Consider the following 143,147-nt stretch of genomic DNA (forward strand, 5'->3'; position numbering starts at 1 on the left):
TTAATAAAAAAATAAAATCTGATAACATTTAATTTTAAAAAATTAAACACTAACTAATTCAACATCTTCTTTTAATATAATAAGACACTGATCTAATTAGTATTTTATGTACAGTAACTAAAATAATTAAGACAGACTTAGCTAAATATATTAATATTTTATTTAAAAATTTTAAAATGTTGATACTTTTAGCATTTATATATATATATACCGTTTATAAGATTAGTATTTTATTTTATTAACTTATATATATATATATATATATATATATATATAAGTATTTAACTTATGAGCATTTGTATTCGCAACTTGAATGAAGCACTCTTTTTAATATTAAAAGTTTGAGTGGGTTTATTTAAAAAAAATTAAAACAGAGCTAGGTCCGTATAAAAAGCTTGTTTACAAGTCTTTTTTATTAAGTATTTACTGAGACACAGAAAGTATTTTTACATAAAAAAAGTTAGAGAGATCGGAATGTTCAGCATCAAATACATCGAAGAAAGAGTGGACATTTTTATATTATTTAATTATATATAGATAGAGAGAAAGAGAGGTTAATAAGTTTAGTGATTTTATACAAACTAAGTTGATTTATATATATATATATATATATAACGCCGATTAATTTAGCATTTTTATTAGAGCTACAGTAAATTAAACTTTATTTAATAATAAGTTTATAGGAGTAATCTATTTCAGTAAAAAAAATTATAACAAAACTAATTTACTCAAAAACTCTCTCTCTCTCTCTCTATATATATAATACCCTGCATTTTGCTCTTACAATTTCTTACAGCCTATTATATAAATAATATTATTTAACCCCTACATTTTATATTTACTATCTTTCAAAAATCCTTAAGTAAATTTTAACGCAGCAACATCTAAGAAAATAAAAAATTAAAATACCTAGATATTCCTTATTTTATTTTTAATTGTGGTTCTCCCGTTATTGTTATCTTACCTTAAAAATTCATTCAAGGGTATTAAAGTTAGTTTTATTATCTACACTTAAATTAACTCATCTGTGGTAATTAACTATTAAGAAATCTTGAAACATTGAAAGCAAATGGGTTAAAAAATAATAAAGCCAAAAATGCGGAGTATTTTTGATAATTTTTTTCTGTATTGAATAAATGTTTATAGGCTATTTTGGGGGGAAAAAAATAGACTAATGTGTAAAATTGCATATTTTCTTTGGGTTTTGCCATAACTTAATAGCAAATCCTTGTTATACAACATCATATAGCAAACAAAAACAAAAAAAGTCTGTCACAATTCAGCCAATATGCCAAAATCTGGTCAAATATGTGGAAAAAATTAATAGATAAGTACTATTATTTCACAGAGTAACAAAAATATTTAGGAATGGAATGAATTAAATGTACCTCATTTTTGCTTAGGCCTTGGACTAAACTATGGCCAAAGTAAAATGGAACAATATGTATATGAGGTACTAAAAGGGGGTTATATAATTAATTTATAGCTTCTGTATTATTCTTAAAGAAAAAAAAAATTAAAGCTTTTGTAGAGAAATTAAGGTTCAATGTTTTCCTATTATATTTTTTCTGCTTCCTTTTGTTCTTTTTATACCTGACGCAAATTAAATTATCTTTTTTTTATTTCTTTTGAGAAAAGATCGAGGATGAGAACTTAATTAATTTATTAAGTTAAAAAAGTACATATTTGTCACGTTATATTTTTACTCACATAATTGACAAAGTATAATTTAAATAAAATTTTATTTATATAATAGTATTAAATGAACAAGACATGGTGAATACTGCTAGATGAGCGCTATTTGCTCAAATAGATTTAATAGATATTTTTTACTCAAGGATTTTCAAACACACTATAGGCTGTTTGAACACATTTACAAAGTGATTTTTTTTTTGTCTTCCGATGCCAACTTGCACAATTTTGATGATAATTTTGGTATTTTATAAGAGAAGTATATAAGGACTTTAGACCTATCATATGTTATATCTTGTGTTATTTGAGTCTCCACTTTAAATATTTGAGAGATCAGCATTATGATTTTAGGAGAGTCCACGATAGAAGGTGTTGAAAAGTTATTTTGAGGATCCATCTTTATGCATCCAAAAATGTTTCATTTAATTCAATGGTCATTGAGATAAAATGATCAATCTCAACACTCATAGAGGTTGAAAATTAATTATGGATAGTAGTACATTATGAGTTCAAGCAAGTAATACCTTATATATATAGTTGTGAGTATCCACAGACAATTTATAAATCTATCACTATGTTAGTTTTAGTGATTGACTCGATCTTAGTTAAGATCCATAATTTTTTTATCGAAGATTCTCGCGCAAAATTTTATGTGTTTGAGATTGCTTAGTTTATGCTTCATTATTTCATAGTGATTTATTATTATAGGATGCGGTAGACCATTTCCTACTGTTTTTTAAATTTATTAATATTAAAGTATAATGAATAGTTTAAATGTGTACAATAAATAGAAAATAAACAACAATAGTGAGCTTTGCGATGAGAAGATAGAAACAACTCTAGTTCTGCTACATGGATTTTAAAAAAGGAATGGAATTGCCAGAAAATTTAGTTATTATATTATTTCCTTGAGAAGCCTGAAATAAGTATATTATATGTCATAAGATCATTTCAATAAGCTGATGAACGAAGATCTTACTATGATTTACAAATAACTATTAAAGTTTTATTAATTAATTAAGTTAATTTGTTTCTTCTTTTGAAAAAAAGAGAGATAAATTAGTGTTTTTTCCTCATTTTATATAGGAGAGTTCACTTTGCACCTATATAATTTTGCTCAATTGTTATACTTGAATAAGATAGATTATACCGGTATAAGTTATTATAAAATTTCTCTATAAACTAGTATAATGTGTAATAGTTACACTTGATGCAATATAAAGTTGAAATAATAGTTTGATAAATGACTAAAATACTCTTTTATAATGGATGGATAAAGAGATGTGAGAGAGGAGAGAATGATTGAGATAATAGTTAATTGAAGTGATATTTTTTTCAATGGTAAAATAGTAATTGAATAATATTTAAAAAAAATTGGATGGAGGAGGAGAGGAGAGAAAAGAAGGTATTAGCAAACTAGTATTTAGATAAGTAGTTATTTACTTGTTATACTATTAGAAGGAGCTTTATACATAATAAGATTTTTCTTATTTTACAAGTGAACAAAGCTTTACTGGTGGTTGAATGGATGACTTGATAGAGACCACAACCGGAAAAGATTGAAATATAACCTCATTGAAATTATTGGATCGGTCGAGATCTATCCTTCCATAATGTAGTCACTAATTAAAATAATAATTTCTTGCAAATAAGCACATACTACTTTATCTTATCACAAAATCCATTTTCATTTTTAGGCTACCTTCGGTTCGAATCTAAGCCCTTAAACCTAGCTAGACTCATTTTCTAATCTAAAGTTTAGATATTTTAGCTGGTCTAAGAATATTACTAAAAGTGTAATTATTACTTTTGATGCTACAAAAAAACAAAAAAGGTAGTGGTTTCTGAATGCTAATACTAAAATGCTCTTTGACTTTCGAGTTCCTGTAAAATTGGAGAAAAAAACACACAAGATAATAACTTTTTAATGGTTGCTTGCTTACATCCTATTTGGATAAGAGAAAAGAGTAGAGAACATCAAAAGATAATATTTTTCTTTTATTTAGATTGAATTTTAAGAGAGAGAAAAATAGTTTATAATGGTCACTTTTTTCTCTCGAAAATTAGAGAGAAAGGAAGAGATAACAACTTTTTAATGGTTGCATGCTTCCATCCTGTTTAGATAAGAAAAATGAGTAGAGAACATCAAAAGAGAATTTTTTTTTTTATTTGGATTGAATTTTAAAAGAGAAAAAAATAGCTTATAGTGGTCACTTTTTTCTCTCGAAAATTAGAGAGAAAGGAAGAGAAAGGAAGAGAAAAGTAAATATTATTTATCTAAATCTTTTAACTTATATTAATAAATTTAAAGCATAATTATTAAGTATTAGATATTATAACTTGTGCTGGATATTGTATCTTCAGGATAATATAACTCGACTTTTATTTTTATTTTCTGATCATATCTTTATTTATTTAAAAGAGTAATCTTATCAATCTTGTAGTTTTACTGATTTATTTTAATGAACAAGTATTAGCTGAATAATATAATAATAAACATAATATTTTCTCTTATTTTCTCTCCTTAATTCGAACTGAGTAAACTTATTTTTCTCTCCACCTTTTTTGATTACATAAAATGTTATTTTCTCTTCTTTTCTATTCTCTCCATTTAAATAGTGTCGAGGCTTACAAGCATGCAACCATTCAAAAGTTGTTGTATTGTGTGTGTGTTTTTCTTTCAAATTTTAAAGGCTTGTGAGTCCAAGTCCTAAGTCCACCTAATTACGAGCATAAGCCTACAACCACTAAGGTTACTATGTGTAGATTTGTATGCCTTACATAACTATAAATCGCAACCACCAAAAGATTACATTTTTAAAAGCTCCTAAGGCTTGTAATCTTACATATGAAATTATAATTTTTTAAGTTCTCAATATTGCAAACTTCGTTTAAAAAAAGAGTGAAAATAAAATATTGAAAGCTTACAACTGCTTATTAGCTAAGAAGTATACAATCCAACAACCACCTTATAAGCTACAGTTTAGATTTAGTAAGTTTTAAAGTATATTTTAGAGAGAAAGTGTTTATTTTATAGGTAAACTATTTTTTTTAAAAAAAATTGAAAATAGGGTTGTCATTGTTATTTTGATGTGATATAAGAAAAGTAAAATTATGTCATAATATTAAAAGATTATTATTAAATTTGTTAAATATAAATATAAGTTATTTTAAGGATAAATTTGTAACGTGATCTGGGTTCAAATTTAGACTCATTTTTATTTCTCTACTTTGTTTGGGAGTGTGAGTATTTGGTTACTGAATATAATTAGGGATTCCTAATCAAGTTGAAGAATTCGCCCTGACCTCAAACTAAACGTGGCCTTAAAGTTTAATTACATATTCATCTCCTAGAAGACTCAACGTTATGTTGTACTTCTGAAAAATTAGCTGTACAATTTGCCCCTTCAATTGACTAAAATGTTACAATCTAATATAGAAAGGGTGTATAATGTTAAATTTTAGATAGTATATAAGTTCCATTCTTTAGGAGAGTAATATTATTAGGTCACAGTAAAAGGGATGAAAACGTAATTTTCTTTCTTAAATTATTTAATGAGGCAACTCCTCTCTTACAGTATATTTATAAATAAGTCCCAAGGAGTATTCTAATTATAAATAAGCCAACAGTATTTAGTGGGACAAGTTCTCACTTTTCTGAAAAGAAAAACAACTATATCCTATTTTATTCTTATAAAATACCTTTTCAAAGCCATTCTGTCCAAAAATATAGAATATTCTTGACTATATACCGACCGAGGTGCTTTTGGAGAAAATAATTCATTAAAAAAAAAGTTGATTTGCAAATATCTTAAACGGAAGAGGTTGTTTTTAATAATAATAAAAAACCAGGTAATTATTTGCAAAAAATCCTTTAAGAATTAAAAGAGAACGTGTCTTGCGTACTTGAACTAATATCTAAGTTTTTGTTCCTGTTTGCAATCGACTATATTACTTCTCTTCTAAGTTATACGGCATAACTTATTTTACTTTACTTTGTTGCACTAGTCTAGAAGTTGACACGTCGTACGAATAATGCATCTTATTCTAATACTCTTGATTGTATATCTCAAAATATATCATTTATAATCTAGAGTCAATATAGAACTCAATAATTCAAATTATTTTTTTTTACATCTATAATCTAATAGTCTAAAGTTGGATACTCAAGACATGTCATTTATATATCTAGAGTCAATGTAGAACTCAATAATTCAAATTTTTTAAATCTATCATGCATAGGCATACCCTGGGAAGGTGATTTACTTTATTTTTCTTTCCAAATGTGGCTAATTCTTAGGCTGTTATATAGAGGTAATTAGGATCGATCGCTGTGTACTTCTGCACCAATTATGATCTACCAAACTTATTTAAATATATTTAGTGTTGGCATTGATAATTCTGTGGAGGAAGAATAGCACAAGAAATTTAAGCTATGGAATATTTAAGAATGATGTCGAGAAGTGAATTGTACGACTTTGGTCCGTTAATGATGGACTAAAGATTCTAGCTATGATTAAGTTTTGTATTAAGGTCAGACATATCTAATTAGTTCGAGATATAAAAAGAATGCTCTACAACCGTCCTTAAATTATAAAAAGAAGGGTTAGCAACAGTTAGACATGCCCATTTTTCGCCCTTCCAGGAAAGTATTAAGGCCTTGTTTACTTTGAGTTTAGGGACTCCCACTAAACTGGTTCGGGGATCCCTAAACTAGTTCAATAACTAAACATCTTTTTATATTTTTTTTTATATCTAACCGAATTTAATCTACAAAAATTTAAGACTAAGAAATAAAATTAACTAATCGAATTCAGAACTTAACCTCAAACCAAATAAGGTCTAAATGATCATTCTGAGTCTCAACTTTTCTTTATTTTTTTCCTCTATAATAAAGGTAGAAGGGTCCTTGGTTGTCCATAAACATACTCAATGATGATCAAAGAGACATTCTAATGATTTAGACTGACCCTTCTTTTTATTGAAGCAGTTCCTGATAAAAGGGAATAACAAAGTCCACCTAATTTATTCTTGCAGCAGACTAGATAGTCCAGTTAACACAGTACAGTTTGAGAATCACTGAATACCCAACAAGGCAACAAATGGAACAACAATGTTCCAAGGACAGTGCCTTAATACCTTTGAGGAGAGCCTAAAAAGCATTGTCACAGTGGTGACTCCTAAATAGAAAGATGATCATTATTTTCTCAATTAGCCTAAAATGTATGACTTCTAAATAGAAATTTCAAGGCGGCTTATGATGATGAACATCATATAAACATAGATAAAGGTGCTCAAAATGCCTTGAGTCACAAGCCCATTTAGCCTACTGTGGAGAGTTTCCTCACTCACATATAATGAAACCACCCGTAAGCTCACGCTTTGAACATGCTTTATTTTGTCGGAGACACAGGATGTCAAAATATTTATTCTGCTATACTTTATATGCAATCAAATTGCTAATAATAGTGAGTAATTTCAGTCATCATAAATTTCTTAGGATATACAGATTAACAGACAAAAGGAGACACTGTAGACTGAAATTTTATTATTATGTATTGTGATGAATAGGTGAATGGATGTTAACAGGGAAAGAAATGATTTTGTAACCAAGGATCAAGTCTAATGAATAAGGGATGCACTCTAGGAATTTCTATGACATATATATTATTTCGGTGATCCACCAATTTACAAAGTGACAAGGAGAGGACACTAATTTTGTACATCATGAGATGTACTAAGTATCACTCACTCTACCATTGCAGGTTAATTAAAATTGGTAGTATATAATTAGGTAAAGCACTTAATACATAATGAGGTCAAGTATCAGAACTATTCTTGTTGTGCCTTGAATAATGAATAACAGAACAATCATCAAAATGAAGAGGAAAAGAAAATGAGATGTCAGATTCAACTCATCAGATGGTTTTAGAGCTCACCATCGCTGTAGTCTGGAAAAGTGATACACTTGAAGACTTTGCAATTTGAACAGAGAACATATCCAACCTGAAAAGAAGTATGGTAGCATAATTATTACATGCATAAGCATAATGTTACAGTAAATAGGTACTCTATAGAGTATAGAGTTTTCTTTGATTAAAGAATCTGTTGGGCTTACAGCTTTACAGGTTGGGCAGCGGCGATATACTCGGTTATTCTCAGCCTTAACATAAGTCTTCTTGCCTTCACAAAAATCACAAAGCAACCATCCTCTACCTTTACATGGCTCACACATAATTCCTGCCTCCTTAGATCGACATTTAGAAAATAGTATTAGTTTGGTTTAAAATTCTAATAATAGGTTTAACATGCAATTCGTGATGATGAAAATTCAGTTGAAAAGTATAGTGATACAGTATGACAGATATAAAATCAGCAAGATTGTTAATCATCAAAGCAGAGCTGATAAGAAGGAGCTCCACATGCCAAAACATCAATGGGTTTATGTCATAAACAGTTTTGGGTTCAGCATAAATGGGTTTATGTCATAAACAGGCCATCCCATCTGAGGCGAATATTGAACTAGTTTTGCTCATGTTTATTGACTCGCTTAACCCAGTTCAACCCATGAAAGTTAAACAAGTCATGTTTAAGTCATTTTTTGAGTCGTGTTCGGATTATGTTTTTCTGATATTCAGGTTGTCTTTGGATCAATACATTTAAATATGGCATGGTTACAATAGCAACATATGAGTTGTGTGAATTCGTGTGTAAAATAGTGCAGTAAACAGGCCGCATTCATGTTCACACTTCACTTATGAATCAGTGAAGGACAAACGTCTAGGCAGAGATTGCTATGAGAGGGACATTGTTGAGGGTGAAGGAAATCACTACTGAGATGTCGAGGTGAGAGAGAGCAAAGAAAGGAGAGGGACAATGGAGGACAGATGGGGACAAGTTCAAAGTGGTAATAAGTTAGGGATATAGACTATCCACTATACTTTTTATAGTTCTAACTGAAAATATAAGGCATACACATTACTTATGATGCATCTTCAAGACATGTTGAACGTGTTTACTTATTCACAGATAGAAGCATTTGTTCATGAATTTGCCAATAGTAACAAGATATGAATATATGAACTAACATCTAATTCTACAGAACATCCAAATTATCTCATAATTATGAGAAGAAGAGAATAAATGAGGTGATGGCACATAGTAAAGGAATATTGATGCCTCGGAAGGACATGGTAATAGAGTTTAGTGATTATTAAGAGAAAGGGACACTGATTGGAATAGGACATGATGGGGCACCAATAGAAGGTCGCAATTACTAATGAATTGGTGAAGGAGAAATGCCTAGGCTGAGTTGCTACAAAGGGGACATTGGCAAAGGTGAAGGGAATTACTACCAAGGTCTAGAGAGAGAGGGGGAGAGCAAAGAGAGGAGAGGGATGACATAGCCACACATTAAGACAAGATCGAATCGGTAAAGTTAGGGAGTAATTAAAAGAGAGATTATCCTCTATGCTTGTTTATAGTGCGAATTGAGTTCAGTAAGACAGAAAAAGTATTATGATATAAAAGACTTAAACTTAGCCTGCATAACAATAAGCAGGTTTAGGTCTAACAAAGACATCAGCAAAGCCAGAATAAAAGATGGTTCAACCTGTTGGACTAATATAGTTTTAAAGCTTACCGACAAACCAAGCAGATATTAGGAATATCGGCGGATAATTATGAGAGATTAGAGGAAAGATTGTTGTAACCAATTTTGTTTATCCAAACTAACCTCTACTGTTAGAGAGATTAGAGGAAAGATTTGTTTTATTGTTTCACTGTTATAGATATTAGAGGAGAGATCTCGGATCTTGTCCAACCAATTCTTGTATATATTCAAACTGACCAAATCAATGGAATAATTCAATTCTCCAAAGTTCTTTATGGTATCAGAGCTACCAAAACTCAAACGAGTATTCCCATCCTTACCAACATTGCAATGGCTTCCACTGATGCTCAAACTATTGTAGTCAACCCACAAGTGAATCAATATGATTCCAAGCTCATCTCCATTAATGCCGCATCCCAACTTCCACTGAAGCTCACCCCTACAAACTATTCTTCATGGTGTGCCTAGTTTACATCTCTTCATCTCGGCTACGACTTACTGGGCCATGTTGATGGCTCAATCAAGCAACCTCCAAAACCAGAAGATAGTGCCTCGGCTTCCGTAGAGTCGGTAGCAAAGCACATCCTCTGGTATAGGCAAGATCAGCTCCTACTCCACGCAATCTTGGCCTCTGTATCAGAGCGGTGATCCCATTGATTGCCACCTCAACTATTTCCAACGTGGCATGGACGAAACTCATTCGCTTGTATGCGAATCGTTCTCGTACCCGTGTTATGCAACTAAAGGAAGAGCTTACTCTCATCCAGTGTGGATTGCGCTCCGTCACCAACTTCTTGCTAGCAGTCAAGGTGATTACGGATGAGTTGGCTGTCATCGACAATCCATTGTCTACGGATGACATCACCCTCCATATCCTTAATAAACTTGGGTCTGAGTTTAGGGACATTGCAGTACCTATCCGAGCTCGGGAGACTTCCCTTAGCTTTGAGGAGCTTCACAATCTTCTTGTTGGTCATGAAAGCTACCTTCGACGGCTAGAGAAATCAAATGCCAATATCGTTGCTACAGCAAATGCTACTCACTACCAGATTGGAAACTACAATAAGTCCAATGGTAAGCAAACAACCAAGAATTCTTCTAGTGCTAACGAAAAAATTTCTAAATAGGAAAAAGGCAATCACCCTATGATGACTTGTCAATTTTGTGATATCAACGGTCACACTGTCAAGACTTGTAGCAGAATTCCTAAGCAAAACATCTCTGCAAACTGTGCTTCTCCAATCCCTGGTAACAACAAGCAATAGCTCATTGACTCTGCTGCATCTCATAACATTACCTCAAACATAGCCAATCTATCTATCCACTTAGAATACGATGTAACAGATGAGGTTGTCATAGGTGATGAGTCAGGTTTGTGCATAACTCATGTTGGCTCTTCAACTTTATCTACCAGCCTTAGATCTTTAAAGCTATCCAATATTCTATGTGTTCCCTCAATAAACAAAAATTTATTATCTGTTCATAGCTTCACACAAGCTAATGACGTTTTTCTTGAATTTCATCCCACTCATTTTTTTGTCAAGGATTGGAGCACGGGGGCGACGCTCCTTCAAGGTCGTTGTCGTAATGGGGTCTATCCACTACCGCAACGGGTGCCACGGAATCCATTTCCAGTTGTTGCAAATATTAGTGAATGAACTACCTTGATTGGTTGGCATCGAAGGCTTGGCCACCTGTCCTCTCGAGTTGTCAAGTACTTAATTAAGCAATTTTCCTTACCTATTGTGTCGTCTTCTCAACCTCTAAACTCCTTATGTGTTTACTGCTCTGGCAATAAAAGCCACCAATTGCCTTTTACTACTACATCTTTGAAAAGCTCTCATGCATTAGAATATCTTTATGCTGATGTATGGGGACCTACCAAATCCACTTCTTTTGATAGGTATTGTTACTATGTTATCTTTATTGATCACTATACTAAGTATTGCCGGTTCTTTCCTCTAAAATGCAAATTAGATGTTTTCTCCATTTTTCAACATCTGAAACTTGTACTTGTCATTGAAAAACAATTTGGATTACCCATTAAAAATGTTTACTCTGACAATGGTGGCGAATTTCCATGATTATGATCTTATTTTTTCAGCACATGGCCTTAGTTGGTATACTACTGCACCTCATACTCCCCAACAAAATGAAACTAGTGAGAGATGACATCGCCATATTGTTGAGACTAGCCTCACAATGCTTCATCTCGCCTCTCTACCACCTAACTCCTGGTCTGCAGCTTTTCAAACAGCTGTTTATTTAATTAACCGTATGCCTACAAAGGTATTGCATAATAAATCCCCATCTGCCAATTATACCAAACTAATTATACCAAACTAAAGACATTTGGCTGCCAATGTTACCCATGGCTTAAACCATATGCCAATAGCAAACTTGATCTCAAATCCCATCCATGTCTATTCCTTGGCTACTCCACATCTCAAAGTGCTTACAAGTGTCTTGATCTCCACTCATCCAAGATCTATACATCTCGACATGTTATATTCGATGAGACCATTTTCCCTCTTGTAGGCGCCAAATCTACCAATCCAACTAGTTTGCCCACAAATGCAACAGTTCTGGATTCTTACATTGCACCCGTTCCACCAGTGCCTATACCCTCCAATGACTTGTTTACTCTTGCAGGAAATAACTCTCCTTGCTCTAATCCCTCCCATATAACATCATCACCTGCACCTATCTCTTCTCAAACCATCTCTGATTTGCCACCATATGCTACAAATAGCCAATCCCATTCACCCTCTCACACAACAAACCAACCACAACCATCTCGCCAACATCTAATGACAACATGGTCTATGAACAACATTAGGAAACCCAAACAAATCTATCTGGCCAGCAAACACCCAATTCCATCTTATCTAGAGCCCTCATGCATTACACAAGCACTCAAAGACCCTCACTGGAGACAAGCCATGTCTGACGAATTCACTGCTTTGGTTTGCCATGGCACGTGGGATCTAGTGCCAAGGAGCTCATCCCAAAATCTTGTTGGATGTAAACGGGTGTTCTGCATCAAGTGTCATGCGGATGGTTCGATTGAACGCTACAAGGCCAGGCTTGTCGCTAAGGGATTCCATCAACGACCTAATGTTGATTATTATCAAGTCGATCACAGTTCGCACAATTCTAACTATTGCAGTGTCTAAAGGGTGGTGCTTACAACAACTTGATGTGAACAATGCCTTTTTTCATGGAACACTAATGGCGACCGTCTACATGAGCCAACCCCCTGGTTTTATTGACTCTTCTCATCCCTCTCATGTTTGTAGATTGCGAAAGTCAATCTATGGCCTCAAACAAGCTCCTCGAGCTTGTTACCACAAGCTTCGATCTTGTCTTCTTCAATGTGGCTTCATCAACTCAAAATCAGATTCCTTTCTATTTATCTATCGAGAGAGAACTCATGTCATCGACCTCCTGGCTTACGTCGATGATCTTATTATCACTGGCAATAGTAAGGATGCTATCACTAAAGTTATATCTACACTTGGTCTTCAATTCTCTCTCAAAGATCTCGGTCCTCTTCACCATTTCCTTGGTGTAGAGGTTATTCCAGTTCGTGAAGGACTCTCTCTCCCAACACAAATATATTCGTGATCTTTTAGAGCAGACAAATATGACTAGAGCGAAGCCTATAAGTACTCCCATGGCTACAAAGGATCACTTAGTACTTGATGATGGCTCCGGCTCCACTAATGTCGCTCAGTATCGACATGTGATAAGTGCCCTACAATACCTATCTCTAACGCGTCCAGATGTTGCTTTTGCGGTCAATCAACTATCATAGTTCATGCATCGCCCAATTCAACTACATTGGACTGCCACCAAGCGTGTCTTACGTTATCTCAAGCAAACTATACACCATGGCATTCTTCTTCTCAAGAACACATCTTTATCATTGCGTGCTTACTCAGATGCTGACTGGGTAAGAGACCATGATAATCGTCGATCTACTACTGCCTATATTATTTTTCTTGGTAACTCTCCTATATCATGGAGCACTAGAAAACGAGGAGTTGCACGATCATCAACTGAAGCTGAATATCGTGCACTTGCTACGGCAACATTTGAAACAGTATCCTTACTTCATGAGTTGGGTTCTCTCTTCCTACAACACCTTCTCTCTACTATGATAACATTGGAGCTTCTCAACTTAGTTTAAATCCTATACTGCACTCTAGAATGAAGCATATTGCAATTGATCTACATTTTGTTTGTGACTTTGTTTGAAAGGGAATTCTTCATGTCTCACATATTAGTAAAGTTGACCAACATGCTGATCTTCTCACAAAAGCTTTGAGTAGACACCGATTTAATCTCTTGGCGTCCAAGATCAGCGTTCTTGATGGAACACACGTCTTGCAGGTGTGTATTAGGAATATCGGCAGAAAATTATGAGAGATTAGAGGAAAGATTGTTATAACCAATTTTGTTTATCCAAACTAACCTCTACTGTTAAAGAGATTAGAAGAAAGATTTGTTTTATTGTTTCACTGTTAGAGATATTAGAGGAGGGATCTCAGATCTCATCCAACCAATTCTTGTATATATCCAAACTGACCAAATCAATGGAATAATTCAATTCTCCAAATTTCTTTAGCAGACGGATCTTGCAATATTAAGAAGGTCTAGTTGTTGACCTGCAAAGTTTATGCATGACCTATGTTTCAAATTCTGAAGACTTAAAACCTACATTCTCTGAATAAAATGACAAAATGAATGATACTCTTTAAAGTAGTGTCGACATTCCAATGGAACCCCTCATTTAGATAGACAATTTAGCATCCATTCTTCTAAAAAGACTCAGCAAGGCATCAACTTGAAACTTCATCAAGAACTCCCTCTCCAATTGACCTTGTGAGTTGGGAGCAACTATTAAATTTAAATCTATAGTGTGACTATTCTTGAAAACGGACTTAACTATTGCTTATAGATGATATTTTTGCATACGCCGATGCACACCTTACCTTTAACCACAACTGGACTTTCCATTTTGCTCAATTCTCTAACTATTTGAGTAAATTCCTTTTTCTACAGAAAATAGCAATGCTTAATTTGTATTAATAAATTCCGATGCTTGTCTAGAAAATTCTAATTCGTTGCACAATTTACTCCATTAAAACTTCATCACGAGCTACCAGACATTGAAAATTGCCAAATTATAAGAAGTTAAATTCCAGAAATACCTCCTCCTCCTCCTCCTGCCCTTGTAATATAACAGGATTTTGCTGCGATTGGATGCAGTTGGCGGCAGCTAAGCTAGGCTCCTTCCTCTTCTTCTCCTTCCTCAGTACTGATACCCATGCAGGAGGAGATGATGGCGTGGAGCCTGACCACGGCGATAACCGCATCCAACGGTCGAGAGTCGCCGTGCTGCTTGGCATCGAAATCGCCATTTCTTTTCCTCTCTCTCTCTCTCTCTCTCTCTCTCTCTCTCTCTAGCCTACTGCTATTACACTACTAGTGGATACACGCGAGGGAGGCTGCGTCCACGTGGCATTGATACGGGACCCAGTTCTAACGCTCTTCCACCCTGGCCATCTAATTTATTCGATCCAACGGCAGCAAAGTCGTCTTAATAAAGTGAACTTTTTAGTGTCAAATCCGGTTAAACAGGAGGTTTGTAAGTACCCAATCTTTTTTAAATGCACTTAAGGAGTCCACGCGTAAAAGAACAGGAGAAGGTCAAGAGGGGCTGACTCATCCCACACATAATTGGTAAAATAAGAGGACTTTGCACGAGAATCAAGTTCGCGACTTAGTTTGCTTCTCATAAACAAGCGTGATAGAGTAGAGGAAAGTTGTGAATTTTGATCCCCCAAGGTAAATAACAAGCTTGTGCTTTGCTTGCGGACAGTATTAATCGGTGATTAGGAATTGCTCTCTACCGCCAGTACTCTAAGCTAGGGCTATCCAAAAAACCTGTGAGCTCATGAGGCTCGCGAGCTCAGTTTGTTAAGAACCCGACCCGAGCTCGACTTGAGCTCTAAATAAATCAACCGAGCTAAAAAAAGGCTCAAAAGAATTATCAAGTTGAGCCAAGCCAGCCCAAGCGCGCACGCCCACACACACACATATAGGTTTACTATTGGTATGATCTCTATAAGTGAGAGAAAACCCTAGCTTGGCAACTTTCATCTCCCATTCTCTCCAAACCTATCGACCAACATCCCCAAACTCTCTCCACCGAAACCTAAAAACCCTCATCACCAAAACCTCTCTAGTAAGTCTCGTGAAATTCATCTTCACCACCGACCATCTCCATCGCTCAAGCTCAGCTAGTTTACATTGAGCATCCTCATCAAAGCTGCACCAAGCGTCCTTACCGAGGTCCTCGTAGGAGCTGCTCTTGTCCTCACTAAGCTTGGAACCCTCCATAGTGCTCTCTAGTAAGCTCTCCCCACCACTAGCAAGGCTTCTCCCGACGAGGTCGAAATGAAGATGGTGACGATGTCGAGGCCTTCTCTTTCCTCCATCGCCTCATCAATGCTCGCACAAATCCATGGTGAGTTGAGCTGTCAAGCTAAGCTCGAGCCTCATTGAGCTAGAGATGAGATGAGCTAATCTCAGCTTTTCTTGCTCAAATCGAACTCGAGTATAACACCCACAATCCTAAACACATGCATGACACAAGCCCACATAGCACGTGTGTGTCACCTAACTATTTAGTTAGTTACTAACAATCAAATAAATATGTATCAACATCATAAAATTATCCACAATATCTAAACTAAGAATAACCCAAGTTTAACTGTCAACAGTACACGGATAACTATAATTGAGCCCCACATATGCCACAACACATCATGAAGAGCTTTTCACTACAACATATACACAACGGTGGTATATACATAATTATACAATTACAAAGTCACCTGCTAGAATATAAGACAAGGATAAAGATACACTTTAGAGGATGGCTACTAATACATTAAATAAGATAACTCATCTAACGCATAACATTAACCACACACTACTTTTCACCCACTAGCAAGATCTCTAAGGGAGTATCCTGCTCCACTCGTTCACCTGGATTTTTGGAAAGGAGAAAACAAAAAGAGTCATAAGCTAAAGACTCAATGAATAGACCTTACCCCAAATTAGTGAAACCAAACAAAGAGTAAATCATATACTGGATAATATGAATCAGAAATAGCAACATGTTATGAATGAGAGTATGAATGTAACATCAATAATATATAATTGAAATGTAGATAACATATCATAACTGATAAAAGCATATAATCATCGACAATAAGTAAACAAATCTCCATGCTATAATATCATCATAATTTTCTCTCAAATATGACATATGATGCATGCCGTCTATGACTATGCTATGATATCAAATGCAACTATATATAATGTAAATTGACCATTTGATAATCAGGTATTCAGATGAGAATAAAATCATATGCAGTTCTCAATATCTCCGTCATCAATATCATCTCTATATGTCATCATCATACTAAACCACTGTGCACAGTCAACACCCGGTACCTAGTCTCAATGTCATGCCCGAAGGCTCAAAGCATACTATGTCATCCGCAAGGAGTATCTCAAATATAACTATACCTCGCCATCCGCTAAGGGTATCAACATCCATCCAGACCGGGTACCTTTCTAGCTGATAGAAATCTCGTGAGGATAACTCGCCACATATGCCTTGGCGAACGGCATGTGTCCAAATGTCTGCTGCGCACACAAACTAACGACCTCAGACGTAACGCCAACAGGATCGCGACTATGTCGAGCGATTAATCATCCACCAAGCGCATCCTAACCCTCGTGCCTACTCAGGTATCATCACGCTTTCTATCAACTATCCTATCAATCACATTTCATACTTTCATTCTAAATGAGAGATCATATGCATATATCCAGTATGATAACAAGTCAATGCATAACAGAAATTTAGGTGGAATAAAAATCAAGAGAAAAATAATGCAATGTAGTCTTCGATCATATAGTCGATACATGCATATCCATGCTAATCTATCACAACATGCATACTCATGTTACAGATCAACTGGACATAAAATTATAACAGTATAGTCATCTCTAATCATCTCTATATATCATCATCATACTTGTATCCAAGAGTAGTCTAATTACATATATGATAAAATATGCACGATTGTAAGCATCTCTAGATAAAATTATATAATCATGCTGGAGGCCAAAATATGCATGTACATAATATATAATATAACCTAATTTGATAAAGGGGTCTAGGAAATAAGACTACTCACATCTAATCAGAAGACACAACTCCCGTATTGGTCACATCCGGCAACCAAGCGATAACTCGTCCTAATAGGGTCCAAGGGGCTTCAAATAAGGGGTTCGAGATCTAAAAATATTTAAGTAGCATGAAGTTAGCCGTTCACCTAATTAAAATCCGTTCATGTAATATATGATGATTTATTAAGCTTTAGAATTTCTACTTATCTTTATAACTAGCTAGACTTTTAATTATAAATAAAAATATAAATATAGATAAAAACCTAATTGTAATTAAATTATATCTTGATTAATTAGGAACTATGTAGTCATTACTTTATAAATAATAAATAAATAAATATGTAAGCATAGTATTTTATTTATTACAAAATAATAATGTATAATAAATTATTAGAATTAGTTAAAATGTATCTTATTCTACAAATTTGATAATTATAATTTACAAATCTATATATTAATCTAATAGAGATATAAATAAATAAATAAATAAAAGTATTACCTATATTTATACCTAATTAATCATTAATTATACAAATTATAATTAATAATAAACATATTGCAAAATATATATTGTCATTAAAATAATTAATGTCTAAATAATCTATTTGCATTAATTGAGAAGGAAAAGTCTAAATAAATAACATCAATAAAATAAATAAATAAATAAATAATTAATTAATTAATTAATTAAGACACTGCCATCAGTGCTGGGCAGAAAGAGAAGGAGAAGAAGCCGAGGAAGAAGAAGAAGAAAAAGAAGAAGAAGAAGAAGAAGAGAAGAAGGGAGGAGAGGATGGAAGGGGTTGCGGACCCGGGCCGGTGAAAAGGGCACCGGCCACCACTGGCCAGCCAGCGGCCGGTGGCTCGACTTCGACGAGCCCGGGCTCGAGTATTAACGCGCGCGTGAGAGAGAGAGAGAGAGAGAGAGAGAGAGAGAGAGAGAGAGAGAGAGAGAGAAAGAGAGAGAGGGGGGGAAAGGAGGCTCACTGGCGTTAGTGGAGGTGGCGGCGACAGCGGCAGGCCGACGGAGTGGCGGCGGTAGTAGATAGATAGATAGAGAGAGAGAGTGTGTGTGTTTGAGAGAGAGAAGGAGAGAAAAGTGAGAGAGAGACTGAAAGAGAGAAAGAGAAAGAGAGAAATAAAAGGGGAGAGAGGCGGTGGGAGGGAGGCCGCGACGGCGACGGCGAGGCCCACCGCAACAACTGGCCCGGCAAGGTTGGCCGGGTCGGCGCTTAGGGCATGTGGCGCCCTCCCCATCTGCCACTGCATGGCACGAGGCACTGCATGGCCCACCGCAACAATGCAGTGAAGTTTTTTTTTTTTAAGATTGGGTTGTTACATTGAGCTCGAGCCGAGGTAAACTTCTCACCTCTTGAGCTAAGTCAACCTAGACCCAGCTTGCTCAACCTACACCCATACCACCAAGCTTCATTCAAACTGTAGTGAGAAGACCCTTCCTTAAGCCTCTGCTTCTGAGCCAGAAGAGCACTACTACAGGATCGCCTAGAAGCCCCTTCAAAAAGATGTCTGCCATTAGAAAATTGAAGGATGAATCTCCTGTTATCTTTGGTCCTCGTCATAAGTTAGGTTTGAGCCTATGAGATTGGGTTAGGGATAGCTTATTGACAAACTTGCAAGTGTGCTCATCTTTTAGGTCTCTCTTTGATATAGTGGATGAGAGGATTTAGGGCAGAATATGAGATAATGCATATGTAAAATTGAAACACCTTGCTACCAAATACTTATGCCTCTCATATGGGTGAAACCCACTTGATATTCATGCGACATATTGGTCAAATTTTTAATATAATAACTAGGAAAAAGTCCACATTTCTATAAATAATACAGACCACAAAAGCCCATAACACTAAATGTCACAACAAGCCCTATAATACAAATTCAAAAACAAAAGTAAAGTGCCCACGCAGACAAACCATCTAGCTTAACTTACATGAATAAAATAAATAAAAAGAAACTAAAACTAGTCTTCGTTAGATCTTTCATGGGCTCGGGCCATCTACCGATCTAAAAAAAATATTTTCATCAGAAGATAGTGAGCATAAAGCCATACAAGTATCCACTGTTATAGTCTAAAAATAGTATAATTATTAATGTAATAATAAGTAAATATGAATATGTGCACCATAATCAAATCAATGCATCAATATACTATACTCAACATATTCATCTAATGTGCATATACATTAGCAATCAATAACTTACTATGCATTAATCTGGACTATCAAGTCTCAAACTTGAGCTCATACCAAGCTCCGCCCATAGGCCATGTCAACACTATACCACCCGACCACACAAACACATAAAGGAGAGTAGATCCTAGAGGTATCTCGCTAGCCCGTCACCTAGCAAGCAGGATGATTGATCGTCTGCCATCGCAGACTGATAACCTCAGTCATAAGCCCATCACATAGGTTAGTATCACACATTGATACTATCCGAGCCCTCGGCTCCACATTATTGCACCATCATGCCAAAATCATGAGCTGTCGCTCACGGACGTTCTCATTCTACGTCATCGAGTACTTATACATCTACACATTCTACCATTCTCTCTCTATCTTAAATACCCTAAAGGGCATGACTCTTGTTGATTTACAATAAATTGCCTCTCACCCAACAAAATAGTTGCCTAATTATTTGTGATCAATAGACTGAGATTTTAAGCTTAGGATCTAATTATAAGTATAATAATATCCCCCGCCCCTAACTTTGGTTGGAGAGGTGTCGGGTACTACCGAGACGTAGCAGTCACCACCACGTGGGTTGGGCTGCCCAAATCCAACTAAGCTCGAGTTGGGCTAGGTAGCCCAACTCAATAACCCCCACCCATGACCCTCTCCTCTCACCTGACAGAGGACCAACCAAGAAGAAGGAGATGGTTGCCAGCGTGCACCACCGTTGATAATCGAGTTCGGTGCACCGACCAACACCCGAAGTGTGAATCAATTGGGGGAGGGGTCACTAATGGTCCCTGCCATTGACACTCCCAGCCGACCACACCAAACACACTCACGTGACGTGCACATACCACACGAGGTGGCGCATGGCTGATCGGGGCAGCCAACGATGATCAAGCCCCACACTAAGGCTGGCATCTATGGGGATGAGTTGTCCGTCGAACTCGACCACGAGGGCATGAAAGGACAATGCTAGAAGTTGTCTCACGAAGAGGAAAACTTTCAATTAATCGAGGGGAGGAGATGGCACCATCAATGGTCGGATTCTCCCACGAAAACCGACGAGAAGAGGCACTTGGTGTGGCCTCTCCCAAAAGTGAGAAGAGCCCACAAAGGGCCCCAACCATGAGAGCTAGGACCGGCGTGCCGATGACCTGAGGTCGCCGGCAGGCCAATTGATCGATGAAATCAAAAAAGAAAGGAGAGAGGAGAAAACACCATGACTAAAATTAAAGTAAAATTAACTTCACCAAATGGGAGAGGATTCAACGGCAAGCATCTCCTGGCGACAACAAGCTCTCACGACACTCTGGCGCGGCGAGGAGCTAAAGAGCGAAACTGCTACCTTGAGGGAGGGAAGGAAAGAATGAAAAAGAAAAAAGAGAAAAAAAAAAAAGGAGAAGAAGAGGGAGAAGGGTTTTTCTTTCCTGGATGTTACAAAAATGGGCAATAGAGAAGAAATATTTTTGTCAAGTGAGCAAAAGAAAAAGGTGCATTTGGAGGAGATCTTGCGATCTCGTGTTGTGATTTGTTCATACGCTTCTCCATATCATCTTTAGCTCTCTCCATAGGTTTCTCACCTCTTCTCACTATCCCTTTATTTTAGTACTCTACGAAATGGTGAGATTGTAGCTTAATATATTATTTTTTCTTAAGAAGTATGCGTGTTTGCCTCTAGTGTATGAATGAAAATTGATCTGGTAGTACTCAACCCATATCGGCATTTATACTTTTAGTTCGGATACAGATCCAGATACGGATATTTGATGGATAGAAAATTAAATATCATATCATAACTAAAGGCTAAGGATAATTTTCGAATACCGATCAGATAATTTTTGGATACGGATTAAAAAGTTTTCAAATATGGATTGGATCTTAAATAGATACATATTAAATCTTAAATAGATTATGACCTTTCTTTTAGACACGATCAACACAAAAAACTAAGAGTTCCACAAAAATAATTCTTGTATGTCAAATACATAAAGTTAGCGGAATCAATCTCAACAAACAAAATAGAACACATCATTACAATCAAAAGAAAATAACACATTCTACATAATATAACATTATTAACAAAATTACACCACACAATAAACAATAGATCATTTCAATTGAGCATTGACATATTAATATAGTAAAGAAGTATATATATCAAGAATTGCTCATAAATTATAATCCAATGGGAAGAAAAAGTAAAAAAGAAATAAAATAAAATAAAAATAAAAAGCAAGAGCAAGACGTTTCTTGAGGTGGTAGCCCCTCCTCCATCAACCACTAAGTTATGGCCGCTCACATACTTGTCCTTGGCCATGTCTCTAGCCCTCAAAGTTGCTCCTTTTAGCGTCCCCAATTTCCTCTCCATCTTCTCCATCTCCTCCATCTCCTCCAATATCGGGATACCAAGCGGGGACATCTCTATATCTTGCTCATCCTCCTTCTCCCTCCACGCATTGATTAGCATCGACATGGTCATGCTGAAAGAGGAGATGTAGTTGTCCTGTATCCTGTGTTTCCCAAGCTCTCACGCAGTGTTCTTGGTCAACCCCTTTGTGCGGTCTTTGAGGCTGTGTAAGCGTGCGGTCGAAGCTTGGTGATGGCAAGCTCAAGGAGGGAGGAGGCGGGGCTTGGTGAAGAGACAGAGTGGTGATGGTGACAGATTGAGATGGGGAAACAAAGACCAAAAGAGATGATAGAGTTGGGTGTTAGCGGGTTGGGTAGCGCCATAGTAAGTAGGAATGCCGGATTAGGTATTTTGGTTAGTTAACTTAGTTATTTATATTTTGCTAAATATCCTATATACAAATCCGAATATGATAAAATTACTTATACCCATATCCTTATTTGAATCCGAGTTCTTTTTCCTAAATAACTATTTGTATCCATATCTAGATCGGGTAGCAGGTTGAACTTAATCCAACCAGTTTCACCCCTACTCTAGTGTAATCTAGATAAGATATATATTTGGCAAGGCCTCATGATTTTTTCCAATTACCATTTCTCATGTAAAAATCTCAGTGTAATTATTTGCTTAGGTTACTATTGTTCTACTGCATTGATTGTTTCTGTTTAGATTCCTATAACAAATTGGTGGCTCTCATTTGATTGTACATGGGTAAGAAATGTTCATTTTCTTAATAATAGGTATCAAATCCTTGATTAGATATGTCTCTATTGTGCACATTGTAATGTATTTAAGCACTGAGAATAGGATAATTTCTCTCAACAAAAATAATTGGATAATATGAAAGCGCAAGATAGAAGATATTTTTTATTGCAAAGATTTGTATACACCAATTGAAGGGAGTGAAACACAAGCCTAAAGACATATCGAATGATTATTAGAAGAAGCTAGATCAAAAGATGTGGCTAACATCCGTCAATGGTTAGATAATATTATTTTTCACCTTATTGCAAACGAGACATCTGCCAAGTGTTTGTGAAAAAGTTACATGACCTATATTAGTGAAGACCTCGAAAAATAAGACATTTCTCATTCAGAATTTTATAAATTTGAAATGCAAGATGAGCGGGGAACTTATAGCAAAGCATTTAAATGAAGTCCAAAGCATTGTGAATCAATTTGCTTCTATGAAGATAGTGCTAGAAGATGAAATCCAAGCATTGTTGTTATTGGATACCTTGTCATATCTTGGAATATTTTGGAAGTCTCTTTGAGCAATTCGGCGCCGAAAGGAATTGTGACAATTAGCGAAGTTACAAGTAGCTTGCTAAATAAATAGATTAGAAGGAAATCTTTCAGTAAATTTATTTCGCAAGTTCTAGTCATGGAAACTAGAGGTCGGTCCAAGTCTTATGAGGGTGACAATCATCACAAGTTAATAAATAAATCAAATTGAAATTATTTTAATTCGAGCAAATTTTGAGCTAATATTAAGCTCGAGCCTAAATTAGCCAATCAATAAGCAATTTCAAGTCTTAATCAATTTAAGCAAAATTTTAAGCCCGATCAAGCTTAAATTATGTTTAAAATAAAGCCTAATTCAAAAATAGAAATTAATAGAATTAAATTTTAGAATTAAACTCTATAAGATCAAAGTACATAATGATTCACTTAAGTAAATCTTAAAATATAACAAAATTATAATATAGTATAAAAAGTATTACTCATATTATATATGTATATTATTATTGAGCCTTATCAAACTTATTTTATTTAGCCGGCTCACGTCAAGCTTGGTTTAAAATTATTATTAAACCTATTTTGAAGGTTAAGACTTTACTTATTTTTGAGACGAGCTTAATTGAGCTTATTGAACCGAGCTTGAGCTGACTCAATTATTTTGAAGGGGGATGAACTAGAGTTACCCCTCCACTAAAGAACTAAAGATGTTGGTATATTGCATTTTGAAAACTTTAAATCAAACAGCCCCTTACATTAGAAAAAGTCCCAAGTTTCTGAAACTCGGGTAGAGATCCGGTCAAAATTACCCGATCCATTTGCACCTCTTCACACAGTTTCCATCATTATTACTCCAACGGCTGCGATCGCATATATATAAATCAACAGTCCAGATCTAACTAATCCGACTACATCTTCTAAAGTTCCTTCTGGAGTAATCGAGAGATCGGAGGAAACAACCGCTTAATTCTTCTTCTCCATATATGTCGATTTGCTGCAAACTCTAAACGTGAATTTTGTGCGCCCAGAAACTTGGCACATAATGAGAGGATTTTAAATAAATTAGCAAAAGAAAATGCACCAGGGAACGAAATGTATAAAATTCCTACAATTATAAATACATAGAATCCTCTACTTTCTTTGCCCCAAACTATTAGATCATTCGTCGACCATAAACCAGTGCTCTACGTACTACTTCAGAGAGGAGAGAAGAAACCCTAGAATCTGGGAAGGATTTGAGATCGACGGTAGTAATTGGTGCAATTGACGGCCTCGCTGCCGTTTGGTCGATTTTTCGAAGCATTTTTTGACGAATTTGGTGGGAATTGGTGATTTCAGTTGGATTTAGAGTTGGAAATAGGCTAGAGAGAGACAGAGATGGCGGCATTTGTGGCGGGAAAGATGAAGAGAAAGGACGTGGAAGAAGTGAACAACGATTTCTCCGAGTTCTCGCTCTGCTCCCCCGCGAGAAAGATTAGGAGATTGGTAAGCAAACCGCACCCGTTTGGAAGAAAAAAAAAAAGTAATTTTTTGTTGATTTTTGAGAATTTTAGTTCTTTCAATGTATTAAAATTTGATATTTTGAGGATTCCCCCTCTCTCTCTCTTCTAATTCGCCTTCTTCCTTGAAGGATGCTGATCTGCCTCCGATCATGGAAGAAGAGCAGTTGCCGAGCGTAGCCGGCATAGTAGAGTCGGTGATGGATGACGACTCGGTGCCGACTCTTCCTTCCAACGAGGAGAGAGCTCTTGTCTTGTATAAGCCAGTGGATGCCCAGCTGCTGATTGGCCCATCTCAGTCGAATGTTTCTTTCCGAGTGAGCTCGGATTTGATACATGGATTCAAGAGTAAGTTCGTTTTCAAAGCTTATGTGTAATTTTCCTTTATCAAATGACCAAGTTCAAGCCCTTTGTTTGGATTTGTTCTCCGTGCATAAGCCTTGATCAAACTGGGTTTCCAAAGGATTTCTATTATCTTTTGGATATTTTAGAGTTTGATAGGAGAAAGCTATCTTTTTCAAACTTCTACCCAGGATAATCTTGGTGGCAAATAAGGCCCATTTTGCCACTATCTTGGGCTCTCTGATCTCATCTGAAGTTGTGAAAATTACATGTTGTACTCTGAATAATCTCTGTCTCATTACTACTATATCTATGTCATGATGAAAGAGAAGTAAAATCCATAGTGTGTTGAGTGGTCTGGCTTCTCTGGAACTTTTGCAGATCAAATTTTGCATCAAGGGATGAATCATAGTCAATTTTGGGAAAGCAAACCATCTGGGGTTAACAACTGCTTAGCTGTTGTTCCTTGGGTATCTCCACACAAATTGCAGAACGAGATAGCAGAGGAGGAGATGGAGTCTGAGGGAGCTCAAGGTACTTCTATGGAGATAGAAGAAGACATAGATCAAGCAGCTCCTGGTGGAGGAAATGGAGGTGATTGCTTGCATCAATGGCAACAACACTGCATGAATCCGCAGCTTCTGGCGACAAACCCATCGACCCCCATAATGTGGTGATTATGGTGATAGAAGCAGCTGCATGATGATAACCAATTTGCCAGAGCATATCTTATGAAGCTTCTTTTTTATAGCTTTGGTCTTCTGAAGGGTTACTCTTGAGTAGGAATTTCTTGCTGGGCCATTCTGTTTTTCTATGGAAGCAAAATGTGGGAATGGGAGCAACAAATGGGACATCCTTCACAACATAATAATGCTTGCAAGATTCTGATTTTGATGGCACAACTCATGTAAAAGCATTTGATCTTGTAATACGAGTTGATGCTTTGTTCTTTGTAATACATCTAGTTGTGGTTCTAAGGTGGTTCAAACTAATGATGTTAGTGACATATGTGAAAACATTATAGGGAGATCTCTTCAATATGAAAATCCTTGGAACTTTACTGTTAAAGATAAAAGATTACTATTATCTGAAGTGAACTCCATCTTTAAAGCTACACGATCTTGGAGGTCTAATAATTATTCATCAACATGTAGTACTGCCTGAGAGTTTTATCTCTATGGATTTTAGCAGAGTTGGCAAACTATTCCATAGGGAATATTCATCATATGGGTCTAGTTAGTAAGAAAGATTTCAGTTGTTAGCTGTGAGCATCGAGTGGTCTTTAGCAGAGTTGGCAAACTGCAGAAAAGATTTGAGTCTTTCATGGCCTAAAATAAGGAGTTAACATTGAAGTAAATACAAAGAAAAACAATCAGAATACGGCATAGCTTGTTATTTTCCTATTTCATTGTATGAATAAAACTTGTTCACCCATAATATTAAAAAGTTGAGCCATTGACTTATCTACCATCCCTAAGAAAAAAATTATTAATAATCCACTACTAGAGTTCAAATTATATACAAACTACAATAACTTTTGATAAGTAAATAGTCTTGTTGGTTCTTTTAAGTAAATCTCTTTTAGAGAAGTAAATCAATCTCCTCAAAGTAAATATCCTAAGTAGCATCCTGTATTAATTTTTCTTTAGAAAAATAAAATATTTTTACTGAATGTAACTCTCCTTTACCTAAACTCTCATTTCCTTAAAGTGGCGTTTAAATGGCAACATCTACAGTATTTTATTAAATAGTTTGAAACCAAAGTAAAATCATAATAATTTTTACTAGGGATAGAAATCTGTCATATTTACATTAAAAATTGATGTTGTATAAAATATGCATATACTTTAGATTTAATTACACTTGCATCCTCCAAACTATAATTTAATATCGCAATGGCCTCATATCATTTAAGAAGCAAATGATAGCTAATTTAAAAATCAAAAAACAATTCTAACAAACCTATATTTCTTATTTATCATCACAAGCTTGTCATAAATGATTCATTAACTTTCTTTGAAGTTATTCTTACATTAATTACTAGCACAAAGATATCAATATTCTAATTCACTTGCAAATATCTTCAAACAACATCATCTTTCTTAATTAAGCCAATAATTTGTGCCTCCCATTGCATTCTTAGCTTATTTGTCTTCCCATAGTGCAAATCCTTAAACATAGCTCCAGATCTAAAGTCCATGCAATTTACCTTACAGCATTCATTCCAAAAAAACATTAGGCACAAATGAACTTAGATAACATTCCTCATAATATAACATGAATACAAGACAAATTCAAAAAAAAAAATAATAATAACATGAATACAAGAAGATCTCTGATATATTTTAATGAAAAAATAAAATTCATTATCTTGAATTATCTACGAGGATATTGAATGATAAACAAAACCAAATCTTCTAGACATTTTTAGCTACAGAAATCTTATAAACTAGGTATTAAGTAGCAAAGATTTTTTACCCTAAAAATCTATCAGATTAAACATATATAGAAGATGACTTATGTAAATAAAATTTGGCAACTTTTAGAAAAGCTCCAAATCTATTTAAGATATATTAATCCAAATCGCAATTGCAGCTAGATCAAACAGGAGACAAATCAAGATTAGGTTATCACATTGTTCCAAATCAAAGGTGAGTCTTTAATGAGTCAACTACTCCGAAAGCTTAAGCTATTAGAGAATAGTGGGTTTTATATTTTTTTATTTTAACACTTTCCTCACTTTTGGGATAAGACATTTTGATATGCCCAAGAATTGAGCTTGATTTAAATGGTGGAGGTCTTATATATTTACATATGTGTCTATTAGGATTTAAACTCAAATATCTGTCCTGATGCCATATTAACTCACTAACTACTCTAAAAGCTTAAGCTGTTAGAGAACAGTAATTTTTATATTTTATATTCTAACACTCTCTAGTCTCAAGTGTGATAAATCCTGAGAGAATGGAAGCAATGAGTTGGATAGAGATGAGTTGAAAAGATTGATCGAAGGATAAGAAAATGTTTGATCATATACATACATCAGATTGATTCGCACCGAAGATATAGGTGTTGTCAAAAGCGTAGTTGTGAGCTAGGTGGCCCAATCAATTCATCTCACCTCCTATTAATGGTCAAGGGTAAAATGAATATATTAGATCTATCTTAAATCCTAGCCAATATAACTTCAGTATTATGTCATATGAAGTGAGGAACGTGTTTGTGAGGGCACATGGGCGGTGCATATAGATATGATCATTTGGCCCACACGAATTAGGGTCGGCCTGGTCCAATTTGAACTCGCCCAACTTTGACTGAGTTAAGCTTGACCAAACCCTATTTAGGCCCAACTCAAGTCTAAAATGGGTAGACGAGCCAAGTCTTTACCTATGGGTTCAATTTGAAAGTCCTATTACGTTGCATAAAAGCCCACGCATGGGCTGGTCATGTGAACAATGAAGATACACTACTTTAATAAGTAGGCTTTATGGACTAGGCCCAATAGATTAAAATTAGAAAACTAGGCCCAACAAATTAAAAATAGTCCCTCTAGAAAAAAAAAATTAAAATTGAAAAGTACTGGTTCCTAGAAAAACACACACACATATTCTCATTTTTACTCTTTTATATTTTAAATAGTAATAACAACTAGTTTATAGGTGTAATTTTTTAATTTTAGAGTAGACTTCTAGAGAATAAAATAGTGTTGGTTTGTGCATAAGAGATACTTATTCGTGAATTAAATTTTTTTTAAAATATAATTTACAACCAAACACATATTTATATATAAAACTTTATTTAAGATAAGTCATGCAATAAGTTATACATAATACTTTATCACAAGCAGATGGATAAGATAAAGTTATGCACGTTTTCTAAACAAAATTCTTACAATTTAATTAAACATAACTTCTTATATAAACTTATTCAAGGTAACATTTATATTTTGCAACCAAACAACAAATATATGCCTCAAGTTATAAATATACTTAATTTATATTGAAAATGTGTGCAAAATTTATCCTTAAAAAAAGCCGAATTTTTTTTTAAGTAGGCTGACCCCAAGCCAGTTCTCTAACGGGCTAAATTAAGGATAATCGGCTGGACTATTTCAGATAGGCCATCCGGCCCTCAAATGATTAACAGACGAGCTGGCAAATAGAGGGCACCGCCCGATCTGCCGGGCGGAACTCGATGATCACCTCTGGGTGGGGGGTGGCTAGACCTGTTCAAAGTATTTGTCTAAAGAGGAGAGAGAGCGAGCCCCTATTAGCTCCACGGATCTCGAGGCGCGGCTACTCTCCAAGATCCCAATCCGTGCATTGCCGTCTTGTTTGCACACCTCTCCTGGAATTCTCCGCCATTGCTCGCTGATTCAGGGTCGCCACAAGAATCGCTTCGTTTGTTCGATTAGTAAGTGGTACATGCGATTGATTGTCGAGATCTTTCTTCGCTCTTTTTAGCTCGATTTCATCGTTGTTTCAATTGGATCGGAAGAATATTCCCGATTTCAGGTTTTGAATAAGTGGCGGAAGAATATTCTTTCCCGACTTGTCGGCTCTTTTTGGCCGAAAATTTCTTTTCTTTTTTTTCTTTTTTGGTCCCGTCCCCACTTTTCCGTTGGTTTGGAAGATTGTGGGTTGAAATCCGAAAGGATGGCGTTTGTTAAGTTCTAAGTAGTTTTTACTTGTTATCTTAGTAATGATTATTTTCTAGTATTGTGATGTGGAGTTATATATTTGTTGTCTCCTATAGAGTTAGAAACTTTGATGATCTAAGAGATGTTTCACTTATATATCATCTATGATGCTTCGATAATTTGAGTCACAAATAAAGGAAATGCTGTCTTTCTTGTTTTGCACATAAAAAAATGGAGGCTGTATATGGTTTCAAGAGGCTCGTTTTGCATTAATACTTGCTAATCATTGTTGGGCCACTTCCTACACCTTATTGTATCATGTGAAGATCCTACTCTGCTTCTTAACTTTTTCTATTTGCGTTATTTTAAAAAAATGTACTTGTTTCTTTCTTCTATTGCATTGTTCTTTCTTGGTCTTCTTCTTGGTTTGGCATGTTGATGATTCTATACTAAAATCTTCCTTATTATTGACCATTTCCTTGTGTAATGCCATCTTATTTGGCTTTTTATTTATTTAGTAGCACTTAGTGAAGATGACGAGGCTGTTAGGATGACTTTATGCATATTTTGACAAACTTTCTTAAATTTTGGATGGGTTAGCTATTTCACCAATCAATGCAACTTTTCGTCCTTCTTGGGTTCCGCAGTTGTTGAACTAGTAAAGTAGCTCCAAGAACCAAATCTTGGTTCCCTCTTTTCTCCCTCCAAGCTATAAAACCATGACGCAACTTGAAAATTTGGAACTAGGTAAGAAGCATGATTTTTTGCTTTGGAGTGTTGACTAAACTGACTTATGGTTTGTCTTGTGTTTACTCTTGTTATACTTTTGATTAGTATTCACTCATGTTAAATGTGAACCACGGACTCTAATATGATATTCCAAATTGTGCCCAATAGATAAGTTTTCATTAAACCGTACATTCATCAACTACATTATCCTCATTATACCTCCATGGTTTTGCCAACCCTTGACAGATAGGAGTTACAATTGGCAAAGATGCGGGCTTTGCTTGCACATAACCCAGCCCGTCACTTCTTATTCTGTAAAGTCGACATCTTTTTTGCCAGACTGATGATCTAGTAGTCATTTGGCCGGCTATGGAAAGAAAAAGCTAGCACGTAAGAACTAGATCCAATCCAAATAAGAGGCCTTACCATCCCGGTTAAGGAATGATGATATGTTGAATCTTTTATCATACTTTCTATTAAGTGTTCTTGAAAATGATTTGTTAATGTTACACCACTTTTTTGGTCTTTGAGCTTGCTTTGTGGCTCATGCATCTAAATACTAAAGGCCCTATTTGCTCTGAGATTAAGAAAAAATCTAGAGTAGCTATTCTAGAATTTACTCGTAAAATTTTATCTCTAATCTAGAGTAGGATATTCTAGTATTTGTTTGTATCTAGAATAGTGGTGTAATAATTATCTTTAATATGACATAAAGTTAGATAGAAGTACAACTAATAAATTGACTCAAATACTCTTAATTTGACGTATAAATTTAAATTAAAGTGTTGTCATTTCTTGTAGCATGCAACACATACATGAGCAATGTTTTGAAAAGCGGTAAAGGCGGCCGCCCCGCAAAGTAGCAATGCGGCCTGCCAAAGGTGGGCAGGCCACATTAGTGCTCGGGGCGGGCCGCTTTGGCACCTGGCGGCTCGCTTTGGTGCATGGCGGCCCACTAGACACGGGTCAGGTCGATATACACGGGTCGGATTCTGGCAAACTTTAAAAAAGAAAATAACATCGATCTCCTCAATCTTCCCTCTCACTCGATCCTCCTTTTCTGCCCTAAGCGGCAGTGACAGCAAGCGACATCAGTAGCACGAGCTGTAGCGATGGCAAGCGGCAACAGTAGCACGAGTGGCAACGACAAGCGGTAGCACGAGCTCATTTGCATCTCTTGCCCCTTCTCGCTCTTTCGCTACAGCTTTCTCTCTGTCCGGCGATAAGATGCTAAGCTATCTCTCGCTCTCTACTTCCCTCGTTTTCAAGCTTTTTTTTCCTATGTTTCCAATTTTACCCCTACTATAAATGGATGACAAGCTGGGATTTGAAGTAGTACTGAAGGATAGTGTGGGATTTTTAATTTTCTAGTTTTTTTAGGATCTCAGTGATTGTTAAATGAGAAAAAAGGATTAGTTATGATTCTATTTTGGGTACTTGTAATCTTAGTATTAATTTTTAGTTATATTAGAATATACTATATATCATATATAATTATTTTTAATTTTTATATATTAAAATATTACACCGCCTTGGTGCCCGCCTTCTGCCTAGGTGCTAGGCGGTGGGGTGACCGCCTGCAATCCGCGGGCACCTTTCAATACACTGTACATGAGTAATAAATGAGATCAGTGAGTAGTTGGAGAGAGGAGGTAAGTGGAAAAATTGAATGGATACTTTTGGTTTGTATAATGAGATAGGTGGATGGTAAGTTAGAGGAGAGATAGTTTTTTAAATAATTTTAGACAAATCAAGGATAAAATTATAATCAGGTTTATGTGTGGAATAATTTGAATAGTATTTCTAATCTACAGTAGTGTTCCTTAATCTAGAATTGGAAAAAAGATAATATTGAAACAAATAGGGGCAAAGTGTTCCCCAGTATTTAAGCCAACCTAACAAATTTGTGTATGATCTATTCTTATATTAGATGATAAGGTAAACTATAAATAGCGCCTCTCCTTAATTCTTGTGTAGTAGATAAAGTGAGTATAAGTCTGTCTAAAAAAAACTAGGAACAAAACTTGTCAGGCTTCCCAATGATAGTAATTGAAGAATATTCAACAGTTATTACTATATCCAACATTTCTTCATGTTTGTTTGGATGGAACCTAAAGGGATCACCTTAAACAACCAGTAACTCGTGTGTTCTTAGTTTCGGTATAGTGAAAGGCAACCAAGGGGTGACGGGTGGTCACGCCACCGCCTAATTCCTAGGAGGAAGACGTGTGCCAAAACACCAAGGTGTCTAGGTCTAGCATTTTTAATATATAAAAAATTAAACATAATTATATACGACATATCATATCATAACTATAACGATGGTTGTGCCGAAGGCACGTGCCTTGCCACCCCAGCACAGCATGTGCTGGTTTGCACGAAGCGTGCCGACCGACATGCCCTCAGCACAGCTCTGCATGCAATTGGCATGCATCCAACATATTTTTAATAAAAAATTAAAATATTTGAAAATGTTTTTGGGTCTTCGGCACGCCAAAGAGTTCATTTGCAAGTACAAAAAGAATACAAAAGTATTGCATTAAATACTGTTGATAATTTTTAACCATATTAATGTTGATGACTTCATTTGTTGTTACAAGAATAATACTGAAGTTCTTTGATGATGATTGATGGAAATAAGGAAAAAAAAAATAGGCTCCACATCGGCACGGGTTGGCATGGCTTAGCACATGAGGAGGCCTATTTTGGTCAAAAACTCTTGCAAACATTCTGAGTTGCACTTGAACAACTCAAGCCTATTTCTAATAGCTTAATAATTGATTTAAATTATTGGCCAATTCGATGGCGTACATCTTTTTTAAGCTTCAATTACAAATAAACTAAATCTCAATTGCAAAGTAGGCCTTTCTTATTATTATCAAGTCCTATTCCATTTTGTTCCTCAATCTGAAGCGGGAGAATGCAATGGAAAACCCGTGAGCTCTCACAAAGCCTATTCCTCTCCCTCCTCTCTCTCCTTCCCTTCCTTGCTAATGTCATAAGTTCCTAGCTTTGCCAACACCTCCTCACTTCCATTTTAGTGAGAGAAGGCAATAAGAAACCCTAGAAGGGGATCTTTGCTCTACACCCTCGCACAACCCTGACCTCCATGCTGATGCATGAGCCCGACCTCTAGATATCATTGTCCACTGCTTGCCGTCCACTATTGAGAAAGGAGAGAACTCGAGAGAGGAGAGGATTTAGGGTAGCTAAGTTTTTTTTTCTTCTTTTAAGTTTTAACCAACACCAAGTCGGCCCGCCAATCTTGCCAAGCGCCAAATTGACTAGCAAAGCCCAATTATGTTGTTCGGCCCACCAAAGCCGCTTTTCAATATCATGCTTAGTTTGCCTCTTCTTGCTACTGCTTGGCTCCCGAATGATCACAGACAAATGCAACATGTTCAATGGATTTATAGGGTTCAGTCATTTTATTATACTGAATTCTAACAGATAAGACCTTCTTAACAGATTTATAGGGTCTAGATATGAGTTAAATATGCCAAATTGATCATCTTAGCAGTTTTGGAAGCTTGAATTATGTATAGAATTTACAGTAGCAAGTCTTCAGATTGGCCTATTCTTCACAATTAACATATCTATTGTAACAGACTTCATCAAACTATGAAATTTATAATCCATTGGAAAACATATTTCTGAAATCTCATTGTTGAAACTCAGAAATATTCACCTCTTTGTAGTGGCAAAGCCAGGATATAAGGGGCCAAAATATTATATTCATTTTTTTAGGTCACATCAAATCATTACTAAATCATAATCAATAAAATATATTAAAAAAATAGAATAAAAATACAAAGAACCACATAGTAATATGCAAAATCTGACAAAATATATTAGTAAAAAATTAATTATAAAAATAGAAATATAAAACAGTTACTTCAAGTTTAAGACTAAAATTATAGCACAACATTAAAGAAAAGAAAAAGAATCAAGTAAAATTTCATTACTAAATATTTTAACTCGAAGCATAATAAGAACACATTAACATTATCCAACAGCAAAAGGAGACAAACTTTAGGAACTTGATAATTTAGCATACCTTAAATTCAAGTATAAGAATGTGCATGATTCGTGGTTCTCCTTATCCGATAAGTATACAACTTCATACAAAACAATTAGTTAATCTTTTGAACTTGATCTCTTCTAGTTTACACTAGCGGTCACCCTTGAAAATACCCTAACTAAAATATATAAAATGCTTATCAACAATAACTATTTGCAGTGAGTGCAAATGTGCAATATGGAAGAGCTACAGGATATGTTTTATCATGGGCTCTCAACCGCTTGCATCTTTATCTTTGCAATGCTTTGAGGTCTCCTCCTCAATTATTTTGGATTATTAGGATTTGAGTTTTAGAGATAATAAAAAGTGCATGTGAGAGAAGATGTGAGTGAAGGGAAAGGCCAAGAAAAGTTATATAGTTATAGCTTTGCTTACATAGAAAATCTAGTTCAAACCTCATAATTTTATATATATTATATAAGGTAGGGATATCTTTTAGAAACCTACTTTTTAGAAGACTTGTGAGACAAGACAAATATCTCTATCTCTATTGGGATTCGAAACGTTTAAAATATTATAAATCTACTATTTTATTTCACATAAAATGAATATTGATATCTTCATAGTGGGGCAACCTAACTCCACCACATGACTAATTAGGTCTGCTAAACATAGTTTCAAATTTAAGGAGGCACCCCCCCCCCACCCACCCAAAGATCTTACTGGCTCCGTCTCTGCATGCTGGAATCAGTCAATACCAATTCATGCATAATATTTTGATCTCTTGACCTGAGATGTAAGTCACAGCAAACTACATTTTTTGTCGATTTTTTTTTATGATTTAGCTCTTCACCCCTTTTTACTGCTGAGAGGACCTGATTTCTGCATGGCAGACTATATGTCTTTGCAGTTTTCATATTGACATTAGTTTGCACTAGCCTGTGTATCCATACATTAATAAACCTGTTTAATTTTTCGAAGTTCAAAGAATCTTATTGGGCCACACTTGTCTGATAAGGCATGCAATGAGCTATTTTTATCTGATTTTTATGTTTGCCTGCATTGGTCTTTCTGCCCTATAAGTCTATACTCTAGATTTACTATTTCAGGGGATCCTTTTAGCTTCAGGGAATCCCTCCTTATTAGCTGTTATGGAATCTTAAATTATGAGAACAGGTACAGAACCTTGAATGAGATGCTGTCAAATCTAGGAGATGATCTACCCAACACTAAGGAGGATACCTTTAAATCTCCACGACCTTCAAAAAAGAGCCGCAAAATGTCATTCAATATTGCTGAGGTTGATACAGAGGAGAATGGTCATTGTTCAACTGAAAATGCATCCAACCAGCTGGTAATTTATAACCCTGATACATGCGATAAGGGTCAAGAAGCAAATGCAGTTATGGGGCCCATAGAGAATGATGGTTTATCCTTTCAGAGTTTCATACCACCAAATTCATCCAACCGAGTTTTGCCTTCTATTGGAGCATTCACTGTACAATGTGCGACATGTTTTAAATGGAGGCTTATTCCAACAAAAGAGAAGTATGAAGAAATACGTGCAAATATTCTGCAAAATCATTTTGTATGTGAACAAGCCCGTGAATGGCGTTCCGACATATCATGTGAAGATCCAGAAGATATATCTCAAGATGGCAGTAGGCTCTGGGCGATTGATAAACCTAACATTGCTCAACCCCCTCCTGGTTGGGAAAGGTTACTCAGAATCAGAGGTGAAGGGAGCAGCAAATTTGCTGATGTGTATGTCTTCTATTCTTCTTTTCTTCTTTTCTCCTTGCTTTACTTTTCAGATTTAGCTGGCTATTCCTGCATCAAAAGAATTTTCTCCTTTGGTTGATTGGCAATTTCTTTAAAAATTCCATGCAAGAGCTGAGACAGATATAAGATATAGGGAGAGGAAGCCACCCATCTTTTTCACTAAGCAAGGAATTGATTCAGCCTTAATAACAAGTAAAGAGCATTGCTACCATAATATAAGAAACTTTAACGTATAAACAAGATTAAACAAATATCATTCTGTGTGAAGGAATGGCGACTTGGAAATATGATCAAAAAGTGATGATTTCTAGCATTAAGGAATATAATTCTTCACTTATGTTTTAAGTTATTAAGAAAATACGGAGTTATGGACAATAAAGTTAAAATAATTACCTCCAGTCTCCAGATAATAGATAAGACTCGTAAGAGTATGTTCAACTTCAAACTGAACCAAAATGATAATATAAAATAGGGATTGATGTTTATTCCACTGACAGATTATTTCACCATTCTATTACTTGATTACTTAATTATAGTCTATATTCCACTGGTCCATATATGTATACTTTGCTTCTTCAAAAGTCTAGTACTTTTTGCTTGTTTGAGATATTGCTGCAGTTCTTCACATGTTCAGTAATTGGTGATACCAGATGAAATTCATTTTGTAGGTTTACTGATGGAACTCGTTATTCGATTAGTAGCTTGCCAATTAAGTTAAAATTTAGAATCAACTTTTTTGCTGAATGATTATTATTCCCAAGATGGATCTTTTGGAATATGATTTGGTCCTCTATATGTATGAATGATGTCAAAAGATAGTGCGTTTCTTATATGACTTAATTGTAGTAGTATGAGAATTTAGGAGAATTATACTTTTTGTGGTGTTAGTGTTATATATGTTTAGGCAGTATGATATTACATAACCAATTCTTGTATTGTCACTGTTATAGTTTAACATGGCTTTCTGGATTTTGGGCTGCATATCAATTGGTCGCACATGCTATTGTATATGTTGTTAGACAGTTATTTTTTCATTTTCATTTGCTCTCTGAACTGTAGCAAATTGTTCTTTCCCTTGTCAACTGTTTCTAATGCTTTGATGCTTTTTGTCCACTACTTGAGTTTTTGAATTATTGGATAGAACCAAATTCTACTAGTGTATAATCTAGCAACTAAGCATTCCAACAGATATTTTATTCCTCATCAATTTTGCAAATAGATAATTATGAATTGCTTTCCATTATGGGAGAAAAGAGAGCACAGGAACAAAATTTTGGGTTCAGGAACTAGTAATCATGCTTTTTTGCTTTCTATTAACTTGAACAAAGGTTTGTCAGTAATTAAAGTATTAGAGCCCTCATCTTTATGATATTAATTCTTTTCTTATTAATTCCGGAATAGTTTTCACTCCCACTGAACCAGGAATATATTCAGCTTACTATGATTTCTTGCAAACTCTTCTGCCATATTGTTACTTTCTTCCTTCCTTTCTACTAGTATTCTCTACTTGGCCAAAGACTTTTCAAAATTAGGAAACTGGCATCCTGGTAATTGCTGGCAAACAAGGATGTATGCTGATAAGAGCTTTCTGTGCTAATGGGTATTTTATTTCTTTCAGGTATTATGTTTCTCCAACTGGGAAGAAACTAAGGTCCATGGTTGAAATTCAAAGGTACGCCAGTAACTGTATTGATTGACACTTTTTCCTTTTTTCGTGGGAAAAATATATTTTACCCACTTGTAGTTTGGCTAAATTTCAGCATGCCCCCTGAACTTTTATTTGTGATACTAACCCGCCTGTGGTTCTAACATATTTGCACTACCTAACAACCATTAGTTCTAATATAAACATACAAATATTCCCTTTTAGTTAAGTAATAATTTGATTTTTTTTTATGAAAATTTAAAAGTCATATGCTCCTTTTGTTTCAAATCTCTCTCATTTCTAAGGTTTGGATTGCAAAGTGCAAACATCTCATAAAGAATGAAAGATAACAACAAAAATGTCAATAGTTTGACAGTTAACGGAAAATTGCCCTCATCATTATCTTTGGACAAAAAAAGATACCGGTTGCACATGAGTCAGAACTGCAATGGGGCCGTGTCACAAATGAAAGTCCAAGGAGTTGGCTGATTTTTTATCAAACTTCAAGGGGGTAAGATTTATTTTTTTTATATTTTAATTTGGTTTTTGATTTTAGCCTAAGGTGCTATTGGAGACTAAAATTCTATCTTGTGACAGGCAGAATTTGAGCTGAACATTACCTTGCTTGAATTTGTCTCTATGAGCTTGTATACATGAATGAAGTGTTATATGTGATCAAGCCTTACATTTGTTACATCTGTACTTGTGATAAGTTGCTAGATTGCACCACACTTCAAGATGAATGTTATGGGTTCCAGACCCTTTACCGTCCTCTCTTTTTTGATTTTTTTTTCTCATTATTGCAGTCACCCCCTTAGACAAGCCTGTGAATGATAGCAAGCCAGCTCGGTATTATTATGAACCATGCTTGACAGAGAACCTGTCGGCTCTGTTTGAGCTCGAGCTCACTTTGAGGTTTAACTGAGCCAAACAGAGCTGAGTTTGCTTTCTCGAGCACAGCTTGTTTTTACATGCTTGGAGACATCTATTATTAACTAGCCATTAACAAGAAATCTCCAGTTTTTTGATCTTGCAGTTGTATCTGAGATTGAGTATAATCTTGTAACTGGTTTAATCTTAACCTTGTTTTTTAATTCTGCAGGTATTTGGTTGATAGCCCGGAGCACATTAGACAAGATGTCGATCTATCTCAATTTTCATTTCAGATTCCTAGACCCCTCCAAGAGAACTATGTGAGGAAACGTGTTCCTCGTGTTAACAATCCTAGTGATGGTGCTGATTTAGGAGTCTCAAGGCCTCTTGAACTTGAGGATGGTATGTATAAGCATTGAAAGTCATACATTTTATGCTTATTTCGAAATCTTCTTATCATATTTTATCCATGAACTAGCAGTGTCAGCAACTTCGAAGATGAGATTATATGGTCTAAAGGAGGTCCCACATTAGTTTCACAATATGATATCTTTTTGGAGCCTCTCATTTTCTTTTAACAGAATTACCCTATATCCTTTGAGGGTTGAAAGCTATTTTTGATAAGGATGAACCTACTTTAAAAGATTCTGGCATTTATTTTTTAGGGAAATTTGTATTTATTGCCCTACATTTTCATATAGTTACTGTTTACACCTTATATTTTTCAATATTTGTAAATCACATCTTGTGTTTTGTTTTGCAAAACATTTTGTGGGTTAGGTTAACACTAACACCATTTGGGTACATGGCATAGAAAATGAATATTCTGTTAAGGCCAACATGTTTATCCTCTAAAATGACTAAAATACCCTTGTCTGCCTCTTCTAGGGCAAAATAATATTTATTTGGCCAAAATCCAAAAGCTAGGAGAGGGAGAAATGTTGTCACAGAGGGGGCAACAAGGACCCTCATCGAAAAGCAGTGTCAGCGAGAGATCCATTATGAATGAGGAAACCAAGTGTTGTGCAGAAGGAGGTGAACCTTGGATGAGAAGTTAGGTTTAGGCTGGGTAAGATTCGGTAAGGGTATTTTAGTAATGCCCTTATTGTGGTTAACTTTACCTAGGTGTCTAGTTGAGTTCAATTAATGAATCTAACAACAAGGTGTGTTATGTAAATATTTGTAAAATGCGTGGTGCGATTTGCAAATATTGAAAATATAGGATGTAAATTGGAAATATATGAAAAGACAAGGTATTAAATAACTTTTTATTTTTTATTTTTAATATCTATTGTTTCATTTACCACGAGATTACCTCGTGATCGATGAAATTTTGCATTATCTTTGCATCAAGGTAACATAATTGTCCATCAAAACTAGTTGTACATTCAGGCTGAGTTGTAAATTCCTAGGGCAAAGTGTCGTAGGTGAACGGTTTTGCATCTTTAAGTAAAGATTAGGGTTTGCAGAAGGCTGGATCAATGCAGGAAACCAGGGTCCCAATTTGAATGGACCAACTATTGAGTACTGATACCTGATTATTGTAGCAATCAAATCTATAGAATTGAGATTTATGTTGACTAATTGTGATTTATACTGTATTTCATTTTCTCACTAATGTTCAGCAGACTATATTCAATTATTTACATTGCATTATCTGTGCTTAATGCCCTGGTCTTACAATGTCCTACTTGCTGCAGTGAATCCTCTATCTTGGGCTGGCCCTCCTACAAGCCGGGAACTTTATAGTGGTTTAACAGATTCTGCTACTACTCCAGCTGAGGCCCAGTTTAACCGAATGCCAACTGAAACATCAACAAGACCATCAAAGAAGAAAGCAATAAGAACACCCATCAAAAAGAGCAGCAATCCTGTGGCTGATCAGCCAAAGATAGAGGCAGAAGATGCTCAACCATCCGGAAACATTTCCTCCTCCAACATTTAGCATGTTATCTCCTGCTCTTCTCTTGGTTGGTGCCTTATGTAAATTTTTGGTGGGCTTTCTGATAGACAAGAGCAACAGTTGGTGATGGTTATGAGTCATAGAGGGGTCCTCCTTTTCTTGTAAGCTTGACTATGCCATGCACCAAGTTATAGCACAGATATAGCAACAGATGTGGGTGTCATTACCAAAAAATAAAAAAAAAATAAAAAAAGAAGTTATGTTATGGTTTCTGGAGCTGCATGTTTGTGATGCTCTGTTGACCATGGTTGGTTGGTGGAAGTTATGGTTGAGCCGGTGGAGGACGGGGACTATAGAAAGAGTGGATGAGGATGCCAGAGCAGGATTAGATAGCGAGCTTGACAATGAGGGAGGAGGCTGTGGTGGTGGGATTTTGGATTAGTTAGTGGGTTTCATTATATAGACAAAGAGATGTGTGAATGGTGTATGATAGTCATTTCTACAACTTCTGTTTTGATACTTTTGAGAAGTTGAGGAGTCAGGTTACAAGATAAGAACAAACATCAACATTGTGAAAATGATGTTATAATGTAATTTTCAGTTTTTCACTTCAGAATTTCAAGATGTTTGTTCCTGTGAATTAGTTTTTTGCAGTAAAATGGGTGTTCATTGCATAATGATCACCCTAATTTGGGGGCTCACAGAAGATCTTTGGACCTCTACTAGTTCCCAGGGATTGTTTCTATTGGCAAAGAAAGTATCATCTTTTCAAGTAAAGCAATAATCTTCCAAATGATACCTCTTTTAGTGTATCATTTTATTCCTTTTCACCCCAGTAAAATGTAAATTTTTTAACAGTCGTAAATTTGACCAAGTAAACATGTGTTTTCGACCAATCTACTATTTTTGATAAAAAAAACTATTATTATGTTATAAATTTCAAACTATTCATTAAACTACTGCAAAAAAGAGTGATGTTTAGAGAGCGAGTAATAAATCTATTTTTGAGACGGCGATTTATAATAATATATCTTAGAGAAAAAACGGGAAAAACGGTTTTAGTGAAAGTATTTTATTATTCAAAAGGATGAGTTGTCATCTCAAAAAAAAAAAGAGTGACTTATAAATTGGTTTATTATGTGAGACAGGTTTTTCGATTGAGAAGGAGATTTTTAATAAATAAGAAGTAATTTTTCTAAAAAAGTTTACATGATAAAAGCAGTAGTTTTAATAAATATTTTCTAAATTATAGTAGATGAAATGTTTCTTGATAAGGTGGGTTAATGGATGGATAGCGATTGTCGGTGGCGATTAAAAGGGAAGATGACGCAGGAGTGGTAAGCCCTAAGAATTTAGAGACTATAGCAGTAAAAAACGACCAATTTAGCATAAAAAATGAGAAGGAAGGAGTTTCACATAGATGAGAAATAAAAGAAGAGACAAACTCAATAATTTTTAATAAAGCTTTATATTAAGTTGCTCTCAACGTATATATATACACGGAGGCTAATCCTAATTGTCTCAAAATTAATTAAGCCTTAAAGAATAATTAAAATAATCTTAATCGGATTGAAATCGATATTCGGTCATTCGAACACTATTTGTGAGGGCCTTACAATGCCTCGACAATATCGTAAAATTAGAGTGTTAGAAAGTTGTTGCCCAGGTGTTCGACCACACAAACTTGAATCTAGAAATCCTCAAAAAATAGCGACAACTAAACTTAGATAAGTGAGTTTGACCTAGCGAACCAAATCTTCTCTGTGAAGTGACCTGATCTGATCTTGATGGCATGAGTAGAACAATAATATATTTAGGGAGGAATAGTAAATCCGATCAAAAACTCAAGAAAACATATACATATAGTAACCGGGTGGAGTGACAACAGGATCCGTTAACACCAAAATTTAGCGTGATGGATAAGTGTTCGAGTAACCGGGTCTTGTCACTACCGGATCCGCTAACGGTCCTAGGTATAACATGCCGCTCTCGTTCTATGTCAATCTAATTCAAATTGTTAGAAAGAAAAAGAAAAAAAAAGGAAGAAAATATCTATTATAGTTCTTCTTCTAGGGTTTTGTAAACACCCGGCCTCTCGCCGGCTTCCTTCTCGTCGTTGTCTATCTCGGTAAGCGAATTCCCTCAAACCCCTATTCTTCTCTTCTCCTTCTGGACCGCCATTTCTAAAACCCTAGCCTAGAAACAAAGCGAAATGCTTGAGTTTGCCCTCCATTTGTTTTGAAATCCTTGTTGTTTTCGGAAGGCAATTCAGAAAGCTTTCTTCAGTTTGTTCTTAATCGATGCGCAGCTAAATCCGAGTTTTGTTTTAGCTCATGAAGCTTAGGTTTGAATAGCTCGTCTTTATCTCGTTAAAGAACGAAAGACAATTTATGGCGTAGTTTCTGCTTCTGAATTGCTTGCTTTTCCCCAAGTTGCATTTCTGGAGTGCAGTAATTAGAGTAGATGCATTTTAAATGTGTAATACACTGTTAGAATTTCAGTGAATGTTTTACTTTCAGTTTTGGCTTCTGAATTTTCCTGAATTTGTAATTTAGGGCTAAAATTGCGGGCTTTGAAGCTGTAGATAGCTGCCAAGTCATTCTTAGATTCGAAGATGGATGAAAAGGTAAATCCAGCGAAGAGGAAGTTAGCGGAGAAAGATTCAGAGAGCAAACCAGTAATCTCTAGTGGGATGTTGGAATCTGAATCTGTTCTCAAACGCAGGAATCTTTCTCGCACATGCATCCATGAAGTTGCTGTCCCGAACGGATATACTTCCTCCAAGGAGGAGGCCATCCATGGAACTCTTTCTAACCCTGTCTTTAATGGTGAGATGGCTAAGACCTACCCTTTTGAGTTGGATCCATTCCAGCGTGTTTCTGTGGCCTGTCTGGAGAGAAATGAGTCTGTCTTGGTGTCTGCACACACTTCAGCGGGTAAAACTGCTGTTGCTGAATATGCCATAGCGATGTCCTTCAAAGAGAAGCAACGAGTCATCTATACCTCTCCTTTAAAGGCCCTGAGCAATCAGAAATATAGGGAACTAAGTCAGGAGTTTTCTGATGTGGGACTGATGACTGGTGATGTCACCTTGTCACCCAATGCCAGTTGCTTGGTGATGACCACAGAAATTTTAAGAGGGATGCTATATAGGGGTTCTGAGGTGTTAAAGGAAGTTGCATGGGTTATATTTGATGAGATTCACTACATGAAAGATCGTGAGAGAGGAGTTGTATGGGAAGAAAGTATAATATTCTTGCCCCCAGCAATTAAGATGGTCTTTCTTTCTGCTACTATGTCGAATGCTACTGAGTTTGCCGAATGGATCTGTTATTTGCACAAACAACCTTGTCATGTGGTTTACACTGACTTCAGACCTACACCACTACAACACTATGTCTTCCCTATTGGTGGATCTGGTTTATACCTTGTAGTTGATGAGAATGAACAGTTTAAAGAGGAGAATTTTATCAAACTGCAAGATACATTCACCAAGCAAAAGAGTCACACAGATGGGAATAGGTTTGGTGGTGCTAAATCTAGTGGTCGGATTGCAAAGGGTGGATCTGCTTCTGCAGGCTCGGACATCTACAAAATTGTCAAGGTAATTTATTCTTTTCATCTTTGGACATGTTATACCAAAGCTTTCTTTTGTAACATTCTACATGTGTGGCTGCAGTATTTTAAAATTTTGAAAACACTAGTGACTACAATTTAGTAATTTTAATGTTATTCTTTCAAGCTACTCTTTGGACTTCTCATATTTCTAACCAGAAAACAATTTTATTGGGAGTTGTGTGAAACATTCATCAGGTGATATTGACTAATTTAATTGTCAGATCTTGTTTAAGCAATTTTTTTTATCTGGATATCATTCACTAATTCCTAATCATGGGGTTTTTAAAAGACACATTACCAAGATATTAGTGGATCTCTCTCCACCCCAAATATTAAATAAGAAATATTTGCCTAATTTGGCTGGGATTTTGTGATATGATGTCAAAGAGAGAACAAGTGCTTCACAGCCAACTTCCTATGGAGTCTTACTTTAGTAAACCTGTAGGCAACAGTTGCTGGAACGGTTTTTTCTTTCTTGAATTTATTTATTTTATTGAGTGCTTTAAAGTTTGTACTGTATATAGTAGGTTGTTGGATATTTTTAGAAGTTAGAAAGAAAGCTATCAGATTTTCAGCGCGACCTCTGATATTTATAAAGAATAAGTCTGAAGAGAAACTTCATATGTCAATAATTTTTTATGGTAGTTAGACTGAAGAGGAATTCATATCTGATTCATGGTTTTGTAGTTCTTCTTTACTTTGGGGCACAAATTTATCATTTCAAGCTTACATAATAATACAGGATTTGCCATATCTTGGTGGAGCTTCTCTTCCAGGCCATTATTTTTTTTTCGACAAAAGACCAAAGCCCTGTTTCATTGAAACAATAACTCCATTTCATTATTTACAATGCTAAACAGTTTAATCAATTTTAAAAGCTGCAAGCATAAATTCATCCTAATATGGAAACCTGTGCAGATGATCATGGAGCGGAAGTTTCAACCAGTGATAATTTTCAGCTTTAGCAGAAGGGAATGCGAGCAACATGCTATGTCAATGGCAAAACTTGATTTTAATTCACAGGAGGAGAAAGATATTGTTGAACAGGTTTTCCGTAGTGCCGTTCTCTGCTTGAACGAAGACGATAGGACTTTACCTGCGATAGAATTAATGTTGCCACTTCTTCAGCGAGGCATTGCAGTGCACCATTCTGGACTTCTTCCAATAATCAAGGAATTGGTGGAGCTTCTCTTCCAGGAAGGCCTTGTAAAAGCCCTCTTTGCTACTGAAACTGTAATTCTTTACCCTTCCATGGCATTCATTCTTTCCACTCTAATTATCTCTTTCATCATATTATAATGAACCTGCTTTTCATCTAGAGTAAATATAGCCTTACTGAAAACCATGAGCATTAATAGATTGCTTGATCATGTAAACTATGATTCACCTACATGCTAGATGTACTCTATTTTTCTGCACAAGTATTGATTAATATTCCATATTTTTAAAATTTTTAAACATCTGCAGTTTGCTATGGGGTTAAATATGCCTGCCAAGACAGTTGTTTTCACATCTGTTAAGAAATGGGATGGTGATACCAATCGCTATATTGGATCTGGAGAATATATCCAGGTAATCTCAGGCACCATATAAATACTTTTGCATATACAGGAAGGAGAAGAGAGGAAATAATAGAAAAGAAGAGACTGAAAAATTAACAAGGTTCAACAGAGATGTCTAACAAATTCATTGCATGACTAGTCATTTGTATCTTGCAAGATTTTGTTTCTTACAATCATTGTGATGTCTACCTTATGTACGATAAGTAGATGAGTGGAAGAGCAGGTCGGCGTGGCAAAGATGAGCGTGGTATTTGTGTTTTAATGATTGATGAAAAGGTATCAGATTGTATACCTCTCTTCTTAATTCTATTTCACTATTTTATTTTCTTCATTAGAATAGCCGTGATAATAACAAGAGTTTGAAGTTTTATCTTTGTGTTGGATATTTGGAGGATAAGAGTAAAAGAAAAGATAATCTATGAATGATTTATTTCAAATATAAATGAGCGAGCATAAATAAAATTGGCAAATCTAGAGGTTTGTTATATCATAGAATATTCATGTATCGTATTTAGTATATTAAAAAGATGTGCATAAAGTTGTTTTTTTTATGTTAGAAAACAAGGTAGGTTTGCATTCCAAGCTTAATCTCATTGATCACCCAACCTCCATTAAATAAGAGGTGCCCTAGAGCTATACAAGGTAAGCATAAAGCTATACATAGATCAATTAGCATAAAGCTAAACAAGAAAAGTAGATCAATCAGCATAAATCTATACACAGAAAGTAGGTCCATCTGCATATCTACATTTAGGAGAATATATTTGTCAACCATCTATTTCCTAATATAGAAGATAGCATATTCGATGACACCCTCCCTCAAAGTGATGCTGGGAGATCAACCAGCAGTAATTTGTCAAGAGCTGGTCTCATTGTCGAGTCAAGGCTTTAGTAAGGATATCAACAACTTGGGAATCAGTAGAGACATAGGGAAGTGAAATAGTATGCCAATCATAAGCTGCGTGAATAGAATGACAATCGACCTCAATGTGCTTACTATGCTCACAGTAAATAGGATTTGCTGCAATATAAATAACACTTGTCTTATCTGCATGAGTAGGATCCAATAGTTGAAAGCCAAGTTCAGCAAGAAGACCCCTAAGCCAAACAATCTCAGCGCACACCAGAGACATAGCTCGGTATTCAACTTCAATTGAAGACTTGGATACAACATTTTGTTTCTTAGCCTTCCAAGAAATCATAACACTGCCTAGAAACATACACCAGCCAGTGGTAGAGCAGCATTAGGACAACCTGCCCAATCACCATCACAATAAGCAATCAAGTTCAAGAAAGAACTTGATGGAAAGTTGGTCTCTCAACTCATGTCATAGATGGTAGATGAACGTTTCAGCACCTCCGATGTTCTAGAATCATCCTCAGTTGAAGTTCTAGCACTCGGACATATGAGTAAGCTCTCTTCACACAACAATGGAAAATATGCTTTGTGAGAGAACTAGAGAATTCTCTTAAGTTGAGAATAGAAATTTCTTTGAGTTCTTTATTGGATGGATCTGCCCTCTAACCTTCTACCTTTGGTTTAGCCTCACCAGTGTGCTGCAAGTTGTAATCAGAACTTGGCTAGCACTCGGACTTGAATACTTCCCCACAATTTGATTGAAAGCTTTAAGTAAGGGTTTTTTTGGAAATGATGGATGTCTTTGATTTGCCTCTAGATCCTTTATATAAAGGTGAGGAAGGACTTTACTTCGTATCAGGAGAAATCGTCAAAACATGTGTGGATCAGTTTAGGTAAAATTAGAAAGGTAGGGTGTAAACTGTAAAAATCAATAATAACTTGGTATGCAAAAATATAAACTTCCCAAAGTACTACAACACAAATCTAGTTATTACTTTTGCTCCGTATATTAACATAGCAGTGCTTTTGGTGATGATCTTGAGTGCCTATTTCAAGAGAAAATTTTAAACATTAGTGCTTTTAAAAAGGATGTGCATATGTTTGTGGTTCTTTCTTTGTGTGTGTTGGATAGTTTAAAAGTTATCTTAGTATTGCATATTTCAGAAGCAAGTTCTCATGGCTCATCAAATTTTTTTTTTCAGATGGAAATGAATATTCTCAAGGATATGGTTTTAGGTAGGCCTGCTCCTTTAGTGAGTACTTTTAGACTAAGTTACTACTCTATCTTGAATTTAATGAGCCGAGCCGAGGGTCAATTTACTGCTGAGTACGTCATCAGAAATTCATTCCACCAATTTCAGTTTGAGAAGGTTGATTTACATATCTTAGTAAAAATTGTTCTTTTCCCTAGATATTGTACAATGCTATTTAGACTAATTTGTTTTCTTGATTCAGGCATTGCCTTGTATGGGAGAAAAAATTTCAAAGTTGGAGCAAGAAGCTGCTTCCCTTGATTCTTCTGGCGAGGTACTTATTGCAGTTTGGAAGTGAACGTTAACTGTTACCATGCAATGAACTAAATATTCTAAGTTATAGGCTGAACTTGCTGAATATCACAAATTGGCGCTTGATATAGCTCACCTTGAAAAGCGTATCATGTCTGAGATGATAAGGCCAGAGCGAGTTTTGCTATACTTGGTACCTGGTAGGCTGGTAAGCCGTCATCATGTTCTTTTGGTTTTTCTTTTCTTTTTTTGTTGTAATTTTTCTAACTTACTTTCACATTGTTTATACTAGCTTCCTTGCATATCGGACTATTGACTATTAATCATCCATTTTATATAATATGTCCGGTGTTATAATCACTCTATCCTTTTTGGCTATTTAACTTTAAAGGTGAAAATTCTTTGTTTTTCCATAATGTTATTAGTTCAACTGTTCATATTTATGTTCCATTGAGGTGACTTCCATGTTTCTTTATTGTTTTTTTCTGTTTCTTTTTTAAGAAAGACTTTGGTGTTTATGGAAGCTCAAAATGTTGTGGTAATGGAGCTTTATATTGAAGTAATTTTTTTCTCTAAATCATACCAACTGCTCCAGGTTAAAGTACGAGATGGTGGAACTGACTGGGGATGGGGAGTTGTTGTAAATGTTGTTAAAAAGCCCCCTGCAGCATTGGGTGCTGTGCCCTCTTCTCTGGCAGCTTCTCGCAGTAGCAGTTACATCGTGGACACGCTGCTTCATTGTTCTCTTGTTTTAAGTGAGAACGGTTCACGTCCGAAGCCATGCCCACCTCGTCCAGGAGAGAAGGGCGAAATGCATGTGGTGAGTTGAAGCTCATGGGCGAACAGTTTTATCGGGTCAGTTTATGTCAAGTTTTAGCTTGATAGTTCAACAAACCTATATATGATAAATGTTCAACTTCATATTACTAATGAGTTCTGAAACTATCACAGGTCCCTGTGCCATTGCCTCTACTCTGTGGTCTTAGCAGCATCAGAATTGCAATCCCTTCTGATCTTCGACCAGCAGAAGCTAGACAAACGGTACTTCTTGCAGTGCAAGAGCTAGAAAAGCGTTATCCCCAAGGACTTCCAAAGCTTCACCCATTGAAAGTATGCTTCACATTTTTTAAGGAACTTTGTTTTGTGGTTTTTTGACTTTTTCTGAGCTTTGTGTTTATACTATTTTGTGATGATTACCAGCTGGAAAAAGAACCCAACTGGAAAAAAGAACTACTAGAAAAAGATCATATTACCATCCAAAATTTTAGATTTTTTTTTTTAAATTGTGTGATCCAATACTTCTAATTGTCAATATTTCCATTAGGATATGGGCATTGAAGAACCAGAATTTGTTGACTTAGTTCGTCAAGTTGAAGAACTTGAGCAGAAATTTTGTGCTCATCCACAGCATAAGGTTTCCCATCTACTTTCCATTTGCTTGTAGTTGACGTGATTTTGTTCTGTACTGGTGAATAATGTGATACGTGTTGCATATTTTGTCAGTCTGGTCAAAGTGAGCAGCAATTGAAGTGGTACCAGAGAAAAGCTGAGTTGAGTCATGAAATCCAGCAATTGAAGACAAAAATGCGGGACTCACAGGTAGTGAGTATGCTTGATGGATAGCTGCTATGATGTCTGTCCTCTACAATCAGAACTATTGATTTGCCTTTTCTTTATGTAGTTACAAAAATTTCGCGATGAACTGAAAAATCGTTCACGAGTTTTAAAGATGCTTGGTCATATTGATGCTGATAGTGTTGTCCAATTAAAAGGACGAGCTGCCTGCTTTATAGACACAGGGGATGAACTGCTTGTCACTGAGCTGATGTTTAATGGTGGTCTTTCTATTCCCTCGCTTTGTTTCATTTCCGCATTTATTCTTATTTTTATTCTACAAAGGGTCTAAACATTTGGTGATTAGGTACATTTAATGATCTTGATCATCATCAAGTTGCCGCTCTTGCTAGCTGTTTTATTCCTTGTGATAAATCAAATGAGCAAATACACTTGAGAACTGAGCTTGCAAAACCTCTGCAACAACTTCAGGATGCTGCTAGAAAAATTGCAGAGGTTGGTTTCTTTGGTGCTCTTTTTGCATTTCTGTAAAGTTTTATGGGCTTGCGTTAAGAAATGCAATTTTTTTTTCCTTTTGCTCTTTTCAGGTGCAACGTCAATGTAAGTTGGACATTAATGTGGACGAATATGTGGAGTCAACTATTAGGCCCTACTTAATGGATGTAATATATTGTTGGTCAAAGGTTGGTTTGTTTTTCTACTAAAGATCAGTAATCAGATACCTTCAGACATTTTGGTTTTCTCCACTATTAAGCATCTTAGTTCTACTCACTAAAGAGAAAAATAATGTGAAAATTAATCAACTTCTTGTTAGCATTGAAAAACTAGCTTGCTAGCACTGAAAATGTAGCTTAATAATATTTTAGAATTTTGAGTAATGGTATTATTCTTTTCTTATGATTTGTTATATGCTTGCATTATTTGCTTTATTTGTAGTTGTAGCTGTAGAGAAAAAAAAAGTCATGTATCTTGTCCTTGTTATGATTCGACCATGTAAGTTAAGTTAGTTGAGTCGGTTTAGTTAGGTCGAGTCAAATTGAGTTAGTTAAATTAATTTTATTGGTTTGAATTTTAAATAAAATAGATAATCCGCATGTGGATCAATCAGTTAGGATTTTACTCCTATAAATAGGAGTGGTCATTTGTTGATTATTATCATTGAATGAATTTAGCCAAATATTTTTTATTGTCTTTATATTTAATATAGTCATTAGATTGTCTTTATCTTCCTATGAGTAGATCATAGCCGTAGAACCTCTAAAAGTTTTAAATTTTAGTCACCATCCTCCATCACGAGTCACTTTACTATACGACCGTCCACCACCATCTTTGGCTGTTTGCCACCCTCCAACAATCGTCGTAAGGTCGGATATTAGCGATCTGCCCCATTCTGATATTCCTCCACTATTTTATTTTTATCTTTTCATCCTGATTTTTAATTTACGTGAAGTCAAAACCATTAGAACCCTAACTTCTGAGACTACCACCATAAAAATTATCATAATTTTTTTACGTCTAGATCGGTCCAGATCTAGTACGTAACAATCCTTTTTATCTTATTTTCCCCAGCAGGTATCCTTTTGAGGCACGGGTATTTCTTATAATCATCTGATCACTAGCTGTCATCCAATATAATTTACATACCTTAAATTCCATTGATATGCTGCAGTTTGTGTGATATTTATTCCAATTTCCACAATCTTTTTGACTGTTCTAGTTTTTCCCATACAGGGGGCATCATTTGCTGAGGTAATTGAAATGACAGATATTTTTGAAGGGAGCATTATACGTCTTGCAAGACGATTAGATGAATTTTTGAATCAGGTAATATCTATATTGCTTTTCTTGTCCTGTTACCTTTTTTCTTTTTTGTTAAATTGTCTGTTTTGGTATTCATGCTTGGCCTATTTTTTTGTGTTAGTGATCTTATTCTCCCGGTCCTTGCTTAATTCTAGATAATAGGTCTCCCTTTATTGATGTGCCCTCTTAACTGTAAAATTCTTTGATCTAGAATCTTTCCTTTTATATTGTTGGTGAAGAGATTCTCAAAGCAAGAGATTCACGTTTTCAGTATATAATGTACTACTTTGTGATAGAGCTTGAGCTGCGCTCCCTTTCTATTGCGAGCTGGATCAAGCCTGGATGAGTTTAGGAAAGGTAAACATTCTCTAGTGTGGGAGTGTGGACATAGCCACTCACACCATTTAATTAAGATTTCTGCTGTGAGTGAAGAAAAGATACAAAGCCATAGATGAGAGAAGAATTCCTGATATTGGCCAAAACATCATGCAGCTAAGGTAGAATTGAGTATATTATTGCTGCTGCTTGGAATCAATGGTGGTCCATTCCTTGACATCCATGCTTGTGTTGGCTTTATGTTGATGTCCTCCATTATTGTCTATCATGTTGCTAAGCCATCAACTACTAATAAAAGCTTAAGCTGATAGGGAATGATGGTCTTATCCTTTTTAACACTCTTAACGTGTGTAAATACTTGACACCCTAGTTATGGCTTCATCAGATCAAGGTGCCCTTCTGATTCTGGCCTCTTATCATATGGTCTTTTTCTTTCCTACTTATGGTATGGTTTCATAATTAGTTGACAACCTTACTGTCTAACACATAATGTATTTGATGATTTTATCTGCTCCTGACATTGCAAAAATTCTTTGGTTAGGTCAGTTGTCATCCTCAAGTTACAATTTACTCTGTACAATAACGAATTTTTATGATTAAAATGAAATTATATTAATAAGTTGGGTGCTTTCCCACTTTGAAGCATCTCGTAATCTAGGTAAGCGGCTACTAAGACAGCTTACTTGTTCTAGTTGTAGTAGATTTTATCCTTTTTCTTAATATGATCTAACATCAATGGGATCTAATTTTTGCGAACAACTGGTTAGCTATATTGCATCTGATATCCTTCTCTGCAGATAAGTTCATGAAGTTTGCATTTATCCATGCTTTTAATGCTGTCCCTTTTTGTGTATCATCTTTGTGTCCTTTTAAGCATCCATCTACTTAAATATCCATTAGCATATTGAAAGTAATGGAAAAGGAAATAGAAACCTCCCTTTTCTAGTTATTATCTTTATAATTTAATTGCCTTTTTCAGCTTGAAATGTGATAATATATAATGCTTATATTCTTATTCTACAAGTGACTACTATGACTCCATCATCTAGAGACGAGCACTTTGATCATGATCAAATAGTGGCCAATTGCGAGTTTGACGGGTCATAGAAACTAGTGTGCAAATAGGTGCACATGTTATTATATTACTATGACCACTTGACCAGATATATACACACCTACACACTTATGTACATATGTATATTGTCATGGATCTTTATCCTTAGTTTTAAATTGTATAATTTGCATGAAGGATCAACAAACGTAGAAGAGTGTTTAATTTATATAGAGCCAGCTACACATCATACAAATTTCAGATCCTTCGGCTTTGCCAAAACCCAATTATGATTAGAAGAAAGTCTTTCGTGCATGAGGGATGCTATTGTAGTCCTATTTTAGGAGTACAAAGATTCAATTTGCTGTGATTCCATATTCCTTCGAATGCTCCAAATATTTACTGCAATTGATTGATTTTGTAATGCCATGGTGTAGCTGCGATCTGCTGCGGAGGCTGTTGGAGAGGTTGATCTTGAGAAGAAGTTTGAGGAGGCTAGTGGAAGTCTCCGACGAGGAATAATGTTTGCCAACTCTTTGTACTTGTGAGAGTAACAGATCATTGGTTCCTTGTCCATATGCTAATGTAAAAGAAATGCTGGTTGAGCACTCTGATCCTAACCACAAAGCTCGCCAGTGTCAGCTTGCCAGATGCCCTGCTTCATTTGGCCTAATATGTGTCATCTTTTATGATGAATTGTTGTAGAACTTTTGTTATTCGATTCCTCTTCCCTAGAGTTCTCCTTGTTTTCAATTTATAGGCCCTTTGTAATTTGTACATGAGCTAGTGAGCTACTAAATGAATGAATTGTTTAGCTGTAGTCTCTTATAAGTTTCGGATAAACAGTTGAGATATCGTGTTCTTTTGGCAAAATTATCATGCATCTTGCCGTTTTCTCTTTTTGACTTCTTTGCATGGTCTGTTTGACCAAGCAAGCAGTTTTTAACTTTTTACCATTTCTGGCGTAACTGCGAAGTTGCAAATGAAAGTATACAACTTTTGGCATAGGAATGCGAGTTTTTTTTTTTAAACCAGAACAGGCATGTATCATTTACTTTGATCTCTCCTAATACAAGATTCATCCATTCTTAGTTCCAACTCTAAAATCAAAATTACTCTTCATACATGTCCAGCATCAAGGGTTTCTCGAAGGATCATATCTGAAGAATCCCAGATCGGCTCAATTCGTAGGATTTCCACAACAAGAACTCGAGCCGAGGGAAGGAATCAGAAGAACTTGATGTTGCCTCTGTAAACTAGGGGGAGGTGGAAAAGGAGGAGGATAAGAATTTTTCCAACATACTAAAAAAAATTTGATGAGTAAGGAAAGTTCTTAGCATGATAAAAAATATATAATTGTTAGTATGATAGATGTAATTGTTAGCATGATAAAAAAAAAACTCTGAATCATGATTAAAATAGACTCTAAAATATTCTATCATAATCAACTGTACCAAAAACTCACCAATTTTTGGGTGCATTTGTTAGCTAGGGTTTTCAGAGGAGGAGGAGGAGGTCTTTGTGCATGAGGAAGAAGAAGGATTTTCTCAGGTGCCTCCTATAGCTATGATTTCTGAAGGAGAATAAGGAGTCCTTTGTGCGTGAGAAAGGAGGAGAGAGAATATTGGTCACACATGTTTATTTACTAAATATGTTAAATTATGAATAATAATTAACTAAACAAGTGTTTAATAAAATATAGCGTTATGAATTAACCAAACAATTCATTTGTTTCTCTAGATACAACGTCTAGAGAAACATATATCTCTTGATACATATGTATACTAAATATTAGGAATCAAACATCTCGTAATGTTTAGACTCATATACTACCATAGATTCTACAACCAACTCTAAATAATTTTTTCTTAATTAGTTATTTAATGGGGTTAAAGAGTCATGTACAAATCTGACTAGCCACTAATTACCCTCTTATGACCATAACTTATTAGCTCATAATCCTAAACCCTAAATCCAATAGGGAGTAGCTAGAGGTGATCATTGGCCCAATCCACCCATGCCCATCTCGACCCGGACCCGATTTGTGTTATGCCTAGCCCGAAAGCTTGCCACATAAATTATGAGCTATAACATTTAGCCTAGCCTAGCTAGGAACTGAACCATCCACCACTCCCAGCCTACCATGCTCATTGCCGCCGGGTGGGCCCTCCACAAGGTCAAGTGCATTTGGAACTCTTATGCTAAGAAGAATGTGTATAGCAAGTACAATTACAGCAAACTCCGCCTCTAGCAGCTCACCAACTAGGACAAGGTCATTTTTGTTGAAATCGACATTGCCGTCCTCTTCAACCTCAACCATCTCTTCTACTTCCCCAACTCTCCGCCGCTGGAGACTACCCCATCGTCTTCAACTTCAGCCACATTATCATTGAGCTGTCGAGCTACGCATTCAATGCCATGATGGCGATGCGACGTCAGGTGGTCTCGTGCATGGTAGTGTTACCCACCTTGTAGATTCGTCTCTAAAGGAAACATGAAGGTGTTTGTGAGCAATGTAGCGCGCCGGCTATGGTGGAGGTTGCATGACAAGATGGAGGAGGGGTTGAGAGGGTTTTTAAGGCTATCAGAGGGAGGAAGAAGAAGCTAGAGTGGGTGTAACAACCTATCCTTAAAAAAAAAACTAAAGTTCTATTATGGGCACGACTGTGGCCGGCGTTGTGCCCATGCAATTGGGCGCAGCGTGGGGGTGCCATGCACCCGCTAGCATCGCTGCAGCCATCCGGCTGCTGGCCCCCTACCGTCTCTCTCTCTCTCCATCTAAATCTCTCTTTCTCTCTCTTTTGTTTTCAGTCTCTCTCTCTCTCCCTCTCTCTCTCTCACTAGCTCACTTGCACTCTTAAGCTCGGGCTCGCTAGAGCCAAGCCGCCTGCAAGAGGTCGGCCGTGGGCTGGCCACCAGCGGCTAGTGCCCTTCCTACCGACGCCAAGTCCTCCTCCTCCCTTCCTTTCTTCCTCTCCTCTTCTTCTTCTTCCTTCTTCCTTCTTCCTTCTTTCTCTTTCTTCTTTTTCTTTCTTCCTTCTTCTTCCATTCTTCTTCTCTCTTAGTTCCTTCCTCTGCTTCTGGAACAGCACTGTAGCAAGCAGTGCTGGGCCGAGCCCAGCATTGGTGACATTATTTTTATTATCTATTTTATTTTATATTTATTTATTTATTTAATTAGGCATTACTTTCTTAATTAATGTAGATAAATTATTTAGACATTAATTATTTTAATAATAATGTATATTCTTCAACATGATGATTATTAATTATAATTAGTATAATTAATGATTAACTAGGTTATAAACTATTATACATAAATATAGGTAATACTTATATTGATTTATTTAATTATGTATTATATTTCTATTAGATTAATAGATAGTGTTGTAAATTATAATTATTAGATTTATATACTAATATTCATAATATATGCAATTTAAGTAATCTTAACAATTTATTATATACTATCGTGTGTAGAATAAGATACTAGTCTTATTAATTAATTAATTAATTATTTTGCATAATTAAGTAAATACTATATAACTTCTAATTAATCAAAATAGACTAAGAATTATAAATTTATTATAAATAGATCTTATTTATACTTATATCCCATTTATAATTATATATTTAGAATATTATAAATAAAAAGAAACAAACATTTTTCTTTATGTTATAACTAGCATTTTATGATAATAGTATGTTATAGTATTTGAATCGTACCTATAATATGAATCTAGTTACGTACAAAATAAAAAAAAAGTGATTTTAAACTTAATAAACCTTTATATTATACTTGAACTAATTCTAATTAGATAAACGACTAACTAATATTACTTGAATATTTTCAGATCCCGAACCCCTTTATGTGAGGCCCCGTGGATCTTGCTAGCGATTAGTTGTCACTTAGTTGATTAGCGGATGTGCGGGATATGTGTATTGGGTCTTCTGATCAGACTGTGAGTAGTCTTATCCTCTAGATGCCTTTCTCAAATTATGATATATTATATATTATGTACATGCATGTTTTGGTCTCCAGTATGATTATATGACTTTATCTAGAGATGATTTCAGTCGAGTATATTTTATCATGTATTTGATTGCTGATTTGGGATATGAATACATTGGTGATATATATAGATGATTGGAGATGATTATACTGTTATGACTTTGTGTTAGGGTGATATCTAGCATGAGTATGCATGTGATAGACTAGCAGTGATATACATGTGCTAGTTATATGGTTGGAGATTGCATTGTATTATTTTCCTCTTAACTTCCTTACCAACTAAATTTTTGATATGCACGATTTGTTATAGTACTGGATATATACACGTGATATATCATATAGAAGGAAATGCATAAATCTCATTAATAGGAAAGTTGATAGAAAAATCATAAGGGTACCCGAGTAGGCACCAAGGTTAGGGGTGCCTGGAGTGATGATTATGGTCGCTAATATGCGATATCTCGTGGCCCATGTCTGAGGTCAGTTGAGTCTGTGCGCACAGACAATCGGACACCTGCTATTCGCCAGGGCATGCGTGTGGCGAGTTACTCTCATGTTATTTCTATTAACTGGTGGGGGTACCCGATCTAGATGGATTTTGATATACCTTTAGCGTATGGCAGGGTATGATTATGAATGAGATACCCTTAGCGTATGGCAGGGTATGCTTTGAGCCCACGGGCAGGATGTTGAGATCGGGTACCGGTGTTGACTGTGCATAGTGGTCTAGTATGATGATATTATACCGAGATGTTGGTGATGATCGTGATGTTGAGAACTACATATGATTTTATTCTCATCTAAATACCTAATTATCAAATCATCAATTTACATCATATATGGTTGCATTTGATATCATAGTGTGGTCATAGACGCCATGCATCATGTGTCATATTTGAGAGAGAGTTATGATAATAATATGGCATGGAGATTTGTTTACTTATTATTGAGAATTATATGCTTTTATCAGTTATGACATATTATCTACATTTCAATTATATATTATTGATGGTACATTCATACTCTCATTCATAGCATGATGCTCTTTCTAATTCATATTATCTAGTACATGATTTACTCTTTATTTAGCTTTACTGATTCGGGGTAAGATCTATTCACTGAGCCTTTAGCTTATGATTCTCTCTTTATTTTTTTTTCTAACCCTCTCAGATATGTGGTACGTGATAGCGACTTGAGATATCTTAAGAAGATATTTTAGAGCGATGATGATGTGAGCTATAGATGGAGATTGTATAGATGATAGTTTATATAGAAATTGAGTTGTACGAGTATTTAATATTTATACTATTTTTTATTAGACGATGATTTGTATAATACATGTCGAATCATAGTGTACTCTTTATACTATTTTATATTAGACGATGATTTGTATAATATAGGTCGAATCATAGTGTACTCTTTTATTATTTGTTTTAGTTGTATCTTGATGGTTTGTTGTGGCCTATGTGGGTCCTGCCAGATTATGTAGTGGTCTAGTGTATATTATTATGGACTTAGATATTCTTATATTAACAGATTTATTTGGTTATTAGTATAATTTATTTCGTGATAGATTATATGATCATGGATAGGTTAGCAGGTTTTATTTGATGATGTCATAATTTTATGTGCATAGGAATATTTGTGCGTGACAGGCCCCGCTCGACCTGTCGCGTGCGTCGCGCGTGTCGTGTGGGCGCGTGGGCGTGCACGTGCTCGTGCCGGGCGGAGGCGTTACAGTGGGAGAGGAAGGAGGTGGAGGAGATAAAGTTTAGTGATGGCCCACCCAGCCTAGCAAGGGGAGGGAGGAGGATGGGAGTTCGGAGACAAAGAGACGAGGCTCACCAAGTTGACATTGTGGTGGAACAACATCGAGGGGAATCGAAGAAGAGGAAGTGGGGATGAGATGAGGAAGACAATGATGAGAGACAATGAGAAAGACTATTCGGTCATTAAGCTCAGTTCGATGGCTAGCCTACTTTCACACGGATCAACGGGTAGTAAAGAGCTAGACTATTCTAACTTAGCTCGACTCGACTCGACTTACTTGTGGGTGGGCCGGCAAACACTGGGCTTAGACCAGCCCATCATATAATTACCTATTGCATAATCCTCTTAAAGGATTCGGGTCGGATCCCAATATGACATCCCGTGTCCCCGATGAGATGTAATAACGGGTTCGGATAAAATGACTCGATAAATAATCCATTGAGAAAGAGCACTAAAAAATGCGGAGCTTCCAACGCTCACACCATCCTCGATTCCATCGATCTTAATTCTTCTTATTACTATTCGCAACTCCCCCACTCTTTGCACATTTCATTCTTTCTCCTCCTATCAATATCTTCGAATTTATTACCTCCTCGAGATATTTTAGCAGGTGATTTATTGCTTTAAATCCGTGAATTTCTGCTGTCATCTCACTCTTTTGTTGGGAAAAAAGAAGTAGATATTTTTCTAGGTTTTGTTCAGTAGAATTGAAGTGGGTATTTCTTGGTTTTCTGCAATTTCAAGGTTTCAGGCTTTTCGTTTGAGTATGGACTCGATGATCGGCTGCAAGTCCGTCTGCTCACCGCCTGTAAGTCACTGCCATTGCTTAGGTTTGAGCCCAAACTGCAAAATGTGAGAATTTGTACTCGTTATGCAAATAACTAAGTATTTTCTTGGGGGCTCTGTGATATGGATGTCTAGACTTTCTGATCTTAAGAGTTCATATAGTGTAGAATTTATTTACTTTAGTATCTTATTTTCAAATTTATTCAGGGTTGTCCATAAGTTTAATCTTCTTTGTAGTTATTCTTGATATTCTGACAGTTTTGAAAGCATAATACTCTCAGGTGCGTGAGGTAATAGTTGTCCGCCACTCAGGTGGACTTTTCCATGCATTTAGGAGAAGAGCATAGTGTTCCTTCTGGATATGAAATATTATACATTCTTCATAATTTACAAACTTGTTGCTATATAGTTTATTCGAAGGTTCACTTTTCTGTGATAGTTATCTTTATGGATTAATGTGTTGTTTCCTAGGACAGATTATTTGATTAAATTTTTATATCTGATATGATGTTGACATTAATTCATGATATTTCTGCCAAAAGGGATTATTTGTTGGACCTGCTAGGGGAATCAGGAGCTCACAGTGTAGTCTCGTGGTAAGAAATACACCAAACTTCCGCAAGATAAGCCTTTATCGGCAAGGAGCTGCCCGCCCAATTAGGGGTTCAAGGAAAACTGGAGGAGCTCTTAGTTCGACATGCCGGGATGAGAAGATTCTTGTGGCAAATAGAGGTGAAATCGCGGTCCGCATAATTCGAACTGCACATGAGATGGGCATACCATGTGTCGCAGTGTATTCCACAATAGATCAGGATGCTCTTCATGTACGGCTTGCAGATGAGGCTGTTTGCATTGGTGAAGCACCGAGCAGTCAATCGTAAGTGGTGCCTTCCATTTCTGCTAGCCTAATGTAGTAATATGAAAATCTTCTCGCAATGTTTTAATGATTTCACTGGTTTAAGTATTGCATTTTCATATTAATGTGCGAATATACAAAATAGTTCCATTGGAATCTTATCGTCTTCTTGCTTCACAGGTATCTATTCATTCCTAATGTTTTATCTGCTGCTATTAGTCGTGGATGTACCATGTTGCATCCTGGGTATGGTTTCCTAGCTGAAAATGCTGGCTTTGTTGATATATGCAAAGAGCATGGGATCAACTTTATTGGGCCAAATGTAAGTTACCCTCGTCTCTGTAGATACTTGTTGCGTAGAAGTGATTCACTTGATGAAAATTTACATTAACCACTCTTTGCTTCTCTGTATTGGCGAAGACACTTAAAATGGACAATTGTTTTGGCAATGCATGAATCTTGGCCTATATTTTAAGGATTGTTCTGAGCCAGTAAACGTGGCATCCATTGTTACTATTGGTATATGGTACATTAATATTTTAGTTTGATTACACATCTTTCTACAATGGCAATTCATTCAATGATTTAGTGTGTATGTTATTGCATCCATCATCTTTGTGCAGTTGGGTCACTGACGATATCCTTCTTTTGAAATTCACAAGTGTTTCTTGCCTACGAGCATGTTACTCCAGGTTATTATTTATTTGCATACAAAATATAAGTGCTGAGAGGAACATTTCTACAAGATTTCTGATTTCCCTTTTGGAGCTATTCTATTATATACTGTTATATTAGAGTTGTGACTTATTAGACTACCTTTTGGAACTGCAAAATGCTGTGATTACTGATTAGTGGATTAATCATAGATGACTAGCAATTGACATATTTGGTGAAATATACCTTCTCCTTCATATAAGAGTATAAGGCATCTTGATTGAGAATCTTTATTTGCTTCGTATCGTTTGCCTGAATTGCTTCTGATGTATAGGGAATTCTATGATCTGATCTTATGATACATGCCTATGTCTACAACATTGCATGTTCTCCATTAATTTTTAAAATAGCCTCTCCAATGATCAGGGTGAGGTGTACAACTTCCTCTTCCCTCCCTAGTCCCTAGATTTTGCTTTGCCGGGAGCATCATGCACTAAGACACCTGTAATATATAAATACATATATATATGTATGTAAATGTATATACATGTATATATATACATGATTGCATAAATAAATTAATAAAATAAGATATTTGTTGCATCACTTAGTGTGATGGAAAGGCTTACTCTTGCAGTCCTTTGTCGAGGGTTTGATTAATGGGAAAGTTGCCCATAAATGTGTATATTCGCATAAATCTCAATCCTCACTGTCCCTACACCTTCATTGGCAAGAGCCTCATGCACTAGGAGATTAGAGTACAATGTCTTCCACTCCAGTGCAAATCAATTTGATTTTTTTCTTCTCTAGCCTATGAGTCTTTCCTTTACTTGAGTAAAGATCAATTCTTTTTGCTTAAGACAGGAACATGGGATTCATTGCTACTCTTCATGCTATGCAGCCTGATAGTATTCGGGTTATGGGTGACAAATCTACAGCAAGAGAAACAATGAAACAAGCTGGTGTTCCAACTGTACCTGGAAGTGATGGATTGTTGCAGGTAGAATGAGTGAACGACAACCTATGCAAATGTGAATTTTCTATAAGATCTCAAGGACATCATGACTTAGAATAGTGATCTCCTTATAGTATTTTCTTGGTTTAATGTTCTAATCACTAGCCGGAATTTGCAGTCTACGGAGGAGGCTATCAAACTTGCTCATGAGATTGGTTTTCCAGTGATGATTAAGGTATCTTCCTTTTCATAGTACTTGGTGGCAACTTTTAGTCATGAGTCATTCACATTCATTTCTAGTCAAAGGATATGGTTGCCATATATGAAATGAACTAATAACATATTAAGAAGATGAAATTTTAAACAGAGGATGAAAGGATCTTTAGTTTATAAATTATATTAACTTTTGGTCTTTGATTCTTTATTCCATTGGAAGAATGATTTTAAAAGTAATACAATTTTCTCTATTATTTATCTTAGTAGTCTCATCCTGTATTGCACATTTATTCTCGTTCACCCAGTGAATCCACTAAACATTCAAACATGTTGCTTTTCCGTATATATTCTGATAATTGAGTACTTTGACATGGTTTTTTTTTTTTGCTTTAATGGAAAAGATGAGTTTTGACCTTTGTGTTTGATGGGAATACGAGTATTTTCATATTTTTATATGGATGAAGTCTAGGATCTATGACTGGTACCTATTTTAGTGTTTCTATCGTCAGCGAAAAGGAAAAATCTTATGGCTACTCACATTTTTGTTCCTGCCAAGCTCCTTAGGTGACAGTTGTTGTTTACTTAGTATGCAAACTTCTTTGTGCACTGGATAATTTTTGTATTGGTTTGTATAAAGCACTCTCAGATGGCCCTTTGAGCAGGAATTTTTCTTGCTAACTGGTGATGGAACTGACATGTTCTGTCTTGAGATAAACATTTTCAATGCCTCCTGATTTTCTTTATTGCACTGTAGGCAACTGCTGGCGGTGGAGGCCGTGGAATGCGTCTAGCTAATGAACCAGATGAATTCGTAAAGTTGCTTCAGGTATGTGTTATGCTGTGTGCAAAATTTCATGACTGTTTTTATCTGCTAACAGCTGAGTTTGTTACCTTCCTTTAGTAACCTTCTCAATTTTCTACCATAGTTAGTCTCCGTTTTGAAATGCTTGTTAGGAATTAGATGTCACCTGTCTTGCTTTATAGGTGACAATGATAAAATCTGCCCAAATGAAAAAGAACAAGAAAAAGAATTACCAGTAGTCATCCAGGTTCATTCTATCTTGTTTTTCTATTTGTGAGCTTGCCAAAGTGACATTGAGTGCTGGAGGATGATATTGTAATATATATTTCACATTGGTATGTGGATCCTTGTACTTGTGTCAAGGTTTGACTAGGGAGAATGGCCTGCTCTCAGATTAAATGGTTAGCTATGGTAATATAGGAGTGATGTTTTCCCCTCTTCTTGCTGTTGTAGCTAGGTTCAGAACTCAAAAGCACCTGTGTGCATAGCATGTGCTTAGATGCTTCAATCATCATCTTTAATATGCTTGATCAAAGATCAACACTAATTTATACAGTCATATATTTCATCTTGTCGATCCTCCACAACTACTCAATATAGTAGTTGAGTTATTACTTTCTTTTTTGCCATTTGATGCAGCTTTATCCGTACATCCCTTGTGGTGCCTTCCACATTTTTCTCTCAGCCTCTCACCATTTTTTGTTGCACTAATTGTCAGTTTGTTCTATATGCCGATAAGTGCATGCATCAAAACTTCTATGTCTGACCTTAAAGGATAGTGTTTTCCAAAATATTACGAGGTGCTCTATGCTGCAATGAAGTAAAACTGCCTAAGCAGGTACTATTATATGGCAAATGGTTCGCTATGTCATCTTTTGAATTTAACAAAATAATGGGACTACTAAATGTAGATGTGAGAATTGATGAAAAAGTTTTTGATCTTTCCATCCTAACAGATTACTTTTGGAATGTGGTCCCTCTCGCTGTTCTGTTCTAAATAAAAACTGCTGATATGTGTAGCAAGCCAAGAGTGAGGCAGCAGCTGCATTTGGTAATGATGGAGTTTATTTAGAGAAGTACATCAAGAATCCTAGGCATATTGAGTTTCAGGTAAACTTTTAAATTTGTAATGTGGGAAAAGCTAGTATTTCATTATCTGCATTGTATTCAAAATGTGTCTTTTTATGTTCTTGAGCTAGTTATGCTTAAAAAATTTCATGATTAGAGAAACAAGTCTATATTTTGGCTAATTCAGGTGCTTCTGATTTTCTTTTAATCTTCATCAATCAAATTGATATAAGTGACTAGAGGATATGTTTGAACCTTTTATTGTTTTCCTTTTCTTTCTAAGACAAAATTATAAACAACACCCTACATTTTGAATATATTACAAATAAAGTCTCTTGAGCCTTCTATTTTCTAACACATACCAAGCCACACCCTATTGTTTGATAGAAAGATATACTTTTACTCGACCTCAGGTAAACTTAATTATATAACTAAATTAAACCTCCAAAAGAGCTTGGAAACAAACCAAAATACTGATTTTCTTTTTATCATAGAATTAATCAAGCTTCTAAAAACACTAAAATCACATCCAAAACTGAATCTCACAAGATCAATGGATCGAAAACTACTGTTGTTTTATCTTAAAAGTCATATTAGAAGAGTGAGGAATAATTTAGGAAATATAAAAATATCATTTGAATAGACAAAAATATATTACTTTTTGTTCCATTTCATCAGGTACTTATTAAATTAAATTTAACTCAAGGTGTTGCTTGGTATTTTTAAGCAAATAGGAGGTTTATTTATAAATAGTAAAAAGAGAACTTTATTTATATAGTCAACATGTAGGGTGTCATTTGTATTTTTTTTTCTAAAAGGCAGGTCATATTTTTAGTTTTTTACCAGTTTTTATTGTTTCTTGCTCAAAAGAGCTACATGTTGTATATTACTACTATATGCTCTTACGTACGAAGTTCTCAGAATTAGTCCGGTGAATGAGAACAGGTTCTTCATTTATTTGCTGGCTGCATGCCTGTTTCAGATCCAATCTCACATAATAGTCTTGATTGGACACAACAGGTTCTTGCGGACAAGTATGGAAATGTTGTTCACTTTGGGGAGCGTGATTGTAGCATTCAGGTAGTTTGAAGTTTTCTTTTTCAATTGCTCTAATTCTTCTTAAATCAGGTAATCAAAAGTTCTTGCATTTTGATCTGAGTAAACTGATTTAAATTGTCTTAAAGGCACGGTATATATTGTTGGTCCATTAATTAATAGATTAAGTTTGTGGTTATCTGATTATTTAACATGGTAACAAAGCCAATTCTTTTGGAAGTCATGGGTTCAAACTTGGTTAGCTTTTTTTTTCCCTATTTTTTTAGTGCCTATTCTCATGCAATGTAGTGGGCTGCACATCTTGTTCTCTATCATTCGTCCATGTGTGGTATTAGAGATCGCACGTGAGGGGGCATGTTAAAGACATCATATATATTGTTGACTTATTACCTAACAATCTAAGCTTTTAGGTCAACTAGCTATTTAACAAACTATAAGACCACAACAAGTATTCAAAGGAAAATAATATACTTTTTCCATTCTGTTAGTATTTTTTTAATCTTTCATATTAAATAGCAGTTTTGAACTTCCTTTCCTTTTTCTTAGTCTACATTAACAACTAGATTAGTTTCACTTAGTTGATTCCACTAATAAAGTACTTGTTTTGTTATGCCTTTCCGATTCATTTTCAAAATCTTTGTTTCTTTTAATTTTATGACATCTTGTGGTTAATAAAAGCTAAGGTATTGATTGCAAGAGAATAGAACATGCCACATAGAAAATAAACAGTCATTAGAAGGTGTTCGGAGAGGTATATATAATGCAAATCTGTGGCTAACAATAAAAACACTGCAAGAGCTTTAACATCAACATTTTAACACACTTGTGCATTAAAGTTCACTTTCTGATTCCATATAGAGCATTGAAGAATGGAGATATCTACTTGAGTCTTCGCGATCCTTTTCCGACCACATTTAAATAGGCGTCAATAGTCATCACTCATCACCCACTATAACATCTCTTTTCACAGAATATGTAGTTATTTATGTACTAATTATCCACTATCTTTCGGCAGAGAAGGAACCAGAAGCTCCTAGAAGAAGCTCCCTCTCCTGCCTTAACCCCAGAACTTCGCAAAGCTATGGGTGATGCAGCTGTTGCAGCAGCTGCATCTATAGGTTATATTGGTGTTGGAACCGTGGAATTTCTATTGGATGAACGAGGTTCATTCTACTTCATGGAAATGAACACCAGGATTCAGGTACCAGTGCTATGCATGCATTTGCTCTTTCCACAGTATAAGTTCCTAAATAATTTTGTGTAAAAATTTCATTTATTTATGCAAAACCAGGTAGAGCACCCTGTAACTGAAATGATCTCTTCAACTGATTTGATTGAGGAACAATTACGTGTGGCTCTCGGAGAGAGATTGACATACAAGCAGGTAAATAAACTGTCTTGTCAATTTTTGCTCCAGTTATAAATTTACTAGTTGATGATTTATATCTGCCAACTACAGGAGGATATTGTTTTGAGGGGACATTCAATTGAGTGCCGCATCAATGCAGAAGATGCCTTTAAAGGATTTCGTCCAGGGCCTGGTACATCTCCCTCTTTTCTTGTTGATTTATGAGTAACTTAATGGTAGTCCACAGTACTTTGGCTGATACTTAAAATTGTACTTCGGTTTAGCTTTTGCATTATTATTATTTTCCTTCTGTTCATTCTCTGAATTATGTGGTCTATATAGTTACTATGTTACATTACCTTGTTCTCGAGTTTCAGATGGACTATAGTCATAGTAATGATCGAGAATGTCTTATCATGTTCTTTTTCTTAATATCTTCTGTTAATCAGATTGATTACGTATAGAGTTATACTATCTTTTGTTGTTTCATTCTTCCTCGAGCAAGTCTTTTTTTTTTTCTATACTATTTAGTGCATTTATAGATTAACTATCATATGATGCTGACGATTATTGATGAATATCCATCTATGTTGTCTTTCTGTATTTTACGCTTATTGTCATCTTCAAATTGCAGGGAAGATTACTTCATACTTGCCATCTGGAGGGCCATTTGTAAGAATGGATAGCCATGTTTATCCCGGCTATGTGGTTCCCCCGAGTTATGATTCCCTTCTCGGAAAGGTGAACAATTCTGTTTCTGTTGCTAATCTATAAGTTTTAGCTGAAACGGGCTGTCAATTTTTCACTACATGAGTTCAAATCTAATATCTCACAACAAGTATCTTTTATTTGATTAGTTCTCATAAGTCATAACTGGATCTCTCATTCTAAATTATATGTTCTTTTTATTCTGTCATGTAGCTCATTGTTTGGGCACCAACCAGGGAGAAAGCAATAGAAAGAATGAAAAGAGCTCTTGATGACACTATAATCACAGGTTTGTTGGCTTTCAATGAATTTTTGGACTCAAATAAGAAGACATCTCCATCCTCAAGTGGAAGAGAACTTCTACATGGCTTTTCCATATAGGCCCACAGTTAATCTTAGTCAAGATGAAAGGGCTATCTTTGACTTTGAGCATTAAGGCTTCATACTCTAGCTTAGTGTCTTTCCTGTATTTTGGGCATCCGCCAACTGCTTCCATGTAGTATAAATGCTCTAAGAATTTTCTGTATAATTCTTTTAAATAATTGAATTTATTTCCTTGATTGTTTTTCGTCATTTCTTCATTGGTATAGTTTATCTTTGGTGGTAGAGGGAAGAACTATTTATTAAAATTTAAAATAATGGATTTAGGCTTATCAGCATATTGGGCATTCACTGAAACCCTACAGATTGAAATAATGGTTTTAGGCTTGTCTTGCCTATGCCATCTAAAATAATTATGATAAATTATGATGGAATGTTACATTTCCTTCTATTTTTACTTCACATTAACTCATCAATCATTTTCTTTTACAGGAATTCCTACAACCATTGACTATCATAAGTTAATTCTCGATGTTGAGGTAGGAGACTCGAGAATCTCATGGTTGAGAAATCTAAACTTCGTATGCTCATCTTTTATGTGCTTTTATGGATTTCAGGACTTCAGAAATGGCAAAGTAGACACTGCTTTCATACCTAAGCATGAGAAGGATTTGGCTGCGGTCAGTATTTACTGTTATATATCCCACTTTGGAAAATCTTCTCTTTGCACATATATTTGATGTACTTACTTTTCTGAAAATTACAAGCATGCTCTAAGAGGGCATCGCTTGCTGTAATCGTAATGCTTGTCTCTTGCATCTAAGAGATCATGGGTTAAGTCTTGGAAGTAGTCTCTTCAGAAATGAAGTTTAGGCAATATATGTCTTCCTTCCCTGAACCTGGGGTAAGCAGGAGCATCGTACACTTGGACGCCCTTTTTGTAAGCATGGGCTACATGTCTGGAACATCAGTCGTTCCTATACTTTTGAAATTGTAGCATAGTTACACCACTCAGTAAAGCTTTTAATTGCAAAGCTTATCTTTAGACAACCTTTAGTGGCACTTAGTTCATCGTTTCTTCAGGTCATGGATTTCATTTAAATACGTAAGACTTAAGCACAGATTACATATAACTACAGTTGGTTTATAGCTATAACATTAGGCCTTCCATAACTAATGGGCTTGACTCTCTTACGTTGTCACATTTTATGCAATGAAGCATTTCACTACCCCATATCACAAGTCCTAACTAACTTTGTAGGGCTTGTCATCTTAGAGAAGATTGATCCATGTATAGTTAGCACTTTTAGGGGGAAATTGGCAAGAAAGCTACAAAATCTCTAATACTGATACAAGTCCTTTCTTCATGTAGTCATTATGAAAAAAGTGTTAAAAGAATGATACTTACTCATCACTGTCCATCTTTGGTGTCATTAATTAAGCATTTATTCTTCATTCTGCAAAAAGAATCTTGTATCTCAATTCTAGGAAAATTGAAACAAGTTTCTTTGCCATGTAGCCTCAAAAGCTAATACTATCTACTTCGGACAAAGAGCTCATGGGCATCAGCATCTAATGCAGTGTTACATGCTGCCTGAATGAATCTTTTGTGCTGGGGTTTGCTGCCTTTTGATCTCCAACAATATAGTGGAAGATTTTGATACAAAAATAACCTATGTCCTAGCTGTGCTGTCAATTTCTCAAGGAGTTCATCTTCAATTTGTTGAAGTAGTGAAGAATCTGCAAAGATCTATTAAATGGTTATAATTCTTTAACTGCCAAGCTATTGCTTTTATTTGCTAAATTTAGATTCCATTCTTTTCAAACGTGAATCTAAGATCCGAAAAAATCTTACAGACTCTAATAGCAGAAAGTGAATGTGGTTGTTTGTCGAAGTTAGTTGTGGGTCATTGTCATTCCTGTTTCAAGTCTGGTAACCTCAATTTAAGTTCAACTGACACTTTTCCTTTGCTTATTATCTATAGTGGACCACTTGGTAGTGTAGCTAAGACTTACTGGGATGTTTAGTCCTTGCTTTTTCTAAGAAAAGGTGTTTAGTCCTTGTCTTAGGTGACTGGTCTATCAGTTGTAGTAGCCTGTTGAGATTCCTAATTTATTGCTGCCTCTTGGATGCTTTTCTTTGACAAGAAAAAGGTCATGTAGTTTTCAGTGTGAAAAAATACCTTTTATTTTCTCAATACTTCTTAAGCCACTATGTAAACATTAGGGAGTTTTTAACCAAACTAGTCCTCCCAAATATCTTTTTATACATCTAGTACACTTCAAATCTTAAACATAAGACTAAGTGAATAGGAAACTGACTGGATAGAGATTCAGGAGTTTTTGACCAAACTAGACCCATTTAAATTTTTTTTTTTATCAAAATGGATTAGTCTTAAACTTATTTACTAAATAGGGTCTAATTCATTATAGCCACAATAAAAATGCTGATTAGTTCAGCATTTTTGATTGGCACGGTTGAAAGATTAAATTAAAGAGATTTATACACGTAAAATGCTAAATTAATTAGCGTTTTTGTTTAAGAAAAAAATATTATCAGTTATTAGGGCTACAATAAATTAGATCTCATTAAGTAAATAAATAAGGTTGAGAGTAGTCTATTTTGATAAAAAAAAATTTGGAACATAGCTAGTTTCGTCAAAAACTCGAGATTCAGTTACTTATATCGAAATATAAAAACTGCTAAAAAATTTACTTAGTGCAATAAATGTATTTTATATAAAATTGTTTTTCGGTTTAATGATTTTTAAATACAAATAGCTGGACTGAATCAAAAATTTCTCATGCTAAGTAATTTGTTTAACTATTTTTAAATTTTTATATAAGTTGTTTGACTCACTCAGATAAATTGGAGACGTGATTAAAATAAAATTTTGGAAGATCTAAAATAATCAAAAACTCAAACATCATCACCTAATAGACTCGTGTTCAGTTCATGAGCAGTTTCTTCTTCCTTCCTCACTCCTCGCTCCCTCCCTCTTTCCTCCTCGCCCCTCCTTCCTCTCTTCTTCACCTTTCAAGATAGATGAACTCGTATAAGAAGAAACCAAATCATAACGTGAGAAAGAATGTAGCTAAATCGTGTAATTTATGCAGGTAAAACACTTGCATCGTATGAGATTGAGATGAATGGCATGATGCAAGAAGAGAGTAAATTAATATTTCAATATGACGAATGGGTGCAGTCTAAAACTAGTAATGGAGTAGCTAATAGAACTCGGGCAATCTCATTCCATCCAATGCTGTCTGATAGTAGCAAGTCAAATGGGGGTGCCAAAATATCTGGTAGATACTGTTGGGGTTTTTAACCTATTTATGTTTTAAATACCTCACCTCGGCTCATGTTCACTTGTGGAATATGAATAGCTTTAGTTTAGAATAAGTCTCCTTATTTTATGTAGTAACTAAACAATAACTTAGTTTTTTTCTAGTATACTAATTCATCATTTTTATTTATTTTATTCTATACAACTTAAAAAATTAATAATTTAATAATAATCGATAATTACTATATTGTTTGTATATTACATATCACATCCGTTGATATTCCTTCTCTCTCCTCTCTCTTTTTTTTTTTTGAAAAATAGTCATGTCATATAAATATACTATGATATTTATACTACAACACAATACAAAGAATATAAGCTTGCATTGCCACACACAAACACTGCATAGCTATATGTCTTCACTGTCACACATTACGTAGCTATATATCTGCATTGCGACATACTACATAGCTATATATCTAAATAACAACGCATTACATAGTTATATATCCACACTGCTACGCATTCATAAATTTATATTTGTCCTAGTGCAAACATATGGAACATTTTAAGTCCGCATTATAATAAAAAATATTATGCATAAAAAACATAGATATATTATTATTACTAATTTACATTCGAGTATTTTCGTCATTTAGTATGAAACATCACCAATTTCGAATACAAATTTACTATTATCTAATATTTTAATATCAACTTTATGTCACATTAAATATAACTATTACTTTTTATACTAGTATTCAACTAAATAATATAATAATATATGTTGGTAATCTGGTATTTCTAGAATTGACCTTGAAGGGACTCTATTTATAATATATACAAATCAAGCCCTATATTTTATATATCTACAGAAAACACCATTAATTAGGTTAACACTATCATCATTTGGGTAGATGTCATAAATTTTTTTTTATTCCATCAAGTACAAATATTTTTAACTAAAATGACTAAAATAATTTTCCTTTTTTCTATTCTTAGTATGAGATTTACCTCAGAGCAAGAGAAACAGAGCAAATTAGATTAAAATGCCCTTACTTTCTTCTGCTTTTTTTTTCCTTTTAGGGCATGAAATTATTTATATTTTATGCTTTGATAAGGTTGATATAGTTTTGGTAAAGTTGCGTTGGATAAGGTTAGATATATTTTGAGTGAGGATATTTTTGTTAGCACTTTAGTATAGTTAACTTAATCTAAAGATTTAGTTAAGTTTAATTAGAAGATCTAATTTTTTTTTATATCTCAATAAAAAAGATAGCAGGGTGTTTTCCGTAATTTGACTTGTAAATATCGAAAATAGAGGGTGCGTTCTGTTAAATGCAAATTTCCCATTCAATAGTGATCGTATCTTATTGCCGTCTCTAAAGCCAGATAGCGTTAATCGTTCATCAGACAAATTAAATAGACGAGTAAATTATTGGTAATGCCATTTAATACACTAAAATTATGGATCCTTTACAGCCCCTAAAGTTCCATTTTTACCCCTATGTTCATTTATAAAGCCATTGTCCAGTACCTCTTCTCTCCTTCGTTTTCTTCTCCAACGCCCTCATCCTTCCTACTCACTCCTCTTGTATCAGAGCGGACTCTTCCTCGATCCTCTCGCTAGTGTTTTGAGATCGAGACTTCTCGATCGTGATCGGATCGCTTCAATTCCTTCGTCTTTCGATCGGATCTGCGGTTTGGTACGGTCCCCCTCGCTTGGATCATCGGCTGCATCGATCGCCATTTCTAGGGTTTGTCGGGCTGGGAGATGAACCAGAGGCTAAAGCAGCAGCAGCAGCAAGCCCTAATGCAGCAGGCGTTGCTTCAGCAGCAGCAACAGCTGTACAATTCCGGTGTCCTGGCAGCGGCCATGTCTCAGGTTCGAACATTTTGTCCATCACTTCTTGCTGCCTCTTTTTGGATATTTGCATTAGAGATGTTTACTCGTTTATGGCTTCGAGTTACTATCTTATGATGGGTTATGTTCGTACGAAATCATGACTGATGTTGCCATAGTTGGCGTTGTATCTTTTATTCTTAGTAGTTTCATATAGTTTTAGTTTGTTGTCGTGTGTGACTTTTATTAGTTTATATTTGCTGATACATTTCCATCCCATGATCCCATCAAATTCTCGTATTTCAAGAATTATTTTGTTACACAGCAAATTTATCCTAAATATGCAGGAGTAGCTATAACTGTATAACGCTGTGTTAATGTTTATTGCCAGTTTTGGTTGTGTTGTTTGTGGCAATTTGCTTCATCTTGAATGTTGGACTTGATTATACACAAGTTGGAAGCTTCTGATAACCCTCGTTTGATGGTGCCTCCAGAGCTAAAAGTTTGCATATGGTTCTTGATTTCTCTTCTTTGGATTTAATGTATAATACTTCTACCAAAACATGATATCAGCCATATTTCAATCCTCAAATTGGGCGGGATCACATTAACCAGGACAGATTAGAGAAGACCACTATCATGATGTGATGCTCAATGTTAGAGAGAAAGGGTTTAAATGCAGGAGTCCTTTTAGTTAGATATAGTATATGTGGAAAAGATGCCTTTTGTTTAATAGTGGCTTCACCAACTGGTAAGCTTCTAAAGGACCTACCACCAACACAGTTGCAATTCTTAATCATACAAGCAATTCAATTGTTGTAATCCATATTCAGGTAGTTAATTGTTAGGGAAATTTTCCATAACACCATACATCATTCATCATTTTCCGATTAACACCTCTTCTTTGAGGATTTTTTTAAACGACTCCTCTTTTTTCCATATATTTTTCATCGAGCATCCTGAGTTAACTTAAACAAACCATTTTTAAACATGAGGGATATTAACCAAGGAATATTCTATTAGAATACTAAGGCTAATTTTTTAAGAACCTAAAAACCCTTTTCTCTCTTCTCTATATCGTTTATGGGCTTATATCTTTCCCATTTTCGGTGGGTTAAACAATTTGGGGAAAGAGAATGAATTAGACTCTGAAGAAAAATATCAAATAATGGAGCAGGGCTTTGATTTGATGAGGTAGGATAAGGCGATTAGATCTCGAATAAGATTTTTGATTTGGTAGAATTGGCTAGTGTGGGATATGGTGTAGAAAGAGTTTGGTTAGTGTGTGTCTAGTTCAGAAAATTTTCCAAGTGAATTTTAGTAATTTAATCGGTAGAATTACATAAACCATAGGCCATGGTTAATGACAATTAGTCAAAATAACAATAGTGTGTTAGATAGAAAATATATGGAAAAATAAGAGGTGGAGTTATAAAATCCTCAAGAGACTAGGTGTTAATAAAAAATATGATGATTAAAAATAGGGTGTCATTTAAAATTTTTCTAATTGTTATAATAAGTAAATATGGTGAATAATGTGATTGGATTGTAAATAAGTCTACCTAAGGGTGGTGAACTTCTGTCTCAATTTTGCTAATTTCATTCTAATTAGAGAATTAAGATTTAATTACATTAACACCCTCTAGACTATTGGCTAATATCGAGGACCCCCTGTTGTTTAAAATGCTACAACTAGACCTCCTAAACTAACAAGGGGTGTAACAGAGTGAACGATATTAATGAAAAATGGTAAATTATTCTTTTCTCCCTGTCCACGTGGCATTATTCTGCATCTTTATTAGTTATTATTAGAGAGAATGCAAATATCCGTTTTACCCTTCATTGTTAATTACTTGGATGTGATTTGATTGGGTTTAAGTTTGGCTGGGGTTAAGGAAGAAGAGATTGGGTTTAGGTTGGAGTTGGGGTTTAGGAAGAAGAAATGTTTGGGTTTAGGTTTAAGTTGGAGTTGAGAAAAAAGAAGGGTTGGGGTTGGGATTGAGGAAGGAGAAGTGTTTGGGTTGGAGTTGAAGAAGAAAAAAAGATTTGGGTTTAGGTTAGGGTTGAGCGAGAAGAAGGGTTTGAGTTGGGATTGAAGAAGGAGGGTTTGGGTTTAGATTTGGGTAAGAGTTAAGGAAGAAGAAGGATTTAGATTTAGGTTAGGGTTGGAGTTGATGAAGAAAAAGAGTTTGGGTTGGGGTTGACCGAAGATAAAAGTTTTTGACTAGGGTGGAGGAAGAAGAAATGAAGGAACGAACAAGGAAAAGAAGAAGGAAGTTAGAAGAAGGGTATTTTTGTCCTAATTTAAAGTAATTTTTATATTCAAAGGGCATATTTGTCATAAATTTCACACATAAATCACATTTGTGACTATTTTTAGTCAAAAAATGAGATGCGTATAACGGAAGGGCAACATTTCGATGCTCGATTAGTTTAAGGTGTTTGGTTGTAGAGTTTTACATAGGGGGTGTTAATACAGTTAAACCTAAAATTAAAGATATTTCTAGATCTCATTTTAAGTTATATGACAAGCCAATTTTCAGATCAAATGTTATGATCATTGTGAACCATAGATACGGATTGTTGTGCCAAAGGCAACGGGGTGTGTCAACTTTAGCTTGACATGGTACATTATGTTCGCACATGCCATATGGAGCCAATGCGTTGTTAGTATATTGAATAGTTTTGTTATGTCGAAAAAATAATCTTTTGAATATTTTTAGGGCCTTAAAATATGTGTTAATGGCTAATAGAAAGTCCCAATCCAAACTCTCTCTCTTTCTCTCTCTTTCTTCTCACTCTCTCTTACTCTCTTTTTTTCTTTCACTCTTTTTTTTCTTCTCCTTACCAAATAATCATTGTTTTTCTTGCGGAGATATCTAGCTCTGGCAAACTCCTGTGAACTTCGGTATATAATTTTTTAATTTATTTCTTTATTTCTCTCTTAATTTTTTTTCATTTCTTCCACTTATTCTCTTTCTAATCTCTTCTTCTTTTTAATTTTTATTACACCATAGTCTTTCTTTTTTATTTTCTTATTTTTGGTAAACTTTTTTCTAAATTTTTAGAAGTTTTTCTGCATTTTTAAATAATATTTAGAATTTTGTGTAATTAAAAAGTCCGATCTGATCTAGGGGACTGATACGACGGATACGGCCGATACGTATCGTTTTCTCAGAAGGCCAATCTTGATCCTGATTTTTCAAATGATTCTAATCTCATTATTTTTTTGGATCTTGTAAGTTTAGGGCTAATAACTTCGGGAATAATCAAAATTTCCTTTTGCTTTCTAAAATATGAAGTATATTCTATATAAATCAAACACGTCAATGTAAAGAGAAATCAAAAGGGATGAAAGAGTGTGAAAGGCCCTAAATTAGATTTATTTAAAGCATTATATGCTTAATTCTTATTTGCACGCATTGGCATGGGTGGCCTTGAGGAAGCATCGAGATACTCTCCCCATATTGGTGGCAATAATTTACTAGCATGACATGTATTAATTAATCCATGCCGACCGTGCCAATGGCACACCAATCCATGCTACAAAATTCCAAAGAACTGTGCAAGTTTCTAAATTTTTTATTTTAAAATGTGAATGTAGTCAATGAGTGTCTATAACTAGTTGGTTTGGGACATTATCATTAATAAGAGAAAGCCTTTGAAGTCATAAGATCTAATAACTTTAGTTTCATGTGATTCTGTGGTCGGAGTGAAAAGATAAAATTAAAAGAGTGAAGGGAAGTCAGAATTGGACATATTAGTAATTATCCGACGTTGCGGCAGTTGTTGAAGGGTGGTAGATGATAAAAGGTGGTGGTAGACGGCTGTAAGGTAGGGTGGCTTGTGGAGATGATGGTTGCTATATGTTGGAGGTAAAATTAGGTTCTAAGTTAGATCTACTCTTAGAAAAATAAATGACTATGATTAATTTACTTCTACTTCTAGATTATCTTATTTTTACTCCTAAGATAGTCTAAAGTTAAAATATTATTCTTAATTCTTCATTCGGTGCTTGGATGATAAATGACTATGATTAATTTATTTCTACTCATAAATTATCTTACTCTTACTTTTGAGATAGTCTAAAATTAAAATATAATTCTTAATTCGTCATTGGATGCTTGGATGAAAAAGAAAGCAACCTAACCCCTTTATATAGAGGTCAGGTATAACGAGTCCTACTAGGATTAGCCCTAAAGGCTTACACGCCTTGAACTAGAATTTGTCTTAAAGGTTTATATAACTTAATTTGAATTGTCTTAAAAGCTTACTTGACTTAATTAGACCCCTCTTAAGGGCTTATTTAAGTTAATTGGACTTGTCTTATGGGCTTATATGATTTAATTAGACTTTTCTTAAGAGCTTACATAAGCATAAATCAATTAAAAGATAAATAGACTTGATTCGTCGAGCCTAATGTCCTCATGATATGATACGAAGTAATCCGGTTCTTATTAAAAACCTAAATTTCAATCAATGTGAACTACTTGGAGGGAACTAAGGCTATCAAAAAAGCATGCCAGCTTGCAAGGCTCATAAGCTCGGCACAGCCAAGCTGGGTTTTTGGGCTTGAAAATAAAATCAAGCCAAGTCGAGCTCGGCTCGAATAGACTTCATATATAATATGTGATATGATAGTATATATATCAACAAAAATAGATGTATAAGACTTATCTGGCACATCTGGTTAAGGCAATTTATTTTAAGCTAGCCAATTTGGGTTTGATTCCTAGCACACTTCATTTATTTACTATTTTTTTCATTGGGAATCTTAAGTTGTTTAGTCCTATATCAAAAATTGATAGGATACATATGCCCATATAGCTAATCTTCCCTCTAAATGCATTAAATTGGCTTTGTTGAATTAGCCTAATGGAGTTATTAGGTTTTTGGATCGAATTGATTGAGCCGATTTGAGTTGGCTCGATATTTTGGCAAACCGAGCTGAGCTTATATTATTGAGCTTCTCTTGATCTTGAGCCGAGCTCAAGCTAACGTTATATTAATTTTAGGCCAAGTGGAGCTAAGCCCAGCTTACTCAAGCTCGGCTCATTTACACCAGTAGAGGGAACATTACAATTTTAATATGCTTCCGTTTGTGGATTGGCCTTTTTTAAACACCGTTGTTTAAGTAGTACGAGAGAATCAGAAGGTTCATGTATAATTTCTAATGGGTAATTATGCAACTTGTGTTGTTGATGCAAAGAAATTTTCACTTTTTCTTGAAGTATGAATGAGAAGAAATTGAATGAAAGCATTCATGTACACCTCTATATAACATGTATAGTTTTTTCAAAATAATTTTATGTTTTTTCAGCTAGAAATTGCTGATGGTCATGATAGTGTCATCTTTTTTCTTCCTTTCCACTGATAGGTTTTTGGAGGTCGTACACCTTTTGCTAATGCACATTGATACTAATATTATTTTGTTTTCCTGATTCCTCCAATTTTTTTCCATGACTCCAAACTGTAAGAATGAGATTTGAGTATGTGGAATGCATTAGCTCGAGATAAGCAGGTGTTCATTCCCTTTATTTTCTATTTTATTCGCTGTAGATAATTTTAGTTAGTTAGGAACTGAAAGCAAAGTGCTATAGGGCCTTTTTCTTATTTTCCCTTTCCTAGGGCCAGTCTATAGATCCTCTAGGATTTGTTTTTTTATTTCTTCTTTTTTACTTTAACATTTTGCAGATGGAGCCTGTTCCAAGTGGCAATCTTCCCCCTGGGTTTGATCCATCTACCTGCCGCAGTGTGTGAGTGCATTTAGTTTTTTTTTTCTTCTTTTGCCCCTTTTGCAGTTTTTGTCCATCCATTTTGCACTTCAGCTCGATCTTGTAAAAAGAAAAATAAAAAGACTTTTATGAAAAAGAAAATCTATATTCTTTAATTCTAACACTTTATGAGTGGAAGTAGCTTTCTCTGTATCGTTAGAGCAATCTAATCTTCTTAATTACTTTCCGTTCCAATAAATAATGGATTCATGATGAATGTGGCAGAACAAAGAAGTCTTCAGTTGTTCTTTCATTTTCTTCTTAACTATTTTGTTACAATGATAACTAGGTATGTGGGCAATATCCATCCAAATGTTACTGAGAGCCTTCTTGCTGAAGTTTTTCAAGGTGTTGGTCCACTAGAAGGATGTAAGCTCATTCGAAAAGAGAAGGTCTGTCTCATGTATCAAACCCATGCTCTTTCTCTTGCTTTTCTATCGAGTTATTTTATTGACCGCACTTACAATTTTTGTACTTAGCATTTGTAGAGAAGAAATGAAAACTTGTGGAACATCTTCCAGTTTGTAGCCTTTATCGCCCCTTGCATATGTTTAAGCATGGTTTTTGAAAATGGCCAATGATAATGTTCAGTTGGATAATATAGCCATATATTCTTTGAGGATATCTTGTCTTATCAAATTGTGATGATGACATGATGGAATAAGAGGATAGAGAATATTTTAGGATGAGATTTGCACCAACAGAAGTGACCGATGTAAAATAGATTTATGGTATTTTCTTTTCTTAAGGAATTTGAGATTACATTTCTGCTGAATATTATGTCTTCTTGGAATATCCTTTACTGAACTCCTTTTTCAGAAATTTTGAATCTTAGGTGACCAGAAAACAAATTTTTCTAAGAATTTAATATCTTGATTGATTATTATCTTATTTTAAGTAGGCTTATATTAAAAAAAAACAAGTCCCTGCTTAATAGTTGATTGGGTTTGGGCAGATGTAGATTATTTTGATTTAGGTATGGTATTATCTAGTCATCTTTTTATACGGAGCAGAGAGGAAATCAGAAGATATTTAACTTTGATTATGAAAATTTACGAATTTCTTTTCTATTAGGATTCCATGGTTCTGGTTTTGTCTTCAACTTTTATTTTTTCTTGTGGATACATTGTCATGCGCCCTCTCTCTTGTTTGTCTTTATCTTATTGTACTAATTTGATTTGAAAGGATACTTGGAGGTGGGAATTTGAGAACCTAGGATGCTCCTATTTTTCTCTCCTTGGGTGTGTATCCGTGTACCCTCTGTCTTTCTTTCCTCATACTACCATTTTTATTATTTAAACTACATTAGATAACAATAAACAGGATTTGAGGCTACAGAAGAGAGATTTATGGCTGAAAAATTCGCAACTTGAAAATGTATTACTAGTGGAAAGTCAATTTGTTGGAGAAGATAAGATAGATTAAAGAAGACATGATCCAAACCAAGTCCTTATCCAATATTATCTTCCATAGTTTAAACTAGTGATGTGCCAAGCAGTCCAATGAGTCCTTTCTTTCACTTGCTTCATAGAATTGTGTTTACTAGTGAGTCCTTTAGTCAAAATTTCAATTTCCAGTACTTTTGAACTTAATTTTTTCAATAGATAAGTCATCTATCCATATATACTAAAAGGTGGTTACAATTTGAAGGTAGACAAGGTACATGGTGCATATTCTGTAGAGGGATTATGTGGGAAAATAAATATCCAATTTGCAGAAATTAAGAAGTTTGAATTTTAGTTATTTTGTTTTTGAGTTTCAACCTAACATCAACCCTTTAGGAATGGTGCCAAAGTCCTTGACAAGCTTACTATGAAATCTGTGGCACATTAGGCAGGTAGAGCCGGCTATGCAGTAAAGGTTGCACAATGCTCCCTTCAATGCGAGATCTAGGAAGGGCAAGATGCATGCAGCCTTACTTCATCACCAGAGAGGTTTTTCTTGATGGCGGACAAATAGCCACTTGGCTACAAAGTTTTTTTTTTTGAAAATGGAAAATCTAGTAATTCCTGAAACTATACATGTCCTAGCTTGCAATTTATATCTGTTTTATAGAACTTTGTGGACTTGACAAATTCCACCTGGTAAACTTGTATGAATTTAGGACACTAATATATGTGATAAATATCAAAAGTTACACTCTTTTGTAATGCCTAGCAAACTGTGCTACAGAATCTAATGAGACTACTCACTGAACTGATTATATTTCTGCTGGTGGTCTAATGAGTGAAACATATAAATTCTGTCTTACGTCTTAGTTGACCGGAATCATCAGAGCATAATATTTTTGCAGAAACTGACTGAACTCGTGAAACTTTACTGCTTATATCTTGATTTGATATAGTCAGCACTTAGCACTCAATTGATGGTCTAATGGACAATGCTTTTTAAAATTGTAATTTGTGGCTGAGATATTTGTTTGATGGGTTCATTAAGATGTAATTTTCTTCTTATAGTCCTCTTTTGGATTTGTTGACTTCCATGATCGGAGATCAGCAGCTCTAGCAATTGTGTCATTGCATGGACGGCACATGTAAGAAAACTAAAATTCTCATTTTTGTTGTTGTTCTTTGTTATTCTTCTCAGTTTCTCATCTGCCGGCAAATCCAATAATTGCAGATATGGTCAGGCAATTAAAGTAAATTGGGCATATGCGAGTGGCCAAAGGGAAGATACATCTGGTAATAATCTTTAAACTTCTTATTCCTTTAGTTCTTGATTTGATCTTTATCCACCCACTTCTAATGTAAGGTATGTCTTTTCCTTGGTTAACATTTCAATTTCTCTTATCAGGACATTTCCATATTTTTGTTGGTGATTTAAGTCCTGAGGTTACCGATGCAACTCTTTATGCCTGTTTCTCAGTATACAATAATTGTTCGTGAGTTCCTTATTCTTTTGATACCTTCTAGCATCTGTAATTAAGTGTGTACCAGCATAAAAGAGTTTCTGAAATGGCATTTCTAACCTTTTACTTTAACCTAGTGATGTTTGTTCTAAAGTTTTATATTATGATAGTCAATTTTTTATAATTTAAGTTCTATATGACCTAGTGATGCACGAGTTATGTGGGATAACAAAACTGGACGCTCCAGAGGTTTTGGCTTTGTTTCCTTCCGTAGTCAACAGGTACATGACCAGTAAACTGGTACCTTTTGTTTTGTACTTCTTTCTTTTTCTGTTCTGATGCAACTGATGCCAGCCATACCGGATTTCTGTTTGTCCTGGTTTTAGACATTAGAACAATACTGGACTTCACTAAGTAATTGTTAATTTGGGTGTGACTATTTCATTTTTCAACCTGTAATCTGATCACAAGTTTTCTTCCACCATGCTACTAAATTTTTGAAGACAATGAAAAGTCAGATTATTTTTGACTTGTTGATGCCAATATACTTATCATTTATTATTTTCTTTTTTTTAATCCATTTTTTGGTCACAGGATGCTCAGAATGCTATAAATGAAATGACTGGTAAGATTGCAAAACATCCAGCATTTTGTTGTTTTGTGGTTACTGGCTTTGACACCTCAAAATTTCCTTTGTTGAATAGTATCTAGATGATAGTATATTCTTTTCATTGATAGGGAAATGGCTTGGAAATAGACAAATACGATGTAATTGGGCAACCAAGAACACAGGAGAAGACAAACAAGATATCGAGAATCATAATGCAGTTGTATTGACAAATGGAAGTTCTGGTAATGCAGGTTAGTGCTTGTTCAATGGGCATCAGGGAATCGGCATTTCCTTTGGAGGACCTCTATGCTACTTTAGGGTACTTGTATATATGGCTAATCTGTTTTTCCTGTGACAGAAGGTCAGGACAACTCAAATGACGAGTCCCCTGAGAACAATCCTGCCTACACTACTGTGTATGTTGGTAATTTGGCTCACGAGGTAAAAGACAGATCATAAGATTGATTATCTTTTATTTACTCTGTGAGATGCACCTTTTCTTATGTCTCTGAGATCCTTTAAATTTAGGAAGCATGCCATATATTAAAAGATCTCCTAAGAATGACAAGTAGTTGTATGGTTCAGAAATTCTCTTTCTTCCAAGTGTGACAAGTAGTCGTATGGTTCAGAAATTCTCTTACTCACCTGCTAGTAATTTTACACAGGTGACACAAGCTGAGCTTCATCGCCAATTTCACATTCTCGGGGCTGGTGTAATTGAGGAAGTCCGAATACAGAGGGATAAAGGATTTGGCTTTGTGAGATACCACACCCATGAGGAAGCTGCTTTAGCTATTCAAATGGCCAATGGAAGAATTGTTTGTGGAAAATCAATGAAAGTATGCTTTTAAGTCTTAACCGTATATTTCACTGTTTGTGCCCATTGATATCTAATTATTTGGGTTTACATGGCTTGCATTTGTCTCCTTGCTCATTAACAGTTTCAACCATGGCATGTGCTTTGCAGTGTTCATGGGGTACCAAGCCAACTCCACCAGGGACAGTTTCTAACCCGTTGCCGCCCCCAGTTCCACCTTTTCAGGTTTTACCAACACAAAGCCTCTTAGGTTATACAGCTGCAGAGCTTTTGGCCTATCAGCGGCAGCTTGCACTAAGCCAGGCTTTGGCAGGACCAATGGCTGGACAGCACGGCCTTGCTGGCCAGGTATCTGGAGGGCTCCTTTCCACTGGATCCCAAGCATTATATGATGGCTATCCCAGCCAGTCATCTGCTCAACAGCTAATGTATTACAACTAAGTTCATGGAGGACACGATCAATGGTGTTGGCTTGCTTGATTTAGGCCTTCGCTTCCCTCCATTTGATGTCCTTAATGTTCTGTTCCTACAATGACTGACCTGATGTTTCCCTTGTTTGTTATATCGTTGGTGCTTGTTGTTTATTGTTCACCTTTCTTTCGACCAAATTTTGGATTCTTAACGTGGCTAGATGATATGATGCTTTTAGTATGTGTAACATATTATCACCTAATAACCTGTGGCCGAGCATCGTTTCTAGTTTCCTTATGAGCAGTTCTGATACCGGATCTGGTGTTTCCTTTTCTTATTTCTTATTTTATTTCTTTATTTTTTTATTTTTAGGTTGCTTGGCAATTGTCATGATTGTGGCTGATTATTTATGTATGTTCACTAGTCCCTAAACTTGGTTGTTTTGTCATCTTTCTGAATAATCCGATCATGAGTAATATTTTTGTACCTTATTATAGTCAAATAGATGGACTTGAACATCTGGTAATGTAGCTTGTGATACTCGATTATGGTTGTTTGTTGGTTATTATCATAAGTTAGAGATTTTACAATTGATTGAGAAAGGTAATACCCAAAAATGGCCATGCCAGGCACAGCCCGTGCCTGACCCCCTGTTGGTATATGCCACAACACTTGCCGACATCCCAAAAGAGAAAGAAAGGAAAAAAAGAGAGGAAAACTATTATAGAATAAGCCAAAGGGAAGTGTGAGCTTTGTCGGTGTCGAATCTCATCAAAAGAGATCTTAAAGACAAGGGTTTGAGCTTCGGTTTGAAAATCCTGCCATAGGGGGAGAAGGGATCTTCCTGCCATTGGTCCCACCTCAAGGGAAGAAGTTAGAAGGGCATGTATTGACAAGGACCACTGCCTTAGAGGTAGAGGTGATCATCGAGCAGATCGGGCTGAGTTTGGGTAGGGCTGTTTAGATCAATCGGGGTTAAATATTTGTTCAAGGCCTGACCTATCAATCACTCGGGCCAAGCTAAAATTATCTAGCTAATTACCATCCACTAGTTCATTAGATATCGAACTTGAGTTGGGCATAATGGGTAAAATATAGTGAGTTAAATATAAAAAAATATTATATCTTATTGGGTCGAGTTTAATGAGCTTAATATGAAGACATTTTAGTTATCTTTCATACGAACATACTTATATATTGATATATAGTTTACTAAAAATTCAATATGGGACTAAAAAAATTATAAGAATATACATGCATTATGGGTCGGGCTATAGATGAGACTAGTGGGTCGAATTTTTTGGCCGAGCAGGATAGGCAAAGGCTTAACTCATGCTGCTCACTACCATCTCGAGCTCGGGTCTAGCCGAGCCCAAATTGGGCTTGGGCTAGGCTTAGCCCAATTAATATCAGGCGAGTTTGGATCGGGTTTAGGCAGGTTGTGCCTAATGATCATCTCTACTTAGAGAACCTAAGGTAGAGCTTCACCTATCTAATCTACTCTAGCAAGAAGTGATGTGCATAGAAAATTTGTGGGAGGGTATCCCAACTAACATAGTCAAAGGTTTTTAAAAAGTCAACCTTGATTAGGACATTGAGTTTGCAAGCCTTACGAATAGAGAAATAAGCTCATGGGCAATTATAAAGTTGTCAAGAATACACCAACTTTGAATGAAGGCATGTTGTGAGCCCAAGACTAGGTTCTCAAGATGAATGTTTAGGACATCGAGTTTGCAAGCCTTGTTGATAAAGAAATAAGCTCATGAGCAATTATAAAGTTGTCAATAATACACTAACTTTTAATGAAGGCATATTGTGAGCCCAAAACTAGTTTCTCAAGATGAATTTTGAGATGAGAGATGATGACCTTTGAAAAAAATTTTAAGTTGTAGTTTATTAATCTAATTGGGCAATAGTACAAGATAGAGGAGTCTCCTTGAGACTTAGGAATGAAGGAGAAGAATACCTTTAGAAGACCTAAGGAAAGACCTTTAAGAGGTTGCACTTAACATTGTCCTAGAACTTTTGATAGAAAAATATTAGTAAATTCGTTGCGTCCTAACACCTTCTCAGCGTTGAGGTCAAACACTGCCTTACAGACTTTGTCCTCTAAGAACGGGAGGAGTAGGTTAGATAGCTTAGGGCCACCATCTAAAAAGATAGAGGGCTAATTAAGCTAGTGAAGGGGGTTTCAAGTGCTTCCTTTAGGCAGATGAAAAAGAGTTGTGAATTTCTGCCTAGTCGGAGACAAGGCGCTCCTCGAGCAACATATTGGAGATAAAGTTTCTTATCCTCTGTCATTCGTATAAGAGTGGATTAATTTAGTGTTGGTGTCCCCTTCCTTAAGCCATACTTGATGGGATCTCTACCTCCAAAGGAGCTCTTATTGAAGGTGGATATAATTGAGGTTGTGGATGAGATCAATCTTTATCACCCTATCAGCCGAAGAGAGGGGCACCTTTCTATCTATTAAGAGAGGAGATATTAGCAAGAAGAACCACACTAGATCGACAGATACTATGAAAATTTGTAAAGCACAAAGTTGAAGTCTGAATAGAATGAATCTAAACTTGAGGAGAAAGGAGAAAACTACATTCGTTGAAGAGGGGATGGAGGAACACCATTGGCGGATGAGGCCCTCTATGTTGAGGTTGAGAAGCCAAGCATTCTCAAAGAGAAAGAGTTTAGGGGGTCTAGGAATGCGACATGAGTCGAGATAAATAGGATATGGTCAAAAGGGAGACACAAAAGGGCATCAGAGCAGGATCTAGGGTAAGAAATGTTCTAATTTGGCGAAAGACAAGCCCTATTGAGCTTAGACGAGATGGGCGGGATTTGGTTGTTGAACCATGTAAACCTTCTCCCTTTGAGAGGGTAGTCGAGAAGATCGTGGGAGGTAATGGAATCGTTGGATCTTTCATAGGAAAAGTGGCCAGCATTGAAGTCTCCATAGATATAAAAATTATCCTTGGCTACACAAATGATGGAGGAGAGCTTAGTTCAGAAGGCAGCCTTATGTTGGAGGCTGTAGGGCTTTAGACGTTAATAATTGAGAAGGGAATGCCAGAAGAACAATCCAAGAGAGCCATAAGAATAGAGAAGTCACCTAACTAGTACGAGGCCAAAATTAAGAAAGCAAAGGAATTCTAGCTAGACAAGAAGTTGGTGCATGTGGAAGTGCCTATAGCACCCATAGAGATCCAACTGTCAAGATGAGCACCCCTAATAAATTGAAGTAGAGAAGGCTTGGGATTTGTCAGCTTTGTTTCTTCAATGCAGAGGAAGTAACATAAGGAAGATAATAGTAAATCATGAATGTGACTTTTTCTATAAGAAGACTCTAGTCCTCTAATATTTCAAAATACAATTTTCATTAAATATTACAAAATCCTCTAAAAATAGTTGAAAAAAGATTAAAAGAAGTAAAGCCTACGGGCAAGCTAAGTAAGGCCCTTTCCTCTTGTCAAGGTCTTGAGATCTAATGGAGATGTCAAGTGCTTGGGCTAGGGACTTGAACTAGGTTGGATCCAAGGAATGGGCTTCATCGCCGAAGTGGGCCAGTTGAGCATGGACAACCTGGCCTACATGCCTCGTCCTTCTTGAGTAGACTCAAAAATGGCTTTCTTATGAAAGACCAGATAAGCTAAAGGTAGCCATGGACAAGGTCCCCATTATTAGGTTTTGTAATTGGCAAATTGATGATTAAACAAAGTTAGTCGTAATGTACTTTCTCTAGTTTTTACTATATAAGCTATGGCATAATATCCTATGGAGTTTGGAAGTTAAATTGAGTTGTGCGACAAAGATTGAATATTGTTTCAACTTGTTCGAAGCTCGTTTAAAGCTTGTTCGAAGTTTATTCGAAGCTTGTTCGAACAAAACTTACTCGAGAGATCTAGAAGATAAAGCTGAGTAATTTGTTCGAAGTTGTTCAAACAAGTCTTTCCCGAGAGCTCTAGAAAAATAATGCTAAGTAGTTTGTTCGAACAAGATTTTCTCGAGGGCTCCAAAAAAATAATGTTAAGTAGTTTATTCGAAGTTGTTCGAACAAACTTCGAACAATATTTGTCCAAGAGTTTTATAATTCATTCAAAGCAGCTCTTAATGGGTTTGTTCAAACCTATTCAAACATGTCGGGAAATTTTCACCTTTTTAGTTTAGATTAGAGTTTGAGAAGCTTATCTTTTGAGGGCTATAAAAAATAAAGTCTTGAAGAAAAAGAAACAACTCCTAGAGCCCAAAAAATCTCCTTGGAGATCATTCAAATAGGGAGTTGAGAAGATTAATGTTTTATCTTGTTGGACTTTCACTATACTGAAGATTTAATTTGACATTGTTTCAAGGGTTATAGAGGCAAGCCTACAACTTTAAGGGTCATCAAGTTAGGGTACCAAGCACGGGAAGCAGTGCATCGATGGGGAGTCAAGCAAAGTATCATCAAGAGGATTGTGGGAAATAACAATCGAGTTGTACGTGTTTTGTAACTGCTATTTTTATAGTGCTTAGTTTGATCTCATAAAAGAGATCCATGGTTTTTTACCCTTGATTGATAAAGGGTTTTTCCACATTAAAATTGTTGTGTTTGATTGTGTCTTATGTTTCGTATTTTGATTGTCTCTTATCATTCTAAGTAAAATAGATTTTTTAGAGATAATTAAATATTTTCACCCATGCTTCCACCAACTTCTTTGGGAAGAAACAAAGAAGCATCAGCATCATCAGGAAGAGAGGGAGGGGCATGGGTAAGGCTATCAAAAAAGGTCGTTGACTTGCAAGGCTCATGAACTTGGCTAGTTTAGATCTCAACTCAACCTCGGCTCGAGCTCTAAATGAGCCAAGTCGAGCTAGATTTTTGAGTTTGAAATGTTAATCGAGCCGAGCCGAGCTAGAGTCAACTCACTTGAGCTCGGCTCGAATAGGCTCAATATATAATATGTGTGATGATATTATATAAAAATAGGCATACAAAATAAATGTAAAGATGTTATATAGCGTAGTTGGTTAATACAACTTCTATTAACCCAACCAACCTAGTTCCAAATCCTATTTTTCACCATTTATTTGCTATTTTCCCATATAACACTATGATTTTTAGATCGAGCTATAGCTATAGGCCAACCCACGAGCCATCGAGCCGAAGATGAGCTAAGCCGAGCTTAGCTTTTCTGACTTGAGCTCAAGCCGAGCTATGTTTTTCCACCTCTCAAGCCGAGTCGAGCTGAGCCCAGCTCGCTCAAGCTCAGCTCGTTTACACCCCCTAGGCTTGGGGCGAAGTCCATCAGAGGTGGTAGTATGGCTAGTAGAGAGGGATTTGAATCATTACCAAAAAGGTGAAAGCCGTGGTGCTTGAAGCCAACATCAAACTCTAAAAAAAAGCACTCAAGTGAAGAGATGGACCTAAGGCCAAAGATGGGAATTGTTCATGCCATTTAGTCTCCAATGATTCATCTATCATAGGGGACAGCATAGAATAGAAAGAGACTAAGCTTTCAAGATTTACCTCGTACACTGTGGCGATGAAAGGGTTGGTCCATATGTCGGGGTTGGCTTCCGAAAGGACAATCAAAGCTCGGCTGCTACCAGGATCGGGAGGGTAAAGGGGTTGGGGCAGTAACCTCACTGCTAGGAGATGTTCAAATTCCTCCTCAGCTACCATAATGCACCACCTGTGCTCATAAGCTCCCATTGCCATGTGGGAATGGTACTCTGCTAAAGGCATGTGTCTATTTATGGCGGGTGGCTTGAAGGCAAGAAGCATTCTCAAGCATATGCTCTAATCGACCTTGGAGTCAGAGGGAGACGATGGGGAGGTCTAGATAGGACCTTTGACTTAGGCTCGAATGTGAACCCTAACAAAGTGATAGAATCTTGCTACATAAATAATAACTTTGTCGGGGATAAGGGAGAGATCTTAACAAGATATTATTGCCCTAAACTTGGACAAGCCACAATGCCATAAGAAGTCAACATCAAGTAGCTTTGAAATGCCGAAGAAGGACATGATGGATAGAAACATCTACTTGTACTAGCAATCGGGGGGGGGGGGGGTCGTGGAAGAATTTGCCTCTTGAGAGATGCTCCACATTTGTAAGATGAATTTGCCTCCTTGAGTGTGAAGAATGCCACGTTGAGTCACCTTCCAAAAAAGCTCAAGAAAGGGGAGAGTGACTAAGAAAATATCATCCGAGAGGGGCTAAGTTGAGCATTCTCAATTGCTGAGCTTAGCCAAGTTTGTGATAGTACGCTCAAGACTTTCTTAATTACTATCTCTTTTCATGATGGCTATGCTTGAGAGAAAGAGAGCATCATAGTCCTAATCAACACATGAGGTAAGAGTGAGGAGACGGATGGATGAGATACAACCAACAACATGCATGGGAAGAAACACAGCACGAAAAAATATTGTGGCCAAGATTTTCACACCATAAGTGTTCCGACACCCAACAGTGACCATGATCGACACAACAAAAGGAGCAATTGAAAAGAGCTTGGAGAGGGGGGTAAAGTGAGGATGAGGAAATGGAGATCCATCGAGCAAAGAGAAGGGAAGGGAAGGGGTTGCAAGAGAGAAAGGAGGTAGAAGTAGAAGATGGAGCAAAGAGGCAAAGAGGGAGAAAGTAAACAATGAATACAGGGGGTCAATCTAAGAAGGGACATTTTAAAAGAGCTTGGCAAGGGAAGTAGGGCATGAGAATGAGTGGGGAATAAAAAATAGGGTAGGTGGATTAGATGTGACAGAGGAGGTGAAAGGATGTCGGGCTTGGGATGCATGATGCTTCTAAGGAAAGGCAAAGCGTTAGAAGTGTCACTTGACATCCAACTTTGTATCCACTAAAACGGGGATGACGGTCAAACTGGCGAGAGACAACTCGCTAGTCACCATGAGATAAGACTAAGGAAGCAAAAATATATATAATTAAAAGGGGTACTTCTAGCAATTAAATATGCAATAGTTGAGAAATTTTATTTATATGTGACAGCAAAGTGAGAACACTTTATCTCTCATCATCGTACATTTGTTTGTTTCTTTGATATTTTTAACCACAATGTGTGTGTTTTGTAATTATTTATAATTTTGTTTTGAAACTTTTCTATGATTTTGTTTTCAAACTTTAATTTTATATTCTTAAAATATTTCTCAGATTTGGAGATGTTAGTGTCTCATTTAGATAGTAATTTAGATTTGAATCAATTGAATGATCGTTTAAATGTGTTGATATCTAACAAATTAATTCTTCATCTACCCTAGCCTCATAAGTTCCAGTTGACTTATACTCTCTTGCATATAGACACATACCCAAGTTGGACAACATATGCATAGTTTCTAATGTATGAAATAATCTGAAAGGGCAGTGGAAGCAATTTCTAATCATCCACAAATAAGAGAAAATGTAATAATAATAGATTAGAACAAATTAAATATTAGCTAAGCTAATATTAATACCAAATAAAAATTCATAATCAAGATGCTAGATGCAGAGAATATATAATATTCAAGCTAATCACAAATAAGAACTTTAAATATATGGAAATCACAACGAAGAGAGAATGAGAGACGAAATTTACGTGGTTCGGAGATATGCCTACATCCATGAGCGGTGAAATCCACTAGTAGAGATGCAAAGACAAGTGTTTTTTATGCTCAAATATCTCCCAATATAATAGAAAAGTGTTCTCTCACAAGGTCCTCTTTATAATTATCTCTCTATATTTGCCCTAAAACCCAACAAAAATATTTATAGGCATGACTTGGAGAAGAAGAAATCAGCAGGCTATCCGAACGGGTTGACTGTGTTCAAATGTCCATGCACTACACAAATCCTTTTTTCAGACTGTTCAAACAAGTGGACGGCGTTCAAATGCCCGTGCACCATTGGAAATCCATTCGAATATATTTCGAACACTAGCCCCTTCCAAACTCTTGGGTTATCAAACATCCTAATGTCATTCGAACGCCTCCATCTTATTCAAATAAAGGTAAATGTCATTCAAACACCAGAACAAAAATTCCAAGTGCCAGCAATATGCAACAAACAGGTTCAAACGTCATCAGCCCATTCAAAAGGTTTTCTTAATTCAAGTCGATCTTCAATATTTAAATGCCTTTTCTTGCAGAATCTATCAGTAATATACTAGATCCACATGATTGAAGAAATATAACAATCATTAGTAAAAATAAATCTATTGTTAGAGATGCTCATTGGGTCGAATTTAGGTTCAGATTGAAAATTTAAATTCACTAGACAATTTGGGCTGCCCTAACTTCTCATATTGAAGAGATCTATCGTCTTGATCCCTCTAATATAAATTTGGGGTCTGCCCTAACAAGCATAAATAATAACAAACAATATCTAAATACTTTAGATTTTATGGTACGATTAATCCTCATGTCATTAAAGAAAAAGAAAGAGATTCCTAGTTCGGATTTAAGAAATTTTCTCCTTGAACAATTGATTCATCACTATCAAACGTTTTATGTCAAGATCAAGAAAGAATGAAAAACAAACTGATGAAAACGATATTTGTCCTCTTAAAAGACATCCCTATATCGACCCATCAACCCAAAAAAAAAAACCTACCTTAATCTTTTGGTTGGATAGGAATGAACAAAGAGAGGGTTTATCGTTACACATCAAAATCTAGGGCAACAAAATTCTTTCTAGTACTTATGTTCCATTGTTTTGCATCTAATTTTGAACCACACAATGATACATTATTCGTCAAGCTAGCTCCCTCTCCATCTTATTACCTGGACCACTACTTTCAACTTAGGATCCAACTTTTCTGACACAAAGATTGGACTGCCTGAGGTATTTCTACTTCCATTTATTTCTTCTCCTATTGTTGTCTTCTGGTTTGGAAGAGAATAATGGCCATCACTGGTTGCTATCTCCACCTGCTGAATTGTTGTTGTCCCATTCATGGAGAACATGGTTTGAAATCTAACCAGATAACTAAGCTAAGGCTCTATCTCATTGCCACAGAAAACAAAGACAAAAAAAAAAAACGGGGGAAAAGGGAAGAAATATATTTATGAATGATTATTTGATTACTTCAAAGTAGAGTTTAATAAAATAATTTAAAAAAAAAAAAGAGAAAAAAGAAGTTTGAAAAAAAAATAAAGTAAACTTATTTTTGGTAGATAAGAAAGTCACTTTCTTAAATTATGTTTCTTCCGTCTCTTTCAAGTAAATCATGACATTATGAATAAAATAAGTGTAATACTTACTCTAGATATAGAGTAATTATTTTGTTTAATTTTTGAAAATGATATTAGAGTTAGTAATAACATTTTGAATAATAGTACTCGTACTTGGTGGTTTACTTGTCAAAGATGTTTATAATGTCCCCATTAACTATCCCAATTCAGAGGTGCATCACCTATGATAAATATTTTTTTTAATTGTTTTCGGGTGATTAGAGCACATCATCTAAGTTAGTTGAAATAAAATAATATTTCTTTCTTGTTACCTCTCTCTCTCTCATATCATTGTGCAATACAAAAGTTCAACTTAAAAGTATAATTACACCTAGACCTCATAAATTATGCCTATATTCATGTAAACCCTTTTATTTAATTTTTGTAACACATTGAGCTCATAACTATGAAAAACCTTTGAAATGTTCATTCCATTATTTATACTTAAGAATTTTATATTAAAAAATAATATGTGAGTGCCACTTGATTAATTTTAAATTTTTAGGAATTATTTTACTTTTGTTTTAGAGGAAAAACAATAAAGAGAGGAAAGTTGATAGTAAAGTAGCTGGTTATTTAATATTGTCCATTAAGACCATCACTGGTTAAAGATTCTTAATAGTGGATCGCTATACTAAAAGAAATGACAATGGTTCATGAGAGTTTTAGTGTAATTATGCATAAAAATAATTGGCATTACACATTAAGGTGTTCTCGCTGCAAAGTCAATTATTATGAATTTAACCTTTTTTTTATTATTTATTAAGTCCCTGCGGCACTCTACATTCTTCACAAAATAAAATAGATAGTGTAGAAGTAAGAAAATGGAAAGAGATTTTAATAATACTTAAAGAAAAATGACAAGCTTTCTCGGTGAAATAAGATTTTATATAGGCCAAAGAAAACTTAGCTACTAAGATACCTTAATATCTTCTCTAAGATATATAGAAAGGTAAGGATAAGATCAAGAGTAGTCATTCTTCCTCTTTATTGATCTAGTAATGGATAAGCTCAAATCTTGCCTAATTATTATAGTGTCCCTCGAGTTTATGTTTGCAATTACACTGCTTAAGCTCTTGGACTGTCGTGGCACTTTTATATGTCGTGGCAATTATTCTAGTAATGGATAGAATTTTGTAATAGGGCGTCACACGATGTAGATTTAATTCGCAAATAAAATAGTTTATGTCTGCTAATGTTATTACAAAGTAAAATTATCTTGCAAATTATTTATTAGATGTAAGTACTATGCTATCCACATTGTATGAAGTACTTATAAACTTAGCAGTGGAGAATCCATGTCTCTTTTCTTTGGCGGATTACACATTAACAACATATATAGTGCATATTATTTATTGTTGCAGCAACGTATAACTTGTTTAGAATAATGCAAGTCTCGACTTTTTATTGCTATGTAATTCTAAAAAGGAATAATCTTGCAAATATTAAAAGTTGAGCCAAAAGCAATCTTGAGGGTTAGATAGCTAATAATTAGTCTAATTACGCCACACTAGGCTTTGGAAAATTTCTATAGTAGAGAAATACAGAAAACTCAAACTTATTCACAAATTTTTTTAAGACATACCAACCAACTTTAGTAAAGTTGTTAGGTACATTCCCTATGATCAATAGGTCGCAAGGCTGATTTCAACCTAAAGCTATTATTGTGGAAAAAATTATAGTGATTTGGTGCCTTAAATCAAAGGCTTGACACGGCTCAGTTGGTGGCTCAGCGGTGCAATGATTTGGAGGAGCAGCTCAACAGCATGATGGCTAAGAGCAATATCTTAGCGGGGTATAGTTATAGCAATAGCTCGACAAACATACATGACTTAAAGTTTAAACTAAACGACTTAGTATGTTGGCTAAAATTTGGTAGGACTAAAGTGTCTCTATATCTAAAGATAGTTGATTATTTATCCAACTCACATCTAATCTTTGAGCTCTTAAATGACAAAAAATTATTGAACTTCCAGACTACATTCTAATACATCATAATGTAAATCTTTAAAGGGATAACTACACCTTGACTAGCTAAATTATTGCTTATTTTTATATGGACCTCTGAATTTATTTTTTACAACAAGGTGACTCTTTTAAGTCTTAACTATGCGAAAATTTTAAAATATTTCTTAGGTTAGTTATTCATTAGATTTATTCATTAAACAATAAAACATAATTGTCACATGATCAAAATTAGGCATTCTAACATTAATTTATTCTTATTTTAAAAAAAATTAATAGAAAAAATTAAAGGATAAGATAGTTATTTTATATTTTTCATCGACACCGAAAGATGAGAGATATTAGATAGTTTTTTGTTTTGAAAGAAATCCAATAATTCTATTAAATTCAATCATCTTTTACAAGCTTGATACACAAAGAAAATAAGAGATATTTTAAAGAGCCCCTCTACCAACACTATAAGAGAAATAAGCATTAAGCCCTAACGGCACACAATATCTAAATAAGGCACAGCCAACATATTCAATCATAGCAGACAAGCTAACTTAAACTTCTTTTTATCTCAAGCAGATCCTAAAGCAACTAAAGCAATTTAGCTATAATTTGCAAAAAAGATAAAATAATGATCGCCAAGGAAACTAGGTGACCCAATGGTCACTAATTGTGGTTGTCACCCATGCCGGTGAAGAAAAAGAGACGTAAGTAGTAGGCAGTAGCGGAGGCGGTGGCGATGAACAATGACAGATTAAGAGGAGGTGGAGGAGCAAGCTTCTAGGAGGAGGTGGAGTCGACAGAAGGGAGTCATCGGCAAGGGGTGGCACGAAGGGAGGTGGTACAAAAGTGGAGAAAAAGGAAAAGAAAATGAGAGAAAGAGGAGGGAAGAGGATGGGGGCGGGAGAGAAAGAGGATCGTGACCTAGATGGCCATGGTTATAGCGGCCTTGTCTGCAGTGACTACGACCTCAACGGCCATAGTTGCGGCAGCCTCGATAGTGACAACCTCATTTAAGCAAAACAAGGAGGGAGGGAGAAAGTAGAAGAAAAAGGGGAAAAGAAATAGAGAAAAGAGAAGGGACGAGGGAGGAGGAAGAAAAAAAGAAAGAAAGAAAGAAAGAAAGATGGAGTGGGGAGGAAGAAAGGGAAAAAAGAGGGGAGAAATACCTTGCCATGCATGAAGGAAAAAAAAGAACCATTCCCCTCCTTCCAAGTAAGGCTGGGAGGAGCGGAGAGGGAGGACACCGACGACAATCGCCAACAGGGAACAATGGAGGTGAGGAAGAAAACTCAACCCTAGCAGATTTGTAAGAGTCAGCGCATTTAAAATTGGATAGTTGAGAAATCAAAGTGTCACAAAAAATAAATAAATGGGTCTATGTGAAAATTGGTATAATTAGTGTAATTAACTCGTATTTAAACAACTAAACTCAATGTTTTACATGAAACTTATTCTCTCCTAATTATCTAAGGTCAGATTAAGCAAATCATTGTTGGAAAATTATATAGTGAAATATGAATTTTAATATTATATATTAATTTATTCAAATCTACAAAAAAGAGTGAATAAAAACTGGCTTAAAGTAACGATTGCGTCTAAAAAGGTGCAACCATTCAGATGAAATAAAAAGATGTGTTCTTTCATATATAAAAGGATGTGCCTTTTCATAATCACACTTTCATTATAAAAAAAAATTACAAGGATGTATTCTTTCATTTCAACTGAATAATCACACTCTTTCATTGAAAAGTGTCTTTCCAAATAAAAAGATGTGTACTTTCATAGGGACACACCCCTTAATGAATGAACACACCCTCTCATTATAGTTGTTCATTTCTATAAATTAAAAAAAAGTTTGTATTTACACAGAATATTTAATTTTATAAGTTTATTTAATTTATTTACTTATTTTTTAATTCGATTTCTTATGACTTTTGGAATCACATTGTTACCGCCAACAATCATAAACAAAATTAGATAAAATCATAGCAATGATAAGCAACAGAAATATCTACAAGAGTCAAACACCGAATACTCCATATATAACAATCCACAAATTCCTATGCATTATAATCATATAGCGGAGGTACATATACTCATTTTGGTACCATCTAACTCATTACTTTGTTCTTAAATTTTTGCATTAATTTTCTCAAAAAAATTTTATCACAAATATAATTTGCTGCAACACCAGGAGAAGAAGATTTGGGAGCAATCAAATGGCTCAAAAAAAAAAAAGATCTCCAGGAAAACTTTTGCTGCAATCTGCACTCCAAACTACAGAAAGCCTTCTCTCCTCTGCATTTCAAAAAAGAAAAAAATTAGTAACAAACATTTCACATCTTCTCTTGCTAATTAATTTATGACCTGAGAATTAATCATTCTATTCTAACCATAAGATTGAGACAAAAATATAGATGGATAGAATCATATTCCATTGAAAAAGTTCCTAGTATGTCCTAGTTGTGACCAAAATTCCTCAAATGCTTCAAGAATGTGAAAAAAGATGTTTGCAAACTTTCTAGGCATGGTTGTCTTGTAAGCAACTGGGGAGCCACATTCAAGGTAGGGCCAAGGCCCCCCTTAAAATTCCAAAATTATTAGTAGTAAAGTAGAAAACTTGTCTACTTTTATAATTTGGCCTCAATTGCCATTTGACCCCTCTTAATCCCTCATTAACTCCAGGTGGCCTCACCATCCCAGATAACAGAAAATGACAGCATATATGAAATAATTTGACTAGTTTTCTTATTAAGTGAAAACTACTCAAATTTATTTAGTCTACCTTTATTGTGATTTGTTTTATGAAAAATTAATAAAAGATATGCACAAAGAGCATAACAATAATCTCTCTGGCTCTTTCTCATTCTATAATTATCTATTTTGCTATATTGTAATTAAGAAGAAAATGGCAAGCAAACTGATTAATCTCAATTCTTATGTGCAAGTATTCTCTGTCATGTTAATTTATCGTCATCTTTATTATATAATGTTTGAGTATCTAATTTAATTGCAATGGTAAATTATTTAGCATATCATTACTTTCTATTTTGTTACTTGTTTATAAAAATTGCTCCACTAAGGTGTGTACTTTTGTTTATTCTAATATAACTTCAAAAGATTAAAGTTTTGATATAACTTAAAATAAAAGGCTGTCATGCAACAATTCCCATATATGATTCTTATTAATAAATTAATTTTTACCTAAGATTTAGATGGTATTTCTATTTTTTTTTCTCTGTGTTTGCCTCTTATTGGAAAAAAAAAATCATGGCTTCCTAAGGCATACCTCAAACAATAACAACAAAAATTCTATTAAATATTAGGTTTTGTAGTTACAAATGAGATATATATATATATATATATATATATATATATATATATATATATATTCAAATTTATAAATTGAATTGAGTTTTATTAGCTCGTGATAAAGAGTATAATATATGTATGATTTATATAAAAGTGGCCAATATTAATTATGATATATATATATATATATATATATAGTGAAACGAAATCTAAACTTATTACCACAGGCTTAAAAATTGATTGTTAGACAAAAACGATTAGCAATAAAATTCATAAAATAAATGAAAAAAAAGAGCTACCTGCAAGAAATTTTTCCTCTCCAATGGCGACTCAAAGAACACCCCCGAGTTTTCACCAAAACTACTATCAATGCCATCGAAGCAGTAGACCCTCTTCCTGACGAGGTTCTCACCCACACGTGAGATCACGCACGTGTAGCTCTCCGAGAGCTCCAATGGCGTCTCCTCCACTTCGTCTTCCTCCTCCTTCTCTTCGTCTTCTTCTTTGGGTTCCTTCGACTTGACCCAGGGGCTCACGTGGGCGATCGGAATTGGCTCAGAACGAGCCGGGCTCATGGCAGCGACGATCCCGAGTCCCACGGCGCCATTGTTGAAGCTCTTGGGCGACCTCGAGGTGGGAGACAACAGGGTACTGAACGGTTCGACGACCAACGAATCGACCGCGAAGCGATTCTTGGGGTGATTTCCCATCTGGGTTCCTCGGAATCGCTTGTTCTGGCTCAGCATCACTCGACTCCTCGCCGAAAGATTCAGGAGATTTCCATCGATATCACTAAAATTTCGAAGGAAAGATCGAACCTTTATCACTAGACAGATAGAGATTTCGAAGAATGAAGAAATTGGGTTCCTTCAAATAGCTTGCTTTTGCTCACGAACGAAGTTTTTTAGCTGCTGAAAGTTTACAACATCGAGAGCACAAGATATATAGAAGAGGAGAGAGAGAGAGAGAGATTCTACTACCTGTGAAGGCTAACAACACACTGTCACTCTATAATTGTTGGGATTGGAGAGAATAAAGCACATCTGGAAATAGCTCTTTGGCGAATTAAAAAGGTGCAAGTGTTGATAATTTAATGGAAGCATTCAACGTACGAATTTGTATTTTACTACGTTATTATATAAAGTTATTATCAGTAATCAGTGTTTGGTGGAGCAAAATAGTACTAATCTTTTCCTTTACATGATCTTATACATGTGCAATCTTCTCTTTATTTCTTTATGAGTATTTAGTTTTCTATCATTATGATTCAATCGTATAGATAGATATATTCTTTGAGGTTGAGGATTAGTGGGTGTCTTAAACTCGAAGAAATTGATTATGATGTGTTGGATTGCATTTGGTTAATGTCCGGTCGATTAGATCTTTTGGACAATTGAATTGTTTTTCAATCCATGTTCAGTACCGATTCTCCATCAAAACTTGTGAGTGGCTCACAAAATTTGTCTTGGATTTGTTCTTGGAATCATCAGTTTCATTGAATATGACAGGATGTGATAACTTTGTTAAACCTTGTTCCACTGTTACAAATCAAGGCAAAAAGGTGACTAGTGCCTAAGATAATAATTAAGCAATCATTAATTAAGACGCCTACAAAATTTGGCTTAGGAAAAATAAATAAATAAATAAAGATGTTGACGTATTTCAAATAGTTTAGCAAGTCAAATTAGATGGATTCCTTTCATGCGAAAGAGAAACATAGATAGAGAGAGAGAGAGAGAGAGAGAGAGAGAGAGAGACTTTTGCTTGATGCCCAATCATTGATTTTGAATGAACTTATAACTATTGCACACTCATGCAATATATGGCAAAATGATAACTATTGAAACAGTTATTGAGAATTAAGTGAATAATACATTTGTATTAAATATCTTTGATGGGATTGGGCTTGTTGTTGTTTATGGTTTGAACTCAAATTAGGCTTAAATTAAGCTCGGTTGAAATAGGCTTGATTTGGGCTCGTTTCAAGCTTGAGCACAAAATTAAGTGATCTAAGCCTAAATTAAATATAAACTCAAAAATAAATTTCAAATCGAGTTTAAATAAAGCCAGGTTCACTCAAATTCGGCTCATTTACACCTGCTATTCATAATATCATCAAATAATTTACATCGTGGATCAGTTCAAACCAAAGAAGTTTTTGTCCCAAAGGTAAGAAGACTATATGAGATTATGAACCACAAAGTTACTAACCAAATTTGTGAAGGTGATGGAGGAAAAAGAAGACATTTGCCTTATATAATATTATATTGCAAATCCAAGAAAAGTTGAAAGTGGTCCACATAAGGGAATGAGCTCAGTTCTTTGAGGCCCATAAGGAGAGCAAAGGCCTCCCCACTAATGCTATCATTGTATAAATCCAAGAAGAAACTCTTGGAGATTAGGAACTATATGCCCACATGGGATATGTTAGAATATAAAATTATAAAAATTATCGTTCTCTAACAGTTTACACTTTTAGAATATTTGATGGATTAATATAAAATTAAAGTAGAAATCTTGAGTTAGAATCCTGTTATTTTAATTATAAAACTTTTGTCCATTTAAATCAAAGTCCAATTTTTGGGCTCATTGAAATGTCTCATCCCATGGAAGTAGATTAAGTTTTAGAGCAGTAAATGAGTTAAAAGAATTAAAAGACCCAGATGATATGCAGGAGAATGTAGGGTGATTAAAATCACAAATTCTTTTAGAATGAATTTGGTAGCACATCTATAAATAATAATATTATGCATGGTAGGATTAGGATACTACTACCAAGTCTGTCTGTCTAAATGGGACGGGCATTCGGGACATTTGGCATGGTTAGGGTAAGGGTTTGGAAGTGTTAGGAGTCTGCCCCTCTTGTAGTAAAAAGTCTTCTTGTGGAAGCTGTTAATGGAAGTAACTCAGTAAGTGCCTAAATCCTACTCTTCACTGAGGTCTGAGGGTTATTTGTTTCGCATCTCCTTGGGGCGTTTTACTCTCGCCATTTGTATATACGATCCCTTTCATCTGCCGCTTCCTCCTCCTCCAATCAGCCTCTTCCGTCGCCTCCTCCGCCGCCGGAACTTTCAAGCCTCCTCCGCCGTCGGCCAGAGGTATTTTTTAAGCATTAATTACCAAATTTGTTGGGCAGCTGGGAGCTTTAGTTATTTTTTCTTATTCTTTTGTCGCGATTTTTGTTTTGGTGTTCTGGACAATTTCTAACTCCTCTTGACGGTAGAGGTTGGTTTGTTTTGCTTCTGTGGCTGATTGGTTTGTTTGTTTGGTTTATTCCCAAACCAATTTCTAACTCCTCCGGACAATTTCTAAGGCCGGTTGTAGGAGTAATGACACATTTCCCACTTGATGTAGGACAGAACTTAGAAATATTAATCGGTTGAATACTGCAAAATAAATTGTCATACCAATAAGAAAGGAAAAAAGACACTTTTTCCCTTTAAATTTTGAAGTATTAGGTAAATAGGCTAGTTAAGCTAGCTGACCATGCAAATACAGAATCTATGAAATTCTACTAATGCACAGAAATCAAAAGGTAGCTTTCTCCCCTTTCCCCATTTCCATCTTTCACTGCCATGAGAACTGAATACTTGTTAATTAAATCAGATAATATCTATAATGTAGCTAATCATTCTTTAATTAAATCAGATAATATATTTAATTAAATCTGATAATATCATAATGTGCTCACTGATTTGCCAATTTATTATAGCTAAGCATTTGCTCTAATTTGATATTTGGTGGAATATTTGTTGTTGATTAAGTATTAACAGAATGGAGATGACATGTTAATGTAGTTTGGCTGTGAAAGGCACCTAATGATTCAATGTCTCAAATTTTACTTTCATTAGATATTACTAAAATATCTTATTCTATGTGCTAGTGAACACATGAAATTTATGTTCTATAACAAAGCTGTCTGGCACATTTATCTTATTTTACTTTTTGAGATATCTCGAAAATAGTTAAGCTTTTCATTTGGAGCTTATGACTATATTATACTTGCTTGGTAAACTTATCTGTGCTGAAAAATTGCATACACCTTTCTTTGAATGATACTTGGTTGGTAAACATATCTTATTTTACAGTTTTAGATATTTCCAGAATAGTTAAGCTTTTCATTAGGAGCTTATGACTATATTTTACTTGGTTGGTAAACTTATCTGTGCTGAAAAGTTGCATACTCCTTCGAATGATACATTGAAATCCAAGGTTTAATTTATATGTAGAATATCATAGTATAAATTTAAGTACAGAACTGCATAACAAGTAAAAGTTTGGCATTTTGAGTATGTGGCAGCTTCATAGGATACTTCTTGCCAATCTTCTTTCTTCTTACACATGCATATAGTAATTATTTTTCTTTGTCAAATTGTAGGAAACTAGTATCTGTAAAGGAAACTTAAATTTGCATTGTTTGTATTAAATTAGATATTACTATAATTCAAGTAGTACTTCTGTTTTTGTTTTGTTTTTTTGTATGTAGATGTCAGAGTCAGTAACTAAGAATCTTTTTAATTCATTTGATGCTGTTACCGATAATGTACCTATCGAAATTGGAAGATAGTGTTGAAATATAATAAATACACATCCAAGAAGGCCGTGTTTACATTTATTTTAAGGCCTCGAATGAGTCCAAATATCACATGTGCACTTCTTTTAAAGATCAGTCCGTTCTTGTGGTTCTATTATTTGATAAATACAAATCAGTAGATGGTAACACTATAAAAGCAAGTCAGTAGGTCATTTGTTTTATCTGTGAGACCAACACATAACTGGTGTTAGATAAATAGAGGTTTTATATTTAGGACTATTTCTGCTTGATGATTAAAACATGTTAAACTAAACTAGGGAACCACATAGAAACCACTTGTTAAGAAAGTTTTAGCATTACACCATGCCTTATCCAATAGAAGCATCATATTTAGTTTACTTTTCTGTATTAGTGATTTGACATACAAAGAGTTAGATCAAGGATCCACATAGATGCATAATTAAGCAAGAATTACACCATGCTTATTTATTAAGTTTTAGATGCTTATTTATAAACCACGATGCCTCATCATTTGAAGAACGGACACTTACTATGAATATACAAATTTAATGTTTGTTCAGATAAAGAAAGTAAATTATTACCTGCATGGCTGATGATAAGAGATGCTGATCTCAGAGAATTGGCAAATTTTGGTGAGAAAAGTGAAGTATTCAATAGAAAGGGACTCATTTCTTGAAACCTGTATTCCGAGATAAATGAGATTAATTGTCTGCTTTCTTGGACTCCGAATTAGATGGGAAAAGAGAAGGTTTGTGATACATGATTAGAGATGTTACTCTTAAACAGTCAGACTTTAAGGGCTATTCAGGTGAGGAGCGAATTCACAAAGCTAGTTCACTTCTTAAGGGATTTCAGTATTATCTTAGTTGACTTGGTTAGTGGATTACAGGTTACCTTTATTATACCAAAGACATGTTCCTGATAAGCAGTGGAGTCATCTTAAACAACCTGAAGAAAGTTAAAAACAGATATGCAGTACTTGAAAGCTCTTAATGAGCAAGTTAAGCCATAGTTTTGAGTTTCAACCGTAAGAGATTGATTTCAGTTAGAAATTTGATATTACTCCTATTCTGTAAGAGATTCATTTCAACCAGAACCATGTAAAAGCCATTCTTTTGTCCTTCCTCTGTAAGATTGATCTGATTAGGTTTGAAATGGAAAATAAAATATCTCCAGACTTTCTGACAGGCAGGAGTTTCAGAGACCATTAATTGTCTATACTCCATAGAGATTTGACCATTGTCAAAAATTACTAGCTTTGATATATTGGAAATTTAAGTAATTAACTATGAACATTTTTAGCTGGTGGTTTTTTAGAATAAAATGAAATATAAAGTGCCAAATTGCATGTAGTGATAACATATATGTTCTCCATGTCTTCTATGACAGGGAATGTCATGTAAAAAAATTCTACTTCTCTGTGTTAATCGTGTATCTTCATATATTTATACAGACTGCAATGGCAGTGGAATGTGTATCTCTTTGTTTTAGATGAAACCAAAACTTCGAGCTGCAACTTAATCTGAATTTATATTGTTTGATATTTCTTTCTTATTATTTGCAGTTTATTTCATACTTAATAACTTAAAAACATCTAATTTTAAGGCAGGGTGCACTTGTTATGGATGACATGGATGAAGTTGGCAATGTCAATGAAAGAAGGACGGTGTTTGTTACAGTGGGAACCACATGCTTTGATGCTCTTGTCAAGGCAGTAGATTCTAAGCAAGTTAGAGAAGCATTATCCCAAAAGGGTTACACCGATCTTCTCATTCAAATGGGCCGTGGAACCTATATACCATCGAAGGTACTCATTTCTCTTTGCTTTTGCTTGATAATAAGCTTCATTGCTGGTAGGGTTAAAGCATAAGGATTTCTATATATATTTGATGCTTGTATCTTTGATGATATATGCCCATCAAGTGAGTCATTTTCTGCATTTAATTTTGCTTAGTAAGAGACATTTAGCTGATTATGCAGACAAACCATGTAAGTTGGTTATTTATGTCCTATTGTGGGTTTCATGACTACTCGAACGAAAAGTCTAGCAGCACTAGCAAACTTGATGCTTTTTCACAGTCAAAATGTATGTTGATATTGGCCTGTAGTGTTTAAGTTGGAAAGGTACTGTCAAGGATTCCAGTTTCGGCCTGAACAGGTGGCTGCAAGCAGCCCACTGCGGCAAAGAAGAAATGTAGGCGGCTGCGGCGACGAGCAACTATCTCGCCGCTAGCCTAGCTGCATTTCTTCTTTGTCAAAGCAACTAGAGAGAGAGAGAGGGAGAGAAAGAGGAAGAGAGAGAAAGAGAGAAAGAGGAAGAGAGAGTGAGGGAGAAAGAGAGAGGGAAAAAGGAAGAGAGTGAGGGAGAGGGAGAGAAAGAGGAAGAGAGAGAAAGAGAGAAAGAGGAAGAGAGAGTGAGGGAGAGAGAGAGAGGGAAAAAGGAAGAGAGTGAGGGAGAGGGAGAGGGAAAGATTAAAAAAAAAAGAGGGTATGAGAGAGAGAGAGAGGGAAAAAGGAAGAGAGAGTGGGGGAGAAGGAAAGATTAAAATAAAAAGAGGGTATGAGAGAGAAAAAAAAAAGATAGAAAAAGGAGTTTGGGAGAGAATGGATACTTTAGACTAACAGTTAGAGGAATAGGAAAGAAGAGACGAAGGAAAAGAGATTTTTACTTTTTAGGCTTTATATATCAGTAATTATTATTTCTTATTTTCTTATAATTTTTTTAAAATTTTTAGAAATTTCTCAACATTTTTAATAATATTTAGAATTTTATTTAATTAAAATAGTCCGATCCGATACAGGCGGCCGATACAGCCGATATGGCCAATACAACCGATACGTATCGTTTTTCCGGACGGCCGATCCCGATACCGATTTTTGGAACCTTGGGTACTGTCATTGTGGAAACGTTACTTACCACTAATTACAAACAATAAATTTTGGTGGAGGAAATTTAACACATGAACTACATGTGAAACAAGAAAGTAGTTCATAGGTTATTTCTGAAATGGATCAAACTGGTGAATTACCATTTACCGATTTTTAGTGAGTTTTTAATTGATGTTGAAACAAATCTGTTTAGTAGTAATCTTAAATTCCCAACCCAAACCAATCTCCTACAATTGAAACTTAAAACTATTGCTTAATTTGCTTATTAAAAGCGAGGTTCCGAAACTCGGTATCAGGATAAGGATCAGATGTATCGACTATATCAGTCGTATCGGCCACTCGTATTGGATTGGACTATTTTTAATTACAAAAAATTTTAAATGTTATTTAAAATGCAGAAACTTTTCTAAAAGTTTATAAAAAATAACAGAAAAATAAGAAATTAAAATTAGTCACATATGAACTTTAAAAACTAAAGAAGAAAGTCACTTAAAACTATAATGAATTTTGACTTAAATTAAACAAATTTTTATACTCATAAATTATTACTGCAAAACAACATGAAAAGATAAATATCTCTTCTATGTTGTTCTATAGCAATAAGAAAAGAGAAGTTAAAAGGTGGGTGAAAAAAAATTAAAAATAAAATAAAAAATAAAAATTCAACCAAGTTCACCAAAGTATGGACTAGCCAAAGAGGCTCACCAGAATGGCCACCAAATAAACTCAGTGAAGTGTGATAGTGAGAAGAGAGTGTGAAAGATAAAGAGTAAAAACTGAAAATTAAAAAAAAAAGTTGATAATAGCAATTATTAATGTCTCCTAGGTTAGATATATTTTAGATTCTACCTGAATTTTAAAAAAAAATTAATTTCAGCCGATATTATTGTTTTCAGTCAATATGGCCGAGTTTCGGCCGATACAGCCGAAATTAAGTTGATATGGCCGAAATTGGCCGATATCGGCCGATACTAGCTGAAACCAGTCTGATCGGGATTGGTTTTGGCCGATCCGACTCGAGACCGACCAATTTTGGGATCCATGATTAAGAGCTTTCAAGTATTGCATATCTGTTTTTAACTTTCTTCAGGTTGTTTAAGATGACTCGCACTGCTTATCAGGAACATAGCTTTGGTATAATAAAGGTAACATGTAATCCACTAACCATGTCAACTAAGATAATACTGAAATCCCTTTAGAAGTGAACTAGCTTTGTGAATTCACTCCTCGCCTGAATAACCCTTAAAAGTTTGAGAATAACATCGCTAATCATGTATCACAAACCTTCTCTTTTCTTATCTCATTCAGAGTCCAAGAAAACAGACAATTGGTCTCATTTTATCTCAGAATACAGGTTTCAGGAAATGAGTCTCTTTCTATGGACTACTTCACTTTCTCACCAAGCATTGCCAATTATCTGAGATCAGCATCTCTTATCATCAGCCATGCAGGTAATAATTTACTTTCTTTATCTGAGCAAACATTTTTAATTTGTATATTCATAGTAAGTGTCAGTTCTTCAAATTATGAGGCATTGTCATTTATAAATAAGCATCTGAAATTTAAGAAATAGGCATGGTGTAATTCTTGCTTGATTATTCATCTATGTGGATCCTTGATCTAACTCTTCGTATGTCAAATCACTAATACAGAAAAGTAAACTAAATAAATGTGAAGTTCTGGAACTCACTTGAGGCCTTAAAATAAATGTTAACATGACCTTCTTGGATGTGTATTCATTATATTTCAACACTATCTTGCATCAGAGGATCTTTCTGTGGTTCACTTCTACAAAAATCATTCTATCTGTAGTCGTGTTAACTTGGTCAGCTACTTGCCATGCAGAGAAAGAGGTGGTTGATTACTTAAATCAGAGGAATAGTTCATTACATCCATGTGTTTTAAGAGTTCCTATTTTAAAGTAATTTCTATAAATGAATGAAGAAGCACCGATCCCAAATGGCATAACATATGAGATCTCCTTTGATTGAACCGGTATAGAATAAAATTTATTAGGATGTGCTTGGAAACCCATGTGCACAATCTCATTTTAGTTGTAAAGTTCTTCTGTTCATCTTGTATGTGCATTCTTTTCTAATGTTGAGTAATTTAACAATCTCCAAACTTCTCATTAGTGAAGTAAAGACAGACCTTGACGTGTTAACATATAGGTGGAGTAGTTATAGTTGACAGTGTATAATCTCCATTGTTAGATAGGTCTAGGATTGCTGTCTAATTAAGTCTTGAAATTGTGGGCTGTATCACAAGTTGTGTCTTGATATTGCCACCGTCCAATATCCAGGCTTGAGTCGCAAATCCCTTGTCTGAGTGAACTATATTTTTGCAAATTCACGAGTTTAGTTTGTGATAAGCTCAAATATTGAACTTAGTTTTGGTTTTCAGGTGTTGATTGCATTTTGTTTAGTGAGAATACTCTACCCTCCAATTGTTATGCTGCAAAACACGCATTGTTTATCTTTTTATATCTTGTGATAGTGCAGCTTTACCCTTTGGAATAATTATTAACGAAGTAAAGGGGTGTATATATATATATATATATGTATACAGCCATTCTCTATGAAACTGCATCTATTATCTAATCAGTATATTGAGCTGATCTTTCCCTTTGTACCGTGTAGCGTTCTGTTTCGAACTAATTGAACTTGAGCTGTCAATGCAGGTGCAGGGAGCATATTTGAAACACTGAGATTGGGTAAACCTCTAATTGTTGTCGTTAACGAGGATTTGATGGACAACCACCAAAGTGAGCTAGCAGAGGAACTGGCAGACAGGAAACACCTCTTCTGTGCCCATCCTCAGACACTCTGCGACACTATTGAGGCGATGAACTTGGAGACTCTCCTTCCTTACCCACTAGGAGATCCTATGCCAATTGCTAGTCTGATGAACAAATTTCTTGGCTTCCCAACTGATTAATCACCCCTAACTCATTCATGCATGTATATCTCATAGGTTCAAGAATCTGGTCTTCGTCTGCAGCCAAAATTCAACGTGATCAATGCCAGGATGTGTCGAGATATCTCCAACATTGGTACATTATAAAGGGATTTCGCTTGATGAGGTACCTTGTTTCTTTATAGATAATGCTTGATGAGGTAGTTTTAAGGGCTGTTTACCTCGGTTGTTAACTGCATTGAAGTGTTTGCAAGGTAGGGGATTTGTAATAATATTGATTTTGTGCAAAGGATATTTTTTTTATTATTATTTTCTTTCATCTAATGGAATTGTCATTATCCTACTTGTAATATGTGTTTTGGTACATAACCATATAGTGTGCACTTATGTTACACTAAGCTTTAATTAACACTCATTAATTTTTTATTTATAATATACTCGTAACGCCGGTTAACAATCTAATTAATTATTTTATATATAATATACTCGTAACTCATGTTAACAATCTATCACCTTCCCATGTAAGTATAAGTAATAAGGAGGTAGAGCGTCAGCGGACAAATTGAAGATTGTTCACAAAACAAAGAACAGAGAGCAGAGTTATGGGGATAGAAAATTTTAGCTATTAGTATCAAATACTTGGGAAGTTGGTAAACAAACGAATTACCGATCTCAAATGCAAATACTAAAAGAAAAGAAAAAAACATTAACAAAATTACAAAGAGAAAGAGATCAAGATTAAGGAGAAAATTGTGTGGACCAGTAAAAAAGGGGGGGAAATAGAATCTATCATTATCCGAAGAAATCTTGGATGCCCTTGCCGGCGAAGACCTGGTCGGATATCTCGGCGAGTACCGCGTTGACGGTGAGAAGAGCAACGGTGGATCCGGCGATGACGGCGAGGACAACGCCAGTGGTGCCGACGACCTTCCCGAAGGCTGGCCACTCGATCTCACGTACCTCCTCCGCCACCCCGCCCAAGAACGCATCCCCTTCCTTCTCCTTCTCCTTCCTCGCCTTCATCATCTCCCTCAGCTCCGTTGCCACTGCAGTGGCGGCGGTGGACTCCTCCTCCTTCGGTTCTTCCTGCTTTCCCGAATCCGTATCTTCCTCCTGCTTCTCCTCCTCTTCTAGGGTTTCGGATGCGCCGCCGTTCTCCTGGGCGTGGAAGAGGGGAAGTCGGCGGCGGGAGAGGAGACGAAGGGGAGGAAGCGGTGGCGCGTGGATTGCAATGCGGCGGTTGGTCGAGACGGAAGGCCGGGAGGCGGCGGCGAGAGGTGGCGGAGGTAGGAGTTTGGGGAGGATTCGGGGGAAGGAAGCGATCGCCATTCTTCTATTGTAACCTGTAAGCGTGTGAGAATTATAAACGGAACTTACTGGAGGAGTTTATCCTTTAGAGAGTCTTTGGCCAACCTACAAGAAAACATATTTATTAGCTCAGCCACATAGAAAATCACCATTAGAGATAATAATTCGTAATAGATTTATTAATTTGCTAATATAATAAAAGATTATTGTCTCTATCGCTGTCTCACTCTCATACAAACAATATATATATATACGTGAAAATGAGAAAAGGTATTAAAAAAAAAATCACCATCTTCCACGTGGCGCTGAGCTTGTAAAAGTTGTAGCAGTACTGTAATAAATTTGAATGGTATAGTGGTTTGGTTAACAAGAAACTTTTCTGTAACAGTAGTTTGGTCAAAAACTCTTTGTTCTTATTAAGGTTAGCTGAGATTGCGAATAAAGAAGGATCTATAAGTAGCGTAGATAAAAAATTTTTAAAAAAATGTATACTTTTGATGTTTAGTTAAAGAAAATTAATTAAAGAAGTGGTTTCTTATAATAAAAAATAATTTTACAAGTCATTTGTGATAAAAGCGCTTCCTTAAACTCAATTTTTTTCGCTAACACCCTCAATTTTTTTTAATTTATAAGATAATTACATAAGGACTCCTAAACTATTGCCCATTTTTATATGCACTATTTATTTTATTTTATTTTTTTTAACATATTGATCCCCTGGCATAAACTACTAAAACTCTGAATCTTCTCACCCTCTGTTTTAACCCTATGCCTGCTACTTAACATTTCCCACCCTCTGTTCATGGCCTCCTCTGATGACGACTTCCTCAAAAGGTTCTGTGAGCTTCTTTCCAAGAGCAAATTAGAATTGCCAGAAGGTTGTTAAAGCTGCCGGTGAATTAGAATACAATATTGATGGAAGCTTTTATAATTTCTTTCACTGAAGGGCATTAGGTCAAGAAAAAGGTTTAGTTAACAGCCTCTCAAGAGTTAATATGGCAGTCCACAAGATAATAAAAACAATAGGTCTCCCTCGAAAGAAGGAAAGAAGAAAAGAAGGCTTTAGACTGAGGCACAGAGCGATTAATCCAAGCAAACCATTTATAAGAATTAATAATCATTTATGAAATAAGAACAGAGATAGATAATGGCAACCTACACAAATCTCTCCCACGAAAAAGAGAGGAGACGCTACACAAGAGGGACAAAAAAAAAATCGATGAGCAATACATAAGAACAACTTAATTGTAACTAGAGAAAAGGAGTTAAACAAGTTCTGTTAACAAATAGACATTCTACGGCTAACAGCTGACAGTAATAAAGCATTGAATAGTTAACACATACCATCTTAACCCACAACACTTGATAATTACCAATTAAATTTGCCAAGAATAATAAATCAAGGTGACAATATAGAAATTGTGCTGCAACCTTCAGCATGCTTTGTCACCTACAAAGAAAAATAGTCAGGTTCTATTGTCAGAAAGGGGAGCAACATAGGAATATTGACCAAGTGACCAAGTGATTCTCTTCAAGAATGTTAACTGAATAAATAAAGACAGCATATCTGCAAAGAAGAACATTTAGATAAGGTTTCTAAAGAAGACAAATCATAAGAGTTAATACTTGATCTTTTGGTGTTCTCTGCGTCTTGTTTTCTCCTTCTGCCTGATTGTATTGTGATTATTTTAATTTCATTTTGTGGTTTTTCAGTATCCAATCACACATGAACTGTGAGCATGTTTTTTCAACTAATGGTATCAGGTTAACTGATTGAGAACAACAAGATATAACGGCATCGAGGTTAGTGATGCAACAAATGTTAGAGGAAAAAGAACACAAGATCATCAGAGCATCAGTATGCAGAATGCATCCAATCTAACACCATCTAGGTACTATCTAACTACTCGTGCGTTGTAACCTAAACTACTGAATTAGATCAAAAGAAAGGTATATGGTACATGCTATCTAATCGTTCAACAATTAAAAGACATACTAAGTAAACTGTGCAGACAAAGGTAGAGAAGCAAGGCACTAGTGGCCATAGAAGTCAGAAACATCTATTTGTACACAAACGCACACAAAGATACAAATAAGAATTGGACTACTTTAACTACTTGGACTACAAACTTTATCTTAAAACTTTTGAAAAAACGTTTTACACACTTGTTGCCATTAAAAGTGCTTCGGAATTCTAAAGAGATATATAGTATAACTCAATTGTACAATAGCCATGAAGGGACTCGTTTAAAATCTTCTTGTTTTGACAGATTATTCTAACAATATATGACACATTGCCATTTGATAGTAAATCTTCTGTCATAAACCCAATAACATAGGACACATTAATATTAGTTAGTAAAATATCAGATACAAGCATATAACTTCACAATTAATATATTTAAAGAGAATATGATCACTGCACAGATATTGTATTTTTTTATAAAATACAATAGAATGAATATAATTATTCTATTGATTAATAGGTTCTATGAGATAAGTTGTCAACCGGAATTGTCAATCAACAAGATCAAAAAGAAAATGGCCTCTACTGTATCCTGATACATAATGGTAATATGTTCAAATATTACTTACATCTTTAATCATGTCAAAAGGAAAGTAGATTAATATATAACAACAGGAAACATAATAAATACATTCTAAAGTAATGTGTTTCGTATAACAGAATAAAATAAACAATTTGATAAGAAACCAAGGTAGAAGTTACTTTACATATTACATTACGCAATCATATGGTACATTGGTACTTATATGATATGCTATCTGAGTTTATGATATAATAATTTTAAGTTTGCACCTAAAATATTACTTAAAGACAGACACTGAATTGAACAATTATGAATGCAATAGAAAATATACATTTCATGTGCCATATTTAACAACTAATAAAGGAAAGCCACCATGTGGATACACACAAGTATGTGCACAACTAATTAACAGCATATAATAGAATAAAAGAGAGCATAGAATGATTTCAATCCAAACAAAATCAGAGCAGCAACTTTACCTGATCAAAATTCACATGCCCTTCCTAATGAAACGTTCCTCAAAATGTCCCCAATTTCTTGCTGAGCCTGAACTCAAACTTGGCCATCCAATGACTCAGGAGTTCCTTGTTGACAATCAATGGAAACTGGACCACGCTCAAGAATGATTGAGAGAACCATTCATTTGTACAGCCAGATTGTCCGGTCGACTGCACCTGATCAGCCAGACTACAGTTGAGCAAGCCAAGCTCCATCCACTTGCTACTAGACACCATTGACGGGCAATCCTCCACCTTGATACAGCCATATTTCCTGAAAGGAAGTGAATGTTTGCATAAGTCAACTAGGTAGGGGGAACTGGGGCACCTTATTTTGCCTGGGCTTCCTGCTCTGCCTTATAGGCCTTCTTGAGCAGCCTTCCATTCCAGCTTGGGTAAGAAAAAGCAGCCCCTTCTTCGAGCACATTCAACAGCAATGAAGTATTATAGTAATTATGAGGTTTAAAGATAAAATACATTATGTTGCTTCAGATAAGTCCATAGAGTTAATACACCGACATGCTCTCAGTGGTAAATTAATGTTTCAATCAAATAGCATCCACATCAAACTATCAAAGTTTAGGAAATAGTTATTACAATCTTATGGAATAGAAATATTGTTGATATGTAAAAGATAACAAATCAAATCGGCAAGTGCAACCATGAATAATTCCAATAGTAAAAGAAGCAGAATTGGTGGACAAAGTTTCTTCTATTATATATTCTGTCAAAAGTTTCCATTGATCAACTATCTGGTCATATGTTTCTACAAGCTTGCTAAGACGAAGTTATTAACAGTGAGGATACATAAAATTTAGCAAAACTTAGAGGGCTCCATAACTGACTATATTCATGTCAATGATAGACTTCAGTTGATTGATGACAGTTGAAGGCTTCAGTTGGTTGATGAGGATTGAAGAGTTGAGATCAACCATAATTTCTCCTTTTGTGTCTAACCTGTCCAAGTTGGGTGTCTTTTGTTTGCCCTGATTCCGGTCCTTGCCTCATAAGTTTCTTTAAGATGCATGCTACTGCCAGCTGGGTTCCAAGAGCAGAGCGACCTCGGGACAGACAAACAATGCCTCCAAGAAGAATAAGCCCGTTTGCTATCCATTTCTTTGAAGGCCTTGTCTTTACCTCCTTGTCAGATGAACCTCTCATAGACTGCCTAATGATGGCACTGCCACCTGAGGCTTCCAGTAATCCTTGATTTGTCCCACCAGTCATAATTGTCACTGGAACCTGATGTAAGGAAAAAAAAAGAAGAAGTAAACTGATAATAGCTCGGTCACTTTCTTGATTCTGCATTGCTAATTATGCATCAATAAAAGTAATAGCATTATTTCAATTGCAGATGTAACTGTTTCTTCTTTGGATAGTTAAGCTTCTATAAATATGTGTCAATACAAGTGATAGCAGCATATATTTATTTGAATTGCACATGTAATTCTTTTTCTTTGGATACTATTAATACCACCCAATTGGCAACTAGTTTGGACAGAAAAGTTCCACCTAGTCTTCTTTCTGGCAAGAAGCAGGCTGGGCCATAAGGATGGCATCTCCCGCTATGCAAGCAGAAATCAAGATTTTCTAAGCTTCTTGAAGAACCCAATCAATTTGATTTCGGCATGTGCTCTGAAGGGATGCATACTTGACATGAATGATAGACAAGATCACTGAATAACTCATCTAGTAAAAAGCTCTAGAGCCTGCTAGATAACAGGCATGGTAAGATACTAACAAGAATTTCTACGAATCAAGAGTTACAATACATCACATGAATTGAAAGGAGTGTCTAAATTCACCCTACATGGCATGCCAAAGTGTGATTAAGTACTGGATCCTTCAATTACCCAGAAAATTTTCTGCTAGAGACTACAAACATGTCCATGTTAGGTTGGCATGAGCACATGACTTCCTGATGAATTAAAGGATGCAGGTGAGACTGAGTAGCCAGAGCAGAAGGCACTTGACAGAAGAAACAAAATAAGAAATATAAAATTTCTTAAACAAAACAAAGAAAAAAGAATGCCTGCATTTCCTCAAGGTATTCCAGTTAACATGATCTTGAGGTGGTTCAAAGGAGGAGGATGTAAAATCAAAAGGCTAGTATGGTATAATAGACAGATAAAAGATGAAAAGATATAGTGTTGTCAAAGTTTGTTCCTTGAGAAACATGCTTCAGAGTTTAGATTCTTCAATGTGGTCCAAAAGAATCTCTCGACGTGAATTAATAAAATACTTTGACCAATGCAGATAAGCAGTAAAAGTGGACAAAATAAGTAAGCAATATGTGGAACTCCTCCAATCTTGTCATCTTCCATTTTGAATGTTTGAAAAAGCCAGGCCATGACAACATATTATATTCTCTTAATTATAGGAAGAAATTTCACACTTTAGCTGTGTAAAGGCGTGCTAACCTTTTGAATAAGCCTGCGCATAGTAAGAATCGATTTCGAACGACTGCGACCACGGGAAGAATATACACGCAGTGCATTGTTCATTTTACATACATAACTCCAAATACCTTTTGCAAAAGCCAGCTTTGCCATCTCTATGTTCATGCCATTATCCTCTTGATGCACCATGATGATCTCAGATGCATCCCTACCGGGGACTGCATAAGGTATCAGCAAATAACATGAGAAAAGAGGAAGCAGCACATGTTACAAATAGAAAGTTAATCTAAGATACAGGAATAGCATTGATAAGTGAGAAAGCACAACTAATTCTATGATCTAATAATAAAATAAAGAAAGATATGTCATAACAAGGGAAAGGAATTAGCTGAGCACCTTTATGCTGAAGTTACATTATCCATTTTCATTTACACGATAAAAGTAGTATCCAAAATCTAAACATTTGCCAAAACAATATAAAAGCAGTAACAATGTGCTATCCTTGTTCTTATGAAGAAACAAGGATCTAGCATGACGCTAAATAGCATCTACTCTAGAATAAGCTCGCTGGATAAGTAATAGCACTTCATATACAAAAAAAGTGATGCTATGCTTATGGACACTTCATAAATGTTTTATGAACTGGGGGACATGGCATAATTGTCAAAACCACAAAAAAAAAAAAAAAAAAATAGAGGTGGGTGCACGTGCTCTGCACGTGCAGCCCCTCCCCTCTCCCTCTCCAGCACGCAGCTGATTTGGGGGGATTTCATCTAATCCAAATTGGATTAGATTTAATCCTCTCCTAATCTATAATTAGCCCTAATCCTCTCTCTTTGGAACCCTAAGCCCTCTTTTCTCTCTCTCTCTCCCTCTTTTCTTCCTCCTTCACCGACGGAGTCGTCACCGTGGAATCGGCCAGCCGGAGCATCGCCGGAGCCAGCAGAGACCACCACACGACTCCCCCGTAAGCCCTCTTCCACCCCTCTAATTTAATTAAAGATTAAATAGGTAAATCCGAAATACCTAATTTGCGGATTTCAGCCTCGTCGGCAAATCGGCGTGGCGGCTTCGAGTCGCAACCGCATCGTCACCGGAGGCTTCGTGCTTCAAGCCTGGTGTCGGAGATGTCTTCTACGAGGCCCTCGTGGCTCTGATCGGCGTTGGATTTCACGTCGGCCATCGGTGCTGAGTCTTCCTCCACCTCGTGAGGACGACAGAGGAAGGGTGAGAGGGAGAGGAGAGGTTGAAGGTGGTCGTGAAGGGGTCGCCGGCGAGAGGTCGCCGGCGGTCACCCTCTCCCTCAGCCATCTTCTCGCGTCGGTCGCGAGGGGGGGAGAAAAGGGTTGGCTGGGCTCGGGTTTCACCCGAGCCAACCACCTTTTCCTTTTAAGTCGGGTTCGGTTCGGGTTTGGATTTCGGATCCACAAACCCGAACCGAACCATTAAGTTGGCGGGCCGCGGGTTAGCCCGAGCCCAATTCAATTAATCGGCCGGGCCTCGGCCAATCCGATTTAGTTGATTTCTTTTGGATTGGGTCGGGCCAGCAGCCCAGCCCAATTGATTTGGGCCTATTTTAGCCCAAATTAATTATTCTTAGGTTAAATTGTATAAACATTTTTAATAATTGTTTTGATTAAAAAAAAAATGATATTGTTATTTATTATTTAAGGTGGTGATTTTTAGTACGTGGGCTAGAGATTTGAGATTTTGGTTGTCTTGCCTAGACTCAGGTGAGTGGGTTCACTCACGTGTTTATTTTATTGTATTTCGTATTTTTGCCAGACCATGTAAATCTTCTGCGTGCAAATTATTTATTTCACCCTCATGTGTAAAAATTCAATTGCTTTATTTTCTGTGTGCATTTAATTATTATATTCAGTGCATCACCATACTTCGTGCTAATATTGAGAATTTTGAAAAGAAAATGAGACTAGTATTGATATGACTTAGAGAACAAGTCCGGTTTTTCCGTGGTGACTCAAGTCTATTTGGAAGTCCAGGGGAAAGTCCTAAATTAGATCACTGCGGTGACTTTCTTAGGTGACTCTGGCGGGGTTAGGGAACAGTCCTAGGAAAAATGAGAAAATTTCCTAGGTGACTCTAACTTCTCTCAACGGTTAGAGGAAAAGACGAGTGTGTTGATCACGGGGTGATACCCTCTGATGACCCTAACCGGATCAGCTACGAAGAAAAGTCCCGAGCGTCATCTCGAGGTGACTTCTAGTTGATGTGGATCCACAGGGTTTAGACCCATTGAGACATATGACATTTTAAATATCAAAAGGATGTTGATATGTGGAAAACATGCAAGGTTACAAATTGTGACATTTCTCTATTGTTATCTTGTTATTATTTAGAGAGCATGCCTATTGCATATTATGATATTGTTACTTTTTGTTTAATTTACTTAGCATTAATATGCAGTAAAAATTTATTTGGTTCAAGTGGATTCCACTCACTGAGCTATAGTTGTTGGCTCACGAGTTCTATTATTTTTTTTTTGTATTTGTTTATTTATTTCAGGTAATAGTCGGCGGGCGCCCGAGCGTGATGATGTGCCGGATTCCACCTCCACTTAGGATTCACCCATTTACCTTTCCGCTCTTTTAGATTTTTGTGCTTTAGATATAGAAGTTTTATTTTAGTTTATTTTAGTTTAGAGACTTAAAAACATTAACATTGTTTATTTTTTTTATTGCATTTTAGTAATAAAGTATTTTTTTAAATAAGCAAATTCTCATTTTATTTATTTATCTTATCATCATATACGTAGAGAGTATTGTTAAGGCTTCGTGCATCTCAAGCATATTGAGATGCATGGCCGGTCATGATTCCTAATTTGGGTCGTGACAATAATCCTAGCCGTGGTGGTTTGTCTCTCCATCCACCCTGATTTCTAAGCCGCTGCTATGTTATCCCTGTTTGTAAGTTGTTTGTAAACCGTCCACGGACAGATCATTTTCCATACAAATGCTCTTTAAGATGTCATAGAAGTTTAAAATAATTGTCAAGTGGAATTTGATTTGCACAAAATATGGATGCGAATAGCTAAGAGGTCCATAATAATTGATACAATAATATTGCTATGTTGCATTATCTTACATTCGAGCTAAGCAACTATAACTTGGCTTATCACTGTCAAATTGCGCAGCACCTTGCTCTCAAATTGGCTTATGCCACAAATTTCTAAATAGTGCAAGTTTCACATTTGAAATGCAATTCTTTGTTATTCTTTTTCCATGTAATTTGATGTTTAGTACAATAGCTACAACTACAATCATACAACAATAACCAAGCTTCAACCTTAATTATTTGGGGTTGACTATCCCCATGCTATTTTTGGACTTCCCTTCCCTCGTAGAGAACTTCTATGTAATAAAATCAATCCTACCTTTTGACACACTGCATGGCCTTCATTAGACATGTCAGTCCAGACCAACTGAATCTATTCTCACGCAATTTATCCTCTATAGGTGTTACCCCTAATTTTTGTCTAATATTAAAATTGTTTCTCTTATCTGTTCTAATTTATCTACTAGTTGCCAACATTATGATCCATAATGAATTGTTGGTCTTGTAGCCATCCTAGAAAACTTCTCCTTTAGCATGGTTAGAAAATAAAATATAAAAAAAAACCATCCTCCAACAAGTTAAGCTTTTAGAGCAACTGAAAACTGTCGAGTTAACATGGTACGAGAACAATTTCTCCTGAATTTGAATTCTGCCATGCCTATCTTCTCAGTACAAAAGCTCCACCAATTAAGTCAAGTATAAGGTCTATCAAAAATATCTCAAGCCCAAAAGTGAGAAAGAGTTGGAATATAAAATATAAAAATCATCATTTTCTAAAAGCTTAAGGTTTGGAGTAGAAAATGAGTTAATAAACACTATGTATGAGCATAATGTTCATAAATAATTATTAGAGAAAATTAATTGTTAAAAAAATTGTTGTCAATAAAGTAAATTGTTATTGATGATAAGAATAATTATTAGATAACATTCAAAATACCAGAATATTCTTTTTTGTCGTCAAAAAGTAAATTGTTAGTGATGATAAAGAAGATAAATAATTATTCTTAACTAGAGAAATAATGACTGATTAACATGTATCATAAGATTTGGTACGTTGTCACTTGCCTTTCCTGATGCACCATCCAGATCTGAAAAAACCCACACGAACATACTTCTTCTGTAGTGGCGCCAGAGAGTGTTCACAGTCCTAGAAGGATTGAAGGAAGTAATCAATTATCTCGAAGGGAAGTGAATCATAATGCCAATAATACATGATAAGAGAACTTATCAACCACAACTGTAGGACACTATGATCCTTTTCTTAAAGCTTTACATGATTGCATCTAATACTCTTTCTTATGGTCACTTATCATTTGAAACTCCATATAAGAATACCTATGTGGTTATCTTTGTCTTGACTAGAATTTTGGCCCAGGAAACTGTAATTTTAAATGCTACTAGTGCTTGTACTAAACCACCAAAATTTGCAGTTTGGCATCTGGCAACTTTAACAATTTCAAACATATAGAACATAAAAAATGTTAATACTGATATATCTGCCAAGGAGAAAATTTTAAGTCTATCGGTAATAGAGGAACCAAATTGGTCAAATAAAAATCCTATCAGTAACTTCTATCAGACCTTTGACTTTAAATGGTTTATTGGAGCACAACATGATTTTCCAAAGTAATTACCAGCTGATGTTGAATTTTTTCTGTTGGTGGCCAAGACAATTTATGGCAAAAGGTGGACCTGGCCTAAATCTTAGACAACTACTTGATAGGAATAGAGTCATTACAATTTTCATGGAACAGGTTGACTGTACGAGTTAGAAATTTGGGAAAGAAATTTTAAAAATGAGCAACTTCTTCAAAAATAGCTTGAAAACCCCTTCATGTGATGTTGCATGTGGGTTGATCATTATGAGTATGTAGGTTCCATTCCTATATGTTCCTACCTTTGTATTTGTTTTCAGGAGGTAAGACACAAACATGCACTGAACCTCATAAAGCCTTTACATTGAAATCCATAGATGATCAACTACTTAGAGCAAATTGGTACATATTTACAAGATCAGGCATATGAATATTTACTCATGCTGTGAAAAGGAATTCATTAGCAACATCATAAGAAGAAGAGCTGCAGTAATAATTGAATACAGGTCCTGATGACATAATAAAATATTCAAAAGGACAAGAAGTAAATCATTTTGTAGTAGGGATATATGGTAACACATTTTTATCAAGAAGACAAGAGTGAGGCATTACCTTGATAAAGCAATAATAGGTTTTATCATTCCCTTCCCAGACACGCCACCCCAATATGTACTCTCTTGGTGTCAGAAGTGGAAACTTTTTAATTGTTCGCCCAATTTCTGTTCCACTGGCTTCATCGAACTGCAATTGCTCATGCGTTATAACTGTACTGTCCCACTCTGTCCTGTACTCATTATCTATATAAAAGTCTCTTAATAGCTCCGTTGAGCATCCCTCAAATGTTGTAATACTAAGGTACTTGGGGAGACCATCCTGAAAAACAAGGATACACATCTGTAAGGGGCATCTCACAAACTATCAATATCCAACGTGACACAGTATAATATACCAATAAAACCCAATATTCTAAGTATCAGTATTTGATCGTCGGAGAAAACAATATCTATCAAAAGTATCGGTCATTTCGGCCGTTTCAGTTTTGGAATATTTTTTAGCTACTTAAATTCTAAAAAATAATATAAAACATAGAAAGATATTAGAAGTTAAGGAATATAAACATAAGAAAATATATAAGATAGTATAAACATAATAAAAGAGTCAAAAATGCTAAGAATAATATCGAATCGAAAATTGGATGCATTCAATAAATACTTGTATTCATCACCGTCACCACATTTGCAATAGAGATAGTAGGAAGCCTCCTATAGATGAGGCTAACAACCACCTTTGCAACAGAGGTGAGGGTAGATGTGTTAAAAGAATAACAAAAAAAGGGCAAAGTAAAGGAAGAAAAAGAAAGCACCAAAAAGGAAAAAGAGAGAAAAATAAGGACATGTAAAATGTGGCACTCAGAAGTCAAGACATCAATAATGATGTCTCAGGTTATATTCAGGTTAAATGCAACTTATGATGCGATGTACATATAGCCCACATAAAAGAAAAAAAAGTAAAATTATATATTTACGGCTGATACAGCCGATACAACCATTATATATCTAACAATGTGATCGATATTGGATTGATACGGCCGATACTGGGCAGTTTTGGATTGGCAAAAGCCGGTATCAATATGTATCGGTATCAACCGATACTTCACGGTAAAGCCTTTTTCATTAACTTCAAAAATTATGGAATGAGAGGGTTCTAGAAAGCACAGTGAGACTCCTAGCAGAAGATAATATCAAAAGAAGAAACATCAGTTATTTTCATCACCTGAAGTACCTCCTCAATGAGGGCATCATTTGGTGAGACAGTAAAACTTACCTCCTAGGACCTAAACGGTCATGTTTGAAACAGCCTCTAATCAGTGTAAGGCTGCATAAATATCACCTATCTTTCTCAAAATATTTTTGGTATTACGTTACAAATAACAGCACATTCAGACTCATAAACACTAGAATCACATTATAGCACAACTTTATAATATCACATAGCAAAAGCCTGCGAGAATCAGTTAAGAGTAACATTACCTTCGGCCTGCAGCACCTCGCTCCATATGATAACTGATGATTCTTCTTATTGATGACATCTTCCCATCTCTCTTTCTCATCGAGCTTCCCATCCAAATCATTAATCAATTCCCTCAGATCAGCATCAGATATTATTTTCGCTATCCTGCCTCATAAAAGAGATAAACCCAATCAAACATTAAGGAAACAATTAAAAATTATAAGAGAAGGCTAACAATCAAACAACATACAGCGTTCACTTAAATAAATCCTGCAATACTCCATGAAAGGTCATGCAACGTAGTTGAGCTGAGGAACGATTACATCAGACGATACTAAGCTACCAAAGTACCAAAAACTCCAACTTTCCCCCACTCGCCACTAATTCACCAAAGAAAACTAAACAAAGATACTGGACAAACACGGCAGAGGTCAAGAATCAAACCCTAAGGAGGAATTCACGAGGGAGGACGACGGGGAGATCGAGATCTCTTTGGCCGCCCCATCTCTGACGACCCCGGCGGCGCGCCACCGCGAAAAGCTTCGGAGAAGATGCCAGGAGAGGAGGATGACGAGGACGACGGCCGTAGCCCAGCCGCCGCCGGCGTTTACCCGCCAGAATTCGTTGGAGATTACCGTTCCTCCGGCCAAATCCCAGAGGGGGAGATGGAGATAGGGTTTCGTCATAGGAAGCAGCAGAGAAGAGAGGGGTTGGAGCTGAGAGAGAACGAAGCCGGGAGATTCGTTTCTTCTCCTTGTGGCAAAGGAGATAGGGAAATTTATACAGAAGCCCTCGACGTTTTTATAAATTATCATTTTAACTCGCCATTACATCCCATGGAGCAAGACAAAGAGTGAGACGGGGGCAGGGTCGTCTGCATCTCCTGATGTAAGAATTTTGTGCTTCGAGCATCGCATATTACCTATCAGAGCACGCCAAGTATGGACGACGAGTCACGTCGCATTACAGGTAAAGAATTTTAACGGCCATAATTAAAACAGAAGAGAATTAAAAAATAAGCATTAGTGGTCGAAAACTGACCATCGAATGAACGGTGGAATTAATCTCGAAAGAAATAGATATCAACAAACAAAAATAAAAAATATTTCAAGTATTAAAGAATAGGTATGTGTTCGAATGGATCGGATCCAACCCGGATCCGAATTAGGATCTAATTTAATTATAGATATTAATAATGTAAGACAGTGTTAAGAGTTTTAAACCGATATGTTGTAACGGCCATAATAAAAAATAAATAATTTTTAAATTATTTATAAAATATTACGTAGTATTTTTAAGTAAATTGTCCCCTCTCTCTCCATTAGTAATTTACTATCAATTTAATGCAATTATTTTTATATTACTAAGTAAATGGTTATCTCAGAAAGTAATTTATGTCATTTACTAATGTGGGAGTACCTAGTGATAAATAGTTTGAAAAACTATAGTAAATTGCTAATCTTCTTTGCCCACGTCATTGCTGTGTATATTTCCTATATGGCAAGAATACAAATGTGATGCATATTAATAGGTATTAGTTAGCCTATAAACATAGAAACCTTACACATAAACAGCATTTATTAATACCTTCTTAAATACCTCAACCATTTTCCATTTATATATCGGATTTTTTGGGTTTATACTTTTCGGATTCAAATATTTGGAGTCAACTCTCTATTTGTGAAGTTATTGTCATTATAAAAAGAAAAAGGTTAAAGTGTGGTTGGGATTTATTCTCAAGTTACATTGCAATCAACCCAATCTACTAGTCAGCTACACTTATCCACTGCAAGATCCAGACAAATCCAACTAGACTGTATGATGTCAATGCATTCTTAGAATTGCTCGGATGCTATTGAATTATTGGTGGAGAAGCAAATTATTCATCAACTATTGAGGGTTATTGTTCAGAAATTATTTGAAAGATTGATAAACTTTTATCAAAATAATGCTCATTGTAATAGATGTGAAGCTCTTGCTACATACTAAGATATCTTTATCATGTTTATATGTTTCCTTTGTTGATCCGATATAGGCAGGAGTTTCATGCACTGGATGTCAGTGGGGGTAGCTGACATTGAAAGGCAGAAAGAACTCAGCTTACTAGAATGCCTAAGATTGAAATGATTTATGAAGCACGACTGGTCTAATTTTTTGGTAATTAAAGCAGGCCTAGGATTAGTTTTCAAGATTAGCCTAAGTCCATTTTATAACCAGGACTTGATATATACTAACAACATAGTTAATGTTTACGCATCAAGTATTGATGTAAATTGTTAATCTATCCAATGGTTTAGCTTAAAGTAAATCGTTGTTTCTTAGTGCTTTTAGTATCAAGTAATATATACTAAATAGTTTAGTCTTTTTTTTTTTTTTTGAGGCCATCAAAACTAGCCTTCTTTTTGTATTTAGTTTTAGCAGATAAGTTTCTAACATCTAGCCTATTATTTTGGTCAAATACTCCAGAAGAAACCAAGGGATAACATTTAAAAGAGATTTTATTGACACACATAGACCTTGTAGAAGAATAAAAACAAGGTAACCAATGGCCATATTGAGAGAAGGTGTGAAGGCAACAAAGGATATGCATGCGGAGAAACCATTGAATGGTGAGTTAATTATCACATATGAGAAGAGTCTTTCAAAGTTTCTCCTTAAACTTCTATCTATATTATTTAATCTCCGACTTATTTTAATATATGTGCAATCGTTAGTTTTCTTTTCTTCTAAAAACTAAAGGCGAAGGTAATATTGTCTAGGGAAGACAAGATCAATGGTGCATAGTGGCTAGCCTTAGCATCAAGTTATAACTTAAAATAAGGTGTTAATTGTGAAGGTAGGTCGGATTTAGCTAAGACTTCTTCCTAAGGGTGTAACCAGGTAGGTATTTGATAATATTTTGCGATGTCAGTAAACAAGAGTAATATGGGTTTAGTTTATATATCACCGTTTGTAACATAGAGGTGTAACATGATTTATACCTGACTTTACCGTTGCAAAGTTACCTAAGCAATTTGCAGTAAAAAGCCTTTCAATTTTCTAATTAGCAGAAATAGGCATCCCATTTATTAAATTACAATTTTGGGTCTTTTTTACTGACTTAGCCCTAACAAATCTTAAAAAGACTGTTGTGTTTTAAAAACGTCACGCATCACCTATGTAATTTATACGCATTAACTATATAAAATGTATGATTTAATTTTCAAAAAAATACATATCGAGATTAAAAAAAAAGGCACGCATCATTTGTGTAATTTATACGCATTGCCTGTACAAAAAGTAGGCTCTATTTTTTTTAAAACGCGACGTATTACTTATATAATATATACGCATCGCTTATGTAAAATATACGCTGCAATTTTCAACAATGTGAGCATTAAGATTTCAAGAAAAATATCACGCATCACTTATATAATTTATATGCATCACTTATGTAAAATGTACACTCTAATTTTTAACAATATGCGCATCGAGATTAAAAGAATAAATTAGTAAAAAAAAATACCTGAATTTACAATTCGATAAATGAGTGGGCCTATTTTTGCCAATTAGATAACAAAAAAAGCTTTTTGCTGCAAATTATTCCGAGTTACCTATTATCAAATCTTTTGTTATACTACAATTGATAGTGTAATCACCAACATAAAAAAAAACATGCGAAATTGGCCACATAATGCACTAGTGAGGAATAATGTGGTTCAAAGGAAAGATGTTGCAATTGGGAGAGACCAACTGGAAGAACAAAAAACTGAAACAAAAGCTGGACAAAGTCAGCAAGGACTTAACAGCTCTTAGTTTAACAAAGGACATGACCGTTGCTCTAATATTCAAGATCTGGAAGCTACATTAAACAGGCTCCCTTTTATCCTGAACATTTTACTTGAGGTATTGGACTTGATATTCAAGTCAAAATTGGTTTCAAAATCAATTGATGCATTACATAAATTGACTGAATAGAAACGTCCTAAACAGGAAGATCCTCATGGCCTGAGTGCAATCTAGTCACATTGACAAAATCTAGCTAAATATACTGAATTATGCCACACATTGACCAGATCACTCCAAGTAAAACCTAGTTCCTGTGATGACCTTTTGGTGTTAATATTACTCTATTAGCTAATGTGGGACACTGAGAATTATCTTATACTAAAGTAATATGATCAACTCGCCATCTTATTCTCTTTGTAAATCCATCTGAAGAGAAAAATCATCAGAACCATTTCTTTATCTATAATCCACTGCTGCAGTACTTTTTGATGAGCAAATCTTCCTCTTGTTTGCAGGGAGTTGATCCAGCAGAGACCTTTATATATCAGAAGGTTGATGTCTATAGCTTCGAATCATCCTCTGGGAACTTATAACGGGCATGCTTCCATTCCAGGATATGACGGCAGTTCAGGCAGAATTTGCTGTAGCCAACAATGGTGCTCGACCAGAGTAAAGTTTAAGAACTCATGCATTGTGAAACAACTACTTATCCTAAAAGAATATTCATATTCCACCAGTGAACAAGAGCCATCTTACTCTGGAACTTATGCTAAGCATCAATCTAAAACCAAACAGTAATCTTTTACAATCCAGATTTGCAGGCAATCTATTCTGCATCTAATGAATTAACGAAGTGAATTTCCGGTGAGATAAGGCAACAGCAGCAATTTGTGTCATAGCAGCATTCTTTCTGCTAGAGATTTCTTACAATAAGAAGTTATTCAGATGCTTGTGAGCTCAGAAAATGAATTATAATTTTCATATGCACTAAGAGAACCGAGAGGGAAAGATGGACTACATCAAAATGGATGAGAATTAACTCTAGAGGTTGAGCCTCTAAAAGTGTATAAGGTAGTTCAAAAGCATGATACACTGCTCTGCCCAGTTCTTTCTCCTCGTAACCAAGTACAGGGTGGTGTCATAGGAAGACGCCAGGAAGAACAGTCGTAGGTCATGTAGGTCGCATGAAATGGGAAGAAGTGATCCCTTAAATCTAAAAGTGCTCCACATATTCTCCAAAAAAAGAGTTCCAATCTATCTCCAAAAAGATCTTGATCTGCAGCATGATAATATAAAGTCTGAAGCGACAAAAGGTTTTGGATGTGAACATTGCAAATAGCAATGTGGTGATCGACGTAATCATTCTGTCCTAAAAATTTATTTAGGTCCTTAAAGCATCTAGACTCAGATAACCTTCTCTCCCCTCAGACCTGAATTTGTTATATCGAGGATCTTCTCTCTTTTTTTTTAACTCTTCCGAGAACCCCAGAAGCACCGGATGTTTGCTTTACTCCCTTGTCTTCGAAGATCCCAATTCATTTGTAGCAGAAGACAAAGAGCTTTCCCTACTTGCAGATTGATCACGCCTCCATTGAAGGTGAGAACTTGTGCAATTTCCTTGGTATGGTGCCTTCTGGAATGGCTGAGGACACCATGGCTTCGCAACTTGCTGGGCTGGAACCAAAAATCCAGGAGGCATGTCTGCTTTCCGCATTACCTGAAAAGAAATCCTTGAGAACACGAGCAAATAATTTCAAATTGTATCCTTTAATTTCACATAGCATGTCAGTCAGTAGAAGAGCACCAACCAGAGAACTCGTCATAACTCCAGAACTTTATCTATCCTCTTACCCTATTAGCTAAACATCACACAAATCCACATAACAATTTGATACTCAAACCAGCTAGGGCCTACGGCCAGGACATTGGTCTTGAAGCATAATTACAGCACACACTGGAAACCCTTTGGTTAGTAATATACCAGGTCGAGAACTGTCAAAGGTTGAAATAAGGTAATTAACTTTGAACTTCCATCGGTTAACAAAACAAATAAAATGTGGTAGATCAAGATAATGCATGTGGCTAAACACAGAAGTTAGTAAAATCAGTCCTATTGAGAATCACAGACCTTCATAACTATTTTGAGTAGTTTGTCTTTTATTTGACAATTAATAAAATATAAGAAACCATCGTTCTCACTATTTACTTCCTATTTATTGTGAAATTCCTAAGGGCATTTTCGACTTGTTAGCAAAAAATGCCTTCTGCAAATTCCATTAGTGCAACAGTCATAGCTAATGTTTATATTCAAAAGCATATAAATCAAAAGGCTGAATAAATCTGAGAAGTAACTGGTTTATATTCAAAAGCTTGTAAGTTGACATTCATTTGAATTTCATTAGTTATTTTATGACACGTAGGAAAATAAAAGAATGAACAAATAGCAGCAGTCTCATAAAATCATACCGTCAGAACTCGAGAAAAGAACGAGGTACCACTCAATGATAATGCCTTCTCGACAGACTCCTTTCTGGCAAAAACAACATATGCGGCCCTAAAGGGGGCCATCAGTTTGAACCAATTCTAGGAGGGCTGATATTGATTAATCACATAGTTCATGAAAAGTAGTTGCGTAGTATATACCCTTTTGGTTGAGCCGTTATGGTATCTGTTAGCATGACAACTTTGATAACAACTCCACACTTTGTGAAATGTGAGAGTAATGCTTCTTTTGATGCTCCAAAATGTACCTACAAAAATACATCAAAAAGCCATCACACATGAAGTTTCCTAATTTAATGTAGTGGTAGTAGCAAAGAGAACGTCAGAAATGATCAAGACTAGGAGATATATTCAGTATGTAAACATTACAAATTCCATACTATCAGATCCTTGCAAAACTAGAAGACTACAGTTGATTGATATATATCAATAAGAAGTATATTGCTATGGCATCTCATGTCACTGTATCTGAGTCACAACTCTTCCACAATATGTTTAAAAGCAAAGCAGATTAAAAAGATTTTGATTTCTTAACATTATTCAAAATATATAGAAGCATCCACTTTCAAATAAATCAAATAGAAATATACATGAATGCAGTAGAAACTCACTCCTACTTTCTTGCATTAAATGAGAATAAATCAGATAGAAATAGTACAACAAATTGGAGACAGTAAGAACTCTGAAGTAGGACCTCCTTGTCTACAGACTTTCATCAAAGAAAAAAAAAAGGTAAGGCCTCCCATGTACTTTGACAAATAACCCAAAAAGTTTGCAGTGCCATACGGACTTGAACTAGCCCTTAGTTAGTCCGCTAAGAGAAGGCCGTTCTTGTTGAAGTGTTCAAGGGATCAAACTGTTCTCCTACATGCATATAATGCTCCTCATAAAGCAAGATTACCTGCACCAGCACCCTTATAACACATGAGCAAACTCTCTCTTGTACCATTGAGGCATCGCCATGATATTTAGGAACTAAAGCATTAGGCATGACAGATATTGAGACCCATCCAGGGAAACATCCTACAATCTCCAAGGCTCTAAGACTTCTAGGTCTTCCACTATAGCTAAACCAAACCTGTTTTTGGCTCTCCTCTCCTCTTCTGGCATTCAAATAGCATCAAAAGAGCTCTTCTGGCATTTCCTATGATATCAAAATGCTCTTAATGTTTTATTGTACTGTCTGTAAAATTTCTAAAAGGATAAACCATCTCGTTAATAATATTGGTGCCACCCCCAATTCGCTAAAAATAAGTGAAAATTCTGTTACACTTTCCTACTAAGAATCCACCTCAACTGGAATCCTTCTTGACCATGTTTTCTAGTTGTCCAGATGTTCTATAGCATGTAAAATTGATGTTATCACAGACAGAAAGTTGAATTTTCCATTCAACATAATTAGGATTCTCATTCAGTCACTCAAATGCAAATGGTACTTCTTATGTAGTTGTCCTTCTCAGCGTAGAGGCACAGTGGCACATTAATAACACTTTGTTTAATGTACATTGAGACTCATAAGACAATATCCATCCATCAATCTCCAAGGTGGGCGGATGGACAGAAGCCCCAGAAATTTTAGCATCGAAAGTTACCTTTATCATATTACTAATCTTGTAATCATCTATACCCATGCTGATATTCACAATCTACCTTAATTCTGTATTCCACAATCACCACATGTCAAACACAGAACCCTTTAAGCAACCCTCCATTTTTTAAAATTTCTTGAAGTTAAAGCATATTAAAGAAATGTAGATTCCATAAGTTCTTGTCCTTTACCAATACAACCAAAATAAAACTTTAAGAAACTGAAAGAGATACAGGGGGGGGAGGCATTATGCATCTACAAAAAAAGGTGAGATTCTCTGAAATCAAAAACATTTATGCATCAATATTCATGCTTATAAGCTATGCTATCTTAGAAGGATCATTTCACAGTAAAGCAGAAGGGTGAAACTAAGATAAGAAAAGCCAGCAATTGTGTTCAACTGCCATTTACATTTGTCACAAGAACTGTCCTTGACTCAGTGTCCTCCTCTAAATGATTTTGTGTGCCTGCAAAAAGGAAAAGAAAATGGCAAAACTGTGATGTCAAATAAGATGTCGTAAGAAAGACTATTTGTTAACTAAAAGAAACAATATACATATGGAGATAATTCATTTATTACAAGATATGCATATATGTATTTCCATTGTGCATGTTTCTGTAAACATAAAATATATAGAATAGTTACTATGTATCAGCAATCTTTTAATCTCTTTTGACACAGTTTCGTCTACAGGCAGCAGAAAGAAATTATAAGGTAAGAGAAAACTTATATAGATTACAGGGGGCTGATGAAAGTCAGTGAAAGGCACTGGAAGTTATACCACGATGCAACTCATTTTTTTGTGTCAGCAGCTCGCCGACAAGATGTGCCTGACAGCACACACAGTGCCACTGATACTTAAAAGACTTAGTACATTCTACATACACTTGCCAATTTATCTTAATAGGGAGAAATTTGATATTATCATCTCAGAATAACATAATTAACACTTACAGTGTTAAGAAAAAGGAAAGGAGTTTGAGAATGGTGAAATAATCTCAAAAACGAAAAAAAAAAAAAATCAAGCACAAGTCCAATGTTTGAGAAGCTAGTTAAGCAAGACCCAGAATAAATGGAAATGACAGATATGACATGCAAGTCGAAGATGATATCAGTGCAAAAACCTAACAGGATAGATCAATTGGAAAACATTAGTGCTCATGCATAATGACAGTCAATCAGTAACTAGTGTAATCCAAATCCAGGTATTATTACAGAAAAGGTGTACCACTACACAAGGCTACAGCAGTGCAAGTTATGTATGCAGTCTTAAGTAGCAATCCTTATCGGCACACTTGAGTTATAGCTAAGAATTTGATGTGACCACATGACATAAAACAACTCAATAGAAAATTTTCACAAACCTCAAAAGACATATCCAGCCAAACAGTTGAAGCAAGACATGTTTGGTAGGTGGAGAAGAAAAGTACATTAGGCTTCAATTTCTATAATATGTTAAAACAAGGATAAAAATATATGTACAAGGCTTCTATAGATTACATCAACCCCAGTAACCCAGGCCACATTATCGTAAGATGTGGCATTTCTCCCTCTCTGACTACATATGTCATCACAAGGATGACAAAATAACCTCCTTTTCACTATTGTATTTCCAGCCAAGTGGCCCTTCATTTCACAATCACTACTCAACAGATCTCAGCCGGCCCATTCACCACTTCTCCCGGTCTCTCTTGGCTAGGACGTTTGACTTCACAATACTAAGATGTGGCATTTCTCCCTCTCTCAGACTACATATGTCATCACGAGGATGACAAGGTAACCACCTTTTCACTATTGTATTTCCAGCCAAGTGGTCCTTCATTTCACAACCACTACTCCACGGATCTCAGCCTGCCCATTCACCACTTCTCCCAGTCTCTCTTGGCTAGGACCTTCGACTACACAATACTCCCTCTTGCTTTTTGGCCGTCTCGCTCGCCACTGGACCACAGATTTTATTTCCATTTTTCCCAGCAAAATAGTTAGCCACCTTCAGCCTAAACTCAACAAGGCCCAGGTCGGTTTTAGCCCTAAGACAGAATGTGCTCAAAATATGAATTAAAGTTATTTTTCGCATTAAATTTCAGAAAAAATAAACTGCAAATGCCATAAAGTCTAAGCTAATTTCTCTATCAGATACCATTTTTATAAGATGCAGAAAGAAATATATATTGGTTTCAACTTGGAGAAGGATTAAGAGAAAATCAGTCTCAAAGAAAAGGACAATTAAAGAACACTTCAAATGAGATAACTGGACAGGCAAATTAACACAACAGAGAGATCACAAAATAATAAAACTGGGAGTTCTCAGAGATAGACCCTTTAAGTTTTCTTCCATCTGTGGTCAGAAAAAGTTCACAAAGATCTCTCACAAGTTACACAAAAATATACAGCCTAATACCTCAAACACTAACTAGATAGGAGATACATAGATCCTGAAAGAAAGTTGAACAGATTTTTCAAGGGAGAACGTCTACAATCTTTTTTTCTTCTTCCTTCTTTTGGCATGATGGGGCAGTCCAAATAACTAAAAGGAGCAAATACAACATCTTCAGAAACACGATATTCACAAGATGAAAGTAAAATTCATCTTAGATAAATTTAAGATAATATTAATCAGATATTAACTACATTCAAGTTACACATGTACAGCTTATCTAGAAACCTAACAGACTTCCCTAGAGCTTTCTGACACTACCAAACAGCAGTTTACGCCAAAGAAATGGCCCAATTGAAACCAAAAACTATATTGCAGTAAATTCTTTCTGCTGCATAAACCTTAGTCTCAAGAGATGAAAAATGTTTGTAATATGATGCTGTAGTCTAATGGAAATCCAGCCAATCAATCATTTTAACAGAGATAATCTTGTATTCAACAATTTACATTGTTAATTACTTGATTGCAACAAAATCCAATAGAAAATTTTCGGGAACAGTTCAACAGAATGAATATGAAACTTAAAATATGTTCAAGATCTTTAACATCATCAGTCTTTCTTTCTTCAGTTTGAATTTGATGACTATAGTGGTTGAATATCCATAATTTTACCACAGGGAGTACTTGAAATATTCCAACTTGTTGCAGTTATAAACCATTGGCCAGCGCCAGTCCACTCATCAGTGAGAATTTCTATGATCTTTGGTTCTATCATTGCTTTAGCCAAATGAGAATATCTTCATTTTTTATGCATTTTCATATTCTCAATCACAACCATCTGAATTGACTGCATCAGTCCAACTTAACCCTCCAATCTCAGTGATGAAGTCCTGTCGCTGTATCTTTTCTTCAGGATCTTCCATGACACCAATTTACTCATGGAAATTCCATCCAGTATGAGAAAAAGAAATAAAATGAACAAGGGCAGGGAGAGCAGCTGTCCTGCTACAACTGTAATTGAACCCTATATAGGAATTGCTCAAGATATAGGTCAGGCAGAAGAAAGAACATAAGTTTCACGAGACCTGATAGTAAGGTATATCAGAAATTTGGCTTGAAGTTTCATTCGAGACAGAACAGTATCTGGTGAAACTTAATCAAAACCGAGGAAACCATTGATCAAGGCATAAAATTGCAAAATTAATAATTCTCACCTTTGTTTTGCAACATTATCAGCTTCCACTTTGACCCAAATTTTCCGTTTTCTCTAAGGTCAAAACCAGAACCAACCAAAATTGAAAACGAAACTCCAAAACATAATAGGGAAAAATTTGACAAAAACAATATGATTATAAAGAAAAGAATAAGGAACATGAGAGTACGTTGCAAAAGGAAAGAGCAATGTTTTGAAAAGCGGCCATGAGTGGTGGGCGGACACTCTACCGCCTAGCGCCAAGGTGGAAGGTGGGTGACAAGACTATCTAGTATTTTTTATATAAATTTTTTTAAAAATAATAATATATGATATATTTTTAATACTAATATTATATATATTTATATATATAATTTGTAATAATGTACTACACCAAAATACCAAAATTTATATTACATATTCTATTAATGTCCAACATAACTCTAAGAGGTTCACCTAACCATAGTTAGGTGGCAATGTGGGTAAGCATGTGGCCTCTAAGAGTGGGAGAGCAATATAGAAATATCCTCATTCTTTTATTTTTTATTTTTTTAACTCATTCCTTCCTTTCTTAGAGCTCCTATTTTGAGAGAGAGAGAGAGAGCAATAACTGACTTCATCGTCCGAGTCATCGCCAAACTTTGCCAGCCGCCAACACCGTCGCTCGTCGTGCTAACTTGGGAGGAAGAGGAAGATGGGCTCACAACCACTGCCTTGTGCCACTTAACTATTGTCGGCCATACGTCGTCCAGGATTGTGGACACTCAGGAGAGAATGATCGAAAGAGAGAGTGAGAGAAGGAAAAGACTCTAGAGTGAGAGAAGGAAAGGATTCTAGAGTGAGAAAAGGAAGGGATTCTTGAGCTTGAGAAAGAAGACAAAGCAATTTGGGTTTTTCCTTTAAATGGTTAGTTCTCAAACCAAAGTTAACTTACTCGATCCCTTCATTGATTTGGTAGGCTAGGCAGCCCGCCAAGCGCTTTTCGAAGCTAGGGCGGGTCATCGCCTTCTTCCAGTGCCTTCTAGCTTAGTGGAGCGGCCAACGTGCTCCCCATCAAGCGCCACCAAAAATGTTTTCCAATACACTAAAGAAAGGGGATCTTTCATCCATGGATTGAAGTATCAATCAATCCCGATTCGTATCGCCGAAGCAGATTGGCCGATACGGCCAATTTGATCTATCCCCGATTTGAATCATCCAAAACGGAAGATCGATATAGCCGATTTGGTCGATATATATTATTTTTTTCAAGCATTCCATCCTGATCCCTAAACGGAGAATCTCGTTTTTACCTATCTATTAGGGTGTGCCCATAAGAATCTCTTGTGTGCACTTTATCAGGGTGTTCATACTTCATATCAAGTATGCACTGTCCTAAAATTCCAATACTCTCGTTTTCTCCTTTCTCCTTTTTTGGGAATCAAATATGGTCCCAAGGACTTTGGAAGGTAAAAATATGTGATGGATTTACATGCTTAGTTGCTTACTATCACTTAAAGTTTAAAAAAAAATATCATTCTAATGGACAGACTCAACATAATAAAATCTAATAGCAGGATAACTAAGAGACCTATGAGCAACTCATTCTGCGAGTGAACTTTGGAATTGTAAAAACTGTCCTCCCAAAGTTCTTTTAGTACCTCCAACCACAGATGTATTCTGTATGAGACCCAATAACACCAAAACTTGAGCAAGCACTTTCGACAAAAACAAATGCCAATCATGAAACCACGTACACACTTCTACATGTCAAACACATAATATAAGATTTCTCTGAAAAGATGATTTAGCACAAGTAAAAGAGAGGTTAACTAATAAGATGGAGTCAAAAACCTAGAGGTGCATTTCGTTTTGAATTGCTCATTTCCACCTGCTTTGAGCGGAGCTTAAGCATATCCATTTCTACTTGGCGCAGTTTTAACTTCACATCTAACATTTCCTGCATGAGAAGTTTAAAGAAAGAAATTTCTATCAGGAATTGGTAAGAAGATTTAAAATTTTAAATATTTCCAGTTCAAGATATCTTACATCTTGCATAGGCTTATTATTTTCATTTCCATCTGCTGTGTTGCTAAGACACTCAGGTTTAGTTGGTGGATGACTGCCAACTGGCACTGGTAAGTTCACAGGCTTGGTCATTGAAAATTTATACAACTGAGGTTCAGATAATTTTTCAGATGCTGAATGATGCACTACATTTGAAGATTTCGTTAAATGGCTTGCAGGCTCAGAAATCGCCGGATGTGAACTTTTAGCCTCAGACCTAAACTGATTCAAACTTTGCAATTGGTTAGCTAGATGTAATGTTCCATTTGTCTTGATAGTTGTCTCTCTATCGTGGATGTGATTTTTCCTGAAGCCAAATGAGGAAATATAACTGCTGCCAGAATCAATCTGACTAAACTGTCTCTTTCTTTTTAGAACTTCCACGTGATCAAGCTTGTGAACCTTATTAAGATCATGCTCTTGCATTTTATATTCATCTGCTTGGCTATTTAAGATGATTCTGCTACAACCTTTATCCATCACAGCTGATCTTCTAGTCATCTTACAACTTACTTTTGCGTCAGGTTCAACCAAGGAATTAAGCTCTTTTCGATCTCCATTATGACCATACTTGTATTTTTTTTCTCGTATTAAATTATCATTTTCTTTTTTGGGTTTCCCAAGTCTATCCCAAACATTACCACGTTTCTCTGTAGTTTGAGGTGATGTAACATCCACAGCTTTCAAAGGCAGTCTTCTTGCAGGAGCATTTCTTGTAGATAGATCCTGAAGATCTTCTGCATGAAAAAACAGACAATGGAGTAGTGTGACATTCACATATAAAAAAAGGACTTTAGTAATTCAATTTACCAAATAAATGTAATCCCACTATTAGCGATTAAGTATTAATAAGGATTGAGCATATTCAACTCTGTGGCAGAAGAACCTAATATTCTGGTATGTAAGGAGACATCTGCATAGCTGCCTGAAAAACATTAGCAGAAAAGAGATAATGAAATACTTACCTTCGCTAATTGACTGGATATTCCTCGTAACTGGTTCTGACTTTGCCACAGGAAGACTTTGATAAGCTATGGTACTGGAATTATTCTGGGTTATCTGTTCTACCATTTGGAATGATGAAGTTAGATTCCCGGTCTTTTAGAAATTAAAGTGATAAACTAAGACACAAGACTTGGTCTATCAACCTTCAATCGCTGACTTTCATACTGGTGGAATTGCTCGCCACCAGTTAATATTTCAGAATTATTCAGGCAAGAAGACATATTTCCAGTCCCTTTGCGGCTTTCATTAGCTGCACCAATCTTCTCAAGAGTTTCATATGTATGTGTTAGTGATCCCTCAGCATTAATTTGGGCATCAGCTGAAGAACAAGGTTGGTGGCTCTCTGGAATTCCAATAGCACTTAAACATTTCAATTTTACTGAGTTCTTCAGTGGTTCACAAGCCCCACAAGGCCCATCTTTAGACTGTAAAAATAATAGATCACCATCTCATTGCATGTTTTTCATGCTTTGTTAATTAAGAGAATGAATAAGATCATTACCATGGTAGCATCACTAGAGTGGATATCTGCAAGCCTGCTAGTTTTCTGCTCCTTCTCACTATTATTGCCAACATTTTCTACCCCACCTTGGATACTTGAAGAGTCACAAGGTGACTCTGAAACATTAGCTTCTTTACTAAGATGATCCCAGAGCCTATATAACAATAGCGATATAATAATCTAACATGAAGCAAAATAATAGCATTATTACATAATAAATTGGTTAGCGATCAACACACCATGCTACAAATCTGCCACTGTCCTCCCCAAGAAATGCCTCCAGGTCATCTCGTGCCTGAGTTTGATGTTTTCCATTACAGACAAGCACTACAATATACTCCTTCATTTAAGAGGGGAAGAAAGAAAAGAAGAGATCAGTGCCAATGTAAGAAAAACTCAACCAATGATTAATGAAGTTGGCAATAAAGGTGCATACAACAAAATCAGTATTAAACCCATGGTAAATAACACAATTATGTTGACGTACAAAGAAACTAACGTCTAACTCAACAGTGGCAAATGTTGATCAAGATATCTTTAAGCGGCAAAAGTTTGACCGGTATAATGGCAAGGAAAGACTGAAAAACCAGTTGAGAAACAAGAGGTCTCTAGGCACTTGCAATTTGGAAAATGAACAAAACCATTTTTCTCCCCTCTTTTCATTTATGTCACATGTGTTGGTTCTCCTTTTCGATGTGATGAGGATAGGTGTGAGATGTAAGACCATCTCTTATTTCTAATCAATTCAAGGCTACCCACCTCTCTAAATTTCTTGTTTTTATCCTCTATATTCTTTTACCATTTCTCTACTTATATACCATCATAGAACTATTCATTACCCACTATCCAAAGCAAAAACTATCCCTAAATCACCTATCATATCCATCTCATTTAAGCCTCTTCAACATTTAACCAATCAAAAACCTTTACTATTACCAATCAAAACAACCAAGTTTTTGAGCATTTTTGGAGTTAAAAGATGTGAGCCTTCACGAATCAAGGTTAATAACACCTTTTAGAAGACCGATGCTTCAAGATGCACATCAAGGAGTGACTTTGCATACTACCTGTAATCAACATTATATGTTCCCAATAAAGTAAAATTATAAATGGACTTTCTACTTTCTCTTTTCATTGTACATTATTCATTTTATTTTATTTTATTAATATAGCAGTATATTCCATTATCTCGTTTGCTTCTTTACTTTCCCTTTCAAGTCCTTCAAAGTTTTTGGAGCCTTACCATGAATCTGAACCAATTGTCCTGTTTATTTTTTTCTTTAGGTTTCTTGAAAGCCCGATTGGTTGTCTTATGCACGAGGATTAAACAAGCCAAGCATGAGCGAGAAACCCTCAGCTTGTGTTGATTTTAAGATAGAGAATAAATCACAAGGTCGCAGAGGAAAAGTTAAGCCAAGAATGTCATGGTTCATGATTATCTCACCTATTTACCAAGATGACTTGAGCTAAGTACGTTACGCTTATTCTTATAAGACAAGGAAAGAGATGTTGAGTGGATAGTCACTGAAGGAGGGCGTGGCAAAGGACCACATCTAGGAGGAGGTTCGGGACTCCAAAGGATGTTTAATATGAGTGGTCAAAGACCGCAATCTCGAGGAGGCAGCAATGAGGAGGAAGTAGTTGCAAAAGCTGGATAGAGTTGAGAAGGTAGAGGCACAATTGGTGGTCGTGATGAAGAAAGAGGGCACCAAGACGATGGAGTCAGCAAGGTATAGCTCAACATTGAAGAGAAAGTAACAAAAGTTTAAAAAAAAAAAACAAAAAAGGTTATATAGCAAGGTGGAATGCAGTGTCAATAGTGGCATACTTGTGCGGTGTGCATAGAGGAGGAGATGGTGCTGGCAGTTATGGTGCTTGATAACCACAAAGTCAATGATCCATCTACTGCCTTCCTCAGAGACAAGATGATTGCTGATTCGATGGGTGATGGACACTCAAAGAGGGAGAAAGATCGGCATTTTTGTTATTTCAATTATAGGTTTTGAGAAGTTAAAGAAGAAGAAAAGATCTAATTGTTTCATAGTTTTAGATATTGCAACCATTATACCAATATCTAATGGCTCAAACAGATAAATACTAAAGTTAAAAGTAAGCACTTATAAACTGTATGTATCGGGATATTTCAACCGAGCTTGACTAATATGTCTTTCTCAAGTTCAGCTCAATTATTAAATAGCACAAGACTTCAGCTCTAGCTCAGTTCAATTGGTAAAAGACTGAAATTGACTCGATCCATAATCAAGACAAGCTCGAGCATCTTACGAATCCAGCAAGTCCATTTCGCCTCCCTAGTACTACGTATATGATATACAACCAAAAGCAAAGATGACATGATGATGATGATGATAACATGTTACCCGTAAGCAAAGAAGTTGTGTAAAGTGTAGAAAAAATCTCATAGGTACAATTTTGATAGTTCCAGTCTCCTACAATCCTTTGTTATGATCAAACGTCAACTTTGTTAGTTCCAGTCTCCTTCAATCCTTGCCTCCCCCTCATTTCATTTAGTTCTTCTGCTGCCTTAAAGGAAAATCAACCCATAAACCATACTCATTTTTTTACCACCTTCCTTCAGACTCTTTCGAAGAGTAAAGGAACTTTACTTTCTTTGTAAAATGTAAACGTATGCAGCTAAATAAAAATGTATATTTCACTAACTACGAGTAGCCTATCTATGTTAAAATTTTCATCCTCCGTACACTAGGATCCTTGATTCCTTGAGCAGAAGAAATTAGCGCATACAACCAAAACAGAGTTGTTAAAACTTCTTTACCATTCAGAAATTATCCCAAACCAACTGGCATCAATTCTAATAGAATCTCATTAAAAATCACCTTTAACAGTTTTGAAAATACAGAACAGAAAAAAGAACAAAAAAGATGAGATCATCAGCATAAAATAGAAAATCTAACTAAAATCACAAGTAAGACGCACTAAACTTAGCCTTTTCTTTTCCAAATTCACCGAGACAACGATTCAGAACAAGTTCGTGCGTTTAAGAGATTAGGGTTTTTGTTGAACATTACAATCATAGGGCATAGGGATAGATGGATGGGAGGTGTACCGCAAGTACTTCGTCGGAGTAGTTGCCGAGGAAGTGGAAAAGCTTCTCGGAGACAGCGTCTCGGAGTTTGGACGCCACCGGAGACATTCGATCCATCTTAAACGATCGAGGCTCCCACAAGAACACCCTCTCCTCCATCTTCTCTTCATCCATCTCGGGCTTCCGATGGTTGGGTATGACAAGACGGAGTTGATGCTAAATTCCCAATTTGAGGTATGAGAGAAAGCCAGACAGGGAACCAGGGGAGGGGATGTGAAATGGAAAATGTTGAGTTTTGGGGTCGATTTGCACTGTAAACCAATACTTTTTTCATTCTTACCCAATTTTATTTTTTAAGGAGTTTTACGAATCACACCCTATATTTTACCTATTTTTTTATTCGCATTCCGTCTTTGGAATTCTACACCATGACCTCTCTTTTCTTTTCTATAATGTTTATTTAACACCTCAACATTACTTTAGCTAACAGACATTAATATATGACTCTAGTTCAAAGATTACTAAAATACTCTTAAAAAGTTCTGACCTAACCTAAATCCTCACAAAATCCTTCTTCCCTAAACTAAACCTTAACCTCACAAAATCTAAATCCTCTTATCTATAACTAAACCCTACCTCACAAAATTATAATATTAAAATCCACAACCCACAACCCACAAGAATCTCCCAAAATCCCTACCACGTACAAGCCTTAGAAGCTCCCCTCAACTTTACCTTTTTTTTCATCTCTCTAGCTCAAACCCTTTTTTTCTCCATCTTTCCCCAAATTTTTTTCATCTCCTTCCCCATCTTTGAGGTTGCAAGCAGCAAAATCGGCTTGGCGTTTGGAAAGCTCTAAGATCTCCATGGCTTGGAGTTTGGAAGCTCTAAGATTGGATTGGTATTAAGGTAATGTTTTCCATGGTTTGAAAAAAAACAACAAGTATGGATATTCATATTATGAATAAAATTAGAGATAAGTATAAGGGTAATTTAGGATGTTATAAATTACATAGTAGATTATAACAGAATATTCTCTTTTCGGTATCATTCAGTTTAATTATGGTTATGTTAAATTAACTCAGAGTGTCAAATGAATATTATAAGGAAAAGAAGGGGTCGTGTTATAAAATCCCAAAAGACGGGGTGTGAATCATAAAATAGGCAAAATATAGTGTGTGATTTATAAAAATCCATTGTTTTTATTTTTACAAAGAGATATTATAAACTTTATAATATATATATATATATATGTGTGTGTGTGTGATTTGCTATTATTATTGTTTACACCATAATTATTTATCATTATATCCATATATTTTACGTTTAATCATCAAAATCATTCAAACATTAGTCTTTTAATGGAAGGTAACCCTGAATATTTTCTTCTTCTTTGTTTCCTCTTATTTTTCTTTGTTTTCTTTCTCACTATCACAAGAATGCTAAGCTTAGCCCAACACTTGTGTTTAATTTTATTTTCATCTAATATAGAGGGTTATATATCAATATTTTTACTATTTCTTCTTATCCTATCAAATTTGTTGACCGGTGATCGTTGTTCAGCTTGGCTCCAACCTAGGAAGCTTCTTCTCGATTTCGTTTTGCGGAGGGCATCTTCTGCCAAATTGCTTAGCTCTTGCGAGAGGCTATCTCACATTATATTTTTCCATCAACCTCATGACTTGGCTCTATCCGTCGCAACTACCGTCCCTAATTCTTTTCCGAAGAGAATCACTTCCCTTGCCATCCTCTATCTAGTTGATGTGTTTCTAGGTCAAGTTCACTTATCTTTGGTTGGATTAGTGTTCTCTTAACGGAGTTTTTTTTTTCTTTCCCCACCATGAGTACTCCATCGAAAAAGAAAATGAAGGAGATGGGATTGGGTAGACATGATCATTAGGTCTGACCCGCCCAAACCCGGTCTGAACTCGCTCAATTTTAATCGAGCTAAGCTCGGGTTAGGCTCAACCCGACCCGAGCCCAAGATGGTAATGGGGCGGCATGGGCTAAGCCTTTGCCTGCCTAGCCTGGCCCTTAAAAGCCCGATCCACTACTTTTATCTATGACTCAATCCACAATGCATTCTGATTCCTATAATTTTTTAGTCTCACATTAGATATATAGTAAACTATATATTAATATATATAAGTATGTTCTCATAAAAGATAACTAAAATGTCTTCATATAAGCATATAAAACTTGGCCCAATAAGATATAATATTTTTTATATTTAACCCGTTATGTTAGACCTATTATACCCAACCCAAGCCTAATATCTAATGGGCCAGTGGGCGGTAACGGGCTAGAATATTCTAGCCCAGCCTGAATCCCGCCCGGCTCGAGAGATTGATGGGTCAGATCACGAACAAATATTTAAGCCCGGTTGGCCCAAAAACCCTGACCCAAACCCAGCTCAGCCCAGCTGATGATCACGTCTAGGGTTGGGTTGGGCCAAACCCCCTCCTTGTGAACTTGGACCTCAAGCAAGCTCAGGTCAGGCCATGGGCCCAATCCGAGAGCTAGTGGGGTTGGATGTGGGCAGCCCCATCCCTTTATTTGGGCTATGGGCAGCCCAAATAGCTAGTTTTAAATTTAATTTTCTTAGTTATTTTTATTTAGTTTGACTTTATTAAATCGAGTTATATAAATTTAATTATAAGAAATTAGTAATTTTTTTAATATTAAGAGGAGAATCAGGAGATGATCCGTAGTAATTGTGAATAATATTTTATTTAAATTAATTATTTATAATAACTATTGGGTTTAATATTTTTAATAGTTATTTTGACTAGACAAATAATTGACCTAACTAAGCTTATGACAAAAGTTTCATATTATATATTATGTTTCTTTACTTATGTTGTAATTGTATTCATTATATTATCCACTATCAAATAGGAATGATTTTCGTGACGCAGAGGGAAGCAAATAACTAGGAGCGATTTCAAGCAAATGACTCATATGTAATTTAAAGATAATATAAACATAATGCAATGATGCTAGCAGTAATAATATTATGGCACCCATGTTCATGTGTTATTTATTAGCAATTATGCATTATACATGAAGATTGAATATATGTTTTGCATATTGTATGCTCTTTAACTAATATGATTATGCCATATGTATTAGAAATTGCACCATGTAAATGTTATTTAATATATGAATTTCATATATTATCATTTAAGCACGATTTATATTATTGTACTTTATATTATACTGTTATTATATTATAGAAGTATATATACTTGCTGAGATCTATATTCACCACCCTTTAGTGGAATTTTCTTTTCCAAATTAGTAGATGTAATCGAGATCGTGAAGAAGTAGGGGAGGACTACCTATATTGTTATTTAATTTTCTGTATTAGTCATGTTGCCCTAGCATGGGTATTTTAGATATGTTATATACATATGTTTTGAAGATTTATTACGGTCCGCAATAAATTTGAATATTCTTTCTTAGGTTATTTTTGATAAATTTTGGTTTATTATTTTGGATACCTTATTGAAATGTTTAACCAACGGATCACGTGA

At 35.5% G+C, this 143,147-nt stretch overlaps 11 protein-coding genes across 19 annotated transcripts; 6 read left to right on the top strand and 5 right to left on the bottom strand.

The window, feature by feature from the left end:
- Window positions 1–7,334: 7,334 nt before the first annotated feature.
- On the bottom strand, window positions 7,335–14,768 carry LOC140787113 (uncharacterized). Its single transcript, XM_073135883.1, has 3 exons — window positions 14,521–14,768; window positions 7,811–7,939; window positions 7,335–7,698 (listed from the first exon to the last, which is right to left on the bottom strand). The coding sequence occupies exons 1-3, from the start codon at window positions 14,728–14,730 to the stop codon at window positions 7,621–7,623; spliced, it is 417 nt and encodes a 138-aa protein (XP_072991984.1). The 5' UTR covers window positions 14,731–14,768; the 3' UTR covers window positions 7,335–7,620.
- Window positions 14,769–24,569: 9,801 nt separating this feature from the next.
- LOC140787606 (uncharacterized) lies at window positions 24,570–26,338 on the top strand. The gene is made up of 3 exons (XM_073136613.1): window positions 24,570–24,907; window positions 25,053–25,269; window positions 25,645–26,338. The coding sequence occupies exons 1-3, from the start codon at window positions 24,800–24,802 to the stop codon at window positions 25,938–25,940; spliced, it is 621 nt and encodes a 206-aa protein (XP_072992714.1). The 5' UTR covers window positions 24,570–24,799; the 3' UTR covers window positions 25,941–26,338.
- A 3,014-nt stretch (window positions 26,339–29,352) lies between these two features.
- On the top strand, window positions 29,353–41,477 carry LOC140786342 (methyl-CpG-binding domain-containing protein 2-like). 3 transcript variants are annotated; one of them, XM_073134679.1, is made up of 6 exons: window positions 29,367–29,676; window positions 35,829–36,006; window positions 36,094–36,416; window positions 38,053–38,106; window positions 39,182–39,354; window positions 40,653–41,477. In XM_073134679.1, exons 2-6 carry the CDS (start codon window positions 35,848–35,850, stop codon window positions 40,895–40,897), a joined length of 954 nt encoding a protein of 317 aa, XP_072990780.1. In that variant the 5' UTR covers window positions 29,367–29,676; window positions 35,829–35,847; the 3' UTR covers window positions 40,898–41,477. The 3 variants fall into 3 exon arrangements, with proteins under 3 accessions (XP_072990779.1, XP_072990780.1, XP_072990781.1); XM_073134678.1 differs by having other exon boundaries at window positions 29,353–29,676; window positions 35,829–36,416; XM_073134680.1 differs by lacking the exon at window positions 29,367–29,676 and having other exon boundaries at window positions 35,513–36,006.
- Window positions 41,478–42,861: 1,384 nt separating this feature from the next.
- On the top strand, window positions 42,862–54,004 carry LOC140787266 (DExH-box ATP-dependent RNA helicase DExH10). Of its 3 annotated transcripts, none has more exons than XM_073136091.1 (17): window positions 42,862–42,983; window positions 43,411–44,459; window positions 45,392–45,706; window positions 45,941–46,045; window positions 46,243–46,311; window positions 48,097–48,264; window positions 48,350–48,421; window positions 48,491–48,607; window positions 48,995–49,219; window positions 49,351–49,509; window positions 49,724–49,813; window positions 49,903–49,998; window positions 50,081–50,234; window positions 50,321–50,469; window positions 50,562–50,657; window positions 51,706–51,798; window positions 53,599–54,004. In XM_073136091.1, exons 2-17 carry the CDS (start codon window positions 43,470–43,472, stop codon window positions 53,707–53,709), a joined length of 3,009 nt encoding a protein of 1,002 aa, XP_072992192.1. In that variant the 5' UTR covers window positions 42,862–42,983; window positions 43,411–43,469; the 3' UTR covers window positions 53,710–54,004. The 3 variants fall into 3 exon arrangements, with proteins under 3 accessions (XP_072992192.1, XP_072992194.1, XP_072992193.1); XM_073136092.1 differs by having other exon boundaries at window positions 42,906–42,983; window positions 43,440–44,459; XM_073136093.1 differs by lacking the exon at window positions 46,243–46,311.
- Window positions 54,005–59,381: 5,377 nt separating this feature from the next.
- LOC140786758 (biotin carboxylase 2, chloroplastic-like) lies at window positions 59,382–69,495 on the top strand. 2 transcript variants are annotated; one of them, XM_073135390.1, is made up of 17 exons: window positions 59,382–59,553; window positions 59,688–59,751; window positions 60,272–60,606; window positions 60,766–60,907; window positions 62,141–62,239; window positions 62,373–62,429; window positions 63,165–63,236; window positions 64,233–64,322; window positions 65,301–65,360; window positions 66,352–66,537; window positions 66,628–66,720; window positions 66,796–66,877; window positions 67,319–67,425; window positions 67,606–67,681; window positions 68,206–68,252; window positions 68,331–68,393; window positions 69,233–69,495. In XM_073135390.1, exons 2-17 carry the CDS (start codon window positions 59,710–59,712, stop codon window positions 69,287–69,289), a joined length of 1,608 nt encoding a protein of 535 aa, XP_072991491.1. In that variant the 5' UTR covers window positions 59,382–59,553; window positions 59,688–59,709; the 3' UTR covers window positions 69,290–69,495. The 2 variants fall into 2 exon arrangements, with proteins under 2 accessions (XP_072991491.1, XP_072991492.1); XM_073135391.1 differs by having other exon boundaries at window positions 59,400–59,553; window positions 59,695–59,751.
- A 3,024-nt stretch (window positions 69,496–72,519) lies between these two features.
- Window positions 72,520–83,543, top strand: LOC140786378 (RNA-binding protein 208-like). 2 transcript variants are annotated; one of them, XM_073134763.1, is made up of 12 exons: window positions 72,520–72,885; window positions 78,538–78,599; window positions 78,907–79,009; window positions 81,074–81,150; window positions 81,237–81,298; window positions 81,411–81,498; window positions 81,671–81,746; window positions 82,060–82,090; window positions 82,204–82,326; window positions 82,434–82,516; window positions 82,741–82,914; window positions 83,043–83,543. In XM_073134763.1, the coding sequence occupies exons 1-12, from the start codon at window positions 72,775–72,777 to the stop codon at window positions 83,331–83,333; spliced, it is 1,281 nt and encodes a 426-aa protein (XP_072990864.1). In that variant the 5' UTR covers window positions 72,520–72,774; the 3' UTR covers window positions 83,334–83,543. The 2 variants fall into 2 exon arrangements, with proteins under 2 accessions (XP_072990864.1, XP_072990865.1); XM_073134764.1 differs by having other exon boundaries at window positions 72,548–72,885; window positions 82,437–82,516.
- Window positions 83,544–96,500: 12,957 nt separating this feature from the next.
- On the bottom strand, window positions 96,501–99,071 carry LOC140786927 (uncharacterized). The gene is made up of 3 exons (XM_073135643.1): window positions 98,754–99,071; window positions 98,073–98,565; window positions 96,501–96,759 (listed from the first exon to the last, which is right to left on the bottom strand). Exons 2-3 carry the CDS (start codon window positions 98,517–98,519, stop codon window positions 96,739–96,741), a joined length of 468 nt encoding a protein of 155 aa, XP_072991744.1. The 5' UTR covers window positions 98,520–98,565; window positions 98,754–99,071; the 3' UTR covers window positions 96,501–96,738.
- Window positions 99,072–100,529: 1,458 nt separating this feature from the next.
- Window positions 100,530–108,476, top strand: LOC140787574 (uncharacterized). Of its 2 annotated transcripts, none has more exons than XM_073136569.1 (4): window positions 100,530–100,871; window positions 103,934–104,135; window positions 106,572–106,668; window positions 107,898–108,476. In XM_073136569.1, the coding sequence occupies exons 2-4, from the start codon at window positions 103,950–103,952 to the stop codon at window positions 108,152–108,154; spliced, it is 540 nt and encodes a 179-aa protein (XP_072992670.1). In that variant the 5' UTR covers window positions 100,530–100,871; window positions 103,934–103,949; the 3' UTR covers window positions 108,155–108,476. The 2 variants fall into 2 exon arrangements, with proteins under 2 accessions (XP_072992670.1, XP_072992669.1); XM_073136568.1 differs by having other exon boundaries at window positions 100,536–100,871; window positions 103,938–104,135.
- A 257-nt stretch (window positions 108,477–108,733) lies between these two features.
- Window positions 108,734–109,606, bottom strand: LOC140787575 (uncharacterized). Its single transcript, XM_073136570.1, has one exon. It carries the CDS (start codon window positions 109,460–109,462, stop codon window positions 108,926–108,928), a length of 537 nt encoding a protein of 178 aa, XP_072992671.1. The 5' UTR covers window positions 109,463–109,606; the 3' UTR covers window positions 108,734–108,925.
- A 3,574-nt stretch (window positions 109,607–113,180) lies between these two features.
- Window positions 113,181–122,456, bottom strand: LOC140787435 (uncharacterized). The gene is made up of 6 exons (XM_073136352.1): window positions 122,011–122,456; window positions 121,587–121,731; window positions 120,169–120,429; window positions 119,027–119,108; window positions 114,908–115,104; window positions 113,181–113,729 (listed from the first exon to the last, which is right to left on the bottom strand). The coding sequence occupies exons 1-6, from the start codon at window positions 122,379–122,381 to the stop codon at window positions 113,415–113,417; spliced, it is 1,371 nt and encodes a 456-aa protein (XP_072992453.1). The 5' UTR covers window positions 122,382–122,456; the 3' UTR covers window positions 113,181–113,414.
- Window positions 122,457–126,221: 3,765 nt separating this feature from the next.
- On the bottom strand, window positions 126,222–139,934 carry LOC140786496 (uncharacterized). Of its 2 annotated transcripts, none has more exons than XM_073134977.1 (11): window positions 139,633–139,934; window positions 136,787–136,887; window positions 136,548–136,701; window positions 136,189–136,470; window positions 136,006–136,099; window positions 135,023–135,774; window positions 134,828–134,933; window positions 129,836–129,891; window positions 127,978–128,084; window positions 127,801–127,888; window positions 126,222–127,051 (listed from the first exon to the last, which is right to left on the bottom strand). In XM_073134977.1, exons 1-11 carry the CDS (start codon window positions 139,783–139,785, stop codon window positions 126,842–126,844), a joined length of 2,103 nt encoding a protein of 700 aa, XP_072991078.1. In that variant the 5' UTR covers window positions 139,786–139,934; the 3' UTR covers window positions 126,222–126,841. The 2 variants fall into 2 exon arrangements, with proteins under 2 accessions (XP_072991078.1, XP_072991077.1); XM_073134976.1 differs by having other exon boundaries at window positions 135,023–135,777.
- Between the last annotated feature and the right edge of the window lie 3,213 nt (window positions 139,935–143,147).

Source organism: Typha latifolia, chromosome 4, assembly GCF_019914945.1.
Source record: "Typha latifolia isolate L0001 chromosome 4, TyphaL0001v2, whole genome shotgun sequence".
NCBI classification, from domain to species: Eukaryota; Viridiplantae; Streptophyta; class Magnoliopsida; order Poales; family Typhaceae; genus Typha; species Typha latifolia.

Excerpts from the sequence above, each read along its gene's own strand:
- LOC140787113 (XM_073135883.1), bottom strand. The coding sequence starts at position 14,730 with ATGGCGATTTCGATGCCAAGCAGCACGGCGACTCTCGACCGTTGGATG. Across the intron at positions 7,940-14,520 it reads GGCAGGAGGAGGAGGAGGAG|GAGGCAGGAATTATGTGTGA; the intron begins GTATTTCTGGAA and ends TGTCGATCTAAG. Across the intron at positions 7,699-7,810 it reads GCTGCCCAACCTGTAAAGCT|GTTGGATATGTTCTCTGTTC; the intron begins GTAAGCCCAACA and ends ACTTCTTTTCAG.
- LOC140787606 (XM_073136613.1), top strand. The coding sequence starts at position 24,800 with ATGGCGGCATTTGTGGCGGGAAAGATGAAGAGAAAGGACGTGGAAGAA. Across the intron at positions 24,908-25,052 it reads CGAGAAAGATTAGGAGATTG|GATGCTGATCTGCCTCCGAT; the intron begins GTAAGCAAACCG and ends TCTTCCTTGAAG. Across the intron at positions 25,270-25,644 it reads TTTGATACATGGATTCAAGA|ATCAAATTTTGCATCAAGGG; the intron begins GTAAGTTCGTTT and ends GAACTTTTGCAG.
- LOC140786342 (XM_073134678.1), top strand. The coding sequence starts at position 35,848 with ATGCTGTCAAATCTAGGAGATGATCTACCCAACACTAAGGAGGATACC. Across the intron at positions 36,417-38,052 it reads AGCAGCAAATTTGCTGATGT|GTATTATGTTTCTCCAACTG; the intron begins GTATGTCTTCTA and ends TATTTCTTTCAG. Across the intron at positions 38,107-39,181 it reads TCCATGGTTGAAATTCAAAG|GTATTTGGTTGATAGCCCGG; the intron begins GTACGCCAGTAA and ends TTAATTCTGCAG.
- LOC140787266 (XM_073136091.1), top strand. The coding sequence starts at position 43,470 with ATGGATGAAAAGGTAAATCCAGCGAAGAGGAAGTTAGCGGAGAAAGAT. Across the intron at positions 46,312-48,096 it reads TTTTAATGATTGATGAAAAG|ATGGAAATGAATATTCTCAA; the intron begins GTATCAGATTGT and ends TTTTTTTTTCAG. Across the intron at positions 49,814-49,902 it reads GTGCTCATCCACAGCATAAG|TCTGGTCAAAGTGAGCAGCA; the intron begins GTTTCCCATCTA and ends ATATTTTGTCAG.
- LOC140786758 (XM_073135390.1), top strand. The coding sequence starts at position 59,710 with ATGGACTCGATGATCGGCTGCAAGTCCGTCTGCTCACCGCCT. Across the intron at positions 68,253-68,330 it reads AGTTAATTCTCGATGTTGAG|GACTTCAGAAATGGCAAAGT; the intron begins GTAGGAGACTCG and ends TATGGATTTCAG. Across the intron at positions 68,394-69,232 it reads ATGAGAAGGATTTGGCTGCG|CCTCAAAAGCTAATACTATC; the intron begins GTCAGTATTTAC and ends TTTGCCATGTAG.
- LOC140786378 (XM_073134763.1), top strand. The coding sequence starts at position 72,775 with ATGAACCAGAGGCTAAAGCAGCAGCAGCAGCAAGCCCTAATGCAGCAG. Across the intron at positions 81,151-81,236 it reads TCATTGCATGGACGGCACAT|ATATGGTCAGGCAATTAAAG; the intron begins GTAAGAAAACTA and ends CAATAATTGCAG. Across the intron at positions 82,091-82,203 it reads TGCTATAAATGAAATGACTG|GGAAATGGCTTGGAAATAGA; the intron begins GTAAGATTGCAA and ends TTTCATTGATAG.
- LOC140786927 (XM_073135643.1), bottom strand. The coding sequence starts at position 98,519 with ATGCTGAGCCAGAACAAGCGATTCCGAGGAACCCAGATGGGAAATCAC. Across the intron at positions 96,760-98,072 it reads AGAGGAAAAATTTCTTGCAG|AGGAGAGAAGGCTTTCTGTA; the intron begins GTAGCTCTTTTT and ends TTTGAAATGCAG.
- LOC140787574 (XM_073136569.1), top strand. The coding sequence starts at position 103,950 with ATGGATGACATGGATGAAGTTGGCAATGTCAATGAAAGAAGGACGGTG. Across the intron at positions 104,136-106,571 it reads GAACCTATATACCATCGAAG|GTTTCAGGAAATGAGTCTCT; the intron begins GTACTCATTTCT and ends CTCAGAATACAG. Across the intron at positions 106,669-107,897 it reads TCTTATCATCAGCCATGCAG|GTGCAGGGAGCATATTTGAA; the intron begins GTAATAATTTAC and ends CTGTCAATGCAG.
- LOC140787575 (XM_073136570.1), bottom strand. The coding sequence starts at position 109,462 with ATGGCGATCGCTTCCTTCCCCCGAATCCTCCCCAAACTCCTACCTCCG.
- LOC140787435 (XM_073136352.1), bottom strand. The coding sequence starts at position 122,381 with ATGATAATTTATAAAAACGTCGAGGGCTTCTGTATAAATTTCCCTATC. Across the intron at positions 120,430-121,586 it reads CGAGGTGCTGCAGGCCGAAG|GATGGTCTCCCCAAGTACCT; the intron begins GTAATGTTACTC and ends CTTGTTTTTCAG. Across the intron at positions 119,109-120,168 it reads CCTATTATTGCTTTATCAAG|GACTGTGAACACTCTCTGGC; the intron begins GTAATGCCTCAC and ends CAATCCTTCTAG.
- LOC140786496 (XM_073134976.1), bottom strand. The coding sequence starts at position 139,785 with ATGGATGAAGAGAAGATGGAGGAGAGGGTGTTCTTGTGGGAGCCTCGA. Across the intron at positions 136,100-136,188 it reads ATGAAAGTCAGCGATTGAAG|ATAACCCAGAATAATTCCAG; the intron begins GTTGATAGACCA and ends ATGGTAGAACAG. Across the intron at positions 135,778-136,005 it reads TATCCAGTCAATTAGCGAAG|AAGATCTTCAGGATCTATCT; the intron begins GTAAGTATTTCA and ends TTTTTCATGCAG.